The 125,913-nt window shown below is 45.3% G+C and overlaps 1 protein-coding gene across 1 annotated transcript; it reads right to left on the bottom strand.

Moving 5' to 3' along the window:
• Nucleotides 1–4,638: 4,638 nt before the first annotated feature.
• Nucleotides 4,639–84,661, bottom strand: tspan13a (tetraspanin 13a). Its single transcript, XM_072509173.1, has 6 exons — nt 84,367–84,661; nt 46,504–46,671; nt 34,164–34,244; nt 18,254–18,367; nt 11,483–11,593; nt 4,639–6,146 (listed from the first exon to the last, which is right to left on the bottom strand). Exons 1-6 carry the CDS (start codon nt 84,427–84,429, stop codon nt 6,072–6,074), a joined length of 612 nt encoding a protein of 203 aa, XP_072365274.1. The 5' UTR covers nt 84,430–84,661; the 3' UTR covers nt 4,639–6,071.
• Nucleotides 84,662–125,913: the final 41,252 nt, after the last annotated feature.

The following is a 125,913-nucleotide window of genomic DNA, read 5'->3' as shown; positions in this document are numbered from 1 at the left end:
GGGAGGGGGGGGGAGAGGGGGGGGGAGGGGGGAGGGAGGGGAGGAGGGGGGGGGGAGGGGGGGGAGGGAGGGGGAGGAGGGGGGGGAGGGAGGGGAGAGGGGGGGGGGAGGGGGGGCATTGTTAATTAGAGATAGTATAACAGCAGCAGAAAGGCAGTTCGAGGAGTATCTGCCAACTGAGGTAGTATGGGTTGCAGTCAGAAATAGGAAAGGAGCAGTCACCTTGTTGGAGTTTTCTATAGGCCCCCCCAATAGTAGCAGAGATGTGGAGGAACATATTGGGAAACAGATTTTGGAAAGGTGCAGAAGTCACAGGGTAGTAGTCATGGATGACTTCAACTTCCCAAGCATTGAGTGGAAATTCTTTAGATCAAATAGTTTGGATGGGGCGGTGTTTGTGCAGTGTGTCCAGGAAGCTTTTCTAACACAGTATGTAGATTGTCTGACCAGAGGGAAGGCCATATTGGATTTGGTACTTGGTAATGAAGCAGGGCAAGTGATAGATTTGTTAGTGGGGGAGCATTTTGGAGATAGTGACCACAATTCTGTGACTTTCACTTTAGTAATGGAGAGGGATAGGTGCGTGCAACAGGGCAAGGTTTACAATTGGGGGAAGGGTAAATACGATGTTGTCAGACAAGAATTGAAGTGCATAAGTTGGGAACATAGGCTGTCAGGGAAGGACACAAGTGAAATGTGAAACTTGTTCAAGGAACAGGTACTACGTGTCCTTGATATGTATGTCCCTGTCAGGCAGGGAAGAGATGGTCGAGTGAGGGAACCAAGGTTGACAAGAGAGGTTGAATGTCTTAAGAGGAAGAAGGAGACTTATGTAAGGCTGAGGAAACAAGGTTCAGACAGGGCGCTGGAGGGATACAAGATAGCCAGGAGGGAACTGAATGAAGAAAGGGATTAGGAGAGCTAAGAGAGGGCATGAACAATCCTTGGCGGGTAGGATCAAGGAAATCCCCACGGCCGTTTACACATGTGAGAAATATGAGAATGACTAGAGCGAGGATAGGTCCGATCAAGGACAGTAGCGGGAGATTGTGTATTGAGTCTGAAGAGATAGGAGAGGTCTTGAACGAGTACTTTTCTTCAGTATTTACAAATGAGAGGGGCCATATCGTTGGAAAGGACAGTGTGAAACAGACTGGTAAGCTCAAAGAAATACCTGTTAGGAAGGAAGATGTGTTGGGCATTTTGAAAAACTTGAGGATAGACAAGTCCACCGGGCCTGACGGGATATATCCAAGGATTCTATGGGAAGCAAGAGATGAAATTGCAGAGCCGTTTGCAATGATCTTTTCGTCCTCACTGTCAACAGGGGTGGTACCAGGGGATTGGAGAGTGGCGAATGTCGTGCCCCTATTCAAAAAAGGGAATAGGGATAACCCTGGGAATTACAGTCCAGTAAGTCTTACTTCGGTGGTAGGCAAAGTAATGGAAAAGGTACTGAGGGATAGGATTTCTCAGCATCTGGAAAGACACTGCTTGATTAGGGATAGTCAGCACGGATTTGTGAGGGGTAGGTCTTGCCTTGCAAGTCTTATTGAATTCTTTGAGGTGACCAAATATGTGGATGAAGGTAAAGCAGTGGATGTAGAGTACATGGAATTTAGTAAGGCATTTGATAAGGTTCCCCATGGTAGGCTTATGCAGAAAGTAAGGAGGCATGGGATAGTGGGAAATTTGGCCAGTTGGATAGCGAACTGGCTAACCGATAGAAGTCAGAGAGTGGTGGTGGATGGCAAATATTCAGCCTGGATCCCAGTTACCAGTGGCATACTGCAGGGATCAGTTCTGGGTCCTCTGCTGTTTGTGATTTTCATTAATGACTTGGATGAGGGAGTTGAAGGGTGGGTCAGTAAATTTGCAGACGATACGAAGATTGGTGGAGTTGTGGATAGTGAGGAGAGCTGTTGTCGGCTGCAAAAAGACATAGATAGGATGCAGAGCTGGGCTGAGAAGTGGCAGATGGCGTTTAACCCTGAAAAGTGTGAGGTTGTCCATTTTGGAAGGACAAATATGAATGCGGAATACAGGGTTAACGGTAGGGTTCTTGGCAATGTGGAAGAGCAGAGAGATCTTGGGGTCTATGTTCATACATCTTTGAAAGTTGCCACTCGAGTGGATAGAGCTGTGAAGAAGGCCTATGGTGTGCTGGCATTCATTAACAGAGGGATTGAATTTAAGAGCCATGAGATGATGATGCAGCTATACAAAACCTTGGTAAGGCCACATTTGGAGTACTGTGTGCAGTTCTGGTCGCCTCATTTTAGGAAGGATGTGGAAGCTTTGGAAAAGGTGCAAAGGAGATTTACCAGGATGTTGCCTGGAATGGAGAGTAGATCTTAAGAGGAAAGGTTGAGGGTGCTAGGCCTTTTCTCATTTGAACAGAGAAGAATGAGGGGCGACTTGATAGAGGTTTATAAAATGATCAGGGGAATAGATAGACAGTCAGAGACTTTTTCCCCGGGTGGAACAAACCATGACAAGGGGACATAAATTTAAGGTGAATGGTGGAAGATATAGGGGGGGATGTCAAAGGTAGGTTCTTTACCCAGAGAGTAGTGGGGGCATGGAATGCACTGCCTGTGGAAGTAGTTGAGTCAGAAACATTAGGGACCTTCAAGCAGCTATTGGATAGGTACATGGATCACGGTAGAATGATATAGTGTAGATTAATTTGTTCTTAAGGGCAGCGCGGTAGCATTGTGGATAGCACAATTGCTTCACAGCTCCAGGGTCCCAGGTTAGATTCCGGCTTGGGACACTGTCTGTGCGGAGTCTGCACATCGTCCCCGTGAGTGCGTGGGTTTCCTCCGGGTGCTCCAGTTTCCTCCCACAGTCCAAAGATGTGCAGGTTAGATGGATTGGCCATAATAAATTGCCCTTAGTGTTCAAAATTGCCCTTTGTGTTGGGTGGGGTTACTGGGTTATGGGGATGAAGTGGAGGTGTTGGCCTTGGGTGGGGTGCTCTTTCAAAGAGCCGGTGCGGACTCGATGGGCCGAATGGCCTGCTTCTGCACTGTAAATTCTATGATAATCTACGATTAATCTAGGACAAAAGTTCGGCACAACATCATGGGCTGTATTTTTCTATGTGGCAGAGTCATGAATTTTGCATGGAAGTATGGCCTAAAATTTAGTAAAGGGATTTAACTATGCAGAAATAGAATGACTGCAATGGGAGGTAGTGGAGACTATATGTTTGTCAGCAATTTCAGGAGATGTCTGGATAAGTACCAGAAGAACGGAAAGTAACAGAAGGTATGACTGATCTCATAAGGCATGACGAGCAGGTGCAGGGTCCTGGACATTACAATGTTATGCCATTCAGGATCACCTCGAGGTGGGGATTATACATAAAGCAGTGTAAGAAACAGGTAAATCTTCTTAAATTAATACAGACAAGCTTAATTAAAATATCTTCCACAAACAAATCCACTATGTAATCTGATATTGAGACATGAAGGCCAGTTCATATTCACCTCTGCATGGTTAGCTGATCTTTGCCAGGAAAATAAATGGTGGTGCATCTAAAGAACTTACTGAATTCACAGGTTTTGTTTTGGTGGAAGTGGAGGATAGTGGGGAAACGCTAAAAAAATAGCTAATGTTCCTGTTTATTATCCAATGATCCATATTGGACTGAAAATGTGTGGATGCTGGACAATAGATAAGACACTGTGGTTACAGGAATACATATTTAAACCTAGGTCCTATGCAGCTTTTGGATGCACATGCAATATCCACCCAAACATTTAAAATGTCACTTCCACAGCTAATTATTAAAGCAACATTATAAGAAGGAATTGCCATATTAAGCAGAAAGTAAAAAGATCATGGGCGGGATTCTCCACTCCCGCGCCAAAGTGGCCGCGCCGTCGTGAACGCCGTCGAGGTTCACGACGGCGCGAAACGGCCCCGATCCCGACCGATTCAGGCCCTGATAATGGGCTAGGATCGGGGCCGCGTCATCTACATGCGCCAGGCCTTGTCGCACGCATAAAAGCGGCGCTGCATAGATGACGCGGCCAGCGCCGCATAACGGCCGTCATCCGCGCATGCGCGGGTTGGCCGGCGGCAACCCGCGCATGCATGGTTGCCGTCCTCTCTAAGTCCGCCCCGCAAGAAGATGTCTGACGGATCTTGCGGGGCCGCGGAAGGAAGGTCCTCCTTCAGAGAGGACGGCCCGACGATCGGTGGGCACCTATCGCGGGCCACCCCACATCTGAGGTACCCCCCAGTGCAGGATCCCCCCTCGCCCCCCCCCCCCCCCAGCGTTCACGCACCGCTCACGACTGCAGCGACCAGGTGTGGACGGCGCCGGGGGAACCCGCCGTTTTGGCCTGGCCGCTCAGCCCATCTGGGCCTCAGAATAGCGGGGGTGCCGGAGAATCGCCATTTTCGGTGTCTCCGGCGATTCTCCGGCCTGCGAAACTCGACTGGGCCTATCCCGCCGCTTGGGAGAATCGCGGGAGGGCGTCGGACCGGCGTCCCGGGAAAGTTTGGCGGCCCAGGCGATTCTCCCAACCGGCGCGGGAGTGGAGAATCACGCCCCATGTGTTCATTTTTTTGATTAGAGTCCTAACAAGCAAAGTATATAAATAAATTATAGTTGAATGTGCAAAGTAAAAAGAGAACATCCACCCACACAAGTGGAACTTTAATGGTTGGAGTCCACAATTTACCCATGGTCTCCTAAATTTTACAAATCTCATAAATACAGTAGTAATATTCTCCACATTAGCATTTTTCCCACTGACATGTTAAATCACTGCTGTTTCTCTCCAGTGATGTGTTATGAACAATCAATGCTTTGGCCTATATACACAAATATACCAAGATACCAAGCTGTCAAATATACTTGTAATTCTGAATACAGTTATTCCATGAGCAAAACTGCACAATAATCAATATTTTAAATAACCAAATAAAAGGTGTTTCTCGATTATTTGCAAAGAAATACAAATGTGTTGCAAACACTTCAAATCAACTTTACTATGTGCACTTGAAGCAAAACATTATTTTTAAAAATTCAAATGCCCTTGAAAATAATGTTAATAGATTAAAGTATTACCACCAAACCTCAGGGAAAAAAATTACAGTATATTAAATCTATCAGTAATCATCAGGGCAGTGCAGTGCTACAACTGAACTTCACATTATAAAATCACACTGGCAGGTGCAAAGACAGGTTACAAGCATTTCCAAATAAGGTAGAAAATTAAATCAGCCATTTCTGATGGTGCCATCAAGGAAATTAGCTTTTCACACACATACACACAAAATCTTGCAAATGCTTTTGAACTCAAAAGATCTTTAAGCAGCTAGAGATGCATTTCTTCAGGCTAGTATTGCTCACAGTGGATCAAGAGATCCATGTGTTTAAAAACTTCTTGAGCTTCTCATTTTGCCCAGGACAGAAAGCAAATCTGGAGATGTTTTCTGAAAAACCCACCAAATACAACATGAAAATGTTACAACAGTGAACTGCTCCACCACGCTGTTAATAAAAAGAACATTACATTAATACTTCCATTTATTTAAATTCCAATTTGCTCAACATTAACTGTGATTATCTCCCAATCAAACAAAATATCCTTAATCTTAGCTAACATGCACTTATGGAAAATGAACAAATTAAAAACTAGAATTATATCATTTGACACTGCAATACTTTAGGGGCTGGTGTGTCAAATAATGTTGTAAGCCAATTGCCTAATTTCCATTGAAGTTAATTTTCAACATCATCAGTATTGTGCTTTTCTAAGAACGCACACGCAGGTAGTTTTTAAAAAGATAGAAACCTCGAGAATCATTAGGATATAGGGAATAATCAGCAGTAAATTCCTTACAACCTTGAATGCCATTAGCGATCAACCAAGCTCAGTTCTCAGTTTCAGAACAATACAAAACAATAACAGAATGAAAAACCCCTTATCCCAGATGTCTTGCAAGCAGGTGGAAGTTCAGATATACAAATTCTCAAGAACAACAAAGAAAAACACAGGAGGCTCCAGTAGTGCAGTGTTCCAGTGATATGACATTTCAGAGGGTATCTACTACAGGAAAGCACTTGGATTTGCTCGTGGATCTTTCTGATTTCTGTATCTATGTGTTAGCCACACTCCCAGGATCTGAAACAAACAACACTTGGAAATTATAAAAGAAGCTAATGTGCTGGAACAACTTGTTAAAAAAAGTTAAAGGTGATGTTATAGTTTCAAGAAAAATGCTAAACTTGTTGCTGTACAAATACATGCATATATACAGTCACATTGAGGGTAATTTTAACTTTTAAACAATGATGAAGCAACAGATTTAAGTATAAGAAAAATCAAGCGGGATATAAAATGGGCAGTCAATATCATTCATTTTTCACCCAGCAATAAAAATTAAAAATCACCCTCCTTGTGCTTAGGCTACTTTTCCTCTGGACAGAAAAATACTTACTAAATTTGTGTAAAAATTGCACCATGATTGTGCAAATTGCAAAACATACACCAAAAGTGCTTTCTCATAATCAGCATATGGTTCCAGTGGCATGATAGAACCACAATACTAATAGAAACAAGATCATGTTGAGACGATCTGGTGTATGTTGGCTCTCCAGACCTGCAGCTGGTCCAAAATAATTAACTTGAGTCATTTTGCACAATGCATTTACACTTGGCATTTTACCTTCTCCCACCCCACCCCATAAATACAACCTCTCAAGCTACGTAGCTGAAGTGCAACAACTTTTCCATTATTGAGCATATCTCTACTCACAAGGAAACCACATATTCCAAGAAGGCCCCAAACCTCTCCAGTATGCCCATATTTCTCCCCATACTCTCCAGCGGGTCAGACAAAAGCAGCTATAGGTCATCTGCGTATAGCAACACCCGGTGTTCCCTACCCCCCTCACAATACCCTGACACTCCAGTCACCCACCTAGGGGCCATTGCCAAGTACTCTATCCCCAGCGCAAACAGCAGTGGCGACAATGGACTCCCCTGTGCAACCCAAAGCTCAGCTTCTCATCTCATCTGTCCTTACACTCGCCACTAGGGCCACATACATCAGATGCACCTTCTCAAACTTCAGGCCAAACACAACCCTTCCCAAGATCTCAAAACAGGTACCTTCCTCCACCCAATCAAAGGCCTTCTCCCCATCCATCGAGACCACTAACTCCAGTACCCGCCCCTCTGACGGGTGTTTAACAGCCTCCTGATGTTACTGGAGAGCTGCCTGCCCATCATGAAGCGCATTTGGTCCTCAGCGACCACCCTTGGAACACACCCCTCCATCCTACCCACCACTAACGTGGCCAACACTTTCACAGCCTTGTTTAACAGTGAAATGGGCCCATATGACCCACACTCCAGCAGGTCCTTCCCCTTCTTCGGGATTAGTGTAATTGATGCCTGTGTCAATGTCTCCGATTGCTCCCCCTTCTCCAGCTTTGCGCTAAACATCCCGAGGAAATTCGGTGCCGACTCATCGGGAACTCCTTACAGAACTCCGCCAGGTAGCCATCTGGCCCGGGGCCTTCCCTGACTTCATCCCCCTTAAACTATCCATCACCTCCCTCAGCCATAATGACTCTTCCAGCGCCTAACTCCTCTCTTCATCCAGCCTCGGGAACTCCAGCCCATCCAAAAACCGCCCATATCTCCCTCCTCATCACTCGGCTCAGCACTGAACAGCTTCTTGTAATACTTCCTAAATGCTTCATTTATCCTCCCTGGCTCCAACACTACCTCCCCCTTCTCTATCCACACCGTCAAACTTTCGCTGGATGCAGCCTGTCTCCATAGTTTGTGGGCCAGCATGCTGCTCGCCCTCTCTCCACAATCACATTGCCCCCCCCCCCTCCGGCTCTCCACAACTGCCCCACTGTCTTTCCTGTTGTCAGCCTGTCAAACTGCCCCGGAAACCTTTTTCTCTCTGCCAGCCCCTTCTTGGTGGGAGCCCTCGATTATTTCATTCAACAATCGTCCATACTCCTCGCTCCTCCTCCTGTCCCTGTGTGCCTTGAACGAGATAACCTCCTCCCCCTCCTGAATCTCCTCCCCCGAACCATCGCCTTCAACGCCTCCCAAAAAGTGACCGCCAACACCTCCCCATTCTGACTCAACTCCACAAAGAACCCCTTATCCGCTAAAAGCCTCCCGGAATCCAGCCTCCATCCCGGCCTCTGCTCCTGCCTTGAACTAAGTCTGACCTCCAAACGGTGCGGCGCATGATCAGAGATCACAATTCCCTTGTACTCAGCCCCCACCACCCCAACCAGCACTGCATGACTCACTACAAAAAAAAAAAAATTCTGGAGTATACCTTGTACATGTGCGAGAAGAAGGAATACTCCCCCCAACCCAGGTTCCTAAACCTCCATGGGTCCACCATTCCCATGTGATCCATGAACACTCCCAGATCCTTCGCCATTCTCAATCTTCCCATTGATTAAGGGCTCATAGAACATAGTGCAGAAGGAGGCCATTCGGCCCGTTAAGTCTGCACTGACCCACTTAAGCTCTCACTTCCACCCTATTCCCGTAACCCAGTAACCCCTCCTTCCCCTCCTAACATTTTGCACACTAAGGGCAATTTAGCATGGCCAATCCACCTAAACTGCACGTCTTTGGACTGTGGGAGGAAACCGGAGCACCCGGAGGAAACCCACGCAGACACGGAGAGAACGCGCAGATTCCGCACAGTGATCCAGCGGGGAATCGAACCTGGGACCCTGGCACTGTGAAGCCACAGTTCTAGTCACTTGTGCTACCCGAACTTATCCAGCCTTGGTTCCAACGCACTGTTGAATTCCCCCCCCCCCCAACCACCCCCATCATCTGCTGATGCGTGTCTAGGTCCGGGATCGCTCCTGGCAACCACTTCATGAACCCCACATGTCCCAATTCGGCGCATATACATTCAACTAGCACCACCGACGTCCCCTCCAGCACCCCACTCACTATCACATACTTCCCACCCGGGTCCACACTTCTTTGGCTCCTACAAACCCAATCCTTTTGCTCATCAAGATTGCCCCCCCCCCCCCACCCCTGAGACTTTAAATCAAACCCAGAGTGGAATACCTGACCCACCCATCCTTTTCTGAACCTGACCTGATCCTTCACCCAGAGGTGCATCTCCTGCAGAAATATTATCCCTGCCTTCAGACTTCTCAGGTGCATGAAGACATGAGCCCTCTTCACCAGTCCGTTCCATCCCCGTATGTTCCATGTTATGAATCTTATCGGAGACTTATGCCTCACCCTCCCCACATAAATAAAGACACATTCAAAACCACAGGCCACCCCCTCCAAAAAAACACCACTGATGGCGGAGGGAGCAATTGAGTTGCCCCCTTACAAACTTATAGCCCCCTTAAAAATAGACAAAATCACACAACCCAAGAACCCCCCACCATACCCGCATGCTCCAACCTCTGCAGTTCCTGCTCCTCCATCTCTCATCGACATGCAGTTCTCCCTCAATTTATAGCTCTTATGGTCATTAGCTTCTTCTGGCATTTCAAAACAATACTCCGACTGTTGAAAGTTAATCATAGTTTCGCCAGGTACGTACCCCAAACCGAATCTGTCTTCGGTATAGCACTGCCTTGGCCTTGTTAAATCCGGCACGCCTCTTTGCCAACTCCATACCAACATAGTGTTAGCACAATTGCTTCACAGCTCCAGGGTTCCAGGTTTGATTCCTGGCTTGGGTCACTGTCTGTGCGGAGTCTGCACGTTCTCCCCGTGTGTGCGTGGGTTTCCTCCGGGTGCTCCGGTTTCCTCCCACAATCCAAAGATGTACAGATTAGGTGGATTGGCCATGCTAAATTGCCCTTAGTGTCGAAAATTGCCCTTAGTTTTGGGTGGGGTTACTGGGTTATGGGGATAGGGTGAAGGTGTGGCCTTTGGTAGGGTGCTCTTTCCAAGAGCCGGTGCAGACTCGATGAGCCGAATGGCCTCTTCTGCACTGTAAATTCTATCTTGGTAAATTCGAACCGGTTCCCCTCCCATTCGCAGTTCCTCTTCTCCCTGGCCCACCACAGGATCTTCTCCTTCTTCACGAACTTGTGGAGTCTCACGATCACCGCCAACGGCGGCTCTGGCACTCTTGACTTTTGCCTTAGGGACTTGAGCACTCTGTCCACCTCTGGGGCCTTGGCCAACCCCCTCCGCCACCAGCCCCGCAAGCATCCACAAAATGCATCTTGTGGTGCTTGTACCTTCCAACCCCTCCGGCAGGCCCACACTACACAAGTTCTGTCTTCTGGGCCTGTTCTCCTGCTCCTCTATCTTTGCCCTCAGCGACATGCAGAAGTCCCCCAGGATCCCCACCTCTGCCTCCAACGACACCACTGTGATCAGACGCTACCTCCTCCATCTCCCGCATCTGCAAACCGTGTGTCTAGAGACATTTCCCGACTCGCTCCATCAATCCTTTCAGGGGTGCTACTACTCCGTCAATGGTCTTCGATCGATCCTCGTGCATGTCTTTTCTTTGCTGATGAAACTCTTCTCTAATAAACGCCATAAACTTCTCCATCTGGGGCTTTCCAACTTGCGGCAACCTATCCCCCTCCACCATCTTCACAATTGCTACTGTGCCACAGGTCTCCTCCGGTTCCTTGACCAGATCCATAACTGTTTTTTGACGGGTCTGATAACCACTAGACATGCCACTCGCAGTGGGGAGCTTTTCCTCACACTTTCGGGTAAAAAGAGCTCAAACCAACGCCTTCAAGCCGGAGCCGCCACCGGAAGACCCTCAAAAGGAAAACACGATGGCCCACGAATGACAAAATCACTAAGGTCTAAAGTTGGAGTAAACACATCTTTGTGATCAATAGAATAGCAGTAATACAGAACTGTTGGTAACTATCGGCTTCAACAACTGAGCTCAGCAAAATATTTCAAAAAAGGGGGCAAAGAGTAACTTTTAAAAATCATTTGAAGAGAGAGTTCATAACACTGCTGGTCATCCACTAGAAGTATTTGATGTTTCTTCTCATGGCATACTAAGCAACTAATATTACTTTTGGAAAGCTTCCTGAATACATAAACTATATAAAGTAGAACTCTGTAACAATAGAAATTTGAGTTTTGACATTAACTCATTCTAAAATATAGGGCAGCACGGTGGCACAATGGTTAGCACTGCTGCCTCACGGCGCCGAGGTCCAATGTTCGATCCCGGCTCTGGGTCACTGTCCGTATGGAGTTTGCACATTCTTCCCTTGTTTGCGTGGGTTTCACCCCACAACCCAAAGATGTGCAGATGAGGTGGCTTGGCCACGCTAAATTGCCTCTTAATTGGAAAAAATGAATCGGGCACACTAAATTTAAAGAAAAAAACTCATTCTAAAATATATTTAAATTATTTCAATTTTCCATAACTTTAATGTCAATATCACTGCCCTTGTTAACAGAGCTACTCAGTTTTCTTTCATGCTATTGAAAGTTTTACCAACCTCAGTGAAACTGAAGAAAAGACCTATGCCACCAACAAATCTCAGTACTTCTCCAGCATAGGTTTTTAGGGTCGATCCACATGGAAGACAGTCACCAGCAGCAACACAATGCTAGAAAAAAAATGGTGGCAGAGATTGTATTTCTTTATAATTCAAATTTTCAATAGTGAACTATGTGTTTTTGGCTTTTTTGGTAGGCGACAACAGTCCATTCTCCCCTCAATAATTCAAAGGTGTAATATGAATACAACAGTGCAGTAGGTATTAATACAATGGCCATTTTACTTGCTTGTTTGCCCATGACTTCAAGAGATCATGGAGACTCTTGCCATTGCTAAGGAAGAGTTCACAACAGTGGAATCAGAGAAATTGCAGCATAGGAGCAGACAATTCACCTCATTTTGTCTACGCAAGTTCCAGCCCTCTGCATGCACTTTTCACCCAATAAAAAAAACATTAGCTAGGTACTGAATTAGGATTCATCCAGGCCCTCACACATGCAGTTTAGGATTATTGAAACATTCTAGGGTACTGAAAAATCAATGGTTGAAAATTATGGGCAATAGCCTTCGATTTCCAATATGGCGACACCGTAGCACAGTGGCTAGCACTGTTGCTTCACAGCTCCAGGGTCCCAGGTTCGATTCCCGGCTTGGATCACTGTCAGTGTGGAGTCTGCACATTCTTCCTGTGTCTGCGTGGTTTTCCTCCGGGTGCTCCGGCTTCCTCCCACAAGTCCCGAAAGACGTGATCGTCAGGTAATTTGGACATTCTGAATACCTGAACACGCGCTGGAATGTGGCGACTAGGGGCTTTTCACAGTAACTTCATTGCGGTGTTAATGTAAGCCTACTTGTGACAATAAAGATTATAACATATGCACTAGTTGTCTGCAGCAGAACCTTCCACAAAATATCCTGACATTTGACACAAACAACAAATTCAAAGTGGCTATAATTTAAAATTCACTGACATTTATTTGTACTTAGAACCTTACCGTATACAAATAGATATCTACACCAATGATAAACAGTAGCTTGTCAGTTCAAATGAGTCCATAGTTATTGTCTACAGATTAGAGTTCATAGATCAAGGATTTTCCAAGTTTATCAATTAGATTCATTAAGAAGTTCAGAAGTGCCCACCAACAGCACCTCTAAATTAAATAAATAAAAATTGTGATTTTAAAAAGTTAGATTTGAGGCTGGATTTATGACCCTGGCAGATGGGAGGTGGGCAAGAGTTAATCTGGCTTCTGGGGATATTTTTGTCAGTTCCTGGTTTCATCCCACTCTGGGGTCAGTGGCAACTCTACACGTGTCAAACAATTAGTCAATTAACAAACAAATGGAGGCCAATTAAAGGAGGCTGACTGGAATTTTCCACTTGGCCTTCAGGTTCCAACAGGCAGTCGGCCAATATTCCTGCCCGAGTGATGGTACAGCAACATGCCACTCTGTAGAGAGGTATCCCACCCACAGCCCCCGACACACCCACCAGTACTACCCACCCACAGTGGAAGCCTGGCAGCAAAAGTCATTTTGTAATTTAAGAGATAAAAACGTTTGAGAGAGTCCCTCCATGTTGAAGTGCCCTCTTCAGTTGCTTGTAGGAAGCTCACATTTTCAATTTCACTTGGCTAACACCATCATTCTCTTTTCTATCTTGGTCTGCAGATTTCTGCTCCTCCTCTAATCACTTCTTTCAACAAGTGCTCATGCTTTAGAAATGGCCAATCAAATCATGTTGCCTCTTCTTGATGATAACCACCATCCTGAAAACTTCTTCATTGCTCTTGCATTCTCTCCAACCTATTCACTTCATCCTTCGGCAGACCATATTTTACCACTTTCAAGGTTTTGGATATCCATTTTACTTGAGAGACACATTTCAGCCCATACAACAAGACACTCCAAATCAGTCCTGATAATTATTTTCACAATATCTTTCCTCATTACTATGTTAGGCGATTCTTCATGCTTTGAGAATGCATTCCTTGCCATTGCTATTCTGGTTTTGATTTCTTTGATGGGGTAACCATATTTTGATCAAATGCTTCCCAGGTAATTAAATGATCACAGTGACAGGCTGCTGAAGATGAAACTTTATGCTGACCAATGGATGTTGATATTATATATCAATGCACATGCCCAAAAGGCACTCAGATCAAGAAGTAGAGCAAGAGTGCCAGAAACTGGAAGAACTAACAGAAAAGGAAAACATTTTTAAAAAGCTGCTTGCTGATCATGGGAGACGTGAATACTGTAGTCAGTGAGGAAGTGATGAAAATGAAATTGAAAGTCATGGACTGGGTACCAGAAAAGAAGAGAGATGCTGGTTGAGTTCCATAGAAGATGGAAGCTGGGCATCATTAGTATCTGGTTTTAAGCGTCATCAGAAGAAACCTAAAAATAAGCTGGGGATCTGAAAAGGTACCAAAATGATTGCATCCTTGATAAGCAGGGATAACAAATCAGCATTAAGAATTAATGTGCCTGAAATCTGAACACAGGGTCAGAGCAGAGATTATGAATTGGGCAATTCTACAACCATGTTTCAGTTATGCCAGACAGTTTAACAAGGTTTAGTAAAAGTTCCAGATAAAGGAGCCTCTGGGGAATCGGTGTCATCTGTCGGCAACATAGCAAAGGAGATTCTGCAGGAGTGCCTTTCGGGAAACGACCAGCTCCAGGAAACATGGATAGAATGCAACTTCTGGTGAACGCAACTCGAGTGTTGAATTAATAAAAGTGGTAAGTGAGAGATCAGACATACTGAAAGTTGTTGAAAAAACTGTGGATCACACAGTCTTGGTGCGTGGAATGATGTAATCTCATGAGAGTCTTTGTTGTATCTGTTATTCAATGTGTAATTTATAGTTCATACCAACCGTAATTTGCCTATCAATTCAGGTTTAGCTTATGATGATTCTAATTTGTGTTAAAGTTTAAAAATAACGTGAAATCTTGTTGGTCATTTCTTCTTTTAGGTGTTGTGGGGTAAATTTGGTTATTTTGGTTTGAGTGCGGAGAAATGGAGCAAAGACAGGGGAAAGGAAGAACTGACACTCTGAGAAAATAATGGAACTGATTGGGGAAGGGGGAGGTTAGCAAGTGAAAAGAGGAATTGATAGCAGGTTTGGTACACTGATCATAGAATCGGAGGAAGAATAGATGGAAATGGTAGAAAGACCAGTATGAGAACAATGCCAAGTCGATAGAACAAGGACCAAAAAAAAATACATTTCCCAGGATGATTTAGGGTCTAATCTTGAAGAGCATGAAATATTTAGAGCTTTATAGAACTGACGCCAGGAAAAGCAAAAGGTTTGATGGAATCACTACAGAAATAATAAAAGGACTTGGAGAAAAGGTAACAAGAGAATCATCAACTTGTGTAAGGAGATGTACACAAAGGAAGAATGGCTGGAAGACTTTGAGGAGCGCAAGGGTTCCATTGGACAAGGTGGCAAAGACCACAAAATGTGAAGAGCATTGCATCATTACTGTTGATTCTTGTGTAATTAAAGTTATGTTAAAGATCCTAACAGATTGATTCTAGATACTCATGGATAGAATGAATTAAGTGACGGATGCGTACAGAATGAAATGTTTGCACAAAAGATGAAAGTCATAAAGATTGGAGAATTAATGATGGAAAAACAGAGGTCAAGATAAACTGCCAACAATTGGAACAGTTAAGTATCACAATTTAAAATGATAAGACAACCAAATTAATGTAAAATTACACCAGTGAGGCATGAAACTAGGCTAGCTGCCATGGAGATCTGTAATGTTAATTGCCTTCCCATAGAAAGAGAGAGATGTGCCAATTTATATATCCCATGATTAAACGCTGCTTAATTATGCATGTTTCTGGGACTATGAAGTACTGAACAGACCCCAGGCGTTCAGTCAGTGAAATGGCCAGTCACTAGCAAGCATCTTCGGATAACGATTATTTTCATTCTAGCTATTCTCGACTAAATAAACAAGAAATGTTGTTTGCCTACGGTACGAAGTTTAGGAGCCTTTGTGGCTGAGGATTTGTCCTGGAGAGCTGTTGATTATCATAAACTTGACACTGATAGGAAAGAACCTGTTCCCCTTCGCTAAGACAATATGGGTGTGAGCTTTAGCCAGCAGTAAAAGAAAAGCAAGAAATAACTAGTTTGAAGAGGCTTAGCTATATTAGGCTCATATCAAGGGAATCAATAATGGCGCATCTTTATTATTTTTAATATACAAGAAATTGTCTGTTGAAAGAAAAACATTGTCTATTCATCAATTTCATAAAACAGGCCAGTTTTTGGTTTGAAGGAATGATTTGTCGTGATAAGAATGCTTTTCGATCTATCTTCTGAACGTAGGTTGTGTGCAATATGTCAGTGGCTGACATATACAGAGCATGTCATCTATGGTCCCATCCCCAGGTTGTCATTATTTAAATAGGTATCGAGCAGAAATAAAAAGTACCTTCTAGTTTTCAATGCAAGCAAAATCCAAATACACAAATGACTGGGGACATTGAACCAAAGAGAATATCACAAAACCCAAAATAAATAATGATCAAATTTATGGTCAAGTTTGTAGCAAATTCACACCAAAAATCCTGTGGTTTATTAGAAACTAGATACTTTGACTCCCAGGTAAATGGTTATTTTTAGGTCTTGTACATTTTCCAATAAAATACAAAATTATCCTGCAAATCCTTACAAATATGACCACTATCATTTATGAATGACGACAAATATATAGATCCATTGTTCTTAGTTCACTGACAAAGTACTTTTACTGGTCCTCGGGTCAGAATTGTGTCTTCTGATGAAGGTGGGACTAAAATCAAGAAAGACAAAATCTTGATGTTTTCCTTTGCAAAAACAAATTTCCTTTCCCTTCCCACCCCGTACTATTTTTGTGTGGACTTTTCATGGGTCAGGAAGCCCTTGACTCAGGGCACAACAAACCCAGGACCCCACACTCTCCTCATCTGTGGACAGGGCCACCAATGTGATCCCTCTGGGAAGTTTGAATTTGCTTATTCGCCATTATTTTCATGTCCTGATGCAGACACACCTTGGGATCTTTAATATAATAATCTGAACTAATTTAGTCACCAAAATCCTGTTCACATTGGAAAAAAAACCTTTAACCTTTCACCTAAAAGAAAAAAGCCATCTGTTTTTGCAATGCTTTGATTAACAGGCTGTCTGATGTAGCCGAGGAAAAAAAGGTAATCTAGCTTTTTAAGTTTCATTCGAGTCCATTCAGATTTCACATTGTTTATTATGACATCTAAGCCCATTATGCATGCTTGGCCAAGTTTCAAAGGTTTTTGAACGACTTCTCTCAACAGGGGTTATGATTGGCAGTTTTAAGAGGTGATTACATGTTTATCTCTTCCTGATATGGTATGTGAGTAAATGTTTTTATAAGAGTTGAATTTTATGAATAAGAGTTGAATTTTATGAATAAGAGTTGAATTTTATGAATAAGAGTTGAATTTTATGAATAAGAGTTGATTCAGTTAGAGGTTTCTTAGAAATGACAGCTCTATTAGATTGTTAGTAGTTTATTTTTTTTAATGTTCTTTTCAGAGACCTCCTGAGATTTGCACATAGCAGATACTGGGTAAATGACTAAGATAAGTAGGGGACATGAAAACAAAGTTTGGAAGCTGGACATTAAAAAAATGAAATTGAAACAAAATATCAAATATAGAAATGCACAAATTGCTCAAATTGGTCAAATGTTTTTAAAATAAATATTAATTGGAAACAAATATCTGGAGAGTTATTGAAACAAACTCTAAAGGCAGAGAAAGCTAAACTGGACATCCCTACAATGAATGGATTACTCCACACCCATTTAAATACATCATGCTAACGATCATGATTTCGCTGTGGAACAGCACTACGTGTGCTGTTCACAGAATGCACACATCAGCACAGAGCCACAAGAAATTATAATTTCTTGTAAGTGCTACTTAAAGCCAGCCTATGTCTTTTGAGGGAAGGTGCACTAGGGCTGCTGGAAGTGGCAACATCATTTGGATTTGCAAGAAAGAACAATGGTTGCCAATGGAAAAACATGTGTACCAAGATTTTCCAATGCTGCACTGGGGATCTTGGTGGAGTGGGTAGAAAGGAGGCAAGATATTTTTATCCAACAGGGCAGAAAGCCCTCCAAACACACAAGGCTTTGGGATCCTAAAGTTGTGAAGGTAAATGCTAGGATTTCAGCTACAAGGACCGAGATGCAGTGCCGAAAGAGATTGAGTGACCTCAGTGATCAACCACAGGGAATGCATTTCAAATACTATATCCTGCCACCAATAGCCTCAAGCACTTCTCAGACCTGCATGGAATAAGAGCTGTGAATGCATGTTTGGACAGAAGTTCGGAGCTTTTCTTCCTGACCAGTGAATGTTTTCTGCATGTGGATAGAAGCATCTGCTTTCTCCAACCCAAAACAACCTTATTAGGCACATTATTAAAAGTGACAGCTTGCCACTGGGTAGAACTATTACTTGCTCCAGTGTGAAATGGCCCAAAGGAATGTTTGAGGGTTTGCAATGTTCTGCCTTTATTGCTCTCAGTCTAGAGACCTGAACTGCCACTTCTGTCACATTGATACATACAGACCTAAATATTTGCACAGTTTTGTGCAGCCTAGAAACAACCAGAAATGAATTGGTGGTTCAAAGACTTTTCACCAAAGGACAGGTGATAAATTAGAGCATGGATTCCAATCTTATGTTTTGTACACTTACTGCTTTGCAGGTTTCGTTCATGTTCATTTCATTAAAGCCACAACAGTTTAAATATCCTTCCACATCCCCTCTGGTTTCCACAGATTTGTTCCATCCCACTTCCAGAAAATGGTTCTGAAAGAAAACAACAGTATTATCTTGCATTTTGGTACAACAATTGGTAAAGAAAATAACTTACATTTATACAGTGCTGTCTTAATGTCTCAGGGCATCCCAAAAGAGCTTCAGAATTGAGAAAACAGATCGTCAGGACCTCAATTTACTATCTCATCCAAAAGACAACACCTCCCACAATGTCAGCTTGTTCCTTCACTTATTTTACATAAACAAAGGCTAGGGATTAGACAGTACGATTGTGTGTAAAGTTAAAGTCTGTGGTGGGATAAAATGGAATTGTAGGTAGGTGGAGTGAGCCTGAGGGACTGATGAACCGGGTTTGCAGTCACTTGTGGGGAAGAAATTAGTCAAGGGCAGAGTATCAGTGCATGCACTGCTGGAGGGCCAAGGGTGAATCAATCAAATGTCAACCCTGAGCTAGCAGATGTGACCAAAGGATCTCAGCCATTAGCAGTGGGCACAGACAGATCTGTATTATCAGAAATGGGGTGAGGGTCATGGGAATTAATTTCAAGAAGCAAAGGATGTAAAATTCAGGGATCAAGCGCGGGGTGAAGGATAAATCCACAGAATCAGTCTGGATGAGGAGGTTGGTCCATGGGGTAGCAGCAGGGAAAGGGGGTGAATACAAAATCAGTCTTTGCAGTAGAATCTGGAATAACCGGACCAACTCAATCTGACTGTGAAGCGGAAGGCATAAAAATAGAGATTGTGCTACAATTTGAAGCAATACCCAGGGTAGGATAAGAACTAACAGGAGAAGATTGGAAGCATTTCAGTGTAGAATTACATTTTTCTAGTGGTGGATCAGAAAACAGAGGTTGCAGAAACAGATCAAGGACCTAAATAGATGGAATCCAGCTGAGAATACAATCTTGTAGAAAACAGAGCAAAGGGTGAAGTCACTGTTAGCCCAGAAGCCAGTGTAGAAATATATTTCAGCCCAAAAATGGATTTCTGGCCAGGACCAACACAACAATAAACCATGAAGCCAGCAGTGCACTGAACTACAGCCCTGAAAATGATGTTATAGGGTGATGTAGATAGCAGGTGCTGGACAGACCAGAACCAGCAAATAAAAAGTAGCAGACCTTCACTTGATATTGGGCCACCATGACAATTTAGGAAATAAGCAGAAAAATCACCAAGCAGGCTAGTGCTGGGCAGAACCTCTTATTTACTTTACAAAATTGATGTCTATTTCAATGGCAAATTGCTTGCAAAAAGAAAACAATTGATTTATACATGGATTACATCATTGTGCTATTAGCAGCAGGTTTGCATCTGCACCGTGGCAAGCATCTGCTGACTTAAGAATTACCATTATAAATAAATAGATTTCAAGTAATGTTACAATATGTTCCTAAAACATTACTCAAAACAAATCTAACCGCAGAGAGGTTTGTCGGCAGGACATGTAATGAGAAAGGAGGCATTGCTGGATCTGGTTCTTCGGAATAAAGTGAGCCAAGTGGACCAAGTGTCAGTAGGGCAACACTTAGGAAGTGATCATTGCATCACAATTAATAAACCAGTAACAAAAACAAAATGCTGGGCAGATCATGGGGAAAGAGGAGGTGGTTCAGAGACACTTGGAAGCATTTAAAATTGATAAAGGGGATGTTTTGGATAAGCTAACTGCAGAGTTGATAAGACACCAGGTCTGGATGAGGTACATCTAACGGTACTGAGGGAAGCGAGTGTGGAAACTGCGGAGGCACTGGTCATAATTCTCAGGGCTGGTGTCAAGACGGCTGGAGAATTGCAAATGTTCAAGGTAAAGGTAAGAAGTCCAGCAACTACAGGCCAGTTTAACCTTGGTAAGTAGGGAACCTTCTAGAAATGATCATTCGGGTCAAAATTGTCACAGGGACAAATGCAGGTTAATTAAGGAAAGCCAGCATGGACTTGTTAAGGGCGAATCATGTCTAACTAATTTGGAGTATTTTGATGAGGTAATGGAGAGGGTCAGAGATGCTGTTGATGTAATATACATGGACTTCCAAAAGCCATTTGATAAAATGCCACACAACAGACTTGTGAACAAAATTGCAGCTCATGGAATAAAGGGACAGCAGCAACCTGAATGTGAAACTGGCTGTATTACAGAAAGCAAAATAGTGGTTAATAGTTGCTATTCAGGTTGGAGGAAGATTTATAGTGGGGATCCCCAGGGGTCAGGATTAAGATCCCTACTCTTCTTGACATATTATTGACTTAGACCTTGGGATACAGGCCACAATTCCAAAATTTGCAGATGATACAAAACTTGGAAATATTATGAACTGTGAGGAGCAGTGGAGAACTTCAAACGGGCATAGAGGTTAGTGGAATTAATGCTCAGGTGGAATATTGTGTCCAATTCTGGGCACTGCATTTTAGGAAGGATGTAAAGGCTTTAGAAAGATGTGCAAAAAGTGTCAGGAAAATGATTCCAGGGATGAGGAACAGATTAGAAAATTTGGGACTGCTCTCCTTAGAGAGCAGCAGGTTGAGAGATTTGATCGAAATATTCCAAATCATGAGGGGTCGGGACACAGCAGATATGGAGACACTGTTCCCATTGCTGGAATGACCAAGACCCAATGTGCATAGATTAAAGGCAATGGGCAAAAGAAATGACATTGGCAACATGTGGGCAGCACGGTAGCACAGTGGTCAGCACAGTTGCTTCACAGCTCCAGGGTCCCAGGTTCGATTCCCGGCTTGGGTCACTGTCTGTGCAGAGTATGCACATTCTCCCCCTGTCTGCGTGGGTTTCCTCCGGTTTCCTCCCACAGTCCAAAGATGTGCAGGTTAGGTGGATTCATGGATTGCTAAATTGCCCTTAGTGTCCAAAAAGATTAGGTGGGGTTACTGTGTTACGGGGATAGGGTGGAGGCGTGGGCTTAAGAAGGGTGCACATTCCAAGAGCCGCTGAACTCGATGGGCCAAATGGCCTCCTTCGGCACTGTAAATTCTATGATCATGAGGAAAAGCCTTTTGATGCACCAAGTGGTTAAGATCTGGAATGCACTGCCTGAGAGTTTGGTGGAGGCAGGTTCAATCAAGGCATTCAAGAGGGAATTGGATTATGATCTAAAAAGAAGAATGTGCAGGGCTATGGGGTAGAAGGCAGGGGAATTGTTTTCGATCAATTGTTCCTTCAGAAAGCCAGCATCAAACAAGACACGCCAAATGACTATCTTTATGCTGCAACCATTTTTTGATTCTATACATTCACATGCAAAGATTGATACCCGTGAGTCCATGAGGCATTCAGAAACAATGTCAGTAAGGAAACCCACATGGACTATACAGGTAGCATGCTTCTGTCTGCCCTCTGTGCAAACAAACTTTTCTCCCTCATCTAATGGGACAAACATTTTTTGCTACAATCCATTAGAAGTAAATACATTAAAAGGAAAAGGGCTTTTGTGTTGAGCAAGATGAAGGGTGTTACCATTGGAGAAAGGAACATTTTACCATTTCTAATACCCCGTGTTAGCACTAATATTCTCAAGTTAGATGCACCTATCTCTTGTTCAACCTCCTGGTGTGTTCTTAAAAAAGTGTGCAAAAAAATGTGCTAAATGAAAATCATTTCAAACAAGAAGGACTGTAACTAAGATGGGTTGCATTCCTGACTTGCAATTTTCATATTAAAAACTTGTTGGATTAGCCCAATAATCCTCTTTCTAACTATTACTCTTTTGTAATAGTTAGGTTTTGAGCAGATATGAGAAGCAAGTTTTTTTTACAGAGAGGGTGCGGAGTGTCTGGAACGTGCTGGCAGGAGAGTTACTTCCTGCTCCCTTGCTTCCCTCTCCCAGCCATCTAGCTCCCTCCCCCAATTCCTTCACTCCCTTCCATTCACCCCTCCACCCTCTGGCTCCCTCATGCTTGCCCTTTGCCTCGCCCATCTCTTTGCTCCCTCTCTGTTAACATTTCCCTTTCCTGACACCATCACTCCTCTCTTTCACTATTTCAACGTCCCAACACCCTTGCACTTCCCTCTCCTGACCCCCCTCATTCCCTCCATTGCCCTTTCCCTTTGCTGACCCCCTCGTTCCCTCCAGCTCTCCTTTACTTCTCCTGGCCCCCTTGCTTCTCCTTATAGCCCTTTCCCTCGCCAAACTCCCAAACTGACTCTCACACTTTCCCTCTGTTAACACTTTGTTCACTCGCTCTCCTGATCCCCTCACTCACTCCCTCCTTACGTTTCCCTCTTGCCACACCCTCATTCACTTCCCCTCAGCATTTCCTTCTCACAACCCCCTCACTCGTCCCTATCATCCTTCCCCTCTCCTGAACTCCTTACTCGCTACCTCTCACCATTTAGAACAAAGAACAGTACAGCGCAGGCAGGCTCATCTGCCCTCCAAGCCTGCACAGTCTGTCTAAACTAAAATGTTCTGCACTTCCGGGGTCTGTATCTCTTGATTCCCACCCTGTTCATGTATTGCACCAACTCCCCCGCCAGCATATTCCAAGCACTCCACATCCTCTTGTGTAAAAAAACGTGCTTCACATATCTCCTTAAACCTTTCCCCCTCTCACCTTAAATCTAGTATTGATTTTCCACCCTGGGAAACAGTGTCCAACTATCCACTCTGTCCATGCCATTCAATTTTGTAGACCTCTATCAGGTCGTCCCTCAACCACCGTTATCCCAGTGAACACAATCTGAGTTTATCCAACGTCTCTTCATGGCTAATACCCTCCAGACCAGGCAGAATCATGGTAAAAGTCTTCTGTACCCTCTCCAAAGCATCCACATCCTCTGGTAGTGTGGCAGCCAGAATTGTAAGCAATATTCCAAACGTGGCCTAACTAAGGTTTTGTACAGCTGCAGCATGACTTGCCAATTTTTATACTCAATGCCATGACTAATGAAGGCAAGCGTGCCGTACGCCTTCTTGGCTACCTTATCGCCTGCATTGCCGCTTTCAGTGAAGTGTGGATCTGTAAGTTGATAAGATATAAGAGCAGAATTAGGCCTTTTGACCCATCGAGTCTGCTCCGCCATTCGATCATGGTTGATCTCATCCTGGCCTTAACTCCACCGTCCTCCTTGTTCTCCACAACTCTTCAGCCCATTACTAATTAAAAATCTGTCTAACTCCTCAAAGTTTCTCACTGTCCCGGCATCCACCGCACACTAAGGAACCTTGGATAACGAGAGATATTGTAGGCCTCGTAAAAAAGAAAAAGGAGGCATTTGTCAGGGCTAAAAGGCTGGGAACAGACGAAGCCTGTGTGGAATATAAGGAAAGTAGGAAGGAACTTAAGCAAGGAGTCATGAGGGCTAGAAGGGGTCACGAAAAGTCATTGATAAATAGGGTTATGGAAAATCCCAAGGCTTTTTACCGTACATAAAAAGCAAGAGGGTAGCCAGGGAAAGGGTTAGCCCACTGAAGGATAGGCAAGGGAATCTGTGTGTGGAGCCAGAGGAAATGGGCGAGGTACTAAATGAATACTTTGCATCAGTATTCACCAAAGAGAAGGAATTGGTAGATGTTGAGTCTGGAGAAGGGTGGGTCACATTGAGATCCAAAAAGACGAGGTGTTGGGCGTCTTAAAAAATATTAAGGTAGATAAGTCCCCAGGGCCTGATGGGATCTACCCCAGAATACTGAAGGAGGCTGGAGAGGAAATTGCTGAGGCCTTGACAGAAATCTTTGGATCCTCACAGTCTTCAGGTGATCCAGTCCAGAGGACTGGAGAATAGCCAATGTTGTTCCTCTGTTTAAGAAGGGTAGCAAGGATAATCCAGGGAACTACAGGCCGGTGAGCCTTGCGTCAGTGGTAGGGAAATTACTGGAGAGAATTCTTCGAGACAGGATCTACTCCCATTTGGAAGTAAATGGACGTATTAGTGAGAGGCAGCATGGTTTTGTGAAGGGTAGGTCGTGTCTCACTAACTTGATAGAGTTTTTCGAGGAGGTCACAAAGATGATTGATGCAGGTAGGGCAGTGGATGTTGTCTATATGGACTTCAGTAAGGCCTTTGACAAGGTCCCTCATGGTAGACTAGTACAAAAGGTGAAGTCACACGGGATCAGGCGTGAGCTGGCAAGGTGGATACAGAACTGGCTAGGTCATAGAAGGCAGAGTAGCAGCAATGGAAGGATGCTTTTCTAATTGGAGGGATGTGACCAGTGGTGTTCCGCAGGGATCAGTGCTGGGACCTTTGCTGTTTGTAGTATATGTAAATGATTTGGAGGAAAATGTAACTGGTCTGATTAGTAAGTTTGCAGACGACACAAAGGTTAGTGGAATTGCGGATAGCGATGAGGTCTGTCAGAGGATACAGCAGGATTTAGATTGTTTGGAGACTTGGGCGGAGAGATGGCAGATGGAGTTTAATCCGGACAAATGTGAGGTAATGCATTTTGGAAGGTCTAATGCAGGTAGGGAATATAGAGTGAATGGTAGAACCCTCAAGAGTATTGAAAGTCAGAGAGATCTAGGAGTACAGGTCCACAGGTCACTGAAAGGGGCAACACAGGTGGAGAAGGTAGTCAAGTAGGCACACGGCATGCTTGCCTTCATTGGCCGGGGCATTGAGTATAAGAATTGGCAAGTCATGTTGCAGCTGTATAGAACCTTAGTTAGGCCACACTTGGAGTATAGTGTTCGATTCTGGTCACCACACTACCAGAAGAATGTGGAGGCTTTAGAGAGGGTGCAGAAGAGATTTACCAGAATGTTGCCTGGTATGGACGGCATTAGCTACGAGGAGCGGTTGAATAAACTTGGTTTGTTCTCACTGGAACGACGGAGGTTGAGGGGCGACCTGATAGAGGTCTACAAAATTATGAGGGGCATAGACAGAGTGGATAGTCAGAGGCTTTTCCCCAGGGTAGAGGGGTCAATTACTAGGGGGCATAGGTTTAAGGTGAGAGGGGCAAGGTTTAGAGTAGATGTATGAGGCAAGTTTTTTTTACACGGAGGGTAGTGGGTGCCTGGAACTCGCTACCGGAGGAGATGGCGGAAGCAGGGACGATAGTGACATTTAAGGGGCATCTTGACAAATACATGAATAGGATGGGAATAGAGGGATACGGACCCAGGAAGTGTAGAAGATTGCAGTTTAGTCGGACAGCATGGTCGGCACAGGCTTGGAGGGTCAAAGGGCCTGTTCCTGTGCTGTACATTTCATTGTTCTTTGTAGCAAATTCCACAGATTCACAACCCTTTGGCTGAAGTAGTTTCTCCTCAACTCAGTTTAAAATTTGCTACCTCTTATCCTGAGACTATGACCTTTCATTCAAGAATGTTCCACAAGAGGAAGCATCCGCTCCACGTCTACTTTATCCATACCTTTCATCATCTTGCATACCTCAATTTGATCTCCCCTCTTGTGGTATTATCAGGTATTGCAGTACCCGAGAGGCTGAAGACCATTGGTTAAACTTAGGAGTTTACCATTGGCTGTTTGGTATGTAGCTCCGCCCTGACAGGCGGGGTATAAGAACCAGTGCCGTCCCAGCAGCCCTCATTCTGTACCGAAGCTGCTGGGGAACAGTTCTAGTCTATTAAAGCCTTCAGTTATGTTACTACCTTGTCTTTGATTGTAATTGATCATGCATCAATTTACTAGACTACACTTAAGCTGAAAGGATGGACCTCCGAATCAAGCCGGAGTGTCTACAACTCCGCCCCCATGCGTAGAACTTGGTGGTGATATTTAAGCACTGGCTGGCGTTCTTTATAAAGGCTACCTCGAGACGGCCGGAGGCAGCCCCTCAGGAGAACAGAAACTCCATCTCCTGCACTCAAGGGTAAGCCCTGGGATCTACACCCTCATCGAGGAGGCGGAGGACTTTGATGCTGTGATCGAACTGTTAAAAGGACATAATATCCGCCCTGTAAATCAGGTCTACACACGTCACCTGCTTGCAACTGGATGGCAAAGCCCTGGGGAATCATTGGAGGAGTTCTTTCGTGCGCTACTGGCGCTGGGCAGCAACTGTGGCTGCCCGCAAGTTTCGGGGAGCGAGCACACGGAACTCCTAATCCGGGATGCCTTCGTAGCAGGTATGAGCTTCTCAGAGATCTGCCAAAGACTCTCAGAAAAAGACACCCTGGGACTTAGAGAGGCACGGGCCCTGTCCGGGTCCATGGACGTTGCCTCCAGAAACGCGCAGTCCTATGCGCCCGACCGCGCGGCGGCCCCCTGGGCTGCGTGGCATCCCGCAGCGGCAGCCCCACAGACCTTCCCCATGTCCCCGCAGGCCTGCGCTGCAAGATGGCCCACTAACTCCGTCGGGCCCCGCTGTTTCTTCTGCGGGCAGGCGAAGCACGCCCGCCAGCGCCGCCCGGCCCGCACCTCCACCTGCAAAGGGTGCGGCAAGAAGGGACATTTTGTGGGGGTCTGCCGGGCACGAGCTGTGGCTGCGGTCTCCAGCGATTCCGGACCACCGTGGCAACCTTCCCTTCGGGCCCCAGGCGGCCAGCACTCACCGCCACCCCCGTATCCTAGGGCCACATGCGACCCACGGGCGCGGCCATCTTGCCCCTCGGACACCACGCTAGACGGATGGGCATTTTGTCCATCCCCGCCGCCATTTTGTCCATCCCCGACCACCATGTGCGACCCATGGGAGACGCCATCTTGGATGGGGCCCCAGGCCCCCAGCACTGACGACTACACGCTGCCCGATCAAAACCCGCAACTACTTCATCTGGCCTCAGTGACTCTGGACCAAAATCGACCTCGGACACTCGCAACAGCAACAGCGATGGTCTTCATCAACGGCCACGAGACGTCCTGCGAGATTGACTCTGGGAGCACGGAAAGCTTTATACACCCCGATACGGTAAGGCGCTTTTCACTTGTTACCCTCCTGTAAACCAAAGAATCTCCCTGGCCTCCGGGTCACACTCAGTGGAGATAAAGGGGTTCTGCCTAGCAAACCTCACTGTCCAAGGCAGGAAATTCAACAAGTTCCGCCTTTATGTTCTGCCGCACCTCTGCGCGGCTACACTCCTGGGGTTGGACTTCCCATGTAACTTGCAAAGCCTGACCTTCAAATTCAGCGGCCCTTTACCCCCCCCCCCCTTTACTGTCTGCGGCCTCACGACCCTTAAGGTCGACCCGCCTTCCCAGTTTGCGAACCTCACCCCGGATTACAAACCCGTCGCCACCAGGAGCAGACAGTACAGTGCCCAGGACCGGACTTTCATCAGGTCAGAGGTCCAAAGGCTACTGAGGGAAGGGGTCATTGAAGCTAGCAACAGTCTCTGGAGAGCTCAAGTCGTGGTGGTAAAGACCGGGGAGAAACATAGGATGGCCATTGACTACAGTCAGACCATCAACAGGTTTACGCAGCTGGATGCGTACCCTCTCCCCCGCATATCCGACCTGGTGAACAGGATCGCGCAATACAAGGTCTTCTCCATGGTGGATCTCAAGTCCACCTACCATCAGCTACCCTCCGTACTAGTGACCGTAAATACACTGCCTTCGAAGCAGATGGGCGGCTCTATCAATTTTTAAGGGTTCCCTTTGGTGTCACTAACGGGGTGTCGGTCTTCCAACGCGAGATGGACCGAATGGTTGACCGGGACGGCTTACGCGCAACGTTCCCGTATCTTTATAACGTCACTATCTGTGGCCATGACCAGCAGGACCACGACACCAGCCTCCGAAAATGTCTCCAGACTGCGAAAATCCTTAACGTACAAGGATAAATGCGTATTTAGCACCGACCGTCTAGCCATCCTTGGCTACGTAGTGCGAAATGGAGTTATACGCCCCGACCCTGAACGCATGCGCCCCCTGATGGGAGTTCCGCCTCCCTCACTGCCCCAAGGCCCTGAAGCGCTGCCTTGGGTATTTCAGTTATTACGCCCAGTGGGTCCCTAACTACGCAGACAAAGCCCGACCCCTAATCCAGTCCACAACCTTCCCCCTGTCGATGGAGGCCCGCCAGGCCTTCAGCCGCATCAAAGCAGACATTGCAAAGGCCACGATGCGCGCCATCGATGAGTCCCTCCCCTTCCAGGTCGAGTGCAATGCGTCCGACGTAGCTCTGGCCGCCACCCTCAACCAAGCGGGCAGACCCGTGGCCTTCTTCTCCCGTACCCTCCACGCTTCCGAAATTCGCCATTCCTCGGTTGAAAAAGAGGCCCAGGCCATAGTAGAAGCTGTGCGACACTGGAGGCATTACCTGGCCGGCCGGAGATTCACTCTCCTCACTGACCAACGGTCGGTGGCCTTCATGTTCGATAATGCACAGCGGGGCAAGATAAAAAAACTACAAGATCTCGCGGTGGAGGATAGAACTCTCCACCTACAACTACGAGATCTTGTATCGTCCCGGGAAGCTAAACGAGCCTCCTGATGCCCTATCCGTGCCACCGTATAAGTGGACTGTCTCCGAGCCCTGCACGAGGACCACTGCCACCCGGGGGTCACTCGTTTTTTTCCACATCATTAAGACCCGCAACCTGCCCTACTCCATCAAAGAGGTCAGGACAGCCACCAGGGACTGCCAAATCTGCGCGGAGTGCAAACCATACTTCTACCGGCCAGAGAGGGCGCACCTGATAAAGGCTTCCCGTCCCTTTGAACACCTCAGCATGGACTTCAAAGGCCCCCTCCCTTCCACCGCCCGCAACACGTACTTCCTGAACGTGATTGACGAGTACTCCCGGTTCCCATTCGCCATCCCCTACCCAGACATGACCGCAACCACCGTCATCAAGGCCCTCCAGGATATCGGTTTCCCCGCATACATACACAGTGATAGGGGGGTCCTCCTTTATGAGCGACGAACTGCGTCAATTGCTGCTCAACAGGGGTGTTGCCTCAAGCAGGACGACCAGTTACAACCCCCGGGGAAATGGGAAGGTAGAGAGGGAGAACGGAACGGTCTGGAAGACCGTTCTACTGGCCCTACGATCCAGGAATCTCCCAGTCTCCCGCTGGCATGAAGTCCTCCCGGAGGCCCTCCACGCCATCCGGTCTCTGCTCTGTACAACTACCAACCAGACACCTCATGAACGTCTCCTTGTCTTCCCCAGGAAGTCCTCCTCCGGGACCTCGCTCCCAACCTGGCTAGCGATACCCGGGCCCATCCTGCTTCGGAAGCACGTGCGGGCACACAAGTCAGACCCGTTGGTCGAGAGGGTCCACCTGCTGCACGCTAACCCCCAGTACGCCTACGTGGCGTTCCCTGATGGCCAGCAAGATAGTCTCCCTTCGGGACCTGGCACCCGCCGGAACCGCACGTGCACCCGGTCCATTACCACTCCCCCCCACAGCACCTCACAGGAGGGTCAGTCCTCCCGCCGCTCCTGCCTAGGCCCTCCCACCCACCGGCACCCCCCTCTCGTGTCAACCGTTTGCCCCACCAGCGCCGTCTAGGGGTGACGAAGATGCCATGGAGGCCGAAGCCACGCTCCCGGAGTCGTAGACGCCCTGACCCCCACCAGAATCACCACCGAAGCTCAGACGATCCAGGAGGATGACCAGGCCACCCGCCCGACTGATTGCTTCACTGTAACTGTAAATGAACAATGAATGTATATATATCTTCCACGCTTGTAAAGATTCTCGACAACCCTGTAAGGAGGTATCACGGTACTTCCGTATCTGATCATACCATGTTAGATGCAATTGTAACCACTGGCCACCACCCCCACCGGACTCTTTTTTTTTTTAAAACAGGGGGCGAATGTGGTATTATCAGGTATTGCAGTACCAGAGAGGCTGAAGACCATTGGTTAAACCTAGGAGTTTACCATTGGCTGTTTGGTATGTAGCTCTGCCCTGACAGGCGGGGTGTAAAAACCGGTGCTGTCCCAGCAGCCCTCATTCTGTACCGAAGCTGCTGGGGAACAGTTCTAGTCTATTAAAGCCTTCAGTTATGTTACTACCTCGTCTTTGATTGTAATTGATCGTGCATCACCTCTTTTGTCTAAACTCTATTAAACGGTTCAATCACTCTTCATATGACAAACCTTTCATTTCTGGAATCAATCGAGTGAACTCCTCTGAACTTCCTCCAATGCCATTACATCTTTCCTCAAATAAGGGGACCGGAACTGTGCACAATACTTCACATGCGGTCTCACCAATGCCTGTATAGTTGCAACAACACTTCCTTGCCTTTATTCCTTTAGCTATAAATGCCAACATTCCATTCTCTTCATTATCTGCTGTATCTGTATGCTAGTTTTCTGGGACTCCTGAATGAGGACCCCCACATCCCTCTACAACGGTGCACCCCAAAGTCTCTCCCCAGTTAGATAATAAGTTGCCCAGAACTCTCTGCCTGTCAATACTCCTAAGGGTTCTGTCATTTACCGTATAATTCCCACCTGCAGAAAATGCAATACCTCACATTTGTCCAGATTAAACTCCATCTGCCATTTCTCCGCCCCAAGTCTTCAACCAATCTATATCCTGCTGTATCCTCTGATAATCCTCTTCACTATCTGCAACTCTACCAATCTTTGTGTCGTCCGCAAACTTGCTAATCAGACTAGCTACATTTTCCTCCAAGTCATTTATATGTACTACGAACAACAAAGGTCCAAATACTGACCCTGAGGAACACTATCAGTCATAGCCTTCCATTCAGAAAAGCATGCTTCCACTGCTACCCTCTATCTTCTATGACCGAGCCAGTTCTGTATCCATCTTGCCAACTCACCTCTGACCCCATATGACTTCACCTTTTGTATCAGTTTACCATGAGGGAACTTGTCAAAGGTTTTACTGAAGTCCATGTAGACAACATCCACTGTCCTTCCTTCATGAATCATCTTAGTCAATTCCTCAAAAAACTCAATCAAGTTAGTGAGACATGACCTCCCCTCCACAAAACCATACTGTCTCTTGCTTATCAGTCCATTTGTTTCCAAATGTGAGAAAAACCTGTTCCTAAGAATCTTCTTCAATAATTTCCCTACCACTGACACAAAGCTCACCAGCCTATAATTTTCTGGATTTTCTCTGCTATCGTTCTTAAACAAAGGAACAACATTGTCTCTTCTCCATCCTCTGGGATCTCACCTGCAGCCAATGAGGATAGAAAGATTACAGTCAAGGTCCAGGCAATTCCTTCTCTTGGCGCCCTCAGTATTCTATGGTAGATCCCATTAGGCCCTGGGGACTTATCTACTTTAACGTTTAAGACATCCAACACCCCCTCCTTTTGATATCACCAGACTATCTATACATCCTTCCCTAGACTCATCATCCACCAAGTCCTTCTCTTTGGCGAATACTGATGCAAAGTACTCATTTAGTATGTCATCCATTTCCTCTGGCTCCACACGTAGATTCCTTCCCTCCTCTGTCCTTGACCGAGCCAACCCTTTCTCTGGCTACCCTCTTGTTCTTTATATAAGTATAAAATGCCTTGGGATTCTCCTTAGCCCTGTTTGCCAAGGAATTTTCATGACCCCTTTTACCTCTACCTGATTCCTTGCTTAAGTTCCTTCTTACTTTCCTTATACTCTTCAAGGGCTTCATCTGTTCTCGGTCTTCTAGACCTTACGAGTGCATCCTTTTCCTTTTTGACTAGGCTCACAAAATCCCTCGTTTTCCACTGTTCCAGAAACTAGTCATACTTATCCTTCACCCTCACAGGAACATGCCGGCCCTGAATTCTAATCAACTGATGTTTGAAAGACTCCCATACGTCAGATGTTGATTTACCCTCAAACAGCTGCCTCCAATCTAAATTCTTCAGTTCTGATTAATATGCTTGTAATTAGTCTTTCCCCAATTTAGCACCTTCATCCGAGGACTACTCTTCTTCTTATCCTCGAGTACCTTAAAACTTATGGAAGTATGGTGACTGTTCCCAAAATGCTCCTCTACTGAAAATTCAACCACCTGGCTGGACTCATTTCCCAATACCAGATCCAGTATGGCCTCTCACCTAGTTGGACTATTTGCATATTGCTTCAGAAACCGCCCTGGATGCTTCTTACAAACTCAGCCCCATCCAAGCCTCTAGCATAGCACTAAGTCAGTCCCAGTCAATATAGTGAAGTTAAAATCCCCCACAACAACCCGGTTGTGTTTACATCTTACCAAAATCTGTCTTCATATCTCTCTCGGTCCCTCTCACCTGTTCTCTCTCCCCAAACCTCTTGCTCCCTCTCACAGTTTCACTCTCCCAACATCCTTGCTCCCCTTCCTGACCTCCCTCCCTCCCACAATAGGGAGTAACAGTGACGTAGTGTAGTGTCACTGGACTAATAACCCAGAGTCCCTGGCTAATGGGCAGCATGATAGCATAGTGGCTAGCACTTGGGCTTCACAGCACAAAGGTCCCTGGTTCGATTCCCTGCTGGGTCACTGTCTGTGTGGAGTCTGCACGTTCTCCCTGTGTCTGTGCGGGTTTCCTCTGGGTGCTCCGGTTTCCTCTCACAGTCCAATGACGTGCAGGTTAGGTGGATTGGCCACACTAAATTGCCCTTAGTGTCCAAAAAAGTTAGGAGTTATTGGGTTAGGGGGATAGGGTGGAAGTGAGGGCTTAAGTGGGTCAGTGCAGAGTCGATGGGCCGAATGGCCTCCTTCTGCACTGTATGTTCTATGTTCTAATCCTCTGGGGACCTGCATTCAAATCCCACCAGACCAACTGGTGGAATTTAAATTCAAGTAACAAAGGCTGGAATTAAAAGTAGTCTCAGACCATGAAACCATTGTCGACAATTGTAAAAACTCACCGAGTTCACTAATGCCATCCTTACCTTAGCCTACACATGACTCTTAGATCCACAGTAATATGGTTGACTCTGTGCTCCCTTCGGAATTGGCCTAGCAAGCCACTTAGTTCAATGGGAAACAAATGCCAGTCACACCCACATTCCATAACAAAAAACAATAAAATAAAATAACTGCACTAAAGCAAAAATGGTGGTCAAGTCTGGCAGCACTATTTGGATAAGTGCCTCAATTTACAAACCATGCAGAAACGTGCTATTAGAATGAGGTTTTAACCAAGGGTTCTCTGTACACGTAAACAACAATTAAGCTCCCTCCACAGGGCAAACTGCCATTTCCACTACCAGCCATCCTATCACCTCTGATGGAGTCTTACCAATTTATTACCCAATAGTAAGAGTTTTATATTGTCGCTCCTTGTCTATCCAGAAGTGAGTAGAGACTGTTCTAACTCATTTCATCCAGAAAAAACAGACATCCATCAGAGTCAGACTTGAATCCAAATTGAGAAGATGAAAGGGCAGGAAATGCTAGGTGCCACCAATTTACTTATAGATAGAAACTGTGAAGTGTCATTAATGACAAGTCCTATTTCTGGATCAGTCTCATAGATTTACCAGGTTTTTTTTCCAAATCGATAACACTAAATATAATGTAATAAAATTGACCCTTGAAAACTATGAAGGATCTGTAGGTTTTCAATTTCCATACAATGGGCTTTAGGAACTTGACAGAAAGTCCAAATGGATTCCCTGAGCATGTACTTTACAGCAGGGCACCAGATAGCACAATCTTCCCAGGGGTGGCCTCCAAATTGGCCTCAACATGGAGTGGGCCTTGGAAGAGTGGATACAAACAACAGAGGGCTGTATCTGCCCGACCGCTAGGTCTCAAACCCTGGCTAGTACAGGAATTGTAAATCTCTCAATGGATCTGTGATTAATATTCAGAACGGAGAAGGCCAATATTCAGGCTACTAAAATTCTTGTTGGCAAATCAAGTGCATAAAAGAGCTCGGCCGCTAAGCAGAAAATGAAAAATTAGTTCAACTCAACGCAACAGAGAAATTGAGGACCATTTCTGAACTTGCAAAAATAACAAAGAATTTAATTTTCTCACCTGTTGACTCTCATTAAGTGCAAGACTTGCGCAGGAGATCGAGAACTGGACGACAAACACCAAGAATAAAATGATCATATACTAATAATCAGTAGTCAAGGAAGCAAATATTAATAAAATCTTTTGTTGATCTTATGACATATTTTAATAGGCAACTACCACATCAGAAAATATCTGACCTGAACAAAATCAGCCAACTTGTCATTATGTTAAGTATTTTTGGTCATTTATCTATAAATTTGTAATAAATACCTTTTTCTCAAGAGTGGTTAGGGTCTGAAATACCCCAACAGTTTCAATTGTGGTTTCCAAAAGGGAATTGGCTGAGCACCTGAAGGTAAAAAGTACTGACAAAGTCATGAGGCTAGGGCAGGGGAGTAAAACTAGCTCAGGCTTGTCCAACCTGTGGCCTGTGGGCCAGATCGCAGCCCCTGAAGATATTCTATTTGGCCCCCAGAACCATTGATCAAAAATGCCGATAACACAGATTAAGTGAGATTGAAGATTCTCAAGTGGCTGCTCCTCCAATCACAGGTTGTTCCTCTCCTGCACTTCAATCATTAACAAGAGTACAGTAGACAGGAGAGGGGAAAGATGTAATTTTACCCGAACGACAGCTTCATTTACAGTTCATAAATACAATGTTAAATTTTGGAAGCAATACTTCATTATATTTCTAACAGGTGCCTGTTTAATCTCGAATATGAATGATTATTTATAGTCTTCCTCATTCTGTTCATCTGTGCAACTTACTGTGGAAATAATGCAAATTCCACAAATAGGCGGCAATGGTGGCACAGTGGTTAACACTGCTGCCTCACAGCACTAGGCACCCGGATTCAATTCAGGCCTTGGAGTTTGCACATTCTCCCCGTGTCTGCGTGGGTTTCCTTCGGGTGCTCCAGTTTCCTCCCACAATCCAAAGAGGTGCAGGTTAGGTGGTTTGGCTATGCTAAATTGCCCCTAGGTGTCCAACGGTTAGGCGGGTTACGGGGATCGGGCAGGGTGCTCTTTCAGAGGATCGGTGTAGACTTGATGGGCCAAATGGCCCCCTTCTCCACTGTAGAGATTCTATGATTCTATGAAATAGCGCCATGGCATATTAGTCGTCTCAATACCTAAACAGTCCAAGAACAGAGTGGAGTCATTTGATTTACACACATTGGAAATTGATCTATCACAAATATCCCATCTATTGTTTACGTGCATCCTTGATTCAGCCAACTTCCCAAATTATCTGTAGTTCAGCCAGCAGGGACTGAGAGGGACTCAGTTGTTCTGCAAATATGCAAAGGCAATTGAGATTTTAAGGATTTTGTTCATTTTACTAGCTTATCAGAATTTCAATCAGCGGTAATAATCCTAAGTAAGCAGCTGGATAGGGTTTGGTCATTCTGCTAAATCAACACGTTAGCCTTCTTGAAGTTCAGAGAAAATTAGTTCAGATTTGGTCATTCCAATGGAGTTACTATTTTGCTTAAGTGGCTTCTCCTGGAAGAATAAATAAAAAAAGTCAAACTTTTGTCATGAGAATGTCGCTTTAAGAAATGGTTAGCTGCTCATGTTACTGCAGTGATGTCAGAGCGTGTTGCCACTGAAGTCAGCCAAAGCAGCTGTATTGTTGAGCTCTCTGCCATGAAGGACTATCTCTTAATCATTTGGTGAGTTCGGAATTAGAAATGTTTTCAGTATTGAATGTAAACTCTGATGTACTTCTGTTTAAAGGATTGTTAAGTCTTTTGGGTGTAAAAGGACAGCATACAGGTTACTTAGTGTTGTATTCTTTGGGGATTATCTTTGAATTAATGGTTGCTAAGATATTCACGGTTTGTTTTAAAAAGGTTAACTTGAGTTCATAGAATAAACATTCTTTTGTTTTTAAAAGTACTGTTCCATTTCTGCTGTACCACACCTGTAAAGTGGGCAGTGTGCTCCCCATACCACAATCCATTAATAGTTGTGGGTCAGGTGAACTCCATGATACACTTTGGGGTTCTCTAAATCCTGACCCATAACAATTGGGGGCTCATCCGGGATAAAAGTCTATCTATTAGATTGGTTTAGTGAACTTAAAGATAGTGAGGGGTGAGCATATTGTGGTTGTTTTTCAGGTGTGGTATTTTAGTTTAAGTAGGGTGTGCGTTGTGGACAATAGCTCTTTCAGAGGCTCAGAAGATTTTAGGGTTGGAGACGGTCACACGCAGTATCTTACAGAGACTAAAAATATACTGTTAGTCATAGGTTTCGCAAAAACATTGCAGTTAACATTACCTGACAAAACGCGAAAAGATGAGGTAATAATGGCGGTGGCTCAGCATTTAAATTTGCCTGAGATACAGTTTGACTCAATGGAAATGGCACAAATTCAGTTACAACTTAAACAAATGGAACACGAGAAAGAATTAAAGCAGCTTGAATACAAAAGAGATAGAGAGGAAAAAGAAAGAGAAAGGGAGATACAGATCAGGGAAAAAGATAAAGAGAGAGAGTTTGAACTTCAGAAAATGGTCATGAAACATGACAGTCCGTTAAAATTGGCATGCATAAAGGGAAACGTACAGTTAGATGATAGTGATGAGGATAGTGAGAAAGAGCGTCTTAGTCGAAGGCGTGGTGGGGATCTATTTAAATATGTCCAAGCATTGCCAAGGTTTGACGAGAAGGAGATAGAAGCCTTTTTCATTTATTTGAGAAGTTGGCTAAACAAATGAAATGGCCACAGGACATGTGGGTATTATTGATTCAAAGAAAGCTGGTAGGTAGGGCTAGTGAAGTGTTTGCATCACTATCAGAGGAGGTATCTGAGTCGTATGAGGAGGTGAAAAAATCCATCTTAGGTGCATATGAACTAGTGCCTGAAGCCAACAGACAAAGGTTTAGAAATTTAAGGAAAGAATTTGGTCAAACATACATGGAAATTGAAAGACTCAAACAGAGTAATTTTGATAGGTGGATAAGGGCTTTGAAAATAGACAAAACGTATGAAGCTCTCAGAGAAATTATACTTTTGGAGGAGTTTAAAAATTTAATTCCTGATGTAGTGAGAACTCAAGTGGAAGAACAGAGGGTTAAAACTGCAAGATTAGCAGCAGAAATGGCAGATGATTATTAATTAGTTCATAAATCAAAGCTTGCTTTCAGACATCAGTTTCAGCCTGTGAGGGATAGAAACTGGGGATATGAGAAATACTCAAGTGGTAAAGGTAAAGGTGATCTGATCGGAGATAATAAGGAGAGTCTACCTGAGATTAAAAAAGAAATCCAGGAGGGTGGAAAAGAAATGAAAAGTTCCAAATGTTTTCACTGTAATAAACTAGACCATGTAAAGTCACAGTGTTGGTGGTTGAAGAAAAGCACTGGGAAGGCTGATGTGGTAAAACAGGATAAGACAGTGTGGTTTGTTAAACTGATAAAGGAAAGCCCAAGTGAAGCGAAGGAGGTGCAAAAGAATGTACAGCCTGATCAAGAGGTGATTGATAAGAAGGTGCCAGATCTCTTTAAAGAATTTACTTGTGTGGGTAAAGTTTACTCATGTGTATCAGGAGGAGCAGGTAAAGAAGTCACAATTTTAAGAGATACGGGAGCTAGTCAATCTTTAAATGGTAAGAGATGAGGAGTTATGTAGTTTGGGAAGAATGTTGCCAGAAAAGGTGGTAATATGTGGAATTCAGGGTGAAAGGAGTAGTGTTCCATTATACAAGGTAAGGTTGGAAAGTCCAGTGAAGGGTGGTGAAGTGGTAGTAGGAGTAATAGAGAAACTATCTTGTCCAGGAATACAGTTTATCTTGGGTAATGATATAGCTGGATCACAGGTGGGAGTGATGCCTACTGTGGTTGATAAGCCAGTGGAAAATCAGACAACTGAAGTGTTGAAGGATGAATATCCTGGGATTTTTCCGGATTGTGTCGTAAGAAGATCGCAAAGTCACAGGTTAAGACAAGAGGAGAAATCAAAGAGTGAAGATGAAGTTGAAGTGCAATTATCAGAAACGATTTTTGATCAGATGGTTGAAAAAGAACAAGAACAGGTGGAGGATGAGGCGGATATTTTTAGTTCAGGAAAATCCGCGGAGTTACAACAGAAAGATGTAGAAATAAAATGGATGTATCAGAAAGCATACACGGAAGAGGAATCTGAGTGGATACCAGAGTGTTATTACCGTAAAAGTGATATCTTGATGGGAAAATGGAGACCTTTACATATGCAGGCGGATGAAAAGTGGGCAGAAGTTCATCAAGTAGTATTGCCGGTAGGGTATAGAAAGGAGGTGTTGCGAGTTGCATGAGGTACCAGTGGGAGGTAATTTGGGAATAAGGAAAACTCAAGCTAAAATCCAGAAACATTTTTATTGGCCTGGACTACATAAAGATGTAGTTAAATTTTGTCAATCATGTCACACATGTCAGGTGATAGGCAAACCTCAAGCAGTGATAAAACCAGCACCCTTAATACCCATTCCAGCATTTGAGGAACCTTTTACAAGGGTCCTAATTGATTGCGTAGGACCGCTTCCTATAGTCAATATCTTTTGACTATAATGGATGTGTCTACTAGGTTTCCAGAGCCCATTCCAGTACGTAACATGACAGCTAAAAAGATTGTGGAGGAGTTACTTAAATTCTTTACTAGATATGGACTACCCACAGAAATATAATCGGATCAAATTTTACCTCAAGGTTATTCACAGAAGTTATGGATAGCTTAGGAATAAAACAATTTAAATCAACTGTGTACCATCCAGAATCGCAGGGAGCGTTAGAAAGGTGGTATCAGACATTAAAGACAATGTTGAGGGCTTATTGTCAAGATTATCCAGAGGATTGGGATAAAGGAATTCCATTCGTACTGTTTGCAATTAGGGATGCACCTAATCAGTCAACCAAATTTAGTCCTAGTGACCTAATTTTTGGTCATGAGGTAAGAGGACCACTTAAAATCATTAAGGAAAAATTGGTGAGTGAGAAATCGGAAATTACATTATTGGATTATGTGTCAAGTTTAGGGAATGATTAAATAGAGCAGGTGAATTGGTTAGACAACATTTGAAAGTTGCACAAAATGTGATGAAACGGGTCGCGGACAAGAAATCCAAAGTTCATAGTTTTGCCGGTGGCGATAATGTTTTAGTATTGTTACCAGTGGTAGGTGAGCCTTTGAAAGCAATGTTTTGTGGGCCTTATCAGATTGAAAGGAAATTAAGTGAGGTGAATTATGTGGTAAAAACACCAGATAGAAGGAAGAATCACCGAGTGTGTCATGTGAATATGCTTAAAAGGTACTTTGAAAGGGAAGGAGAGAAAAAGGTTTTAATGATTCTAACTCAAAGTGACGAACCAAATCTAGATGACTGTAAATTTGACATACCTCAAATTAAATTGGAAAATGAGGATGATCTTAAAAATTGGCATAAATTGTTGAGTTACCCTCCAGAGGAAAAACCGACTGACCTGAAAGAGTTATTGATATCATATGGGCAAGTTTGGAGAGATAAATTGGGATGTACTAAAATGGCTATACATGATGATGTGGGAAATGCTGTTCCTGTCAAACAACATCCATACAGACTTAACCTTTAAAATTGGCACAGCTTAACAAAGAGATTGCGAGTATGCTGAAAAATGGCATAATTGAAGTGGGTTGCAGCCAATGGAGCTCACCCATAGTGATGGTACCTAAACCAGATGGTACCCAACGGTTGTGTGTGGACTATAGAAAGGTTAATGCAGTTACAAGAACGGACTCTTAGCCTATCCCACGTTTGGAGGATTGCATTGAGAAAGTGGGACAATCAGCTTTTATTTCCAAATTTGATGTACTTAAAGGTTACTGGCAGGTACCTTTATCCGATTCAGCTTTGGTGACTCCAGATGGTATATACCAATTCAAAGTTATGCCATTTGGCATGAAAAACGCCCCAGCCACATTTCAACGGTTAACTAACAAAGTTGTTTCAGGATTACCCAATTGTGCGGTATACATCGACGATCTGGTAATTTTCAGCCAGACATGGAAAGAACAGTTAAAACATCTGATGGAGTTATTCGATCGACTTCAGTAGGCGGGTTTTGTGATAAACATAGCCGAAAGTGAATTTGGAAAAGCCCAAGTCACTTTCCTTGAGGAGTTTCCGATACCCTCAAGACGACGGGAAATAATGCAATTTCTTGGCATGAGTGGATTTGATCCAACATTTTTGCAAACGTTTTGTAGCGTGATTGCTCCACTGATGGACTTGCTTAAGAAACATCGAAAATTTCAATGGACAGCGGACTTTCAACAGGCATTTGACTGCCTCAAAGATGTGATAACCAATGCTCCGGTGTTGGAGAATTACTAGGGACTCTGTGATCAGATTGAACTAAAGTATCTGACATTGAAGAAAAATGCCAAGGCGTAGAGAAATGGACGGATTGTGCAGACCTTCTTGTTCAAAGAGACTGTCAATCATGAAGAATTTCAGTTGGAGGAAGAATGAAAAAACATGGACTATATTATTATATCTGTTTGCATGTGTTGTTTTTTGAAACGATAAAGTATATTTACTGTGTGCATTTCTTAAAGGATGGGGAAAAGGTAATAAATGAAACCATCGTAAAGTTGATGGGGTTTTTTTTCTTAGGGGGAGGTGTCATGAGAATGTCGCTTTAAGAAATGGCTAGCTACTCATGTTACTGCAGTGATGTCAGTGTGGGTGGAGCTGAGCTCTGGTTCTGCTTTTTAGTTTCACTTTGAGAAAAGCTTGGGTGTGTCTGTCTTTTTGGTTTCGTTTTTCAGTGTGTTGCAGCTGAAGTCAGCCAAAGCAGCTGTATTGTTGAGCTCTCTGCCATGAAGGACTCTCTCTTAATCATTTGGTGAATTCAGAATTAGAAATGTTTTCAGTATTGAATGTAAACTCTGATGTGCTTCTGTTTAAAGGATTGTTAAGTCTTTTGGGTGTAAAAGGACAGCATACAGGTTACTTAGTGTTGTATTCTTTGGGGGTTATCTTTGAATTAATGGTTGCTAAGATATTCACTGTTTGTTTTCAAAAGGTTAACTTGAGTTCATAGAATAAACATTGTTTTGTTTTAAAAAGTACTGTTCCATTTCTGATGTACCATACCTGAAGAGTGGGCCGTGTACTCCCCATACCATAATCTATTAATAGTTGTGGTCAGGTGAACTCCATGATACAAGTTGGGGTTCTCTCAACCCTGACCCATAACACTTTCCAAGTAGGTAAACAGGTCAACTTAGATACGTGAACAAATGTAATAATCTGCACTTTATTTAAAAATGGAGGAAATAGTGAAAAGCCTTAAATTCTGATAATACATTTTCTTTTCCATGGATATCAACATGCTAAGCAAGTGATATTAGTGCAGCGTCATCCTGCATAACTAGACTAACCACTCTTTCTGTGAAGTCAAACAAAGGGACCATTGTGAGATATTTTTCCCCATGATGCATTTAACATCCTATGGCTGAATATAGGATCCATTAACTCACCCACGTGCAGGCCCAAGCCATTTTCCAACTACTGCATACACACAAGATTGCTCCAATTTCCCTCACCACTGTTCTGACAATTTCTTTCCATTTTTAGAATAATTTTCACCCTTCCAATTACTTAGACTTTTACGGCACAGGAAAAGTACATTTGGCAGAATAGGATATACGAGTGCGGGTCGTATAGGCCCATATCCCTCTTGAATATAGATGCCAAGATATTGGTCAAGGTTTTGGCAGTAAGGCTGGAGGGATGTCTCCTGAAGGTGATTGCGGAGGACCAGACAGGGTTCGTGAAGAGACGGCAGCTGTTCTCGTCAGTGAGGAGATTGCTGAATGTGATCTTGTCTCCGGCGGAGGGTAAGGAGATGGAGGTAGTGGTGGCACTGTACGCAGAGAAGGCGTTTGATCGGGTAGAGTTGGGTTACTTGATGGCGGTATTGGAAGGATTTGGAAATCGGTCACGGTTTGTGGCGTGGGTACATCTGTTGCACACGGAGCCGATGGGGAGCGCTCGCACTAACAGTACAAATTCGGGGCACATTGCTCTGCACAAGGGTGCGAGAAAGGGGTGCCCTATGCCCCCCACTGTTGTTTGCACTGGCTGTAGAGCCCTTGGCCATCGTGCTAAGGAGCTTGGGACTGTGGAAGAGATATTGACGGGGGTCAGGTGGAGCATAGGGTATCCTTATACGCCGATGGTCTGTTTTTGTACATCTCGGAACCGAGCACATCAGTGGGGAGTATAATTGAGCTGCTTCAAATATTGAAGACGTTCTCAGGTATAAATTGAACTTAGGCAAGAGTGAGTATATCATGGTCCCCCAGCTGGGAGTAGGGGCTGGGGTGAGAGGGCTGACATTCCATTTGGTGGCAATCCACTTTAGGTACTTGGAGGTACAGGTGGCTCGGGATTGGGGTGGCCTCCGAAGAGATAAATTTTGCTGGTCTAGTGGGGAAGGTGGAGGCTCATTTGTCAAGGTGGGAGAACCTCTCTCTGTCATTGGAGGACCGTATTCAGGCAGTTTAAGTGAACATTATCGCGATTTTTGTTCTTATTCCAGTGCCTGCCAATCGTTTTACTGAAATCCTTCTTCAGGGGGTGGACAAATTGATCTCCTCATTTATCCGGGAGGCAGGGAGGGGCAGGATTAGGAGGGTGGTGTCTTGCAGAGAGGCGACAGGTAGGGAGGGTTAGGCCTCCCAAACTTGTTGTATTATTATTGAGTGGCGATTGTGGAGAAGGTACAGGGGACCAAGGAAGGGGGGAGGCCCGATACTGGCAACGGCGCCACTCCCGATAGCTCCTGGAAAGTGCTCGGTGAGTCCCACGGTGGTGGCCACTTTGAAGAGGGGGAATCATGCGTTTGAGCCGGGGAGGGTGGATGCAAGGGTTCGGAGATGGGGCGAGAAGGGGATCAAGGAAATGAAGGACTTGTTTCTTGATGGATGATTCGTGAGTCTGGAGGAGTTGGGAGAGAAATATGGATTGGCACAAGGGGAAGGGTTTAGGTACCTGCATGCTCAGGATTTTGCAAGGAAGGTGTTCCCGACCTTCTCGATAGTGCCAGCCTCCTCTTTGCTGGAGGCAGTTCTATCAGCGATAGGGCTGGAGAGGGTGGTTGTTTTGGCGATCTATGGGAGGATGCTGGAGGAGGACAGGATATCTATGGAGAGGATAAGGCGAAGTGGGAGGAGGAGCTGGGGAGGCAACGGAAGAGGGACTGCAGTGTGAGGTGTTGCGGTGGGTAAATGCCTCAACCTCGTTTGCGAGGCTGGGTTGATACAGTTGAAATTTGTGCATAGGGCGCACCTCACAAAATCAAGGAAGAGTTTTTGACCCCGAAGGTGAAGTTTGAGCTGGACAGGGGGAGGCGGGGGGTGAAGGAAGGGTTCTACAATTCTTGGGGTTTGTTAATTATGCACTTTTGGGAGTTGGTTCCCATTGACTGTTGGGGGGGGAAACTGTTCTCTTTTATATATTGTTGCGGTTGTTCGGTTTCTGATTCTCTTTTGTATGGTGAAAATGATGAAAATATCGCGAATTAAAATATATTTTTAAAAATAGGTTATGTTAATGTTTACACTCCATAGGATCTTCTTCCTGTCTTACTTTTATTGCATTGTATCGACATATCATTTGATAGAGGTTTGTTTTGATCAGTGGGTAGGTAGATTGTAGTCACAGAGCAATATTAGAAAACAGTTACTCGGTATATTATGGTATATTGCTGCACAGAGTAGCTAGAAGGGTTAGTGGGCAGCATGGTATTATAGTGGTTAGCACTGTTGTTTCACAGCTCCAGGGTCCCAGGTTTGATTCCCGCTTGGATCACTGTCTGTGTGGAGTCTGCACGTTCTCCCTGTGTCTGCGTGGATTTCCTCCGGATGCTCCTGTTTCCTCCCACAATTCCTGAAAGACGTGCTCGTTAGGTGAACTGGACATTCAGAATTCTCAGTGTACCCGAACAGGCGCCGGAATGTGGTGACTAGGAGCTTTTCACAGTAACTTCATTGCAGTGTTATTGTAAGCCTACTTGTGACAATAAAGATTATCTGGTGACAAGAATTAAGTGTGGGATTCTCCGTCCCGTCGCACCAGCTTTCTGACGTGGCACGCTCCCCCCCAGCAGTCGGCCAATGGGGTTTCTCACTGTGGGCAGCCACACTGCGGGAAATTCCCAAGCGTTGGTGTGCTGCTGGCGCAATGGAGAATCTTGTGAGCAGAGAATCCAGCCTTAAGTATTCCAATGCTGAATCTTATTACTGCAGAAAATAGTCATAAATATCTGGGCCATGCGGAAATGTGCGTTTCCTATAGAAAATCGAACTAATGCCAAGCTTCTAATTCACCACTGTTTGACTTTTCATTTGATCGAGCTACAATAATGGATGAATGCACCCCACACATACTGAGCCAAGTGTCAAAAGTGCACTGTGTGTGTGTGGGGGGGGGGGGGGGGGGGGGGGGGAGAGAGAGAAGGCCTCCAATAAGTCAGCAGCTCTTAAAGGGCTGATGCACACATATAACAGAAAGCATTTGAAGATCTCGGAAGTTTTAGCATTCTGAGTGACTTGAAACAAGATCGAGGGAAAAGTTGTTTTCTGTGGAGCAGAGTAGCAGGTGCCTCTGGGCAACATGAGTTGTTTAGATAGGGAACAGAATGAAGTAATTAAATTGATCACGTGAGCAAATTCAAAATGTTTACCTAACACAGGAGGTTGGGCAAGACTGCTCCAATTTGCCTACTTCATTATGCAACTGCAGAATTATACATCAACTTTGTACAACTTCACTGAGGCAGAATGCAAAGCACTCTGACAACCTTTCCGCTCTCTTACATGGTTTGCCTTTCAGCAGTTTGGCCTTTTAAGTAGGTAGAACCTATATGTGCTTCTAATGCCGCACAAAATTCTTTGGAATCAAGACCCACTAAGATCATTGCTGGTGGAACCAACCTCCCCATTGTCTATTCAGGTGTTTACGGGTGGCGCATCAACTGGTCTGGACTGGACAATGCTCTACCAAATTTTATTCCAATATAGATATTTTGTATTTGATTACTGGAACATGATGTAGAAATGTGGGCAGAGGAAGCACTTAAAGGCACCAGTCCAAGGTCAACTGCTAAATTTTAGGTCCAAAAGGAATGTGGACGTTGTGGTCAAAGGACTGTCACCATCAGGACACCTACCATCGTTACATGTTATTCTCTTTCATATAATAACAGAGCAGACACTGCAATACAGCAGCATGACTCACGATATATTGACACATAACCAGTCATAAGGATTAGTTGCAAAACTGTTTACATTTGGTTTGGTACCTTATTGTTTTACTCTGGTTTCAACACTCAAATTAGGTTGAAACAAATAAGTAGCTGCAGTCTTGATGGACACCATTTAGTAGGATGGCTCAAAGTGGAAGCTTGAGGAGTGGAGCTAAGCTCAAACTGCACAAATATTTCAGATCTCTACCAACTGCAGTATTTTGCTTCTAACCATGTGTACAAGTAGATCTGTTGAATGTGTATAGGACAGTCAATTAGCTTTGAATCCATTATTCAAGATTAAACACTACTCGGGAATACGCACAGCATGTGCCAGAATTATTCAGAAAATCTGCTTAGAACTTTCAAAAGTCAGGCTCTGATTACACAATGGTCAGTTGCTGTACGCTGGGCAAGGAATAGGCACTGCAAGTATACCCCTGGGAAATTAGCCCCTATGGATTATATGGCATTTTCAATGGATTTGAGATGTCCACTTTAACATGTACAGGAAGACCTTGATGCTATTGTTCATGGGTAATCTCAGGATATAATGGCTTTTTTTGTACCGATGTTTAATCCAATTCCAGTATGTCTCAGCCTTACCACACTGGTTCAAATCATGGTTGCACGTCTGAGATTGGTTCATTTTCACATCAGTCATTCTGCGATTTATGAATAAGATGACTAATTTGGAGATGTTTTTTAAAGCTGTGGACACATCACCACTAGAAACAGGATTGAAACTATGTAAATTTAACTTGTGAAAGAATCTTAAACCCAATAGACTTTCATCCTATTTAACTCAGTTAGCAACATGAACACGGGTCCCAAAGGCGAAAGACCAGCACCTAACCCACTACACCACCCAATCACCCAACAAATCAATGTTGCCTCATGGTTTCACAGTCATGTTTTGCACCCAATCATAACAGAATTAAATAAAAATGAATGGCGCATTTTACTGTGTATATTTCTATTTTGTACTTACTCCAGTTCTCTTCCATGCATCATTAAAACCCATTTTTTGAACTGTCTCAATGATCAGAATAAATATTAATTATTTTCTGTTAAAGGATACAAAAAATAGCAACACTTGGTGATGCTTAATGGCTCCCAATAGTCCAATCAAAGCAATAAAGAAAAGAAAGATTCCCACACCAATTACTCCTGCGACAACAGAGAAGCTTGTGACGAGTCCAAAGGTTTTACCCCATGCTGCAATTCCAATCAGCAACAGACTCACCAGCTGTAAAAAGAAAAGCATACGTTTAGAATTACAGAGAGCCAACTTCAGATGATAATTTTGTTCTCACAATCATAAAAGTTTACAGTAAAGGGGAGTACTTTCGATCATTGCTCCCAACAATCAAAAGCTAATCCCATTTTCCTGCAATCCTTTGGGTACAAATATTTTTCCAATTTCCCCTCAAAATAAAGCAACAAATCAAATCTTTGCCTCAAACGCTTCCTGTGACAAAGCATTCTGTACACTAATAGCCCTCTAAATATTTGTTTTTTTCTGCGCCCCCTCATCCCTCTGAACAATGATTTGAATTTGATGATCTCTTGTCTGGCTCCCAATTAAAAAAACATTGGGGCTAGATTTTGCAGCCACGCCCACCTCAAGATCGCCACAGAAGGGACGGGGACCATATAAATGTCCGTTGACCGCGGGCGGGAATTTCTGGTCACCGGGTGGGCGTACCCAAAGAATCCTGCCCATAATTTTCCAAGTCACAAATAAAACTCTTCAGAATTTCTTTGTATTAAACCTGAGCTTAAGCTGCTGCATTGGAAATAGTTCCAGTATCTCGGGAGTCACTTCTTGACCAATCTTCCCACTTCCACATCCTCTTGGAAAATCTATACTGCACCATCTCTTATGATTTTATTGCTTGTTCCACAATTCAGTGTGGTGTACAATTCTCTGTAACCGAACAATGTTTTGTACATAATCATTACTTCCTTTACTCTTCTACTTTACATGTATAAACAAAATGGTACCAGCGTTTTTAAAATACATATAAAGTTTTAGACTTTTTTGATATAAATAATGCAGCAGAAAAAAAATTCAGCACACATCTGGTACCAGGACAGAACAGAGCTGAAAGTGATGTTCCCCAGGGCTCAGTGTTGGGACCCTTGCTTTTTCTAATTCATATAAATGATTTAGAAGTGGGTTTGGGGAAATAAATCTCTGGGCGGAATTCTCCGACCGCAAATCGCGCCACGCCGCCCCGACACCAGCACGCTATTCTCCGCTGAGCGGAGAATCGGCGCCATTGGCGCCGGCGTGGTTGGCGCGGCGCCGGTCGCGGGCCGTTCTACGCGGCCAGCCCACCGATTTTCCAACCCGGATGGGCCAAGCGGCCGTAAGAAAAGAGCCGAGTCCCGCCGGCGCCGTTCTAACCTGCTCTGGGCCAGCGGGACCTCGGCGTGTAAGGTTCGGGTGGCAGCTTTTGGGGGGGAAGGGGGGGGGGGGGGGGGGGGGAGGTCCGACCCTGAGGGGGGCCTTCGATGAGACCTGGCCCGCGATCGGAGCCCACCGATCGGCGTGCCGGCCCCTTGTGGCTGGGGGTCCTCCTTTCCTACGCGCTGGCCCCTGTAGTCCTTCGCCATGTTGCGTCGAAGGAGGCCACTGCACATGCCCGCATTGGCACCGGTGCCACTGTGCATGTCTTCATTGGCACCGGCGCAACTGCGCATGCACAGATTCCACTCCACACAGTTCGCGCCGGGATCTGCAGCTGGAGTGGCGCAAACCACTCCAGCATCATGCTGACCCCCTGGAGGGGCCAGAATTAGTCGTGGGAGCGGCCCGTTCACGACGTCGTAAAACGCGATGGCATTTACGACGGCGTGGACACTCTTGCCGCGGGATTGGAGAGCCCCGCCCACAAAATCTGCAGGCAGAATAGTGAATTGTGAGGATGACGCGGAGCGACTTCAGAGGGACATTGACAAGTTGGCAAAACGGGCAGACACCTGGCAGATGAACTTGCAGCGAAATGTGAGGTAATGCATTTGGTAGAAGAAACATGGGGAGACAATATAGGTTTAATGGTGCAACACTGAGGGGAGTACCAGAGCAGAAGGACGTTGGAGTTCAAGTGCATAATTCCAAGAAGGTGGCCAGGCAAGTTGAAACAAGAATGCAGATAGTATCCTTGAATTTATAAATAGACGCACAAGAGTATAAAAGCAAGGAAGTGATGCTACACCGCTATAAATTATTGGTCAGACCACATTTGGACTATTGTATTCACTTCTGGGCACCTTACTTAAGGAAGGATGTTAAAGCACTGGAGAAAGTGCAGAGGAGATTTACTGGAATGATACCAGGAATGTGGGGTAGGACTCTCCCTTTTGGGGACTAAGTCCCCACCGGAAAACGGGCGAGAATCACTCCGGACTTTTTCCTCGTAAATCCAGGGCGATTCTCCGTTTTCCAGGGGGCTAGCAGAGCCCAGGTGTGCGTCCCGCAAGCTCTGTCTGCCGGCGGGGCCCTGCTGTCCAGACTGCGCGGCCACACATGCACCCGCGCCGCCGACATGGCGGAGCCACACAGCGGGCCCACGCGGAGTAAAGTCGGTCCCCCCCAGATCACGATGGCCTGCCGATCGGTGGCCCCCGATCGCGGGCCTGGTCACCGCTGAGGTCCCGCCCCTGGAGTCAGATTCCCCTCGACTCCCACCGCGACCGCGGGTCCCAGCTCCCGCCTTGTGGTACCAGATGTAAACCACAGAGAGTCTTAGCGGGGGGCCTGTTCCAACAGCCCCTGACCGGCCCCGCGGCGACCGTGCGCGTGTGACTGGCGGTTCCGTGGAGAATCGCTTAAGCACCATCGCGCCGGATTTCCAGCGTGAACGGCTATTCTCCGCCCCCGCGCCAGGCGTGATTCTGGCACGGAAGGTCGGAGAATCCCACCCGTGGAATTTTAGACACAAGAAAAGATTGGAGAAATTGGGCTTGTTCCTTGGAGCAGAGAAGATTAAGAGGCAACCTTATTGAGATGTTCAAAATTCTGAACAATTTTTAAAGGTTACAGAAGGATTCACTGTTTCCACTAGTTGGTATGTCAGTGACTAGAAGGTCACAATTTCAAGATGGTCAGCAAGAGAGCGAGGAGTGAGATGAGGAGTGTGGCGATATACATCACTGTAAGTACACAACACAAAGGATTAATAGAGGGAACACCAGAGACTTGCCACGCAGACAGTCAACCAATAGGTCAGTAAGATAGGACCCGACCAATGGGCAGTCACGATACACACAGAGGTGACACTACCACAGGAGGGCATTACACCAACCCATATAAAAGGACACATCACACATGTTCAGTCTCTTTCCAGTGGAGACACTCAGTGAGTACAGACACACGGTTGATTGAACATCACACCCACCACGTGGATTGTAACAGACTGGTTCGTCAGTCTGGGTAGCTATAGCAGGATTAACAGTAGCATCGATTCCAAGTAGGAGAATTGTTAATAGTTTAATAAACGTGTTAAAGCTATCTCCAAGTCTGAACCTTCCTTTGTCAGAGTGCACATCAAGGAAGCAGCTTATGCTACGACAAGTGCATAACAAAACAAGGAGAAACTACTTTACTCAGAGAATTGTTGCGGTTTGGAATGCACTGCCTGGGAGAGTGGTGGAGGTGGATTCCATAGGAGGTTTCAAAAGAGAGCTAGATATATATATATATTTGACAGTGATGTAATTCGAGGTCTACGGAGTTGGGGCTGGGGAATGGGACTAGCTACGTTGCTCTTTTGGGAGACGGTGCAGATACAATGGGCAGAATGACCGCCTCTGTGTTGTAAATTACAAAAATAAACGCAATGTAAGAACAAACAAGGCAGGGTCACTTCAGAAAAATGAATGTTAAGAACTAGTAATACCTCCAGATTTAATACCGGATTATTCAGAAAATGGGGAGGGGGAAAGAGGATAAGGCCATATAAATATGATAGGATAATGTCTCAGGCTGGCGGACACCTTTATGTATAGCAAAATCAAGACTAACAATATGACTAATGAGAAATCTCACAGGAAACCTTGCAAGAGTAAGTCAGACAATGCAGGATCTAGAACACAAGACATCATAAAACTTGCTCTCCAACTGTTTAGGTTCCACAGAAATCAGGATTTTTTTTCCACCGGGGAAATACAGGAGTTAAGATGCAGGCTTATTTTATCGGGATTTATATATCGGTCTTTGATTTATATATACTTTTTTTTTTTAAAGTTTCTCCGAATGTCAAATTGTTGGCATAGCTGCTCAAAGGATGACAAGGAAGCATTACTGAACATATCTCCCATCTTACAAATGCCTCTATTTCTCCAAGTATCAAATCCATGGTCTATAGACTTGGTGGGAAGTCTGGGCTGCCCTGGATGGGAGAAAGAGCAAGAGTCAGTTTAGATCCTCCTTCTAGTTGACAGTTCATTCTCCATGCTCTAAGAGTATTAATAATAATAGGATTTTCACACCTTGCAGAACCTAACCTAAAGTCCCCATAAAATTGTAGGGCAGCACGGTAGCACAGTGGCTAGCACTGTTGCTTCACAGCGGCAGGGACTGGGTTCGATTCCCAGCTTGGATCACTGTCTGTGCGGAGTCTGCACGTTCTCCCAGTGTCTGCGCGGGTTACCTCCGGGCGCTCCGGTTTCCTCTCACTGTCCAAAAGATGTGGTTAGGTGGATTGGTCACTCTAAATTGCCCCATCAAGTCCAAAAGTTGGTGAGTTACGGGGCTAGGGTAGAGGTCTGGGCTTAGGTAGGGTGCTCTTTCAGGAGCCAGTGTAGACTTGATGGGCCGAATGGCCTCCTTCTGCATTGTAAATTCTATGAAAATAATGGTAGACCGACTATCAAGCCAAATGGAGGTAGGGTCCTTTCTAACCCAATCCCATATAAACTTCTGATGAGAGACTAATTGGTACAATCTAATATTTGGAACACCCAGACTCCCCTTGGAACCTGGGAGCTGCAGCTTGGCGAACTTTAGGCAAGGCTTTGTCTTATTCCAAATAAACAAATTAATCACTCCATTAATCTCTTTTAAGACTCCTGCAGATTGCAAGATTGGCAACATCTGCAAGGGATACAGCAATCTAGGCAAAACATTAATCTTAACCAAAGCAATCCTACCAACCATGAAACCGACAGGGAAGACCACACAGGTTTTCTCGCCTATTGCAGCATCTCGAGCAATTTTGTGAATATTCCACCACACGGTTCTGCTTCAACTAACTTTTGAGGAAGAGTTCCAAAAACACATGATCCTCAGAGAAAGAAATTCTCCTCACCTATATCTTAAATGAAGGACCCCTTATTTTTAAATAACGATCCCTAGTTCCAGATTCTCCCACAAGAGCAAGCATCGTCTCCATATCCAAATGGTCAAGATCCCTCAGGATCTTAAATGTTTCAATTAAGGCACCTCTTACTATTCTAAACTCTAGCCTAATGTGCCCAAACATTCCTCAAAAGATAACCTGCCCATTTCTGGTATTAGTCTAGCAAACCTTCTCTTAACTGTGTTAATACCGTCCCTAAGTAAAGAATCCAATACTGTCCACAATACTCCAGATGTGGTCGCACCAGTGGCCTGTACAACTGAAGTATAACATTCTTACTTTTATAATCAATTCCCCTCACAATAAGTTATAATATGCTATTAGCTTGCCATACACGTCACAGATGTCATTGATGTTTACAGCATTGAAACAGGCTCTTCGGCCCAGTTTGTCCATGCCACCCAGTTTCTATCACTAAGCTTGTCCCACTTGCCCACATTTGGCCCATATCCCTCTATACCCACCCTGCCCATGTAACTGTTTTTTAAAGGAAAAAATTGTACCCGCCTCTACCACTGCCTCTGGCAGCTCGTTCCAGATGCTCACCACCTTCTGTGTGAAAAAAATTCACCTCTGGTCTCTTTTGTATCTCTCCCCACTCACCTTAAACCTATGCCCTCTAGTTCTAGACTCCTCTACCTTTGGGAAAAGATGCTGACTATCTACGTTATCTATGCTCCTCATTATTTTATAGACCTCTATAAGATCACCCCTAAACCTCCTACGCTTCAGGAAAAAAAGTCTATCCAGCCTCTCCTTATAACTCAGACCATCAAGTCCTGGTAGCATCCTCGTAAATCTCTTCTGCACTCTTTCTAGTTTAACAATATCCTGCCTATAATAGGCTGACCAGAACTGAATGCAGTATTCCATGTGTGGTCTTACCAATGTCTTGTTCAATCCCAACTCCTGTATTCAATATTCTGACCAATAAACCTAGCATGCCGACTGTCTTCTTCACCACCCTGTCCAACTGTGACTCCACCTTCAAGGAGCTATGAACCTGTATCCCTCGATCTCTTTGTTCTGTAGCTCTCCCAACTTCCTACTATAACGGAGTAGGTCCTGCCCTGATGTGATCTACCAAAATACATCTGCCATTCGTGGGCCGAATGGCCCAATTGGTCAAGATCCTGTTGCAATCTTATATAACCTTCTTCACTATCCACTATGCCACCAATCTTGGTGTCATCTGCAAACTTACTAACCATGCCTCCTACATTCTCATCAAAATCATTTGTATATACAACAAATAACAGTGGACCAAGCACCAATCCCTGAGGCACACTGCTGGTCACAGGCCTCCAGTTTGAAAAACAACCCTCCATAACCACCCTTTGGCTTCAGTTGCCAAACCAGTTTTGTATCCTATTGGCTACCTTGCCCGGGATTCCGTGTGATTTAACCTTTTGCAACAATCTACCATGCGGTACCTTGTCAAAGGCCTTGCTAAAGTCTATGTAGGCAACGTCGATTGCACTGCCCTCATCTACCTTCTTGGTTACCCCTTCAATAAACTCAATCAAATTTGTGAGACATGATTTTCCCCTTTCAAAGCCATGCTGACTTTCTCTAATTAGCCCTTGCCTGTCTAAATGCCTGTAGATCATGTCCATCAGAATACCTTCTAACAATTTACCCACTACAGAAGTAAGGCTAACAGCTCACAATGAATCCTTGTTAATATCTTTTTGAAAGACTCGCACTTACCAGCTGTCCCCTTGCCTGCAAATAGGCACCCCCAATCAACTTTTGAAAGTTCCCGCCTAATAACCTCGAAATTGGCCTTGCCCCAATTTAGAATTTTAACTTTTGGGCCCGAACTATCATTATCCATAGCTATCTTAAAATTAATGGAATTATGGTCATTGGTCCCAAAGTGATCCCTCACTTCCATCACCTGCCCTTCTTTATTCTCCAAGAGTCATCCACATATTGAATGAGGAATTCTTCCTGAATACACTCAACAAATTTCTCTCCATCCAAACCCCTAGTGCTATGACTGTCCCAGTTAATGCTGGGAAAGTTAAAGTCCCCAACTATTACCACCCTATTTTTCTGGCAGCTATCTATAATCTCTTTAGATATTTGCTCCTCAATGTCCCGATAATAAACTCCCCAATATGCCAAATTATTTACTGTGCCTGCATACCAACCTTCTGTGATTGATGCACTGGAACACCTAGATCCCTCTGAATCTCAGAGCTCTGCAATCGCTCGCCATTTAGATAATAGGCTTCTTTTTTTATTGTTCCTGCCAAAATGGACCACTTCATATTTTCCCACGTTATAGTCTATTTGCCAGATCTTTGCCCACTCACTTAACCAATGTCACTTTGTAGCCTCCTTACGTCCTCTTCACAACTTTTCCTATCTACCTTTGTGCGTACTGTCAGAAAATTTGCAACCATACCATCTGTCCCTTCATCCAAGTCATTTATAAAGGTTGTAAAAACTTGAAGACCCACTACTGATCCCTGTGGCAGACGATTGGTTAAATCCCAGCAATCAGAAAACGACCCATTTGTGCCATTCATCCCACCTCGTTTACTTCCTGCCAACCAATTTTCTATCTGACTATCTTTCAATATTTCCATCAGACTATTTTCTCTTGCACTTTTCTAACAAGCTTCAAGACATCTTATGATGCAGTTTCAGATGATCTTATACACACTGCAGTCGCTTCATCGATCCAATTGGCTATTTTTTGAAAAATTGTCAAATACAACCTGCCCTTTTACAGATCTGTGCTGATTGTCCTTGATCAGTTAAACAATTTCTAAATGCTTACAGACCTTCTCAAATTATGGATGAGGAAAAAGAAATACTGCTTCTTTTAAAGCTGTGCAAAAATCATGGTGAACTCAATTTCAAGGTCAATGTTCCAACACACGCTACCACTAATTCCTCTTCATTTAACACACTTCACATGTAATTAATATTAAATGTCATAACCATGTATTTAATAACATATTTAAACTGATACATAGAATAAATGTTATTTTAGGGGGGTTTGGCAGGGTGTTTCCCAATGGCTTTTTGGATGAGATCCAGACCTGGATTCACCCACACTCAAGTCATTTTTTGGGAGCTCGAGGAGTTTCTAGTCCACACTTCAAACTTTTTCTCTGCAGTGGGGAATAAACTCACCAGCCAGACCGCTCCTCAGATCGGATGCCATTTTGAAACCGTGCACCGATCTCCAAGTGCGTTTGAGGGTCCCCCACGGATAACGCCATCCACGGACATGGCCATCACCCCCTTCCCAAGTGAGCACACCCCATTATGGGGTCAATGAAGATCCCCCACCTTTAGGGCCTCTCCCTTCACGATACCCCTGCATACTCCCCTCTACCCCAACTCTTCAAAGTCCCCTTCATCACCCCCCCCCCCCACCTTTCATGGGCATGGCCCTCCTCAGGTCATGACACTTGGTAATGCCAACCGGCGAGCCTGCCCGGAGAGTGCCCCAGATACCCTGGCAATACTAATCGGACACCCCATCATTGAGGGCCAGTGGAAATACGAGGAGACTGCCGCCTTGTCTCAGACTACCCGAGGAGGGCTCAAATGGCCTCTGCGAACCCCCCCCCCCCCCCCCCCCAACACCCAGGCGTGGTGACTGCCGGAAGCCAGGAGATTGCGGACTTAACCCGGCCGTGCATATTTACATGAGCCTAATGTATCATTTAAATATGATTATCTGGATCGTGACCCAGATCGAATCAGAGTAACTCACGTGCGGTTTAGTGCCTGGCACGAAGCCGGCTTTGGGCAACGAGATCAGTGCCCGGCAGAACACGGTGGCAAAATTACGCCTGTAGACTTGCTTGCTAACAACTGCTCAAGAAATTTGAAGAATGAATAACAATTGGCTTCAGATCAGTATAACTACTTCTAATGGAATAACGAGCTGTAGTTAAATGTCTCAAAGTCTCCAAGGATAAGTTATAGACAAAACATTTCATTTTAAAATAACATTGAGAAGGAAGTTTAAAATCAGACAAAATCTCTCATTGGAAGCTCTTACAAAGAATTCCCATTTCCATTGATGCAGAAAGTCATTGTTTCTCTCAAAGCATTACTAACACTATTTACAGCAGTCTTGCTTTGACATTATAAAAAGAGGTCATTGTTATCTTGTTTGCCATGGGTGATGAAGTACAAAAGGTACCAAGCAACACCATGTTATAATTTATCCACAAACTGAGGTCTCAAATAACAATGTGCTGCTTAGTACTATATAGTAACTTGCCCAGAATTATAAAGCATAATTACTGTTTTACATGTCTTAGTAAAATTCATTTGGGGGGGGGGGAAGCAATACATTCAGTGTAATAGTATATCCTGGGAAGTTTATCACTGCCAAAATGGCTGTTATCTTTTGAAATGAACAATTTGTCATCATTCAATGCAAGAAAATATTCCATTATGCAATTATCTCAAAGAAAATTATGGATTAAAGCAGAGGTTCAGCAGTTCTCCACAAAAGGATGAAGGACAGGGTGGGAAATCACAGGTGAAACATATAGGTTCCTTTTGGTCATTAGTTGCTAGCTAAAAAGCATTGGCAAAGCTCTCAAAATCGGTTGCCTTGCCCAACCTCTTACTTAAACATGTAACTGTAAATGGATGGTGGAAAAATAAGATTGGAGGGGGAAAATCTGTTAAACTGTCAACTGAGAATTTTTAATCACGCAATTTTACATCTAGTGTAATGGTTCTGCTCAGTTTATTGATAGTAACTGATAACCAACATTTATCAATAATCATTAGGTAGCACCGTAGCACAGGGGCTAGCACAGTTGCTTCACAGCTCCAAGGTCCCAGGTTCGATTTCCGGCTTGGGCCACTGTCTGTGCGGAGTCTGCATGTTCTCCCTTGTCGGCATGTGTTTCCTCCGGGTGCTCCGGTTTCCTCCCACAGTCCACAGATGTGCAGGTTAGGTGGATTGGCTATGCTAAGTTGCTCTTAGTGTCCCAAAAAATAGGTTAGGTGGGGTTACTGGGTTGCGGGGATAGAGTGCAGGTGTGGTCTTGGGTAGGGTTCTCTTTCCAAGGGCCGGTGCAGACTCAATGGGCCAAATGGCCTCCTTTTGCACTGTAGATTCTATGATTTATGTAGGGAAACATTTGACGTTGCTTCAACACGGAGCTGCATGCACACCAAGCAGATTGAAGATGGGGCGGGGCGGGGGGGCAGATCAAAGGAAGGGAGTGCAAGTATGGTTTAAGTAGCACCCTTGAAGGAGACAGGAGACTTAATGATTGCACAAAATGTTACAGTACAGGGAACTGGAAAGAGAATTCAACAGTACACAAGTGAGTAAACAAAATGTGAGAGATTGTGAGACAGCGAGGCAAAAGGCAAGAGACTGCAGGACAGAACAGCTAAAACTGAGACTCCCAGGACAGAGACGGGGTTACCCATCAGCAGGAGGAGCCAGTCAGAATGAAAGAACTCGAGGTGTGGCATCACAGGAATGTAGTAGATGTGTCTTATCTATTTATCTTATCTAAATTAGGGAATTTTAATCAGGATAAGTAGAACATTATCAGAAGCCCGACGAGAGACATTAAAATGTAATTAAGAAAACAATTAATTATTTAACTAAAACACAATAAAGGTGACAGGTGATGCACTGCAGCTGAAGTACGTGGAGCCTGCTTGAACACCAGTGTGATCCAAGACAAACACAACCTCAGTAAGTGTCTGTGGCTCTGAGTTAATGACCTGGAGTCTGAGATTTGGACACCATGATGCATCACAAGGTGGAAAATTACTTGCACACTTTGATCCATAAGGCAGCCACACCACTTAGGCTAGGACCTTCTGATTTGGGCTATGGCCAAGCACAGAAGGGTGTGACTGCAACTGAGGTAGGCATGGGGATTGAAACGGTAGAAGTGGAGGAGCCTCAGCCCTTGTAATTGGTTTGAAGTTCTTGTAGCTTGTATGGATGAAAGCAGGGATTGCAGGGTGGATGAGCGATCTGACCAGCACACTATGGTGCAGGTAACCATTTAAGCAGGGCTACTAAATAGGAATATCGTGGTAGCAGGAGATAGTCAGAGAGATAGTTCTCTGATGCTGACAGCAAGAGTCCATAAGATTGCATTGGCTGCTTGGTGGCAGTGTTAGGGATATCTGCCAGGGCTGGAGAGGAACTTCCTGTGGGAGGGGGAGGATCCAATTGTCATGGCCCACATAGATACCAGCAACATAAATAGGATGAGGAAAGAGGCTCTGCTTGACGGTATGAGCAGCTAGGGGCTAAATGAAAAAGAACCTCTGCTATTAACACCTACTCAGGACCAATGTTCATTTTTTTACTACTGCCATTACCACCTGCTTTGCCTTTTGTTCCATTACATCGTTGGTGCTTAATTTTCCCAACATCTAACCTATCCCTGACCTTCCCTTTTACTCCACCTGGCCCACCCCCCACTCCCCCAACTTCACTCCACTTTCAACAGCACAAAATCCCATTTCAACCTTTCTTCACCTCCGAAGGACTTCGAACATTAAATCTGTTTATCTTTCACCGGGTGCTGCCGCCAGGCCTGCCGAGTATTTCCGGCATTTTCTGTTTTTGTTTTAACGGTAATAATCTCTTGAAGTAAGCAAATTGACACATCGAGTAAATAAGATCAGAGAGTTGAATGTGTGGCTCAAAGAATAGCATGGAAGAAAAGAGTTTCAATTCATGGGGCACTGGAACCAGTACTGGGGAAAGTGGGTTCTGTAACTTTGGAAAAGTCTGCATCTGAATTGTACTGGGAGCTGTGCTCTGGTGAGACATATAACCAAGGCATGAGAGAGGGGTTGGAAATAAATAGTGAGGTTGAGAGATGAAATGAGTGAAGAGCTGGTAAATTGAAGAAAAGACAAGGCAAGAGAGCAAGGTAGCAATAAAGGCAATGATAATCAGAGCGTGGAAGGAACGCAAGAGAGAGAGATAGCTAAAGTGAACTTGTAAATTAGATTAAGAAGTAGGTCAGCAGTGATGGAGCAAAAGAGGTTGAATAAGGAAATAGTGGATGCAGTGAACACATTTTGTGTCTGCCTTCACTATGGAAGGCAGAAATAACATTGGAAATAATTGAAAATCAACAGGCAAAGGGATCATATTACAATTACAATCACCAGGGAAAGGGACTGAGAAAATCATTATAACTGAAGCTTGACAAATCCTCAGGTCCTGATGGACTTCACCCTAGAGTTCTAAAAAAAGTAGTTGCCGTGATCACAAAATTGTTACAGGGCCCATTTGGCCCATCGTGCATGTACCAACTATACAAATATTCATTATGGCTTAGTGCCATTCCCCCACCTTTTAGTCAATTAATTGGTTTTCATTTTCCAAAACTCCAAGATTTTGGAAGGTCCCATCAGTTTGGAAAATAGGGAATATCACTACTCCATTCAAGAAGAGGAAGAAACATAAAGCTGGAAACTACAGGCCAATTAGCCTAATGATTACAGTGGGATGAGAGAAGAACTAGCTAAGGTAGACTGGGAGCAAAGACTTTATAGTGAAACAGTTGAGGAACAGTGGAGAACCTTCCAAGTGAGTTTTCATAGTGCTCAGCAAAGGTTTATACCAACAAAAAGAAAGGACGGTAGAAAGAGGGAAAATCAACCGTGGATATCTAAGGAAATAAGGGAGAGTAACAAATTGAAGGAAAAAACATACAAAGTAGCAAAGATCAGTGGGAGACTAGAGGACTGGGAAATCTTTAGGGGGCAACAGAAAGCTACTAAAAAAGCTATAAAGAGTAAGATAGATTATGAGAGTAAACTTGCTCAGAATATGAAAACAGATAATAAAAGTTTCTACAAATACATAAAACAAAAAAGAGTGGCTAAGGTAAATATTGGTCCTTTAGAGGATGAGAAGGGAGATTTAATAATGGGAGATGAGGAAATGGCTGAGGAACTGAACAGGTTTTTTGGGTCGGTCTTCACAGTGGAAGACACAAATAACATGCCAGTGACTGATGGAAATGAGGCTATGACATGTGAGGACCTTGAGAGGATTGTTATCACCAAGGAGGTAGTGATGGGCAAGCTAATGGGGCTAAAGGTAGACAAGTCTCCTGGACCTGATGGAATGCATCCCAGGGTGCTAAAAGAGATGGCTTGGGAAATTGCAAATGCACTAGTGATAATTTACCAAAATTCCCTAGACTCTGGGGTGGTCCCGGCGGATTGGAAATTAGCAAACGTGACACCACTGTTTAAAAAAGGAGGTAAGCAGAAAGCGGGTAATTATAGGCCAGTGAGCTTAACTTCTGTAGTAGGGAAGATGCTGGAATCTATCAAGGAAGAAATAGCGAGGCATCTGGATGGAAATTGTCCCATTGGGCAGACGCAGCATGGGTTCATAAAGGGCAGGTCATGCCTAACTAATTTAGTGGAATTTTGTGAGGACATTAACAGTGCGGTTGATAACAGGGAGCCAATGGATGTGGTATATCTGGATTTCCAGAAAGCCTTTGACAAGGTGCCACACAAAGGGTTGTTGCATAAGATAAAGATGCAAGGCATTAAGGGGAAAGTAGTACCATGGATAGAGGATTGGTTAATTAATAGAAAGCAAAGAGTGGGGATTAATGGGTGTTTCTCTGGTTAGCAATCAGTAGCTAGTGGTGTCCCTCAGGGATCAGTGTTGGGCCCACAACTGTTCACAATTTACATAGATGATTTGGAGTTGGGGACCAAGGGCAATGTGTCCAAGTTTGCAGATGACACTAAGATAAGTGGTAAAGCAAAAAGTGCAGAGGATACTGGAAGTCTGCAGAGGGATTTGGATAGGCTAAGTGAATGGGCTAGGGTCTGGCAGATGGAATACAATCTTGACAAATGTGAGGTTATCCATTTTGGTAGGAATAACAGCAAAAGGGATTATTATTTAAATGATAAAATATTAAAACATGCTGCTGTGCAGAGAGACCTGGGTGTGCTAGTGCAAGAGTCGCAAAAAGTTGGTTTACAGGTGATTAAGAAGGCAAATGGAATTGCTAGAGGGATGGAGTTTAAGACTAGGGGGGTTCTGCTGTAATTGTATAAGGTGTTAGTGAGGCCATACCTGGAGTAGTGTGTTCAGTTTTGGTCTCCTTACTTAAGGACTTACTGGCACTGGAGGGTGTGCAGAGGAGATTCACTCGGTTAATCCCAGAGCTGAAGGGGTTGGATTACGAGGAGAGGTTGAGTAGACTGGGACTGTACTCGTTGGAATTTAGAAGGATGAGGGGGGGGATCTTATAGAAACATATAAGATTATGAAGGGAGTAGATAGGATAGATGCGGGCAGGTTGTTTCCACTGGAGGGTGAAAGCAGAACTAGGGGGCATAGCCTCAAAATAAGGGGGAAGTAGTTTTAGGACTGAGTTTAGGAGGAACTTCTTCACCCAAAGGGTTGTGAATCTAAGGAATTCCTTGCCTAGTGAAGCAGTAGAGGCTCCTTCATTAAATGTTTTTAAGATAAAGATAGATAGTTTTTTGAAGAATAAAGGGATTAAGGGTTACGGTGTTCAGGCCGGAAAGTGGAGCTGAGTCCACAAAAGATCAGCCATGATCTCACCGAATGATGGAGCAGGCTCGATGGCCTACTCCTGCTCCTAGTTCTTATGTTCTTATGTTTCATGAGAAAATGCCAGTCTATTATTAAGGAGGTTATATCAGGGCACTTAGAAAACCTTAATGTTATCAGGCAGAATCAACATAAGTTTTGGTGAGAGGGAAAAAGAGTTCTTTAAGAAAGTAATAAGCAAGGTGGCTAAAGAGCAACCTGTAGAAACTGGGCAGCACAGTCGCACAAGTGGATAGCACCGTGGCTTCACAGAACCAGGGTCCCAGGTTCGATTCCCCGCTGGGTCACCATCTGTGCAGAGTCTGCACGTTCTCCCCGTAGCTGCATGGGTTTCCTCTGGGTGCTCCGGTTTCCTCCCATAGTCCACAGGCGTGCAGGTTAGGTGGATTGGCCATGATAAAATGCCCTTAGTGACCAAAAAGATTAGGAGGGGTTATTGGGTTACGGGGATAGGGTGGAAGTGAGGGTTTAAGTAGGTCAGTGCAGACTCGATGGGCCAAATGGCCTCCTTCTGCACTGTATGTTCTATGTGGTGTACTTGGATTTCTAAAAGACATTTCACAAAGCGCCACATCAAAGGTTACTTCACAAAATAAGAGACGATGGTGTTGGGGGCAATATATTAGCATGAATAGAGAATTGGTTGGTTAACAGAAAAGAGACTAGGGATAAATTGGTCATTTTTGGTTTGGAAAGATGTAACTAGTGGAGTGTCACAGGGATCAGAGCTCGTTCCTCAACTATTTACAATCTATATCAAGGACTTGGATGAAGAGACCGATGTACGGTTGCAAAATTTGCTACTGACACAAAGATAGGTAGGAAAGTAAATTGAGAAAAGGAGATAAGGAGTCTATAAAGGGATATAGATAGGTTAAATGAGTGGGCAAAAATGTAACAGAATATAATGTGGGAAGATGTGAACATGTCACTTGGCAGGAGGAATAGAAACGCAACATATTTAAATGGAGAGGGATTGCAGAGTTATGTAGTTCTGTGGTAGAAAGGGATCTTGATGTGCTGATACATGAATCACAAATATTTGTATGCAGATACAGCAAGTGGTTAAGGCGGCAAATGGAATGTTGGCATTTACTCCAAAGGGAATGAAACATAAAAGTTGCTACAGTTGTCGAGGGTGTTGGTGAGGCTTCATCTGGTGAACTGTGTATAGTTTTGGTTTCCTTCTTCAGGAAAGGATATAACTGCAACAGGAACAGTTCGGAGAAGGTTCACTAGGCTGATTCCTGGGTTGAAAGGAGTTATTTTAGGAGGAAAGGGAGGACATATTGGGCCTGTATCTATTGGAATTTGGAAGAATGTGAAGTGATCTTATTGAAACATACAAGATTGTTAGGGGACTTGAGAGGTGCATGCTAAAAGGAGGTTTTTCCTTATGGTATGGGAGGGACTAGAACTAGGGCAGAGATAGTCTGGCGCAGTGGGTAGCATCCCTGCCTCGGAGTTCGAAGCACGGGTTCAAGTTTCATTTGAGGACTTGATGGCCAAAGAAGATGCCTTCAAAACACAGCCAAACAGGGTCAACTTTTAACATAGTACGATGCCAGCTGGGAAGAGTGGGAAAAAATCGTGGTCAGCCATGTGATGGAAAGAAATCGGAGCTTGTAACATCACTATCCATAGCTCTTGGCTACAACTTGCATGTAAAAGTATACGCTGTCACAACATTTCGGACTCTTGAAGGGACGGTTGGCTGGATGGTCATTGTGGATCAGAGTGGTACCAACAGCACAGGATTTCTACCCCACTCTGGCTATGGTAGATTCAGGATCTGCCTCCTTGACCTACCCATGGTGGAGATCTTGGATCTATTGGTTGAATCTGCCTTCGGGCTGCAAACTCAAGGTTAAGAACTTGAGGATCAAGTTTAAAAATAAGGGGTTTTCTATTTAAGATAGAAATTAGGAGAATTTGTTTCTCTTAGAAGGTTGTTAGTCTGTAAAAGTCTCTTCTCTAGGTAACAGTGGAGCAAGGGTCATTGAATATTTTTAAGGCTGAGTTAGACTTGAGTCAAGAATTTAAGGATATAGGGGCTAGGCAGGAAAGTTGAGGCCAGAATAAAATGTACAAAACGTTTTGCTACCTATGAAAGAGTGAGAGGAAGGATGAAAATTCAAATTCAAAGAGCAAAGGCTAAAAGGTGAGGTTTAAGGATGGAGAATATTGCAAAGTAGAGCTTATGCATAGGATGGCGATAGGCAAACCTACTTGCTTGCCCTGTTTTACAGAATGAATTTGCATGTTAGGCATGAAAACCAACATAAACATAACACAGAAGATTAATGGGAAAGCATATAATTTTGGGAAATGAATATGATCCTCTCCATAGAGTTAACAGCTGAAACAAATACAATGCATTAATAATTTAAAATGTCATGTGACAGGATATATTCTTTGTATCAATGTTGGAACTCCTCTACCTCATTTGCATCAATGAAGTGAAATAAGGTTACTTTGCAATGGTTTGATCCAGAGCCAGGGAGAAAAATCATGGACCCTGGTCCATCTCTGCTTTCCAGGCCCCTTATTCCCCACATCCTCCCCCCCCCCAACCCCACTCCCATTTAACCCTCCCTTTCCATCATGATATTTTGTCTCCTTTCAAGATTCACCAATCAAGTCACCAAACAATCATAGAACGGTACGAGTAAAATGATAATGCAGATTGTTGGTATGTGGTTACAACTATAATCAGATGTATGTGTAGCTTGAGTTATTAATATTAAGGGCAGCAATGATATAATGCAATGTTAGAACATAGAACATAGAAAATACAGCACAGAACAGGCCCTTCGGCCCATGATGTTGTGCCGAACCTTTGTCCTAGATTAATCATAGATCATCATTGAATTTACAGTGCAGCAGGAGGCCATTCGGCCCTTTGAGTCTGCACCAGCTCTTGGAAAGAGCACCCTACCCAAACTCAACACCTCCACCCAACACCAAGCGCAATTTTGGACACTAAGGGCAATTTATCATGGCCAATCCACCTAACCTGCACATCTTTGGACTGTGGGAGGAAACCGGAGCACCCGGAGGAAACCCACGCAGACACGGGGAGGACGTGCAGACTCCGCACAGACAGTGATCCAAGCCGGAATCGAACCTGGGACCCTGGAGCTGTGAAGCAATTGTGCTATCCACAATGCTACCGTGCTGCCCTTAAGAACAAATAAATCTACACTATATCATTTTACCGTAATCCATGTACCTATCCAATAGCTGCTTGAAGGTCCCTAATGTTTCCGACTCAACTACTTCCACAGGCAATGCATTCCATGCCCCCACTACTCTCTGGGTAAAGAACCTACCTCTGATATCTCTCCTATATCTTCCACCTTTCACCTTAAATTTATGTCCCCTTGTAATGGTTTGTTCCACCCGGGGAAAAAGTCTCTGACTGTCTACTTTATCTATTCCCCTGATCATCTTGTAAACCTCTATCAAGTCGACCCTAATCCTTCTCCGTTCTAATGAGAAAAGGCCTAGCACCCTCAACCTTTCCTTGTAAGACCTACTCTCCATTCCAGGCAACATCCTGGTAAATCTTCTTTGCACCTTTTCCAAAGCTTCCACATCCTTCCTAAAATTAGGCGACCAGAACTGCACACAGTACTCCAAATGTGGCCTGACCAAAGTTTTGTACAGCTGCATCATCACCTCACGGCTCTTAAATTCAATCCCTCCATTAATGAAAGCGAGCACACCATAGGCCTTCTTCACATCTCTATCCACTCAAGTGGCAACTTTCAAAGATGTATGAACATAGACCCCAAGATCTCTCTGCTCCTCCACATTGCCAAGAACTCTACCGTTAACCCTGTATTCCGCATTCATTTTTGTCCTTCCAAAATGGACAACCTCACACTTTTCAGGGTTAAACTCCATCTGCCACTTCTCAGCCCAGCTCTGCATCCTATCTATGTCTCTTTGCAGCCAACAACAGCCCTCCTTACTATCCACAACTCCACCAATCTTCGTATCGTCAGCAAATTTACTGACCCACCCTTCAACTCCCTCATCCAAGTCATTAATGAAAATCACAAACAGCAGAGGACCCAGAACTGATCCCTGAAGTACGCCACTGGTAACTGGGATCCAGGCTGAATATTTGCCATCCACCACCACTCTCTGACTTCTATCGGTTAGCCAGTTCGTTATCCAACTGGCCAAATTTCCCACTATCCCATGCCTCCTTACTTTCTGCAGAAGCCTACCATGAGGAACCTTATCAAATGCCTTACTAAATTCCATGTACACTACATCCACTGCTTTACCTTCATCCACATGCTTGGTCACCTCCTCAAAGAATTCAATAAGACTTGTAAGGCAAGACCTACCCCTCACAAATCCATGCTGACTATCCCTAATCAAGCAGTGTCTTTCCAGATGCTCAGAAATCCTATCCTTCAGTATCCTTTCCATTACTTTGCCTACCACCGAAGTAAGACTAACTGGCCTGTAATTCCCAGGGTTATCCCTAGTCCCTTTTTTGAACAGGGGCACGACATTCACCACTCTCCAATCCCCTGGTACCACCCCTGTTGACAGTGAGGACGAAAAGATCATTGCCAACGGCACTACAATTTCATCTCTTGCTTCCCATAGAATCCTTGGATATATCCCGTCAGGCCCGGGGGACTTGTCTATCCTCAAGTTTTTCAAAATGCCCAACACATCTTCCTTCCTAACAAGTATTTCCTCGAGCTTACCAATCTGTTTCACACTGTCCTCTCCAACAATATCGTCCCTCTCATTTGTAAATACAGAAGAAAAGTACTCGTTCAAGACCTCTCCTATCTCTTCAGACTCAATACACAATCTCCCGCTACTGTCCTTGATCGGACCTACCCTCGCTCTAGTCATTCTCATATTTCTCACATGTGTAAAAGGCCTTGGGGTTTTCCTTGATCCTACCCGCCAAAGATTGTTCATGCCCTCTCTTAGCTCTCCTAATCCCTTTCTTCAGTTCCCTCCTGGCTATCTTGTATCCTCCAATGCCCTGTCTGAACCTTGTTTCCTCAGCCTTACATATGTCTCCTTTTTCTTCTTAACAAGACATTCAACCTCTCTTGTCAACCATGGTTCCCTCACTCGACCATCTCTTCCCTGCCTGACAGGGACATACATATCAAGGACACGGAGTACCTGTTCCTTGAACAAGTTCCACATTTCACATGTGTCCTTCCCTGATAGCCTATGTTCCCAACTTATGCACTTCAATTCTTGTCCAACAACATCGTATTTACCCTTCCCCCAATTGGAAGCCTTGCCCTGTTGCACGCACCTATCCCTCTCCATTACTAAAGTGAAAGTCACAGAATTATCTCCAAAATGCTCCCCCACTAACAAATCCATAACTTGCCCTGGTTCATTACCAAGTACCAAATCCAATACGGCCTTCCCTCTGGTCGGACAATCTACATACTGTGTTAGAAAAGCTTCCTGGACACACTGCACAAACACCACCCCATCCAATCAATATTTGGGAAGTTAAAGTGACCCATGACTACTACCCTGTGACTTCTGCACCTTTCCAAAATCTGTTTCCCAATCTGTTCGTCCACATCTCTACTACTATTGGGGGGGGCCTATAGAAAACTCCTAACAAGGTGACTGCTCCTTTCCTATTTCTGACTTCAACCCATACTACCTCAGTAGGGTCATACTCCTCGAACTGCCTTTCTGCAGCTGTAATACTATCTCTCTTAACAATGCCACCCCCCCCCCACCTCTTTTACCACCCTCCCTAATCTTATTGAAACATCTATAACCAGGGACCTCCAACAACCATTTCTGCCCCTCTTCTATCCAAGTTTCCGTGATGGCCACCACATCGTAGTCCCAAGTACCGATCCATGCCTTAAGTTCACCCACCTTATTCCTGATGCTTCTTGCGTTGAAGTATACACACTTCAACCCATCTCCGTGCCTGCAAGTACTCTCCTTTGTCAGTGTTCCCTTCCCCACTGCCTCATTACACACTTTGGCATCCTGAATATCGGCTACCTTAGTTGCTGGACTACAAATCCGGTTCCCATTCCCCTGCCAAATTAGTTTAAACCCTCCCAAAGAGTACTAGAAAACGTCCCTCCCAGGATATTCGTGCCCCTCTGGTTCAGATGCAACCCGTCCTGCTTGTACAGGTCCCACCTTCCCCAGAATGCGCTCCAATTATCCAAATACCTGAAGCCCTCCCACCTACATCATTCCTGCAACCACGTGTTCAGCTGCACTCTCTCCCTATTCCTAGCCTCGCTATCACGTGGCACCGGCAACAAACCAGAGATGACAACTCTGTCTGTCCTGGCTTTTAACTTCCAGTCTAACTCCCTAAACTTGTTTATTACCTCCACACCCCTTTTCCTACCTATGTCGTTGGTACCAATGTGCACCACGACTTCTGGCTGCTCCCCCTCCCCCTTAAGGATCCTGAAGACTTTGTTCGTTCGTGTGTGTCTATATGATCCCACTACATTGGGAAAATGTCAGATTCCATTATAAAAGGATGTAATTGAAGAGCATTTATAATATATAATATAATCAAGCAGTGTCAGCATGGCTTCATGAAGGGGAAATCATGCATGACAAATTTATCAGAATTATTTGAGGTGGGAATGAGCAGGATAAATAAAGAAAAACTAGTAGATGTAATATACTTGAATTTCAAAAAAGTGTTTGATAAGATACCACACAAAAGACTACTTAATAAGATAAGTGCCCATGGTGTTGGTGGTAATATATTTGCATGGATAGAGGATTGGCTAACTGATAGAAGACCGAGAATTGGGATGAAGGATATTTTCAGGATAGCAAACTGTAACTAGTCAAGTTCCACAGTGATCAGTGCTGGGGCCATAATTATTTACAATATGTATTAGTGACTTGGACGGGGAAAGTGAATGTATTATTGCCAAGTTTTGTGAATGACACAAAGATAGGTAGGAAGGCATGCATTGACGATGACACAAATAATCTACACAGGGATATAGATAGGTTAAGTAAATGAGCAAAACCCTGGCAGATGGAATATAATGTAGGAAAATATGCACTTTGGTAGGGATAATAAAGGAGCTGAATATTATTTAATTGGAAAGAGACTGCAGAAATCTGCAGCTCAGTAGGATTTGGAGGTCTGCCTGCATAAATCATAAAAAGCTAGCATGCAGGCTCAGCAGGTAATAGGGAAAGTAAATGAAATGTTGGCTTTCATTTCAAAAGGAATAGAGTATAAAAATAGGGAAGTTTTGCTAAAACTATCCAAGGTACGAGTTAGACTACACCTGGAATACTGTGAATTTAGTCCCTTTATCTAAACAAAGATATATTGGCATTGGACGCAGTCCAGAGAAGGTTTCCGAGGTTGATCCTGGAAATGGAGGGATTTTCTGATGGAGAGGTTGAGTAGGTTGGGACAGTACTTATTGGAGTTCAGTAGAATGAGAGGAAACCTTTGAGACATCTGGGGAAGGCTTCTCCATCTCGCCGTACCCGTTTTCTGGTGCGGCGCGTCCCCGCCAGCAGCGGAATCCTCTGTTCCGGCAGCCGGCCATGGGGTTCCCATTGTGAGCATCCCCATGCTGTCGGGAAATCCATGGGCGTGAGTGCACTGCCAGCAAAAAGGAGGATCTCAGCTCATGATTTTCAGGGAGGTTGACAGGGTAGATGCTGAGAGGTTGTTTCCCTTGCTGGAGGTTCTAAAGAGTAAGGGATCACCCATTTAAGGCAGAGATGATGAGGAATTTCTTCTGTCAGAGGGCAGTGAATTTGTGGAATTCTCTACCACAAAGATCTGTGGAGGCTGGGTCATTAGACATGTTCAAGGCTGAGATAGACAATCTGTAAAGGAATCAAAAGTTATGGGGATAAGCCAGGAAAGTGGAGCTGAGGATCATTTCAGATTAGTTGTGATCTCATTGAATGGCAGACCAGACTCGATAGGTCGAATAGCCAACTTCTGCTCCTATGTCTTATGGACCAGTAAACAAACCAAAGAGTCCAAATTTTACTTTAACAGCATCGCGCAATATTGTTAATTTGACAAGAAAATATCCCATCAGTTATTTAGAAAACTGCAAATAATAACACTGATTTTGGTGACTGCTTCAGTCATTAGAAACATATTCTTAACATTGCACCATATGAACACAGTAACAGTAAATTCATATTTGAGGGAAAGATTCAACACTTGCAACCCTGGTAAACTGCACAAGATCTTTTCCATTCTGGAGAAGATTTTCTCCTGCCTGGCAGCATGATATTATTCAAAATAATAATTTCATAGAAGGGTGTAATTGGATTCTGTTTTATCAGTAATCTCACAGAGTAGAAAGATCAATTTGCTCGTGAGCAACAATGGGGAATGACTGAACAATGTAGTTCTTCACCATCAGTGAAAAGCTTTGGAAGCCCTCTGGTGTCTTCTTGCGACACAAAGTTTAAGAGGTCAGAGGACAAAGACTGAATGGTTCACAACTGTATCTTTGTTTTATTGATCAGCAAGACTGAAGACTTTGCTGTTTGCTGCTTCTCGCTGCAATTTATAATTTGCTAATATCTACAATGCAGCACAACTTTGTCACAATATTCAATTCCTCAAAAACACCATGTTGAGTGAGATAATAGATAGTAAACAAAAAAGACAAGATTGAAGTCGAAGAAAAAGATTCTGAGGATCAAGAACAGTGTATAAGAAGTTAGTGATTTGCTATATGCCATTATGCACTCGAGTCCTGGAAATTTCACCCCACAAAGCTTGATCAGAACTAAAGGTCCAATCCTTTAAATAAAATTTAATGATATTCCAAGAGCATAGAATGTAAACTAAAATGGGCATGTGAAGAGGGGATTACGATGTGTCTCTGTATACTGGAAATTGTCTTTGCTATTACTAATTTTACCTAACATTTATCGTTACAGAAAATGCAATATTTACAATGTTCAATAATTAGTATATTCTGCAATCAGCCTCCACAGCATAACTATCTTTATTTTAGCCTAATTAAGTTACAAATAGCAAAAATACAGTACAGAAACCAGTTCTTCTACTTATGTACAATAAGATTTGAAAAATCAGAGTAACATAAGCAGATGGAAAGTGTATTTTAACATTTATTTAAACAAACATTAGGGGCGGCATTCTCCGACACAACGCCGGATCGGAGAATCGCCGGGGGGCTGGCGTGAATCCCGCCCCCGCCATGTCCCGAAGTCTCTGCCACCAGAGATTCGGTGGGAGCGGGAATCACGTCGCGCCGATCGGCGGGCCCACCCCTGCCGATTCCCCGGCCCGTGATGGGCCGAAGTCCCGCTGCTGGAATGCCTGTGCTGCCAGCATGGATTAAACCACCTTTTGAACGACGGGACAAGGCGGCGCGGGCAGGCTCCGGGGTCCTGGGGGGGGGGGGGGGGGGGGCGCGGGGCAATCTGGCCCTGGGGGGTGCCCCCACAGTGGCCTGGCCCACGATCGGGGCCCACCGATCCGCGGGCGGGCCTGTGCCGTGGGGGCACTCTTTTTCTTCCGCCTTCGCCGTGGTCTTCACTATGGCAGAGGCGGAAGAGACGCCCTCCCCTGCGCATGCGCGGGGATGACGTCAGCAGCCACAGATGCTCCCGTGCATGCGTTGCCCGGCGAAGACCTTTTGGCCCCGACTGGCGTGGCGCCAAAGTCCTTCCCTCCAGCCGGTGGAGCGCAAACCACTCCGATGCAGACCTAGCCCCTCAAGGTGAGGGTTTGGCCCACCTTTGGGGCTGCCCGACGCCGGAGTGGTTCCCGCCACTCCATTACACTGGAATCCCCCGCCCCGCCGGGTAGGGGAGAATCCCTCCCTAGGTGTGTAATTCAAACTGCATGAGAACACAATCCAACGTTTGTTTCTGTATAATATAAATTAGGTAATGATGTGGTACAGTGCAATAAACCAGAATAGATCTCACAAATTTCAACATTTCTTTCACATGCCCTGTATGTGAGAAGGATGAACAAGATCAACTAAATGGAAAAATCCTTACAGGGAGTAGAGGAGCAGATTGGGGTTCAAATATACACATCATAAAAGGACAACAAGGTGATGAAGCTGTTCACAATAAAAGGTATGTGGGGTACATGTAATTATATATGTAACAAACCATTTCCACACATTGGCAGAGATTTTCCGGCTGTTCTCACAAGTGAGATCTTACGGTCTCGCCAACGGTGAACCCCTTCTGCAGGTTCCGAGATGGCAGAGGGTGCGAACAACAGTATAACCCATTGACAGGAGTGGATCCAGAAGATCCTGCCATCCATCATCCATCGGCTGGCCACCTCCGCGGGGGGGGGGGGGGGGGGGAGAAAATCCTATCTAATATGTGAAAATTCAATACATACATTTCATACACGTTCAAAATGACTTCAATTAAAAAAGAGACTGAACTAGCTACCAGACCATTAGGAAGGCCAGTAAATAGCACCAATAATTTTGATTTCAACACCAGGAAAATAAAGCTTATGGAATCTTTTTTTTTTTTAATATATTTATTAAAGTTTTTTAACACAATTTTTCTCCCTTACAAACAATAACCCCCCCCCCCCCCCCCCGTAACAAAAAAACGAGAAATCGCGCAGAGCAAGATATATACATGGCAAAATGATATATTTGCACAGCTTTGTACACTGGCCCTCACCCGTACGTGCCAGTTTCCCCAACCCTTCATGTTATCTCTTGCTCATCCACCCTCCCAGGCAGTCCCCCCTCCCCCCTCCCTGGACGTCCCCACCACCCCGACCCCCCTCCCAGGACGTCTCCACCCCCCCCCCCCCCCCCCAAGGTTGCTGCTGCTGCTGACCGGCCTTCCTCTAACGCTCTGCGAGATAGTCTAGGAACGATTGCCACCGCCTGTAGAACTCTCAAGGCAAACTTAATCCTCTCCAACTTTATGAACCCAGCCATATCATTTATCCAGGCCTCCAGGCTGGGGGGCTTCGCCTCCTTCCACATTAGCAAGATCCTTCGCCGGGCTACTAGGGACACAAAGGCCAGAATGCCGGCTTCTTTCGCCTCCTGCACTCCCGGCTCATCCACTACTCCAAATATTGCTAGCCCCCAGTTTGGCTTGACCCGGACTTTCACCACCTGAGATATTGCTCCCACCACTCCTCTCCAGAACCCCTCCAGTGCCGGGCATGACCAAAACATATGGACATGGTTTGCCGGGCTCCCTGAGTACCTTCCACATCTGTCCTCCACCCCAAAGCACCTACTCAACCTCGCCCCCGTCAAGTGCGCTCTGTGGACCACCTTAAATTGTATCAGGCTGAGCCTGGCACACGAGGAGGAGGAATTAACCCTACCTAGGGCATCAGCCCACAGACCTTCCTCGATCTCCTCCCCCAGCTCCTCCTCCCATTTACCCTTCAACTCTTCTACCAGTGCTTCCCCCTCTTCTTTCAACTCCTGGTGTATTTCCGACACCTTGCCCTCCCCGACGCATACACCCAAGATCACCCTATCTTGAACTTCTTGTGCCGGGAGCAACGGAAGCTTATGGAATCTTGAGGCCAACCTGAAATAGCTATTTAAATGAAGACTCATTACACCCCACTGCGCAGTAGTAGGACAAGTGTTGCAAAAATCAATACTTATCTCGGGAGTTGGATAACTATAGTTTTGGCAGGCCTCAGGACATCTGTGCATGCACTGGTCAGGAAATGGTCACACAGTGCAGCTCATTGATTTCATACCTTTAGGCTGGAAACTGGTCCTGCGCGCACACGCAGAAGAAATGGAAACAAGAAAGGTTAAACGACTCAAAAACCAGGTCAGGTGACGTGGAACTGGAGCATCATTGCTGAGTGTCCCGCGCAAAGGAGCAAGCATAGGAAGGGGACAGGGAGAATTTCCAAAACCAAGAAGATGGTCCCAATCAGGGAGTGGCACAGTAAGATTATCCAGAAAACAGCCCAAGGTAAGAGACAAAGATAGGGAACAGAGGTAGATCCCATTGAGTCAAATGTCCAAACAAAGAATTCCTCCCCCTCACCTCCCACGTGCTGTGCTTCAACCCACAGTGATAATCCCCATCTACTTGCTCCCAATGTAGACATTTCACATATCATGAACGCCCATCTGCAGTGAAGAAAACAGAGGGTATGACTGAAGTCTACATTGCTATAGTTCAAATAAGAATGCCATGCAGAAAAACAGAAGGACAGATTTTGAACCTTATACAGAACTTTAGTGTAACACTGGAAGAGGCTGAGAAGGACGTGCTCATTGTATAAATCCGTGCAAGGGTTCCACACCGGGAGGGGGTCAATGGAGCGGCGGCAGGAGTCAGCGGGTTTACGGGAGTGCAATGAGGGGGGCAATGCAGCTTGGGGGGGGCCTAGCTTTTTTTTGGGAGGGGGCCGAGTTGCTGCTGGAATGGCCAAGGGGGAGCTGGAGTTGGTAGAGGAGGTCGGGGCGGGGGTCTGCCGCTGTGGGGAACGGGTCGTGCGGGGGGGCGCGAGCACGTTGCTGGCCTAGGAAGGGCTATGGTTAGTCGGCGGTGGAGTGGGGGTGAGTAGCCCCCTGATCCGGCTGATAACCTGGAATGTAAGGGGACTGAATGGGCCGGTCAAGCTGGCCCGGGTGTTTGCGCACCTGAAGGTGCTGAAGCTGGATGTGCCCATGCTTCAGGAGACTCACCTGAGGGTGGCGGATCAGGTAAGGTTGAGAAAGGGGTGGGTAGGGCAGGTGTTTCCATCACCCACTGACGCACCATTGCCACTTTGGCGGCCCAATAATACCCACAGAGGTGAACCAATACAATAATTACAAAAATTACAAACTGCCGCCACATAACTCCTTCAAGACTGATGTGTCCTTTAAGACGCTTCCAATTTATTTTCTTTGATAAAAGACCATACATCGTCCGGTGCCTCAAAGTAAAAGTGCTGGTCTTCGTGCGTAACCCACAACTGCGCTGGATACAGCATCCCGAATTTCACCCCCTTCTTGAAGAGGATCGCCTTCACCCGGTTAAACTCAGCACGTCTCTTGGCCAGCTCCGCTCCCAGGTCCTGGTAGATGCGCACCTCACTGTTCTCCCATCTGCTGCTCCGCTCCTTCTTGGGCCACCGCAAGACAAGTTCTTTGTCCGGAAAACGGTGGAAGCGCTTCCTTGCGTGGGCTCGATGCGCCCCGTCCACTTCCAGGGGCCGAGAAAACGCCCCGGGCCCTATCAGCGTCTCTAGCATGCTCGCTACATATGCTCCCGCATTCGACCCCTCAATTCCTTCGGGGAGGCCAATGATCCTTAAGTTCTGCCTCCTGGACCTGTTCTCCAGGTCCTCCAACTTCTCCTGCATTCTCTTGTGGCGCTCATCCAACACCTCCACCTTATGCTCCAGCACAGTTAGATAGTCCTCCTGGCTGGACAACTTCAGCTCAATTTCTTGTATCGCGTTCCCTTGGGCCATCTGATTCAAAACCACTTGATCGATCGCAGCCTTGATCGGGTCCAGCGGGCTGATCTGAAACGTAACTCTATGCACCGACTTTTGCCCTATATCCCTTGATATTTTTGGATAAAATCTATAAACCTCGGTTTTAAAATTAACAATTGGTCAAGCATCAATTGCCATTTGAGGAGTTCCAAACTTTCCAACTCTTTGAGAGAATGAGTGCTTCTTAATTTCACTCCTGAAAAGTCTGGCTCTAATTTTGACTATGCCATCCAGCCCTTGACACAACAACTATGGGAATTATTTTCTCTACCTACCTCGTGTGTCCCTTAATACCTTGAAAACTTCAATCAAATCACACCAATACCTTCCAAAATCCACAGAATATAAACCAAATTGTGTAACACCTCCAACTCTTAACCCCAAAACCGCAGTATCATTTTGGCAAATCTATGCTGCCAGTATATACTTTCTCAGGTGTGATGGCCCCAACCTCTCAAGTGCTCGACATGTGGTCGGACTAGGGCTTTATATAACTGAAATAAGACTTCCATGCACTGTATTCCATTTCTCTTAATATAAAGGTTAGAACTCCATTATCCTTTTTGATTATTTTCTGCACCTGTACATGATATTATGGGTCTGCACTTTTTCTCGCTTTGGAAAGTACCTATTCCATCCTTTTTATGTCTGAAGTGGATGACCTTTCATTTGTCCACATTGAAATCTGGTTGCCCATTCACTTGATCTATCAATATTGTTTTGTAAAGTATGATTTTTATCTCCACTGCTTACACTGCCAGCTATCATTGTGTCATCAGTAAATTTGGATACGTGGCTTTCTATCTCATCATCAAAGTCACTAATGAATACAAGGATTAGTCGAGGCCCTAACTTGGGAGGCAACGAGTCAAATTGGAGTAGTTGCCTATTATCCCTACTCTCTGTCTCCCTCTGCTCAGTTTGTTTATGAACTATTATCTATACTTAGTTTCCACCTGAGCCTCCCTTCATTACTAATTTCTAGCCCATGTCACTGCCCCATTTATCCTTCCCACTAGGACCTTGATCTCATCCTGATTCAGGTGAACCCTGACCCAAAAGTACAGTTCCTTCCTCTCCCAGTACTGGTGTCTGTGTTCCAAGAAATTGATCCTTTCTTTTTCTGGCATTATTCCTTCAGCCACATGTCATTTCCTTAATCTGTTTATCTTTGTGCCAATTTGCATATGGCACAGGTATAATCCCCAGTTTCTAAACCCTGGAGGTCCTGTCCTTTACCTCCTAGCACTCTCCAAACAGGATATTTCCAGTATTATTGTCCATGTTGTGACCTCTTCAATACACTTTCAAGCCAGTCGAATGTTCTCACTCTCGTGTCAGGTAGTGTGATAAATAATTGAACATGATATTGCTGTTGAAAATTCGGAGTCATTTAATTTAGCGGTGGATCTACTACAGGGCTTTAGCACAAAAAAAAATGGCACTGTCAGAGGTGCCATTCTTCAGATGAGACGTTAAAATGAGGTCCCATGACTGTTTGGTTGGATGTTAAAGATGGCAGCATTTCGAAGAAGAGCAGGGGAGTTATCTCCAGTGTCCTGGCCAATATTTATCTCAATCAACATCACAAAAATAATTATCTAGTCATTATCATATTGCTGTTTGCAGGAGTTTGCCGAACATAAAATAACGGTTATGTTTCGTACAACAACAATTACACTTCAGGAAGTACTTTATTGGCTGTAATGTAATGCAATGCATTACATTACACCATGCAGTTTTTCTTCTTTTCTTCAATATGCCAGAAGCCCTTTATAAGCTGTTGGTGCTGGAAAATCTACTCTACACAACATCAGCACGCCCACCACAAGCACAAATTACAATTCCACCCCACTGTATAATTTTATTGTTGGTACCTTGCAGCAATTATTGTTCACTATTAAATTAAAAAGGTATATAAAAATAAACTGACAGATTAAACATTACCATTTGTACAAAAAGGTTGTAGGTATCTTTTCTCAAACCTACACGCTGCAAACATGCAGGGACATCAAACTGCTTTCAAGTCAGGAACATTGATCGGGATCTAATGAATGTGCATTTTGAAACGATGCATACCTGCTCCCTATGGCAATTCAAATGAACTTTAAATAGGGTACTTCTAGCTTGTAAATAGTTGCTAGTAACTAGAGTAAATTCAGCAAAAGTGGACAACTTCATATTTTTGGACATTTTTGCCCATTCTTTTAACCCATTTATATCCCATGGCTGACTCTTTCTACCATTCCAAAGATGTGCAAATTTGTTGGGATTGGCCATGCTAAATTATGGAGTGTCCAAAGATATGCAGGTTAGATGGGGTTAGGGGAAGGGGGATTGGGCCTACAGGTTTGGGCAGCATGGTGGCACAGTGGTTAGCACTGCTGCTTCACAGCTCCAGGGACCCGGGTTCAATTCCAGCCCCGGATGACTGTGTGGAGTTTGTACATTCTCCCTGTGTCTGCGTGGGTTTTCTCCGGATGCCCCAGTTTCCTCCCACAGTCCAAAGATGTGCAGACTAGGTGGATTTGTCATGCTAAATTGCACATAGTGTCCAAAAGGTTAGGTGGGGTTAAGGGGATAGGGTGGGCAAGTGGGCTTTGGTGGAGTGCTTGTTCAGACAGTTAGTGTAGACTCAATGGGCCAAATGGCCTCCTTCTGCACTGTAGGGATTCTATGATAAATTAAAAACTAATCATAAAACACCATGCAATTCTGTGCTGGCTTTGACAATGAACTATAAAGTGCACTGTCTGTTCATTGTTTACATTACAATTTCTTTATTTCCCAAAAATTCTCTTCCATTTGCAAATGGATTTTCATTCCTTAAAACTGCCTTGCAGAAATACTCATTAAAACAAGCTCCAATATATTACATCACGTGGTCTTGAAGTTCAGCATATCAAGATAAAACATGCTTGGATAAAAGGACAACATTGGATATTGCGGAAGTGTTTCTTTGAAATCAGCATAGCTTTTTAAGTGTGTTGAGAAACAAAAAACAGGTCCAATGTGTACATGAATTGCATCGTGTGAGCATCACCTGACTGAACAGGGAAATAAAAATGTCAACAAGCATTCCTACTCTCCATCTTTAATTTAGTGACGCCTGCTGGAAGTCATTGTTGAAGAAGTGATATACTCCTCACGATAAAGTAGTTCCCATTTAGATACTTATTAACCTTGAACTCATTTTTGTTTCAGTATTTGTAACTTCATTATATTGTACAGTTATTTTCTCGTAAACAACTGCACATTAGCTTTCAATCCAGCAGTAACTACATCACAATACCTCAGAGAAAATTGATGTACACTACCAAATGTATTGTTGTGAAACATACATTCACAGAAATTTAGATTATAGCAGACTTCTAAATTACTAATTTGCATCAATCTATTTCTTATATGCTGATGCTCCTTCAGAAAGTCAAAAAACAGCAAGTCAATTACTGGGATGGAGGGATTATCAAATGAGGAGCGAGTAAATAGTCTGGAGCCTTTATTCTCTGGAGTTTAGAAAAATGAGAGGTGATCTCATTCAAACATACAAGATTCTTACAGGGCTCAATGCAGGGAGAATGTTTCCCCTGTCTGGGGGGATGGACGGGGGGGTGGGGTTCTAGAACCAGGGGGATCACCAGGTCTCAGAATAAGGGGTCGGCCATTTCGGACTGTGATAAGGAATTTCTTTACTCCAGAGGGCGGTGAATCTTTGGAATTCTCTGCCCCAGAGAGTTGTGGAGGTTCAGTCATTATGTTCAAGACTTAGATCAATTCATTTCTACATTTTAAAAAAATCAAGGAATACACTGTTCGTGCAAGAAAATAGTGAAGTCAAAGATCAGCCATAATCTAGTTCAACAAGCTCAAAGGGCTGGATAACTTTTTCCTGCTCCTATTTCCTATGTCCTTAGTCACAGAAAGAATACCAGAGATCTGTTGGAATATTTTGTGTATTTCCTCACTGTTTGCATATTTTACAATTATCACATGTTTTGTGACAACTTTTATGATTGTGAAATTTAAAACAAAATTTTAAACTGCATAGCTTCAACTTTTTCTTTGCAGCTTTCTTTGCTCAGTTAAATCATCTTTTTTATATTTCCCTGCATTTAACTGTATTCACTTCAATAAGTGACATCTCCAGGCTAGTTATTGTTGTCCTTAAATATGTATAGGCTGTTTTCCCCATTTTAAAAAAAGAGTGTAATTTATGACAGCCAGGTTTTTTTCATTCGAGCTTGTTCGTTTTGGCATTTAGCATATTTTACTGGGATGTCCTGCATGCTCATCACGATGCCTTGAAAAGGCATTCCTTGACTTGTCCTCTACGGAAGCTTTGCTGAGCAACCTCGCCCAATTTACATAAAGTATTCCCTCATTTCATCAAATTTAACTCTTCAAAAAGATGTTCCTTGCTCCTGGTATTCCTAATTACTGGAGCACGAAAAACTTTACTTTCCTGAAGTCATGTGGGTATGTCATCTGGCGAGTAGTCTAAAGGCCTAGGTTAATAAGTTGCGTACAAAGGTTTGAATCCCACTACCACAGCTGGTAGAAATTAAATTCAGTTAATAAATCTGGAAGTCAAAAGTGAATCTTGGTAATAATGACAATTGTCATAAAAATCCATCTGCCTCACTAATGTCCTTCAAGGAAGGAAAATTATTGTCCTTACTTGGTCTGGCCTTTTTGTGACTCGAGATCCACAGCAATGAGATTAACTCTTAACTGCCCTCTGAAATGGCCTAGCAAGCAACTCAGTTGTATCAAATTGCATTGATTTAGGAAACAACAGCCTTTTGACTCTGCAAAGTCCTCCTTACTAACATCATGGGGCCTGTGCCAAAAGTGGGAAAGCTGTCCCACGGACCTGTCAAAGAACCCCCTGACTATAGTCTTTTTCACAAAATCATACCTTGCAGGCAATATGCATGCCGGTGGAACAGGACATACCCATCGCTGGGTATGTCATGTCCCACCGAAAGGGCAGATCCACCAGAAATGGTGGCACAGTAGCATACAATTGGGAGGGAGCTGCCCTTGGAGTTCCCAACATTGACTCTGGACCCCATGTCAAGGAGTTCCAGTACAGCTATGACACCGACATCTGCCTGGCAATATGGAAAATTGGCTAGGTATATGCTGCCCACAAAAAGGACAAATCCAACCTGGCCAATTATCATCCCATCAGTTTACTTACGATCATCAGCAAGTGATGGGACTGGGTCATCAATAATGTCATAAAGCAACACTTACTCACTGGTTGGGTTCCTCCAGGGCCACTTAGCTCATGGCCTCATTACAGCCTTAGTCCAAACGTGGAAAACGACCCGAATTCAAGGTGAGAGTGACGGCCCTTGACATTGAAACTGCATTTGATCAAATATGGCATTAAGGAGCTTGCAAAGCAGGAGTCAGTAATGAACCAGCCATGTAAATACTGTGGCTACAGAGCAGGTCAGAAGCTAAGAATCCTGCGACAAGTAACTCACCTCCTGACTTCCCAAAGCCTATCCGTCATCTGCAAGGCATAAGTCAGGTGAGTGATGGAATATTCTCCACTTGCCTGGCTGAGTACAGTTCCAACAACACTCAGAACAAAACATCCTGCTTGATTGCTACACTTTCCACCACCGTCAAAATCCATTCCTTCTACCACCATGTAGTGGCAGCATTGTGTACTGTCTACATAATGCATTGCAGCAAATACAGCAATTCACCAAGTCTCCTTTACAGGACCTTCCACACCCATGCCCTCTACCATCCAGAAGAACATGGGCAACAGATGTATTGGAACACCACTACCTGCAAACTTCCCGCTAAGCCATTCAGAACTACATCATCATTTCTTCACTGTCGCCAAATCAAAGAAATCTGGAGCTTCTTGCGCAACAGCACTATGGGTGTACCTAAACTACATGACAGCAGCGGTTCAAGATGGCTCACCAGCACCTTCTCAAGGGAAATTAGGGATGGGCAATAAAAATATTGACCTGGCCAGTGGAGTCGATGTCCCAAGAAAGAATAAAATAAACAAGGTCAAAAGTGATCATACATTTGTTTAAATCAACTTGCCTTTAAACTTTTTGGGGTTTTCTAGTTTATATTAGATTGCACTCTCTCATCAAAATAATTTTCTCGTTCTCACATATTTTACCCCTTTTCAGAACTGGTAGCCAACAGTATGCCCTTAGTGCTTGCATTTAATTTTATATTAAAAGCTTGTTGCGAGTGGTTTATTATGCGAGTTTTCTACACTATACACAATTGACCTATTTTACCTCCAAGGCTTCCTGATATATAGGGTTACATCAACTTTTGTTTAGTCCATTCTGTTTTATAAAATACTGTACATCCCCTACAGTTATATTTATTTCTATCCTCCAACTCAAACCATGTTTTTGATATGCACACAATATCCTAATTGCCTACCAATACAACAGCCGGCAGTTACTATAATTTCTAATAGTGGTCGCAGGTCTACAGCTTATTATATTTTTCCTCATGCATTCACCAGTTTCTACCTATCCCTGGTTTCTGATGCCCCCTTTGTTGTATTAGTGTCCGTGCCTACCTGTTGACTGTGCTCTACCTGACAATCCACCTTGTCTAGAATTCTGCTTCCCGGGCCCTGCTCCATCCTAACCTGTCCAGTTTAATAGGCCGGCAGATTAAGCTTCAGTGGTTTTATAAGCTTTTGACCTTATTTGGTTTACTTGTAGCCTCCTGAACCCATCCTTCTTATCGTGGAAGGATTGAGGTATTCATGAAAATAATGTTCTTGTGCTTACACCACACTGCTAAGCCACACCATGCTGGTAAGCCACTCATTCACCTCCATTTTCTGAGTTAACACTCTTAGTCATAATTACTGGAATTATGCCTGAAAAAAATAGTTTGCATCCTCTATCAATGTGTTACAACATAAAAATTAGGAGCTGAGGTAGGCCACTCATCCACTTGACTGATTTGTTGTTGTATACCATTCCTCATTTGTGGGTTTTTAAATGCCAATTTTTTTTATTTCTTCCCATGTCAGTTAGCTCTACATGGACAACTACTAGTCAGTTTCTATCTGCCCCTACGATATACCTACCTATTCACTATCCTGAGCAACAATCATGTATAAACAGAATCTGTGATATGCAAGTTGTGGCTTTGTCCTTTCTGGTTTCCTAACATCTTCTTGGAAATTATCTTTTCAACGTTGGATAGTGTTTGCAACCTATTGATAACATAGATTCCAGATAGATTATTGATAAGCAAGGGGTGAAAGGTTATCCGGGGTAGGTGGGAATTTGGAGTTCAGGTTACAATCAGATCAGCATGATCATATTGAATGGCTGGGCAGGTCAGAGAGGTCAAGTGGCCCACTACTGCTCCTAATTTGATGGTTTGCATATAATCAGGAGAGCAACTATGCAGGGGTTTATACCAGTCTTGCTTATTTCACCAATGTTAATTCGTCCAATGCCCCTTATTATCTGCTTCCTTCAGCACTTGTCCTTCTGCCATGGCAACACTGGTCCTGATTGTTCTAGTCTCCAGCTCCAATGTCTTTTTGATCACTCATGGTCTGATTCTAGCCTGGCCACAGAACTTAGCTGAGATGACTCACTTATTAAATTAATTACCAATTCCTATCCTCAGCTATCCATCCCCTGTGATTGTAAAACAAATATTCACCCTCAACTCTCCTTCCCTTTGGAATGTGTTCACTCATAACTTTCTCTTCTTTCTGTCTGCCCTGAAAATACCCTGCTTATGGCACCATATTTGAACTTCATGGTCCACAAATTTAAAATTACACAATATTTTTGTACCTTTACCAAAATTTCCATCTACATCCTTAAAAATGTTGCATCAGGTTTGTATTAATTGGGCTACAAATCTGTCACTTGCCACTTTAAAAATTCAATAATTGGCAGGTTAGGCTTTACAATCATTGGTTTTCCACTGAATAGTTGTGTGCATTGTTCCTATGGCAATTTTAAGACTAGAATAGTAGTTACTTTCAGATGAAGGTATCATTCTCAAGGGCAGAGGCAGGAAACACAACAGAAGTCTTTCAACAAGCTGCACACAAGAAGAAAGCCAACAGGACGTCACTTTCTAAAGCCCGATTACCCAGCTATCTTCAGAATAACAGTCGCTGAAGCCTTTGCAGGAAATGCTCAAATTAACTGGTAAACATCCCTTTTCTGAAGAAAAATGTGGAAGTTCATCTTTTCTTTGAATTAAGCATTTGATAATCACATAAAATTTCCAAATATGCAATGTGGCCGCTTTTCTTTCACAACCTCAGTGTGCTACAGATTTAAAAAACATTCTGGTTCAACATGTTAGTCACTGCTACTGTTGCAAAAGAGAGAAAAAGCGTCAGTCATTAACTGCAAATTAAATTGGTTTTAAAATCTTTAAAAGTTGTACAATCCCCAAAAGTTCAAATTAAGTGAAGAAATATTAAAATATTGACTTTCTCTAAGTCACTGGGAATTCTATTGCAGTAATTGAAATAATTAACTCTGGTATTAATATCACTTACTGAAACCAGTGCGTCAACCGTAGACACTGCCGCAAAACAAAATTAATTCCGTTTTGCATAAGAATGAGACAGGATACCAGAGTCCAAAGAGCGATTAAAATGAACCACTGATTTCACGCAAGTAGCTGTGACCAATTGGCATGTGGCGTTGGTCTGAACTCGGGTTATTTCATTCTCTATAATAAATACACTCCGATCATTTTTAATGGATTATAATCCGGAAAATGCTGCCAAAAAAACAGAAGGTACAATTTTTCATCTGCATGAATTATTCATAAAATAGACTGATGACATGGGATATGGCGCTGCTTCTTTAGACTTAATGTTGTCGACAGCTGTCCAAAGCATATACAACGAATTTCAGCCTTACTAAAATTGTCACCCTTAATACAAAGCTGGGGGGGGGGGGGGTCTAATCTCGGGTACAGTAATGTAAGTGCTGAATGCTAAAGATACACGCCCAACCACACAGCTTCCTGAATATTTTATTGGTCATGCAGATGTATTACCAGAAGAACCATATGCAGGAGTGTTACAAGTAGTGCACCTTCACCCGAGGGGTTAGTCATGCGGCGAATTTCGAACAGATTTTCAAAAACCACAGGGTACCACAACAGCAACAAAAATAAACAAATCGTTGGTGATAGATGGATAGCTGAAGGAAGGATACAACCGGAGCGGCGAACGCACAAGACTACTGAAGTAGGGTCCCCGAACAACCCTTCGGTGCAACAAATGCGCCGAATGTAAATTCCACCCGAGAGGAAATCAACACTTCAAAATGTAATCAATTGAAAATGAAAAGAGGCAGACAAAGAATTATATTTGTTGGGGGGGGGGGGGGGGGGGTTATTTTTACTCATTTCCGTCATCTCCAAGCCCGGCGGGGTTGCTGCCATATGTGTCTCTCCCCACACGTACACAGGGTGTAAGCAGGTACTCACAATGTACAGCAGGTTCAGCACACACAGCGAGTTCTTGGAACAGGTGAAGCCGCCGCAAACCATCGTCACAATCAAGCCACTGGGGCACAGATGTGCAGAGAAGGCGCGAGCTCCGGGACAGCAAAGACAATCGCCGCCCGCTGTGCTGCCGCTGGCCAAATCTTCCACAGGCAACAACTATTGGCTTGAAAATGACGCAAATCCAGCAGCTCCTACCGCTTCCTCCCTCAGAATGTAGAATCGCAAAGAGAGAAATTTGGGGGGGGTGGGGGAACTACTCGGAAGCGCAAACAATGCGCAGGCGCTGCCGCCTGCAACCAGCTGACGTTTGGTTTGGCCTGCTCCCCAAGCTGCTCGGAATGAGCTGTTGGGTTGACAACGGCCGGTCAGGTCCTAGAGACAGTCAGCAGTTTGAAGTAGGTAGAATGTTACATTATTTTAAGCTGCATATGCATCGAAATGCAAAATTAATTACATATTTCAGTCAAATGTGATCGGATCTCACTACTTGACACCAGTGGAGAAACTACGACATCTTCTTCTTTGTAGCCTTCAACATGTCATCGATGACGGCGAACATCTCGCCAAGGCCATCCCAACACCTCCACTACTTGCCTTCAAACAACCGTCTAACCTCAAACAGACCATTGTTCGCAGTAAACTACCCAGCCTTCAGGAGAACAACGACCGCGACTCCACACAACCCTGCCATGGCAACCTCTGCAAGACATGCCGGATCATCGACATGGACAATAACATCACACGTGAGAACACCACCCACCAGGTACACAGTACATACTTGTGCAACTCGGCCAACGGTGTCTACCTCATACGCTGCAGGAAAAGATGTCCCGAGGCATGGTACACGAACAAGACCATGCAGACGCGATGACAATGGCTGAACGGACACCATGTAACAGTCGCCAGACAGGAGTGTTTCCTTCCAATCGGGGAACACTTCAGCAGTCAAGGACATTCAGCCTCCGATCTTCAGGCAAACATTCTCCAAGGTGGCTTTCAAGGCACACAACAACGCAGAATCGCTGAGCAGAAATTGATAGCCAAGTTCCACACGCATGAGGACAACCTCAACCGGGATCTCGAGTTCATATCACATTACAGGTAACCCCCCCCCCCCCCGCATCATACTGCCCAGGTTTGCAGAATCCTACTAACTGTCCTGGCTTGAGACAATTCACACCTCAATTACCAGTGATTATCACTCACTCCACTCACACTGTTTGTTCCTGTAAGGACTTGTTTACCTGTAAAGACTCACATTCCAACCATTCTTCGCATTCCAATCTGTAATTATGGTGTAATTGTGTCTCCTATTTATATGCTGTGATTGTGAACCAGCCTTCACTTCACCCGATGAAGGACCAGCGCTCCGAAAGCTTGTGATTTCAAATAAACCTGTTGAACTTTAACCTGGAGTTGTGTGACTTCTTACTCTGAAATTACTTAGATTTAGTTCTTCTGCTCTCGTGTGGGACAACAGGGAATGAGACTCAGCCACCAACCATGGTCCATCGCAATTTATTGAAGGTCTTCCTTAAGGTCTTCTTTTGCTGGCCCCATCTTCTTTTTCCATCTGGTGATGTTCATTCTACTGCCACTCTGGCAGAACATACATCCGGGAAGCAAAATACATGTCCTGTCAGTCTCAGAGGTCTCTCCATCTCAACATCCTGCATGTGCATCTGGCCAGTCCTCTGTAGCACTTCTCATTGGTAAGTCTCTTCATGTGATGCCTAGTATCTTACATAGACAACGCTGGCGACAGATGTCCAAATTAACATCACACCTTTGCTGTTCTCTTCCATGTGTCGCTGGCATAGATTGATGTTGATACTACTATGGACATGTCATGTCACAACTTCATGGCCATGTTGATGGTATTGGATGGCTAGACCCTGTGATTCTGCTAAAAGAACAATGCTGCTTTACCAATCCTTGTGCGGACATCGATTTCTACATCACCCTCTCTGGAGATCTTGTCTCCTTGGTAGGGGAAGTGGTCAACATCCTGAATGTTCTGTTGCCTAATGATGAGAGGGCCTTGTTGCCAACCAGCAGTTGGTCTTCCTAAAGCTGGTACGTAGATCAATATTGACACCACTACTCTTAAGCCTGGTGTTCATGTATTGGAGTGCATGCGAGACAGTGTCATCGGCAAAACACTGCTCTGTCAACTGGTGGTGTTGCCACAGGATGTCACAGTCTGTACCGACCATCACCTTCCTCATGATGAAATTGATCACCAAGAGAAAAAGAAATGGGGAGAGTATGCAGCCTTACCAGATGCTTGTGATGATGTTGATGGAGTCTATGGTGTCCATGTTAGTCTTGACATCGCAGCTGGAGTTGTGGTATAACGTTTTAAAGATGTTAATATACCGCTCTGGAATGCCGTATTATCTTGGGATGTACCAGAGTGACCATCAATGGATGCTATCAAAAGCTTTCTTGGAATCAATGAAATTGATAAAAGGTGGCTTCTGATGTGCTACGCCCTGCTTTATAATATTGAAAGGGTCCTTCCTGTTTATTCACATATTTCCTCTTTCTTTTATTTTGCCACTCTTATTTTGATCCGTGGATGATTTATGGGCATATCGCTTTAAGGCAAATAGCCTGTGTCTTTAATTCAAGCAGAAGAATCCAGACGTTAAAGCGGAGAACTTTGCTAGTCTGTGCTGGTTTAAACAAGAGCTGCAGACTTGTCGGCACCAGTGGGAGAGATGGGGTTGGGACCTGATTTGATTGATTGGCTGGTGGCCAAGGAATTGGTTCTGCCTGGTAACAGGTGGTGATTGCATCCTATCCCATTGGAATGCTTTTCAGTGTCCCAAGGTTTCAGTTTTCATTCTGGCAGGTCAAAGTCAGGACTCTGCTAACTCTCTCCAGTAAAGTCTGGTGTGAACCAACTAACTCTGGGGCTGGTTTAGCTCGCTGGGCTAAATCGCTGGCTTTTAAAGCAGACCAAGGCAGGCCAGCAGCACGGTTAAATTCCCATACCAGCCTCCCCGAACAGGTGTCGGAATGTGGCGACTAGGGGCTTTTCACAGTAACTTCATTTGAAGCCTACTTGTGACAATAAGCAATTTTCATTTCTCATTTCTTTCCAAAAAGCCTGCTGTTAGGGCTATCTCTCCCAAGAAAAGCTGTGAGTACTGAATTTCTAAACTGCAGAGAACCTGAATGAATGAGTCTCCAGAGAAATCCATTACAGGCTGTAAAACAGAGACTTTAACCTGCAAACTTGCTGTGAAAAGCAGTGTGCTATAAAAACCATCATCTGGAACAAAGATTCTTCTTTTCCATTCACTTATCATTTTTACCCCTTTCCTCACATCCGTCTGTCATGTGTGGATGTGTAGAAGGTGGGGGCAAGTTAAAGTGGGAATTAGGTATTAGTTAACCATTTGTTTTTGCTGCATAAATCATTATAGTTCTTGTGATCATAGAATTTACAGTGCAGAAGGAGGCCACCCGGCCCATCAAGTCTGCACCGGCTCTTGGAAAGAGCACCCTACCCAAGGTCAACACCTCCACCCTATCCCCATAACGCAGTAACCCCACCCAACACTAAGGACAATTTTGAACACGAAGGGCAATTTATCACAGCCAATCCACCTAATCTGCACATCTTTGGACTGTGGGAGGAAACCGGAGCACCCGGAGGAAACCCACACGCACACGGGGAGGACGTGCAGACTCCGCACAGACAGTGACCCAAGCCGGAATCGAACCTGGGATGCTGGAGCTGTGAAGCAATTGTGCTATCCACAATGCTACCGTGCTGCCCATAAATAAACAGTAATTGTGTTTACATTTACAAACCTGGTGATGCACGATCAATGACCACTAAAGCGAGGTAGTAGTCCAACTGAAGGCTTTAATAAGCTAGATGTTTCCCCCAGCAGCTCAGGTACAGAATTAAGGCTGCTGGGGCGGCACGGGCTCTTATACCCCGCCTATCAGGGCGGAGCTACCATACAGCTTGACCAATAGGAAGCATACAATTTCTACCAATGGTGTTCCAGCATTACCAGGTGCCGTAATACCTCTACCACCACATTCACCCCCTGTTAAAAAAGAGTCCGGCGGGGGTGGTGGCTTGACACTACAAACATGGCAATGTGGTAGAATTAGTTATGGAGGTACCGTAATACCTCCGTACAGCGTTTCGTAACTATTTACAATTCTAGTAACTATTTACAATTTATGATTTAAATTTACAATTTAAAATGAAGCAATCAGTCGATCGGGGGCCCTGGTCGTCCTCTGTGATCGTCGGAGCTTCGGAGGTGACTCCGGTGAAGGCTCGGGCGTCTGTGACTCCGGGAGCGTGGCCTTGATCTCTGTGGCAGCTTCGACACCCCTAGACGGCACTGGTGGGGAAAATGGTTGACCTGGGAAGGGTGCGTCCGCGGGGTGCGTCGGTGGGTGGGGGGGCCTAGATGGGGCCGGCGGAGGGACCGATTCTCCTGCAAGATGCCCTGGTGGAGGGGAGGGTGGGACTGGTGGCTGGGGTGTGTGTGGGCTCCGGCGGGCGGCAGGTCTCGTAGGGAGACCGTATCTTGTCGGCCATCGGGGTATGCCACGTAGGCGTACTGGGGGTTAGCATGGAGAAGATGGACCCTGTCGACCAACGGGTCCGACTTGTGCGCCAGCACATGTTTTTGGAGCAGGATGGGTCCGGGAGCTGCCAGCCAGGTCGGGAGCGAGGTCCCAGAGGAGGACTTCCTGGGGAAGACAAGGAGACGTTCGTGAGGTGTCTGGTTGGTTGTGGTACAAAGCAGTGACCGGGTGGAGTGGAGGGCATCCGGGAGGACGTCCTGCCAGCGGGAGACTGGGAGATTCCTGGACCGTAGGGCCAGTAGGACGGTCTTCCAGAACCGTTCTCCCTCTCTACCTGTCCATTACCCCAGGGGTTGTAACTGGTCGTCCTGCTCGAGGCGATGCCCTTGCTGAGCAGGAATTGACGCAGTTCGTCGCTCATAAAGGAGGACCCCCTATCACTATGTATGTAAGCAGGGAACCCGAACAGTGCAAAGATGCTTTGGAGGGCCTTGATGACGGTGGTTGCGGTCATGTCGGGGCAGGGGATGGCGAATGGGAACCGGGAGTACTCGTCAATCACATTCAGGAAGTACGTGTTGCGGTCGGTGGAGGGGAGCGGGCCTTTGAAGTCCATGCTAAGGCGTTCAAAGGGACGGGAAGCCTTTACCAGGTGCGCTTTTTCTGGCCGGTCGAAGTGCGGTTTGCACTCCGCGCAGATTTGGCAGTCCCTGGTGGCTGTCCTGACCTCCTCGATGGAGTAGGGCAGGTTGCAGGTCTTGATAAAGTGGAAAAGCGAGTGACCCCCGGGTGGCAGAGGTCCTCTTGGAGGGCTCGGAGGCAGTCCACTTGTGCGGTGGCACATGTGCTGTAGGACAGGGCAATCGGAGGCTCGTTTAGCTTCCCGGGACGATACAAGATCTCGTAGTTGTAGGTGGGGAGTTCGTTCCTCCACCGCAAGACCTTACCGTTTTTTATCTTGCCTCGCTGTGCATTATCGAACATGAAAGCAACTGACCGTTGGTCAGTGAGGAGAGTGAATCTCCTGCCAGCCAGGTAATGCCTCCAATGTCACACAGCTTCTACTATGGCCTGGGCCTCGTTTTCGACTGAGGAGTGGCGGATTTCAGAAGCATGGAGGGTACATGAGAAGAAAGCCACGGGCCTGCCCGCTTGGTTGAGGGTGGCGCCAGAGCAATGTCAGACGCGTCGCTCTCGACACTGGCAAGGGAGGGACTCGTCGATGGCATGCATCGTGGCCTTTGCAATGTCTGTTTTGATGCGGCTGAAGGCCTGGCGGGCCTCTATCGACGGGGGAAAAGCTGTGGATTGGATCAGGGGACGGGCTTTGTCCGCATAGTTGGGGACCCACAGGGCGTAGTAACTGAAAAACCCGAGGCAGCGCTTCAGGGCCTTGGAGCAGTGAGGGAGGGGGAACTCCATAAGGGCGAGCATGCGTTCAGGGTGGGGGCCAATACCTCCATTTCGCACTACGTTCAGGCGGTCGGTCCTAAACATGCATTTATCCTTGTTGTATGTAAGGTTAAGGATCTTTGCGGTCTGGAGGAATTTTCAGAGGTTGGTGTCGTGGTCCTGCTGGTCGTGGCCGCAGATGGTGACATTATTGAGATACGGGAATGTTGCCCGTAAACCGTACCGGTCAACCATTCGGTCCATCTCGCGCTGGAAGACCGAGGCCCCGTTGGTGACACCGAAGGGAACCCTTAAGAAGTGATAGAGCCGCCCAACTGCCTCGAAGGCAGTGTATTTGCGGTCACTAGTGCGGATGGGGAGCTAATGGTAGGCGGACTTAAGATCCACCGTGGAGAAGACCTTGTAATGCGCGATCCTGTTTACCAGGTCGGATATGCGAAGGCCCGCCAGGCCTTCAGCCGCATCAAAGGCCTGGACGCAGAAAAGGCCTTTGACAGAGTCGAATGGATCTACCTCCTTGAGGTACTGGAACGGTTTGGTCTAGGAGCGGGGTTCGCCGCCTGGGTGAGGCTCTTGTACAACGCTCCCAAAGCGAGCGTCCGAACTAACGCGTCCAGTTGCGAAAACCTGTTGATGGTCTGACTGTAGTCGATGACCATCCTATGCTTCTCCCCGGTCTTTACCACCACTACTTGAGCTCTCCAATGGCTGCTTCCCTCAGTAGCCTTTGGACATCTGACCTAATAAAGATCCGGTCCTGGGCACTGTACCGTCTGATCCTGGTGGGGACGGGTTTGCAATCCGGAGTGAGGTTCGAAAACAGGGAAGGCGGGTCGACCTTAAGGGTCGCGAGGCCGCAGACAGTGAGGGGGGTTATAGGGCCGCCGAATTTGAAGGTTAGGCTTTGGAGATTACACTGGAAGTCTAAACCTAGGAGTGTGGCCGCGCAGAGGTGGGGAAGGACGTAGAGCCGGTAATTTTTAAACTCCCTTCCTTGGACTGAGATGTTTGCTACACCAAACCCCTTTATCTCTACTGAGTGGGAACCAGAGGCCAGGGAGATTTTTTGATTTACGGGGTGGACGAGGAGAGAACAGCGCCTTACCGTGTCGGGGTGTATGAAGCTCTCCGTGCTCCCAAAGTCGATTAGGCAGGACGTCTCGTGCCCGTTGATAAATACAGTTGTTGTAGCAGTTGAGAGTGTTCGAGGCCGGGACTGATCCAGAGTCACCGAGGCTAATCGCAGCAGTTGAGAGTTCTCTTCGGGCAGTGTGTGGTCAGCCGAGCTGGGGTCCTAGGGATCAATCCAAGATGGCGGCTCCCATTGGTCGCACATGGCTGGGGGTGCACAAAATGGCGGCACCCATCCATCTAATGTGGCGTCCGGGGGACAAGATGGTGGCGCCCGGGGGCCGCACGTGGCCCTGGAGTAGGAAGATGATGGCGCCCGCTGGCCGCACGGGGACCGTGGAGAGGTTTGTGGTGGCGGTCCGCATTCGCCGCCAGAGACCACGGCAACCGCAGGGGCCTGGCATACCACCACAAAATGGCCCTTTTTACCGCATCCCTTGCAGGTGGATGCGCTGGCGGGGGTGCTTGGCCTGCCCGCAAAAGTAGCAGCGGGGCCCCCCGGGGTTGCCAGGCCGCCTTGCAGCATAAGCTTATGGGGGGATGGGGGATGTCTCGGGGTCGGCTGCGGAGGGGTTCCACGCTGCCCAGGGGGCTGTTGCGCGGTCGGGAACGTAAGCGTGGGCGTTTCTGGAGGCCACATCCAGGGTGACTGCAAGGGCCCGTGCCTCCTTAAGACCTAGAGTGCCTTTTTCCAGCAATCGCTGGCGGATTTGGGAGGTCAGCATACCTGCCACGAATGCGGACCAAGAGTTCTATGTGTTCGCTCGCTGAAACTGGCGGGGCAGCTGCAGTTTCTCCCCAACACCAGGAGTGCACGGTAGAATTCTTCCAGCGATTCCCCAGGGATTTGTCGCCTCGTTGCTAGCAGATGTCGGGTTTACCAGGCGACTATAATGTCCTTTTAGCAGCTCTATTGCTGCATCGACGTCTTCCGCTTCCTCAATGAGGGTGTAAATCTCGGGGCTCACCCTCGAGTGCAGGACTTGCATTTTCTGTTCTCCCGTGGGTGTGTTTTTGGCCGTCCCGAGATATCCTTTAAAAGACGCCAGCCAGTGCTTGAAGATTGCCGCTGAGTTCGCCGTGTGGGGGCTGAGTTGCAGACACTCTGGCTTGTTTCGGAGCTCCATCCTTTTAAATCTAGATTATTAAATTGATGCACGATCAATGACCACTAAAGCGAGGTTGTAGTCCAACTGAAGGCTTTAATAAGCTAGATGTTTCCCACAACAGCTCAGGTACAGAATGAAGGCTGCTGGGGCGGCACGGGCTCTTATACCCCACCTAGCAGGGCGGAGCTACCATACAGCTTGACCAATAGGAAGCATACAATTTCTACCAATGGTGTTCCAGCATTACCAGGTACCGTAATACCTCTACTACCACACCTGGTGGCTATTATTATTGGGCAACCAAGGACCAAAGACATAGGGTATGTTTATAAGAATCATTGGTTAATTCACTTGTGTTGTGACTTTGGGTCACGTGGGGCTGGAATTGACTGTGTACTAGCCCAGGGTGTCGTAACAATACACCTAAGCATAAAGGTCTGCTCTCATGATCTGCCAACCTAGGAACCTGTCTGTTCTTCACAAAGGTTCTTGTTTATTTCTGCTTTCAATCTATTGAAGAGCTGAAGACCGTGACAGGTACTGACATCGGTATAATGTTCCAACAGTTGCTGAAGTTACTGAGGTTCTCCTTCTTTGTCAACTTTTTTTTTTCATTTTTATAATAAATTTAGAGTACCCAATTCTTGTTTTTCCAATTGAGCGGCAATTTAATGTGACCAATCTACCTATCCTGCACATCATTTTGAGTTGTGGGGGTGAAACCCACGCAGACACGGAGAGAATGCGCAAACTCCACAAAGACAGTGACCTGTGGCCTGGATCAAACCGGGGTCCTCGGGGACGTGAGGCAGCAGTGCTAACCATTGCGCCACCATGCCACCCAGGTGCCTTTGGCAACTTATTGATTACCCCTCACCTCCAGTCACCGGGGATGTCCTCGTATGTCCAGATCTTTTTGACCATGTTCTTGCCATGTTTCAATGGCTCTACTAGTACTTTCGTACTTTTCATACTGCAGCATACATTTTAATTTTGCTTAATACTTGAAAGGTGGAATGTGCAGCCAGCTTTTCAATAGCCTGCACCTTCAACAAAAGTTTTTGCAGACAGTGTTGCTGATGTTCAGTATGTACTGATTAAGTCTGTAGGAAAAAATGTGACATTTTTGTGTGACTTTGTTCTCTAAATAAATCTGTTAATTCCAAAGGTGTTACTGCCACCCGACCAATAAAAACATCACTACTTAAAATGACGTGACTTTGCCAATACTGTGAATGCCAAAGTTTTTAGTGTGGTGCTTCATTGCTGTGGTTAGGACATTCTGCTTCATTCTTTTTTTTTAAATTGTTTTATTTGCATTTCTCATATTTATAAACAATTGTATAAATACATCACATTTTTCTTATCTGCGTTAATTTACTTTATTGAACAGAAAGGTTTATCGTGTCCTTCCTTTAATTGACCCTATATACATTTCGCTGCCCTCTGGATCGGTCTATGGTCCCTCCCCCCTCCCCCCTCCCACTCCCTCCCCTTTCCCCCCCTCCCTTGCGTACTCCCCCCCCCCCCCCCAATTGGTTTCAACTGTGCTTTGCTTTTATGTTCAGGGGCACCTCCTCCCTCCTCCTCTTTTGAGGTTTTCCCACCTTCCGTCTCTCCCCCACCACCTCCCCCGCCTGCCCCCCCCACCCCCACCCCCACCCCCACCTCCCTCCCTCCCTGGGCTGCGCAGTCCTTTGGTTCCTCACCTATCTTGTTTTTTTATTCCTAACTTACTCCTCATTGCTGACCTCGAACAGGTTGTGGAACAGGCCGACGAACTGCCCACGTGTATCTAGCGGCGCCAAGGGCCCGGGTTCGAATCCTGGCCCTGGATCACTGTCCGTTTGGAGTTTGCACGTTCTCCCCATGTCTGCGTGTTTCACCCCCACAACCCAAAGATGTGCAAGTTAGGTAAATTGGTCACGCAAAATTGCCCCTTAATTGGAAAAAAAAATTGAGTATTCTACATTTTTTTTTAAAGTCCCCAACCGTCAGTGTGCCCCCGTCCCGCCTCCATCTTTTGAAGGTGGTGTCTAGCATGGCTGGGGGGGAATCTGTGATTGCCGCAGATGGGGGCCATGGGGAACATTTTAGTTAGCCCGAAGTGTTGTCTCAATTCGACCCATGTGGCTGCTACCATTGGGCTCGTTGTGTATCTTGTTGAGGGGGATGGGAGTGCAGCTGTAGCCAGGGCCCGGAGGGTCATTCCTTTACAGTAGACCTCCTCCAACTGTACCCACTCAGTCCCAGGTTTGTGTACCCATCCCCTCACTCTTTCTGCCATTGCTGCCCAGTGATAGCATTGTAGGTTCAGTAAAGCCAAGCCCCCTTTGATTTTCCTTCTTTCCAGTGTCGGCATGGGAATTCTTCGGTTCTTACCCCTAACCTCCCCCCATACACACACACACACACACACACACACACACACCATAATTAGACTGTCTACATTTTGGAAAAAGGCCTTGGGGATGAAGTTCGATATGGATCTAAACAGGAAGAGGAACCTCGGCAACACGTTCATCTTGGTCGTCTGCATTCTCCCCGCCAGGGAAAGTGGAAGTGAGCCCCATCTTTGTAAGCCCTTTTTTACTTCCTCCACCAGGTTGGTTAGGTTCCACTTGTGGATCTGTGTCCAGTCTCTGGCTATCTGGATCCCCAGGTAACGGAATCTGTTCTGGGCCGTTTTAAACTGGAGCCCCTCCAGCTCTGTCCCTCCCCCATTTGGGTTCACTGATAATGCCTCACTTTTGCCCAGGTTAAGTTTGTAGCCCGAAAAGGTTCCAACCTCCTTCAGGATCTGCAGTATTGCCTTCAGTCCCTCCTGTGGCTTCAACACATAGAGGAGCAGGTCATCTGCACAGAGTGAAACTCTGTGTTCTCTGTCTCATAGAATTTACAGTGCAGAAGGAGGCCATTCGGCCCATCGAGTCTGCACCGGCTCTTGGAAAGAGCACCCTACCCAAGGTCAACACCTCCACCCTATCCCCATAACCTAGTAGCCCCACCCAACACTAAGCGCAATTTTGGACACTAAGGGCAATTTATCATGGCCAATCCACCTAACCTGCACATCTTTGGACTGTGGTAGGAAACCGGAGCACCCACGCACACACGGGGAGGATGTGCAGACTCCGCACAGACAGTGACCCAAGCCGGAATCAAACCTGGGACCCTGGAGCTGTGAAGCAATTGTGCTATCCACAATGCTACCATGCTGCCCCCAAGGATACCCTCTGTAGCCATGTAAAATGGGCACCTGCAAAGGACCATGGAAATTGTGGTCAATTTGGGACACAGACAGGTACACAGTCTCTGTGTATTATGCAAAGAAACCAGACTTGACTGAAGCTTGCATCAATTACGAATCAATTACCATTTTCCCCAAGACAATAGCATTTGCATTAAAGACCATCAACGATAGCAGACTAACCGACGCCACCCCCCTTATTTGGAAAGGCCTACGTGCCTGGGACAATGATATCTAGGACCCGCCCAGCCATCGTGGTATCCACCCTCTAATTGGCTGAGATCGATGAGGGTGATCGAAACCCTATCGATCCATTGGACCTGGAGTAAGGACCGCCCAAAAGGGCGCAAAAGAGACAAAGGATAAAAAGCCCTGCGCACTAGAGATCGGTCTCTTTTTGGACCGGCCTGTGCGCGACCAACTGTAGCAGAACAACCAAGTTCAAGGACCCGTGACCATTGCTGAAGGACAAGCCCAGCTGAGATGAACCCAACAACTTCCAACCAACCATCTGGACCCGGATAAAGGCCTTATCTCGCACAGTGCCGGTCACTCGAAGTTAAATAAAGGTTATCTTAGTTGTTAGGTGTCATTTAGTACGGAGCCGTGTGTATTATTGTATAGAGATACAAGTCTTGTGTTATTAATAAACTGTGTTTTTGAGCTAACATACTGGTTGTGTGGTCATTTGGTCAATATAAGAAACAGCTTGTGGTTCACATCAAAGGTAAAAAGGCAACAGAGCCCAGCTTTTCGCATCCCGCAAGGCTATCGCCAGGGGTTGGATCTCTAGTGCGAACAAAAGTGGGGACAGGGGGCAGCCCTGTCTTGTTCCTGCTTCATTCTCATCCAGCTGAAACCTCTCATTGATTCTGTTCACTCTTGGGAGCCAGGCCTGGGTTCAGAACCTGGAAGTGAGAAATGGCAAATGGTGGTCTGCTGGATTGTATATCTGCGCAGCCCTCAACTATCTCCTCCCAATTTATGCAATGTATTTTATTGTATTGTATGTCTCACGGTTCCTCATTTTACATCACTTTGTACCATTTACATGAGTAACCATAAGAACATAGGATGTAAGAACAGGAGTATAGGCTATTGAGCCTTTCGAGCCTGCTTTGCTATTCACACCCCTACCCCCTGCAATAACCCGCGACTCCCTTGTCTATCAAACTCAGCCTTGAATAAATTCAATGACACAGCCTCCACTATTTTCTGGGAAAGAGAATTCCTCACATGAATGATCCTCTGAGGAAACATTTTCTCCTCACCTTGTCTTAAAAGCCTGAGATCTTGGGCTGGATTTTCCGTCCCGCCGCACTACATTTCTGTTTGACCCTGCCGTTGAGATGCTCCGTTACGCCGGCTGGTCAATGGGGTTTCCCATTGTGGGGCAGCCCCACTCCATCGGGAAACCCCCGGGCTGCCGGCAAAATGGAGCATCCCACCGGTGGAAAATCCAGCCCCTTATTTTTAAACCATGTCTCCTGATTCTAGTCTAGCACCCCCACAAGAAGAAATATCCTCCGTCAGTATCCACACTATCAAATCCCCTCAGGATCTTGTATGTTTCTAAACGATCACCTCTCATTTTTATAAACTGCAATGGGTATAGGCTTAACCGATTCAACCTTCCTTCATAAGATCTTCCTTCATCCCAGGAATCAGTTGAGTGAACATTAACTGCTTCTAATGTATTTATATCCTTTTCCAAATAAGGAGACCAAAATTGTACACCATACTCCAGAAATGGTCTCACCAAGACCCTATTCAGCTTGAAAAGTAAAACTTCCCTGATTTTAAATGCCATTCCTGTGCAACAAATGCCAAAATTCCATTTGCCTTCCTAATCACTTGGTGTATCTATATGCTAACTTTAATGATCCATGTACCAGGGCATCCAGATCCCTTTGTGCCACAGAGTTCTGTAATCTTACTCCATTTAAATAGTATATTCTATTCTTCCTGCCAAGGTTGACCAGTTCACATTTTCCCACATCACACTCCATCTGCCAATTTCTGCCCACTCACTTGGCCTATCTATATTCCTTTGCAGACTCCCTACCATCTCTTGACAACTTACTTTCTTACCTATATTGGTGTCATCAGAACATTTAGCAATTGTACATTCGGTCCCTTCATCCAAGCCATTGACACAGATCTTCAGAGAGAAGGGTGAACTGACAATCCTACATTGCCAGTAGAAAGCCATGCAAGCTGGTACTTATCAAAGAATCAAGGTACAAAATGATTACTCCATCTCCAACCTGTGCTCCTTGGGAGTTTGGCTTCCTTGGTGGGAGCACAATATATGTTCCTTTGTTTTTTAAAATAAATTTAGAGTACCCAATTCTTTTTTTTCCAGTTAAGGGGCAATTAAGAATGGCCAATCCACCTATCCTGCACATCTTTGTGTTGTGGGGGTGAGACCCACACAGACACGGGGAAAATGTGCAACCTCCACAGGGACAGTAACCCGGGGTGAGGATCGAACCCGGGTCCTCGGCAGTGTGAGGCGGCAGTGCTAACCACTGAACAACTGTGCCGAACCATTGGGAGCATAATATCATGGAATGTACCTTTATGTCTCTTAAGTAAAGGCTTAAATTAGTAAAATGATACTTCATCAGAAGTTAGGATTAAAGCCACCTATTCGAACTGCCACATGTGCACCGAAATTCTGCGGCACAGGGATGATGCTCCTATAGTCTTCTGAGGCAAATTCAGAACAGCACTATCAATGATGATTTTTGTTTGTCGGTGCAAATATTATGCAAGAAATATTAATGATAACATTCGCAAAACAAAAATTCCCTGAAACTGCTGAGAATGAGTCCAACTTCCATTTGTTTCTTTTTTTAAATTTAAAGTACCTAATTACTTTTTTCCAATTAAGGGGCAATTTAGCATGGCCAACCCACATAACCTGCACATTTTTGGGTTGTGGAGGGTGAAACTCACAGACACGAGAATATGCAAACTCCACACGGAAAGTGACCCAGGGCCAGGGTTCGAAGCAGGGTCCTCAGCGCCGTAGGCAGCAGTGCTAACCACTGTGCCACTTGCCGCCCCTGCTTAGCTTCCGAGATCAGATGAGATTGGGCTTTTTCAGACTAGTATGACCGTAGGCCAACTCTCCATTTGTATCACAGTTTAAACTTAGCATGTTTGGATAAAATTGATCATCTTTAATTATGTGCATGTTTATCTAATACAGTTTTCACATAATCACAGAATTATTACAGCACAAGGGAGGTCTATTCGACCCATCTTGTCTGCGTCGGCTCTCCGGATGAGCAACGCACCTAGTGCCATTCCCCTGCCTTTTCCCTGTAATCCTGCATATTCTTCATTTGTGGATAATAATCCAATTCTTTCCTGACTGCCTCAATTGTACCACCTTTCATCACACTTCCAGTCAGCACGTTCCTGGGGCGGAATTCTCCGGTATCGGAGCGATGTCCGCCGGCCGGCGCCAAAAACGGCGCATATCAGTCGGTCATCGCGCCGCCCCAAAGGTGCGGAATCCTCCGCAACTTGGGGGGCCGAGCCCCAACCTTGAGGGGCTAGGCCCGCGCCGGACTAATTTCCGCCCCGCCAGCTAGCGGAAAAAGCCTTTGGTGCCCCGCCAGCTGGCGCGGAAATGACATCTCCGGGCGGCGCATGCGCGGGAGCGTTAGCGGCCGCTCACGGTATCCCCGCGCATGCGCTGTGGAGGGAGTCGCTTCCGCCTCCGCCATGGTGGAGACCGTGGCAAAGGCGGAAGGAAAAGAATGCACCCACGGCACAGGCCCGCCCGCGGATCGGTGGGCCCCGATCGCGGGCCAGGCCACCGTGGGGGCACCCCCCGGGGTCAGATCGCCCCGCGCCCCCCCCAGGATCCCGGAGCCCACCTGCGCCGCCTTGTCCCGCCGGTAAGAGAGGTGGTTTAATCCACTCCGGCGGGACAGGCATCCTAGCAGCGGGACTTCGGCCCATCCGGGCCGGAGAATCGCGGAGGGGAGGGGCCCGCCAACCAGCGCGGCGCGATTCCCGCCCGCGCCGAATCTCCGGTGCCGGAGAATTCGGCAACCTGCGGGGGCGGGATTCACACCAGCCCCCCACGATTCTCCGACCCGGCGGGGGGTCGCAGAATCTCGCCCCAGATCTTAACCACTCACTGCATGAATACGTTGCTCCTCCTGTCTCTATTGTTTCTTTTGCCAATTCCTTAAATCCGTCCCCTCTCATTCTTGATCCTTCCACCAGTGGCAATGATTTTTCCACATCTAATCCATCCAGACCCATCCTGATTTTGAATACCACTGTCAAATCTTCCGTCATCCTTCTCTCTCCAAGGAAAACAGTCTTAACTTCTCCAAGCTATCTATGGAATTAAAGTTCCTCATCCTTAGAACCATTCTCGTGAATCTTCTCTGGACTATTTCTAATGCCTTCATATATTTGCTAACGTGCAGCAGCCAGAGTTGAACGCAATACTCCAGTTGAGGACGAGCCAGTGTTTCAAAAAAGTTTAATATAACCCCTTGCTCTTGTACTCTATGTCCCTATTACTGTCTGCTTTACTTACCTGTCCTGACACTCAATGACTTTTGCACATATACACACAGGTCCCTCTACATCCTTTTATATTTATGCCCTTTGTTTTATTATGTCTCTCCGTGTTCTTCCTACCAAAATGAATTACTTCATACTTCTGTGCATCGAATTAATCTGCCACTTGTTCGCTCATTCCACTAAACTGTCCATGTACTTTTGACATTCTACACTATCCTCAGTTCACAATGCCCCCAACTTTAATAGAATATTAGAATACCTACAGTGCAGAAGGAGGCCATTTGGCCCATGGAGTCCGCACTGACCTTCTGAACGAGCACCCTACCCAGGCCCACTCCCTGATAAAGCCATAACCCGACCTAACCTTTGATCACTAAGGGACAATTTACCATGGTCAACCCACTTAACCTGCATGTCTTTGGATTGTGGGAGGAAACCAGAGCACCCAGAGGAAACCCACAGATACTGGGAGAATGGGCAAACTCCATACAGACAGTTACCCGAGGCCAGAATTGAACCAGAGTCCCTGGCGCTGTGAGGTAGCATTGCAAACCACTGCCACCGTGCCACCACTGATGTCTGATTAAGGTGGTTTCTAAGCCTGAGAGGATGAAAGTAACCTGGTTTAAGCTGCCTTAAATAGAGATTCATCAGCATGCTATTGGGGAGCACAAGAGGCAATGTGAGAGTTATCTCATTCCCCGGCTGTGACTAAAGAGAAAACTTTTCAAGCACGTTCTGACCCAATCTTAGGAAACCTCCAGGCAAATTGGAAACTGTATATGATGAACTTCTTTTAATTAGGAAATGCACTCAAGTAAATGGCTCTTTGAAGACTTCAATTGACTCCACAACCAGGATTTAATGCAGGTGACAGGGGTCACGCCCACCAGTGGGAGAAGCAGCAAGAGACCCGGATTTCCTATAGTTTCACGTGCTTTAAGATTAGCAACCTCGTAATTAGGGCCTGAGCTATTTGCTCAATATGCAAGCTTGATGTGAAATAGGCTGCATCAAAGCTATCCTTCGGAATAATGGCTACGCAGATCGGATCATTGCTTGCTGTATATCACTCAAACTCATGAATGGGCCTAAAGCTGTCACATTTTGTCCTAAGTGCCTACCTCAGATTATCCTTGAAGGGTAAAGTGTCTCAAAATCTTGAGCAACATGTGAAGCTAGCCATTTTATGTTGATATTATGCAATAGCAATACGCGTTGTATTCTTTACTAACAGCTGTCACGCCAAAAAACCTTCTGGCTACCACACAAAGGAGAAACGTGTGATGCTAGGTATGTAGGCTGTACATTCCAATGACTGGCGGATCGTAACAAACAACAGATCCCTTTGGCTGTTCACAACAGGTAAAGTGCTAATTGTAGTCAATCAGCCCAAGCTTGTAAAACTCAGAACATGGTGTCCAGCATTAAATGTTATTCTGCGATTGGACAACACTTACTAAACAATTCCGATTGTACTGGGAATTATACTGACAACAGATTTAAGACCATCAGTTAGGCTTGCAGTGTGGATCACTTACACATGCTATGAACTATATATATTCACACATGGGGCCCTCTCCTTTGCAAACAAAAGAAACATGACCACAGATCATGCCTTTTTTAACTAAACAGAAGTTTGAGGGACAGACATTCCCAAGTTCATTCCCCATGGCACTGTCTTGAGCAATCAGCGTCGACTTGTCTGATATGAATTTCCACAAAAGCTGGTCAGTTAACCGTTGCTTGCGCACTCTCTACTCAAAAATCTTCTTTATATCCTCTTCACAATGTACTTTCTTACCTATCTTTTTGTTTCCAGCAAATTTAAATATCATACATTTGATCCCTTCATCAAAGTCATTGATGTAGATTGTAAAAACTTGAAGCCCCAGCACTGATCACTGTGGCACTCCAGTAATTCCAGCTTTCTAACCCTAATGTCGTGTTGGGGGTTCCGCTATACAGATGAACCAACACGGTTACAGATGGTACAACTCTGTTTTATTACTATCAATAACAACATCTGTAAACTTATGACTGTGGTTCATTCTTTACCCTTTAACCTGTGGACCCAGCCCTAACACTATCTTAGAGAGGCACTCAGCACATGGTGTATGTCTGAGTGACTTGCTGTGAGCTCTGTGCCCTGAGCTGTCTCCTGCTGGAATGAGCGGGAACTGTGTTGTTCCCTGTTTTATAGTGCATGTGCTCTTGCTTGTGATTGGCTGTGATGTTGCGTGTGTGTTGATTGGTCCATTGATCTGTCCATCAGTGTGTATGTGTGTTTGCACCATGATGTTTATCTGAATATCATGACATCCCCTCTTTTTTACAAGAATATGTGCCCATGTGGTTATAAATATAGATGTGTACTGAGTGCAGCTGAATGTGTGTGTGCAATATCTACAACATGTACATGAGGCTAAACTATATACATAGGAAGGTGTCAGGTGCAACATAGCAATGAGGTTGTACCATAAACAAAACAAGTGTAATCATCAAACATCAAAAACGAACTCCTATAACGACAAAAAGAGAAACATATTAACATTGTGGCATAACACTTTAGTGAGTCCAATGTTCAAACAGGCTCATAAGTCCAGTCTAGTAGGTGGGCGACAAATTTGGGTTGACCGTCTCAAGGGTGGGTCAGGATCCACCGGCTGAGGAATGGGCCTGGCCACAGGCGACAGAGGAATAGGCATGGTGGCAGGAAGCTCCACAAAGTCGACATGAGGAACAACAGGAGGGCGTGGCACCGGTGTATGATCACGTAGCGAGCGCAGAAGCAGGCAAAGAGCCCGGCGATTAAGCCGGCGAATGGAGCCATCAGGCATGCGAACCAGTAACGAGCGGGGAGCCAGGCGTCGTAGAACTTCGGCAGTTGCCGACCAGCCATCCTCTGGTAGGTGGATGCAGACGTTGTCTGCAGGTGCCAAGGCAGGAAGATCACTTGCCCAAGTGCTATGTGCCACCTTCTGCTGAGCATGCTGCTGTCGCATCCTTTGCAGTACTGGAGCATGGTCGGGTGTAGGAACAAGAATGGACGGTACAGTGGTCCTGGTCCTGCTGGGCTGGTGAGAGGCCTGTGGACAGTGGGGCCGAGCGATGGGCCAGCAGGGCTAAGCAGAAATCCAATCCGCCATCAGCAGCCTTGCAGAGGAGCCGCTTGACGATATGGACGCCCTTTTCCGCCTTGCGATTTGACTGGGGATGCAGAGGGCTGGACGTCACGTGTGTGAAGCCATACGAAGCAGCAAAAGAAGACAATTCTTGGCTTGCAAAACAGGGCCCATTGTCCAACATGACTGTAAGCGGAATGCCATGGCGAGCGAAGGTTGGTTTAGCACACTCGGCTAAATCGCTGGCTTTTAAAGCAGACCAAGGCAGGCCAGCAGCATGGTTCGATTCCCGTACCAGCCTCCCCGAACAGGCGCTGGAATGTGGTGACTAGGGGCTTTTCACAGTAACTTCATTGAAGCCTACTTGTGACAATAAGCGATTTTCATTCGGGTTTCTTTGCATGCCCTGATGACAGCGGACGATGTCAAATCGTGCAGGCGTGTGACCTCTGGATCATTCGAAAAGTAATCTATAATGATGACGTAGTTCCTGCCGAGCACATGAAGAAGGTCCACACCCACCTTCGCCCAGGGGGACGTTACCAACTCATGGGGCTGAAGCGTCTCAGGGGGTTGCTCCGGCTGAAACCTTTGGCAGGTGGGGCAGTTGAGCACCATGTTGGCAATGTCGTCGCTGATGCCCGGCCTGTATACAGCTTCTCGGGCCCTCCGACTGCACTTCTCAACCCCGAGATGGCCTTCATGTAATTGTTCGAGGACCAGCCTGTGCATGCTGCGTGGAATCACAATCTGGCCCAACTTTAGGAGGACACCTTCAATGACGGCCAAGTCGTCCCGGACATTGTAGAATTGTGGGCACTGTCCTTTGAGCCACTCTCCCGTCATGTGGCGCATCACACGTTGTAGAAAGGGGTCAGCCGCAGTCTCCCAGCGAATACGGGCCAGACTTGAATCATTAGCTGGCAGATTGGCCGATGTGAAGGCCACATGCGCTTCGACCTGACATACGAACCCCTTCGAATCGGGTGGTGTGCTCACTGCGCTGGACAGGGCATCCGTGATGATGAGGTCCCTTCCCGGGGTGTAGACCAGTTGGAAGTCATAACTCCGGAGCTTGAGCAGAATGCGCTGGAAGCGAGGGGTCATCTCATTCAGATCCTTTGATATGGTGCTGACCAGGGGGCGATGGTCGGTTTCCACGGTGAACTGAGGGAGACCATACACGTAGTCGTGGAACTTATCAATGCCGGTTAACAAACCCAGGCACTTCTTCTCGATCTGTGCATAGCGCTGTTCTGTGGGGGTCATGGCCTGCGAGGCATAGGCGACCGGGGCCCATGATGCAGTGTCGTCCCGTTGCAGGAGTACCGCCCCAATGCCGGACGGGCTGGCATCAGTCGAGATCTTCGTATCTTGAGAAGTGTCAAAGAACGGCAATAACGGGGCTGTGGTGAGCTTAATCTTGAGCTCCTCCCATTCCTTCTGGTGTGCGGGCAGGTACTGGAACTCCGTGGTCTTCTTCACTAGGTGGCGAAGAGCCATTGTGTGGGAGGCAAGGTTGGGAATGAACTTCCCCAGGAAGTTGACCATCCCGAGAAAGCGTAGCACTGCCTTCTTGTCTGCCGGCTGTGGCATGGCTGTAATGGCACTCACGTTGTCTGCATCCAGACGCACTCCTGACCGGGATATGTGGTCTCCCAGAAACTTTAGCTCAGTTTGGCCAAAAGAACACTTGGCTCAGTTGAGGCGCAGGCCGTATTCTCGTATCCGAGCAAAGACACGCTGGAGACGACTGATGTGCTCCTGTGGTGTGGTGGACCAGATGATGACGTCGTCAACATAGATGCGCACCCCTTCGATGCCCTCCATCATCTGTTCCATGATTCTATGAAATACCTCGGATGCCGAGATGATGCCAAACGGCATTCTGTTGTAGCAGTACCTGCCAAAGGGAGTGTTGAAGATGCACAGCTTCCTGCTGGATTGATCCAGTTGAATCTGCCAAAAACCCTTTGAGGCATCAAGCTTTGTAAAAATTTTAGCACGGGCCATTTCGCTCGTGATCTCTTCCCGTTTGGGTATGGGGTAGTGTTCCCTCATGATGTTGTTGTTCAGGTCTTTCGGGTCGATGCAGATTCTGAGTTCACCAGAGGGCTTTTTAACGCACACCATGGAGCTGACCCATGGCGTGGGCTCCGTGACCCGGGAAAACACTCCTTGGTCCTGGAGATCCTGCAGCTGCTGCTTGAGGAAGTCTTTGAGTGGTGCTGGGACTCTACGAGGTGCGTGAATGACCGGGGCGGCGTCTGGTTTGAGCCGTATTCTGTAAGTGTAGGGCAGTGTGCCCATGCCCTCGAAAGCCTCCTGGTTGCGGGCGAGGAGCGAGTGGAGCTGTGCCCTAAATTCTGCATCCGGGAAGTCGGACGTGCCTTCTGGAGAAAGAGTGCGTACCCGCTGAACGAGGTGGAGAACCTTGCACGCCTGTGCGCCTAGCAGGGAGTCTTTCGATGATCCAACTATCTCAAAGGACAGTGTGGCTGTGTATGCATTGTGTGTGACCTCGAGCTGGCAGGATCCCATGGCCGGGATAACATTTCCGCTGTAATCGACCATCTGACAGCGGGATGGCCGAATCCGTGGTCTGACCTTCAAGGCGTAGAAGGCTGACCATGCTATAAGGTTGGCGGAGGCACCAGTGTCTAAACGGAATGTGATTGGTGATCGGTTGACCATTAGGGTGGCACACCATTCATCACCCGGATTAACGCTGTTCACTGGCATCGGCTGGTGGGTCCTGCTTGGGAACATCCGGTTCCTGCCAATGAACGTGATGCGGAAGGCTTCCCGGTCGTCGGTATCACTGGTCTGTACATCGTCAGGGTATGACTCGGTGTATGGAGGCTGAATGGCCCGCACGTCCCTGCGAGGCTGGCAGAATTGGGGAGCATTGGCAGGTTGAGCTGCTCGACAGCAGGCAGCGTAGTGGCCCATCTTGCCACAGTGGAGGCATTGTCGATTCTTTGCAGGACATTGCTGCTTTAGATGTGTGGATCCACAGTTGCCGCACATCGTGGCGTCAGGGCTTTCGTTGCGTCATCGCACATGCGCAGTTCGGTCCTGCGTAGAGCGCGCCTGTGCGTCGCGTCCCTCTGCGTCGACGTCTCTTTTGGCGCGCACAAGCGCGGGAGGCCGAGGAAAGCGTGCAAAATGGCCGCCCTCATCCGGGCCGCGGGCCGGGAGGAACTCAATCGACTGGACCCGTTCGGCCTCAAAGGACCCCTGCCGTGCCGATCCGGCCGCGTGAAATTGGGAGTACCGGCTGGTTGCGTTTTCATGGAGGACGCAGGCTTCGATGGTGGTGGCTAAGGTGAGGCTCTTAATTTTGAGGAGCTGCTGGTGTAGGGTGCCCAAGGTGACCCCAAAAACTATCTGGTCCCGAATCATGGAATCGGAGGTGGCCTCATAACCGCAGGACTGTGCGAGGATACGGAGGTGTGTCAGGAAAGATTGAATAGGCTCATCCTTACCCTGCAGGCGCTGCTGGAAGAGGTACCTCTCGAAGCTCTCGTTCACCTCGACGCTGAAGTGCTGCTCGAGTTTAAGAAGGACCATCTTGTACTTCGTCTTGCCTCACCGTCCGCGAACACCAGGGAGTTGTAGATGGCGTGTTGCCCTGCCGTGGGGAGGAGGAGGGCGATTTTTCTGGTGTCCGAAGCATTCTCCCTTTCTGTGGCTTCTAGGAAGAACTGGAAGCGCTGTTTAAACAGCTTCCAGTTGACGCCGAGGTTGCCAGCGATTTGGAGCGGCTGCGGCGGGCTGATGGTGTCCATGGCGCAGGATGGCGGATTCCTGAAGATGGGTAGGTAGGTCTCACAGTTGCTGGGTTCCAATGCTGGTACTATGTCGTGTTGGGTGTTCCACTATACAGACGAACCAACACGGTTGCAGATGGTACAACTCTGTTTTATTACTATCAATAACAACATCTGTAAACTTATGACTGTGGTTCGTTCTTTACCCTTTAACCTGTAGACCCAGCCCTAACACTATCTTAGAGAGGCACTCAGCACATGGTGTATGTCTGAGTGGCTTGCTGTGAGCTCTGTGCCCTGAGCTATCTCCTGCTGGAATGAGCGGGAACTGTGTTGTTCCCCATTTTATAGTGCGTGTGTTCTTGCTTGTGATTGGCTGTGATGTTGCGTGTGTGTTGATTGGTCCGTTGATCTGTCCATCAGTGTGTATGTGTGTTTGCACCATGATGTTTATCTGAATATCGTGACACCTAACATGACCCATTTAACCCTACTCTCTGCTTCCTGTTAGCTAACCAATCCTCTATGCATGCCCCCACACTATTTTGTGCAGTAAGCTTTGATGTGACACCTTATCGAATGTCTTTTGGAAATCCAAGTACATCACATCTGCCTCCAGACTAAAATCCAGGCCAAAGAAGCGGTGCCCAAACCATTACAATAAACCAACCTACTGTTCCTGATGGAGTGGATGATGTAGGGGTGATTGATAGATAAAAAAATGATCTTGGGCTAGTTTAACTTCGCCAAATGAATGTCAAAGATTTCTACAAGACCTTTAGCCTGTAATCTATAGAATCTCGTTATCATATGTTACTGTCATCCAAGCTATAATTTTACCTGCTTTCACTTTTAATATAAACCACAGAAAAAGTTGGGTGAAAAATACAGAAGGAATAAATCTTCTGAGATTGTACTTCATTTATAAGCAAAGCAAAGCAAAAGGGAGAGATCAAGAAAAAAGTTAATTGCAAATGCTGGGAATCTGAAATTAAAACAGTAAAACTAGGAAAAGCTTCAGCAGTTTTGTGAACATTTGAGAAAAGAAAAATAAAGTTTAGTATGTGGTGTGTTGACTCTTGGGCTCAGAACTGGATGAGTTTGTAACTACTACAATGACAGGATCTTCCTCAAAGCTGCTCGTGTTCATCATCCACTGCTGCACCTTCAAGTGAGCCGAACTGCATGATTATGGGCTTAAAGGAAGTTTCTGCCATACAACTGGTTACAGGAATGGAGCAAGAGCAGCTCCCAAGAAATGTATTCCCAATCTATTTGTGTGTTCTAAAGTGGTATACCTATGTGTTTATATGAGGCTAACATGTGGATTCTGATTATGATTTTTCCATTGTTACTACACAGCATCATTGAGGGCTACCACAATAATCCTTACTGACTCAATCATCATGTCCATAATTAGCACTGTGCCTTTATGCCATACAAATAGCAGGATAATGTCACCCTGCACCTTGGAACTAATAAATTGGTGCTGATACTGCTGAAAGAATAACTAATTATTTGAAAAGTACATTTGATTGTTTCAACATAAACCTTTGCTGGAGGTTGTGGATTTCAGTCACGGAAGTTAGGAAGAAAATGCGTTGATGGTGCATCATGTTTGGTTTAAATTTCTATGCAATGCTTTTACATCATATTTTAAAACAAGATGCTTGTCATTTGCTGACTTTGGCTAGAAACATGGCCTGTTTCAGTGCTGAATCATTTAGCAACATGATTAATAATTGATTTGTTTTCCTGGATATCGGGTGACAAATTAAATTTATCCGAGCACCTAAAGTTACAAACGTCTGTAGCAAAGAAGGGCTTTTATGCTCAGCTCAGTGGGTCCAATGGTTGAGCAAATATATTAAATTGATAATTAAAGGACATGGATCACAATGTTTTTTAGATTTAGTATCAATTTTAACTAAGCTAATGAACTGCAACCAATGGGGAAGTAAAAATGCTACAGTTACCCTCAATGCCCTTGCATGAGAAGAAAATCAATCAGTACTTCCTAGATTGTTATCCAGTGATCCATTTGAATGAGGACAGGATGGCGCTCAGTTATGTGTCAGGAGAGCTGGCCTCATTTATTGTTATGGCCAAGGTACCAGAGACAGTCTACAGCCATGAACTCTGAAGCCCAACAAGGAGCCATAATGTGTCGAGGGGGAGATAAAGGAAACTGGCAAAGGAAAGACAATTTGTTATACTAAGGTAACCTAGGCAACTGGAAACAATTATTATGATGCCTATCCCTAGGAGCCAGGGTTTCCTTTGAAACCACTACTGACTTTTATTTATTGTATTTATTACATATATTCAGTTATTACTCGCCCTATCAGTTTACAGCCGAGGATTGACCACATGTTAACTCTCTGTAGACTCTGAATTTTATATTTTTATTTACTGGCGTATTCCACTGGTCACATCTTCCTTATTAACAACTATCAACAACCACAACATGCTTTCTGCGTCAATTTAACAGTTCACTTTGCCGCTTCTGTTGTGTTTGGTGTTCTAAAGTCTAGCAAGGAATCTACCAGACGGATTGACTATTCCAAACAATGATCCTTATTGAATCACTCATGGTAAGATAGTGATCTGTTACAAAGCAAGTTATCACGGGGTTTCTTTGTACTCCTCTGGAACTACCCTAGCATGACTGTCCACTTGTACGTATTATAACCATCTGACTATGGCCTGATATGCCCCCACTTATATTGGAGTCCATTGTCACATGACCACTGTCTTGAGATTGCATGGTGTGTCTGTACCGCCACCTGCTGATTGCAGGTCACACCACAGCCATCTATGATATTGCTTACAGACATATCACCACATCCCCTTTCCTCAGAAAACATTAAGATTTGTTTACAACCCACACTACTCTTTTAACTTTATACATTCATGATGTGTCTAACAATGTGAATAAGTTTAACTAGGGTGTCCTAGTTAATGCCTGGCCAGTGTCCATCTCTTTCGCACAGGTCATTGTGCCTCCCTCACGGGATCACCTGTGTAATCATTTGGGCTGTCACCAATCTTTTTGAAGACTGGTTTGTGTGCCGGCCTCATGCTTCTTCTCCTCTTTGCTCTGTGTCTTTGCAAGACCTGTGACCATGATTGCCACGTGTGCACCACCAGCCTCTTTCCTTTGCGCTTCCTGCCACAATGCTGTTTGCTGCTTCTCTTTGTTTCCGTTTCTGGTTTGTTAGTGGGATGAGCTAACTCTCCCAGTCTTCTCTTCTTCCTTCACTTTGTTCTGAGAATGGAATGATGCAGTTTCTTGTGTTTGTGTTAAGGCTTGGCAGCCTTAGGTGTAGTGCTGGTCTTCACCCTGTGCTTGGAGGTCTGTAGAGTTTCAGGTGGACCCTGAGGGGCTGATGCACCATCACTGGGTTGTGTGACCAACCCACTTCTGTGACCTCCATGGAATGTTGGAGCGCCTTGCTTTGTGGTGCCTGTGTGGAGGTTGGAACTGCAGCAGCAGGTGCCGCCCCCTCTTGGCTCGCTGGAGCATCGCACAATTACTCTCCTTCACGAGAGACTGCAATGCTCTCTGGTCGTGATGATTCAGGCTTTGGGTCATATTGGTCAAATTCAAGAATGCATGAGTGATCCATTGAGCTGCAATGCGAGATTGTCACTAGCTCCTCCTCTGGGTCACTCTCGGAGTTGCCAATCACTTTGACTTCCAAGTTGCTGTCATCATAGTCATCATCGATGTCTTCCCATTCCTCATCCGTGTCCTCAAGGATCTCCACTGTTTCAGTCCCAGAGTCATCAAACTCTCCAACATCAGAGTTGCTGCCGTCGCTTTCATCATCAATGTCTTCCCACTCATCCTCAGTGTTTTCGATGATCTAGGAATCGACTACAGGAATTGCTTCAAAGACCTGGAATGAGCCACCGCGTACCTTTGAAACCAGTTTCTCCAATATTGGGATGATTTCTTCTGTGTCTAGTTTGGTCAGTGGCTGACCTTCCGTGGTGTCAGCAGCTTCGATTGCAGTTTCTATTTTTGAGTGCACCATCTCTGAGCTCCCGCTCTTCTCAATGTCCAGCTCGATCTGGGCATGCCCCTTGACCATCTCTTCATTCCGTCCAAACCACCGGAGTAGTGCTTCTTCAGCATTTTCATTGAGCCCGTCTTCGCTCCTGTGAAAAATATCTACAAATAGTTCATACTGGTCTTCATTTGTCTCAGCTTCCATGCCATCACTTTCTGCATCATCGTTGAAATCTTCAAAAAGATATTCTTGGTAGTCATCATCGGATTCAGCATCGTCTGCAATGAATTCCCCTGTAAAATACAGCATTGCACACGGAATTATGTGTTCACACAGGAGGCTGCCAAGTTCAAAGTCAGCCTTGAGTTTGGCTGCCGAACTTTGACTTAATATTCTACCCTGTGGAACTTCAGGACTGAAGAAATTAAAGAACGATTCATTTGGTTAAATATTCGTGATTGTTCTGCAAGCATTTAGACCTTTGTGCTTCGATTCCGTTTTAGTTGCTTTCATCGTGACATTTTTGCCCTCCTTCCAGTCGATCTTACAACCTGTGCACCCTATGATTTCTGGTTCATCAAAGAATGATGTAGGCGAATCCAACTGATATACTTTCGTGATCACCTCATTTGTGAAAAATTCATTTGGCTCGAACTTAAACTCCAGAGTGAAGCGCCATGGCTTCTCATGATGTGCCCATTTAACATTTGCATCTTGTAGCTGCTTTAATATGGGCTTGTCATGCACCTGTATCACGCCACTGAGCACATGCACATTCTTGAAGACTGTTAACCAGAATTGTGGAATGCTCGCTGGCTATTCCGTATCTTCGTCTGATTCGTCGTTCTCCCCGAGAATTTCTTCTGAATCCTCATCTACTGTGCACACTCAAATATTTTGTAGGGATCTGTAGTATTCAGCTGGCCAGCCATCTTCTGGGACACAGAATCGCTCAAGTAAATTCAGGGAATCACATGAATCTGCTCCTATGATGGACTCCATGTCCATGTCTACAGTGTGAAACAGCAACATGTACCTCATATCGTCCATGGAGAGCTCAAGTTCACACGCACCAAAGGTCTCCATTGTTCTTGTTCTGACGTATACCAGCAGCCCTGGCCGATCAGCGACTCTCAGCTGCGTGTTCAGCTTTATGCAGAGCAGCCAGGCTGAGGAGGTTGGGTCTCATTATCATGTCAAAGTCGCATCGAAGTAATGTATTATTCAGGAATACCATCGATTTCCATTTTGGTTTCCGGAGAGTTGTTTCTTGAAATTTTGTTTTCATCTCTTTTGTTCTGACTCTACGATGAGATTGACGAAAAACTGTTCTTCGGTATTTATCTCATCAATTACATTTACTGATCTTATTTGGTCCATTGTAGGACATGCAAAACGTTGTTTTGCAAAGTGCCCAATACGGCCGTACCTGGAACAGACCTTTCCAAAGGCCGGACATTGCTGTGGGCAATGCCGAGTGACACACTTTTGGCACAAGGCGGTAGCAGCGCTCCTGTCAGCCACTTAAAATGGCCACCCGTACTGAGACCACGTTTCGTCATGACGTGCGCACAGCACTATTGGTGCTAGCATCTTCCTCTGAGTTGCCGCCAATATTTTTAGAGCATAGTGTGCTGATTTGCTGTGCAACTACCTCGCTCACCTGGCAAGTATTTATTGCTTGCTCCAGCATCGAAGATCCAAATCTTCCTCGCTACACCAAATACAATTTGGTCGTGGATGAGCGAAGATTTCAGACTGCTGAAGTTACACGACTGGGCCTTCAGCCTCAAGTCCGTGACAAAACTGTCGAACGATTCGCCTGATTTCTGGGTACGCATACAGAACATGTACCATTCAAATGTCTCATTCTTTTTAGGAGAGCAATGCCTATCAAAGTGCTTAACGACGCATCATATTTCTTGCGATCCTCCTCACTGTCGAATACAAATGAGTTGCACAGTTCAATTGCTTGTGGACCTACCACCGTTAGCAGTAACGCAATTCCCCTTTCATCAAGCTGGGCCTGCAGGCCTAAGGCCGAAACATAGAGGTTAATCTGCTGCTTGAAGAGCTGCCAGTTTTCATTACCGGATATCTGAAGCTTCTGGGGGGCCCTTCAATCCTTCCATCTTGTGCTTCAGCATCTTCTTGTGCGTTGAGTCGCCACAGGTTGCAGTTCACCAGAGCGGTCAGTCCGCCAAATTTTAACTTTGTCATTACCATCGTTACCTTCAAATCTTCAGCACCCGTGGTACCATGTTGTGTTTGGTGTTCGATATCTAGCAAGGAATCTACCAAATGACTTGACTTGTCCAAACCAGGATCTTTATTGACTCACACGTGATAAGATAACAATCTGTTACGGAGCAAGTTATCATGGAGTTTCTTTGTACTCGTCTGGAACTATCCTAGCACGACTGTTCACTTGTACATCTTATATCCATCTGACTGTAGCCAGATGTGCCCCCACTTATATTGGAGTCCTTTGTCACATGATCACTGTCTTGAGACCGCATGGTGTGTCTGTACCGCCACGTCACCTGCTGGTTGGCAGTCGCACCACTGGCCATCTACGATATTGTTTACAGGCAGAGATCACCACAGCTTCCTTATCCAAGGAACTTTTCATGTTAGCCATATCTTTTTATAGAGTTGGAGAAATGTCAGCATGTGTTTCTTCAAGTGCTCATTTGATTCCTTTATAAATTTTCTGATTGATTACATTACCTATTCTAATAACCTTTTCAATTAAGATGTTTCTTCCAGTCTCATCAATTACTGCAATTACCAGTACTAATCCTAATTTATCGCCTTTTTCAAGAATTGTACAAAATATGTTTTAAACATCGGTTGCTATTTGAATTAAGTTATCATCATTAATCAATTCGATAGTAATCCCAAAGGATTAATATTTTATTTTCAAAACTCAAATAATCCTACTCAGTAGTTCAGGCATTTTTGTTGACTGCGCTCTCTGAATCTGCTGCAGAAATATTGCTGCTTACAAGTAGAAAAACATATTCAGACTTCCAGGGACTTTCCATCCTCACCAGAACAAGTAAAGCAGATATCATTTCCTGGAAGCATTAGCTTTCAGAGAGCCTTTGAATGATTAGCAGATGATTGGCTTTATGATTTCCTTATTCACCTCCCCCAAGTATCACAGAATAATGATGACCTCCAGCAAGTTGCCCTGTCAGAACATGACATAAGCAGAGTAAAGGTTTGCTCTGTGGAGCTTTGATTGGGGTGGGGAAGGGCAGGGAAGGGTGAGGTGCTCCATAGTATGAAATGCAATTTTGATATTATGTGCTTCAACTGCTTTCTTCAAAGAAGCATTATTTGTTTCAAAGTATCCCTTTCTAAGTTTCTCTGTCTAATTATTTAAAAATATGAAATGTTTCAGATCTGTCAGTATTGAATTTAATTTGCCTGTCCAATTTTGAAATGGGTTTATATTTACTGTATGTCAGGGCAGCACGGTGGCGCAGTGGTAGCACTGCAGTCTCACGGCGCCGAGGTCCCAGGTTCGATTCCGGCTCTGGGCCACTGTCCATGTGGAGTTTGTACATTCTCCCTGGGTCTGCATGGGTTTTGCCCCCACAACCCAAAGATGTGCAAGGTAGGTGGATTGAACACGCTAAATTGCCCCTTATTTGGCAAAAATGAATTGGGTACTCTAAATATATATATTTTTTTAAATATTTACTGTATGTCAGATGATGATACTTCAGATTGTTTCATGATAATTATTTGTATAACATAGTTTCATTTTGAAATCTGAGTTATTCTGTTAAGTTTCCAGCTGCCAAATCTCATTGAGGCATGAAGACATTCGCAGGGTCAATGATTGTGAAGTTATTACCATAGCAAGATCATGAAATCTAATGGGTTACTGTGAAGCAATTGATTAACTATGTATAATAGAGCGCTCCCTATGGGTCAGTTGGTAAATGTGCATGGTCAGCCAATGAGACAATGTGATATCAGGAAATAGGAGCACTACAATTGGCTTCAGTACTCATAGAATCATAGAATCCCTACAGTGTAGAAGGAGGCCAGTCGGCCCATAGAGTCTGCACCGATCCATATCCCACCCTATCCCTGAATCCCCATAATCTAACCTTCACATCCCTGGACACTAAGGGGCAATTTAGCATGACCAATCCACCTACCCCACACATCTTTGGACTGTGGAAGGAAACCGGAGCACCTGAAGGAAACCCACGCAGTCACGGGGAGAATGTACAAACTCCACATAGACAGTGACCCAAGGCCGGAATTGAGCCCAGGTCCCTGGTGCTCTGGTGCAGCAGTGCTAACCACTGTGCTACCGTGCCTCTTGGGTTAATTTGACATTTAGTTAGTCCTTGCTAAGTGTGGGGGGGACAGACAGAATCAGATGTCATACATAATTGAATAATCTGGGTACCCCTTATTTTGTGTTACTTGTTGCTACTTTGATCTGATGCCAGCACAGTGTTAATTGGCCAGGATAGATTTATTCTGCTTTTTTTAATTGGGATATATCTTGAACAATTTTTCACATCTGTTGGGAAGCCATGGTTTAGTGGTACTGTCACTGGACTAGTAATCCAGAGTTCCAGGGTAATGCTCTGGGGACCTGGGTTTGAATCCACCAGGGCGGATGGTGGAATTTAAATTCAGTAAAAATCTGGAATTGCAAGTCTAACGATGACCATGAAACCAGTGTCAATTGGTGTTAAAAAAAACATCTGGTTCATTAGTTCTCTTTAGGGAAGGAATTCTCCAGTCCTTGCCTGGTGTGGCTTACATGTGACACCAGATCCACAACAATGTGCATGACTTTTGAGCGCTCTTGAAATGGTCAAGCAAGCCATTCAGTTGTATCAAACTGCTGGTAAGCCAATAAGGAATGCAACTGAACAGACTATGTGGCATCGACCTGTGAACCAGGAGCAACAATGCCAAACTCCGCCCTGTCTACCCTGCAAAGTTCTCCTTACTAACACCAGGGGGCCTGTGCCAAAATTGGGAGAGCTGTCTCACAAACTAGTCAAGCAACAGCCTGACATAGTCATATTCATGGAATAATACCTTACAGAAAACATCCCACACCAAAATCACCATGCTTGGATATGTCCTGTCCCACCAGAAGAACAGGTCCAACAGAGGTACGGCACAATGATATACAGTCAGGAGCAAGTTGCCCTGGAAGTCCTCAACATCAACTCTGGACCACATGGAGTCTCATGGCATCAGGTCAAACATGGACGAGGAAACCACCTGCTGATTACCACTCCCCCCACCCCACAACCAGCTGACTAATCAGAACTCCTTCATGCTGAACACTTGGAGGAAACATTGAGGGTGGCAAGGGCACAAAAGTACTGACTGGGGACTTCACTGTCCATCACCAAGAGTGACCCGGTCACACTACCACAGACCAAGCTGGCTGATTCTTAAGGGACATAGCTGCTAGACTGGATCTGCGGCAGGTGGTGAGGGAACCAACAATGGGAATAATTTCTCCATATCTACCCTATCAAATTTTCTCTTCTCCTTGAACAGTCCCCTCCTCTAATCTATCGGTGTGGCTGAAGTTTCTCATCCCTGAAACCATTCTCATGAATCTTTTCTGTATCTCCTATAATGCATCTGTGCCCTTCCTAAAGGGTGGTGCTCTAAACTGATAAAACTCCAGCTAAGGTTCAACCAGTGTTCCATACAGCTTTATCATAACTTCCTTGATTTTTCCCAGGATCTGGTATACTTTATTAACTGTTCTCTCTACCTGCCCTGCTGCCTTCGAGGATTTCTTCTCCAAGGTCGCTCTACTCCTGTCCTGTACTCCCTTTAGAATGATAGTGTTCAACTCTGGTCGCCACACTACCAGAAGGATGTGGAGGCTTTGGAGAGGGTACAGAAGAAGTTTACCAGGATGTTGCCTGGTATGGAGGGCATTAGCTTTGAGGAGAGGTTGGATAAACACAGTTTGTCTTCACTGGAACGACGGGGGTTGAGGGGCGACTTGCTAGAATTCTACAAAATTATGAGGGGCATGGACCGAGTGAATAGTGAGAAGCTTTTTCCCAGAGTGGAAGACTCAATTACTAGGGGACATAGGTTTAAGGTGCGAGGGGCAAAGTTTAGAGGAGATGTGCGTGGGGAGTTTTTTACATAGAGGGTGGGTGCTTGGAACTCACTGCTGGGGGAGGTGGTGGAAGGAATTACAATAGTGAGTTTAAGGGGCATCTTGACAAATACGTGAATAGGATGGGAATAGAGGGATATGGATCCCGGAAGTGTAAAAGGTTTTAGGTTAGAATAGCAGCAGTTTGGCGTAGATTTGGAGGGCCAAAGTTCCTGTGCTGTACATTTCTTTGTTCTTTGAGAGAAAAACATACTTGACCTCATCCTCACCAACCTACCTGCCACAGATCCATGACAAAGATCGGTCGGAATGACCACTGCACAGTCCTTGTGGCGACTAAGCCCTACCTTCACATCGTGGATATCGTCCATTGTGTTGTGTGGCAGTACCACCATGCTAAATGGGATAGATTTCAAACAGATCTAGCAACTCAAGACTGAGCACGAATGAGGGGCTGAGGGCCACCAGCGGCAGCAGAACGTATAAAATCACAATCTGTAGCCTCATGGCCAAGAGATAAATCCCAGATCAATGAACAGTGCAGGAGGGCAGGTCAGGAGCAGCACTAGGCATGGTTGAAAGTCAGATGTCAACCTGGTGAAGCTACAACACTTGACTACTCGTGTGCCAAACAGTATTAGCAGCAAGTAATAGACAGTGTTATGCAATTCCACAATCAACAGATCAGATTTAAGCTCTGTAGTCCTGCCACATCCAGACATGAATAGTGATGGACAATTAAACAACTCACTGAAGGAGGCAGCTCCACAAATATCCACATCCTCAATGATGGAGGAGCCCAGCACATCGGTGCAAAGGATAAGGGTGAATCCAGTTGAGTTCTCCCAGTGAGCCAGAGAAGACACAGCCAGAGTGAGACAGAAACAAGAGTGAGTTTGGGAATTTGAATCTAGGTGGGAATTTGAAGCTTGGGGGCGGGAGGAGGTGCTTTTTATACCTGGTAAGTGACTAGTAAGTAGTGTTTCTGTTTTCTTTTTCTTTTCATTGGGATATTTATTTATTTTTTTTCTTTGTTGTTTATTTATTTATTTATTATTTTTTTGGGGGGGAATTGTAATTGTTGAAGTTAACCAAAGGTTTAAGAGATGGCAGGAGATCTCAGACCTGTGTCATGCGAGGGCAGCATGGTAGCATTGTGGATAGCACAATTGCTTCACAGCTCCAGGGTCCCAGGTTCGATTCCGGCTTGGGTCACTGTCTGTGCGGAGTCTGCACATCCTCCCTGTGTGTGCGTGGGTTTTCTCCGGGTGCTCCGGTTTCGTCCCACAGTCTAAAGATGTGCAGGTTAGGGGGAGTGGCCATGATAAATTGCCCTTAGTGTCCAAAATTGCCCTTAGAGTTGGGTGGGGTTACTGGGTTATTGGGATAGGGTGGGGGTATTGACCTTGGGTAGGGTGCTCTTTCCAAGAGCCGGTGCAGACTCGATGGGCCGAATGGCCTCCTTCTGCACTTCTGCACTGTAAAGTCTATGCTCCTCGTGTGCGATATGGGAGCTCAGGGACACGTCCACTGTCCCTGGCTCCTTCACGTGCAAGGAGTGTGTCCAGTTGCAGCTCCTGTTAGACCGCTTGACGGCTCTGGAGCTGCGGATGGACTCACTTTGGAGCATCCGCAATGCTGAGGACGTCGTGCATAGCACGTTTAGCGAGTTGGTCATACCGCAGGTGAAAGGTACTGAGGCAGATAGAAAGTGGGTGACCAAAAGACAGAGCAAGAGTAGGAAGGCAGTGCAGGTGTCCTCTGCGGTCATCCCCCTGCAAAACATATATACCGCTTTGGATACTGTTGAGGGAGATGGCTCACCAGGGGAAGGCAGCAGCAGCCAGGTTCATGGCACCATGGATGGCTCTGCTGCGCAGCTGAGCAGGAAGAAGAATGGCAGGGCTATAGTGATAGGGGACTCAATTGTAAGGGAAATAGACAGGCGGTTCTGCGGACGCAATCGAGACTCCAGGATGGTATGTTGCCTCCCTGGTGCAAGGGTCAAGGATGTCTCGGAGCGGCTGCAAGACATTCTGGGGGGGGAGGGTGAACAGCCAGCTCTCGTGGTGCACATAGGCACCAACGATATAGGTAAAATACGGGACAAGGTCCTACAAGCTGAATTCAGGGAGTTAGGAGTTAAACTAAAAAGTAGGACCTCAAAGGTAGTAATTTCAGGATTGCTACCAGTGCCACGAGCTAGTCAGAGTAGGAATGTCAGGATAGATAGGATGAATACGTGGCTCGAGAGATGGTGCAAGAGGGAGGGATTCAAATTCCTGGGGCATTGGATCCTGTTCTGGGGGAGGTGGGACCAGTACAAACCGGACGGTCTGCCCCTGGGCAGGACTGGAGCCGATGTCCTAGGGGGGGGGTGTTTGCTAGAGCTATTGGGGAGAGTTTAAACTAATGTGGCAAGGGGATGGGAACCGATGCAGGAAGTTGGAAGGTAGTAAAACAGGGACAGAAACAAAAGGCAGTAAGGGGGAAAGTGTAAGGCAGAGAAGCCATAGTCAAAAATCAAAAAGGGCGACAGTACAAGGTACAGTGACTGAGGGGAGCTCAGTGAATAGGACCAGGAATACTAAAAGGAATAAAACTGGAAGTGAAAACATTAATGGTAAGCGACGTGGCCGGTTGTTACATGAAGATATGGGTTCAACGACAAGGAAAATTAGGAGAAAGGTTAAGAGGAAATATAACTTAGGAGAGGTTACTGATCGAGGTGTTAAGATTCAGAACAGAGGTAAAAAAGCCAACATAAGTGTACTTTACCTGAATGCTCATAGTATTCGGAATAAGGTAAATGAGTTGATGGCGCCAATCATCGTGAATGACTATGATTTAGTGGTCATTACTGAAACATGGTTAAAGGATGGTCACGACTGGGAGTTAAATATCCGAGGGTATCAAACTATTCGGAAGGACAGAGTGGATGGTAAGGGAGGTGGTGTAGCTCTGTTATTTAAGGATGATATCTGGGCAACAGTAAGGGATGACATCAGTGCTAAGGAGGATAAGGTTGAATCCATTTGGGTGGAAATCAGGAATAGTAAGGCGAAAAAGTCACTGATAGGAGTAGTCTATAGGCCACCAAATAGTAACATTATGGTGGGGCAGGCAATAAACAAAGAAATAACTGATGCATGTATAAATGGTACAGCAGTTATCATGGGGGATTTTAATCTACATGTCGATTGGTTTAACCAGGTCGGTCAAGGCAGCCTGGAGGAGGAGTTTATAGAATGTATCCGCGATAGTTTCCTAGAACAGTATGTAATGGAACCTACGAGGGAACAAGCGGTCCTAGATCTGGTTCTGTGTAATGAGACAGGATTGATTCCGGATCTCATAGTTAGGGATCCTCTCGGAAGGAGCGATCAGAATATGGTGGAATTTAAAATACAGATGGAGGGTGAGAAAGTAAAATCAAGCACTAGCGTTTTATGCTTAAACAAAGGAGATTACAATGGGATGAGAGAAGAACTAGCTAAAGTAAACTGGGAGCAAAGACTTTATGGTGAAACAGTAACAGCCTCCCCGAACAGGCGCCGGAATGTGGCGACTAGGGGCTTTTCACAGTAACTTCATTGAAGCTTACTTGTGACAATAAGCAATTTTCATTTTTTCATTTTCAGTTGAGGAACAGTGGAGAACCTTCCAAGCGATTTTTCACAGTGCTCAGCAAAGGTTTATACCAACAAAAAGGAAGGACGGTAGAAAGAGGGAAAATCAACCGTGGATATCTAAGGAAATAAGGGGGAGTAACAAATTGAAGGAAAAAGCATACAAAGTAGCAAAGATTAGTGGGAGGCTAGAGGACTGGGAAATCTTTAGGGGGCAACAGAAAGCTACTAAAAAAGCTATAAAGAAGAGTAAGATAGATTATGAGAGTAAACTTGCTCAGAATATAAAAACAGATAGTAAAAGTTTCTACAAATATATAAAACAAAAAAGAGTGGCTAAGGTAAATATTGGTCCTTTAGAGGATGAGAAGGGAGATTTAATAATGGGAGATGAGGAAATGGCTGAGGAACTGAACAGGTTTTTTGGGTTGGTCTTCACAGTGGAAGACACAAATAACATGCCAGTGACTGATGGAAATGAGGCTATGACAGGTGAGGACCTTGAGAGGATTGTTATCACCAAGGAGGTAGTGATGGGCAAGCTAATGGGGCTAAAGGTAGACAAGTCTCCTGGCCCTGATGGAATGCATCCCAGAGTGCTAAAAGAGATGGCTAGGGAAATTGCAAATGCACTAGTGATAATTTACCAAAATTCGTTAGACTCTGGGGTGGTCCCGGCAGATTGGAAATTAGCAAACGTGACACCACTGTTTAAAAAAGGAGGTAGGCAGAAAGTGGGTTATTATAGGCCAGTGAGCTTAACTTCGGTAGTAGGGAAGATGCTGGAATCTATCATCAAGGAAGAAATAGCGAGGCATCTGGATGGAAATTGTCCCATTGGGCAGACGCAGCATGGGTTCATAAAGGGCAGGTCGTGCCTAACTAATTTAGTGGAATTTTTTGAGGACATTAACAGTGCGGTAGATAACGGGGAGCCAATGGATGTGGTATATTTGGATTTCCAGAAAGCCTTTGACAAGGTGCCACACAAAAGGTTGCTGAATAAGATAAAGATGCATGGCATTAAGGGGAAAGTAATAGCATGGATAGAGGATTGGTTAATTAATAGAAAGCAAAGAGTGGGGATTAATGGGTGTTTCTCTGGTTGGCAATTAGTAGCTAGTGGTGTCCCTCAGGGGTCAGTGTTGGGCCCACAACTGTTCACAATTTACATAGATGATTTGGAGTTGGGGACCAAGGACAATGTGTCCAAGTTTGCAGACGACACTAAGATAAAGCAAAAAGTGCAGAGGATACTGGAAGTCTGCAGAGGGATTTGGATAGGCTAAGTGAATGGGCTAGGGTCTGGCAGATAGAATACCATCTTGACAAATGTGAGGTTATCCATTTTGGTAGGAATAACAGCAAAAGGGATTATTATTTAAATGATAAAATATTAAAACATGCTGCTGTGCAGAGAGACCTGGGTGTGCTAGTGCATGAGTCGCAAAAAGTTGGTTTACAGGTGCAACAGGTGATTAAGAAGGCAAATTAAATTTTGTCCTTCATTGCTAGAAGGGTGGAGTTTAAGACTAGGGAGGTTATGCTGCAATTGTATAAGGTGTGAGTGAGGCCACACCTGGAGTATTGTGTTCAGTTTTGGTCTCCTTACTTGAGAAAGGACGTACTGGCACTGGAGCGTGTGCAGAGGAGATTCACTAGGTTAATCCCAGAGCTGAAGGGGTTGGATTACGAGGAGAGGTTGAGTAGACTGGGATTGTACTCGTTGGAATTTAGAAGGATGAGAGGGGGGATCTTATAGAAACATATAAAATTATGAAGGGAATAGATAGGATAGATGCGGGCAGGTTGTTTCCACTGGCGGGTGAAAGCAGAACTAGGGGGCATAGCCTCAAAATAAAGGGAAGTAGATTTAGGACTGAGCTTAGGCGGAACTTCTTCACCCAAAGGGTTGTGAATCTATGGAATTCCTTGCCCAGTGAAGCAGTAGAGGCTCCTTCATTAAATGTTTTTAAGATAAAGATAGATAGTTTTTTGAAGAATAAAGGGATTAAGGGTTATGGTGTTTGGGCTGGAAAATGGAGCTGAGTCCACAAAAGATCAGCCATGATCTCATTGAATGGTGGAGCAGGCTCGAGGGGCCAGATGGCCTACTCCTGCTTCTCGTACTTATGTTCTTATGAATCATTAGCAACAATCTTCAGCCAGAATTGCCGAGTGGTTGATCCATCTTAGTCTGTTCCGGATATTTCCAGCATCACAGATGATTCACTCCACGTGATATCAAGAAACAGCTGAAGGCACTGGGTACTCCAAAGGCTATGGGTTCTGACAATATTCTGGCAATAGTACTGAAAACCTGTGCTCCAGAACTTGCTACGCCCCCAGCAAGCTGTTCCAGTACAACTATAATTCTGGCATCTACCTGGCAATTTGGAAAATCGCCCAGGTACATCCTGTGCGCAAAGGTCAGGACAAATCCAGCCCAGCCAATTACTGCCCTATCAGTCTACTCCCAATCATCAGTAAAATGATGAAAAGGTTCATCAACATGTTATCAATGGCGCTTGTTTACCAATAACCTGCTGACTGATGTTCAGTTTGTGTTTTGCTCGGGTCACTCAGCTCCTGCCGTCATTATGGCCTTGGTTTGAACATAACCAAATGGGCTGAACTCCAGAGGTGAAGTGAAAGTGACTGCCCTCGACATCAAGGCAGCATTTGATTGAGTATGGCATCAAGGAGCCCAGCAAAACTGCAGTTAATGGTAATCAGGTAAAAAAATCTACAGTGGTTGAAGTCATACTTGGCACAACGGAAGATGGTTGTGGTTGTTGGAGGTCAATCAACTCAATTCCAGGACATCATTGCAAGAGTTCCTCAGGTTAATGTCCAACCGTCTTCAGCTACTTCACCAATGATCTTCCTTCCATCATAAGGTCAGAAGTGGGGATGTTCACTGATGATTGCATAATGATCAGCGACTCATCAGACACTGAAACAGTCCATGTACAAATGTAGCAAGACATGGACAATATCCAGGCTTGGGCTGACAGGTGGCAAGAAACATTTGGTCCACAGAAGTGCCAAGCAATGACCATCTCCAACAAGGGATGATCTAACATTCAATGGAACTACCTCCACTGAATCCCCCATTATCAACATCCTGTGAGTTACCATTGGTCAGAAACTGAACTGGGCTAGCCATATTAATACTGTGGCTAAACGAGCAGGCCAGATGCTTGGAATCTAGCAGTGAGTAACTCACCTCCTGACACCCCAAAGCCTGTACATAATCTGCAAGGCACAAGTCAGAAGTGTAATGGAATACATTTGCCTGGATGTTTGCAGCTCCAACAACATTCAAGCACCCCCTTGATTGGCATCCCATGGACAAACATTCACCCCTCCACTACTGACGCAAAGTGGCAGCAGTGTGTACCATCTATAAGATGCACTGCAAGAACCCACCAAGGCTCCTTAGGCAGCACCTTCCAAACCCACAATCACGATCATCTAGTAGGACAGGGGCAGCAAATACCTGGGGATCCCACCATCTGGCGGTTCTCCTTCCAGCCACTCATCATCCTGACTTGGAAATGTATTGCCGTTCCTACAGATCCTGGGACACCTTCCCTAACAGCACTGTGGCTGTAGTTATACCACATGAACTGCTGCAGTTCATGAATGCAGTTCACCACCACCTTCTCAAGGGTAATTAGTGATGGGCAATAAATGGTGGTCTAGCCAGCAATACCCAGATCCCATGAATGAATAAAATAAATATATTTCCAGTGTCATCGCTACAAATAGCTCGAGGGGGTTTGGGCAGAGTGGGTGGGGTGTTCAAGAGCACAGATCATCAACATTGCAGTTCAGATGTTTTCAGGGCCTTTGCTTTGTCCCATGGTCTCAAGACAGTTCTAAAGTCAGTTTTTCCCCATTATTTACTAATAAATTGAAGAAGTTCAATGGCAGTCCCATGCAAGTGTCGGAACATATCTCATCAGAAAATGCTACAGGAAACACTCAGCAGCTCAATCAACATCAGTGAAACTTTCATCAGTTCTCGGCCTGAAACATTAAATAGTTCAATCTCCACAGAGATGTTCACTGAACCTTTTTTTTTGCTGGTTTCCAGCATATACAGATTTGTTTGCATTTGCTTGTGATCTATATATACTTTCAAGGAAAATAAGGAAGAAAATGATTAATTATCAGCAGTTTTGAATTGGTTTTAGAAGATATTTAAAATGTTTTAGATTCTGAATATTTTGCCACATTATAATACTTTGAATAAGAGTACAAAAACTCAAAATGGCGCAAGATGACATCGAACTGGTAAATCAAAATCAAATAGTATTTAATGCGCAAGGTACTATATATACACCAGGTGGCAATACAACTTCATCTGATTTGTGAGTGGCGCAACTCTTGTACAGTGACCAGATGCTTTTTTTTGGTTAAAGTTTTGGGAAACTTTACAATAATGTTATTCGTGTCGCAAGTAGGCTTACATTAACAATGTGAGAATACAAGGGAATGCTTCAGCAAATCGAAGCATCTCAAGGAGTAGTTACAATAACATACATTTATACACAGTACAGTTGCAGTTGGCCAGGCTGTTTTGCTTGCAGGTTAGTGGGAAAGCCCAGAATGTACAGAAAACAAAATATAATGGCAAAATAATTCTAGTGACTTCATCTCTCACAAAACACATCTGGGAAAACAATAGCTAGACCAGTAATCCAGAGACCCTGGACAATGCAATGGGCATCCAGGTTGGACAGATTGCAAAATTTGAATTAATCAATTAGAATCATAGAATTTACAGTGCAGAAGGAGGCCATTCCGCCC

The sequence above is a fragment of the Scyliorhinus torazame genome, chromosome 6 (genome assembly GCF_047496885.1).
Source record: "Scyliorhinus torazame isolate Kashiwa2021f chromosome 6, sScyTor2.1, whole genome shotgun sequence".
NCBI lineage: Eukaryota > Metazoa > Chordata > Chondrichthyes > Carcharhiniformes > Scyliorhinidae > Scyliorhinus > Scyliorhinus torazame.
This window is presented reverse-complemented; position numbering and strand designations above follow the sequence as displayed.

What these genes read in the sequence shown, in the direction of transcription:
- tspan13a (XM_072509173.1), bottom strand. Translation starts at nt 84,429, where the DNA reads ATGGTTTGCGGCGGCTTCACCTGTTCCAAGAACTCGCTGTGTGTGCTG. An exon ending in TGCTGAACCTGCTGTACATT is followed by an intron (nt 46,672 to 84,366) that starts GTGAGTACCTGC and finishes TTCTTTTTACAG; the next exon opens with CTGGTGAGTCTGTTGCTGAT. An exon ending in TTTTCTTCAGTTTCACTGAG is followed by an intron (nt 6,147 to 11,482) that starts GTTGGTAAAACT and finishes TGTTTGTTTCAG; the next exon opens with ATCCTGGGAGTGTGGCTAAC.